This window comes from Osmerus eperlanus, chromosome 5 (assembly GCF_963692335.1).
Source record: "Osmerus eperlanus chromosome 5, fOsmEpe2.1, whole genome shotgun sequence".
Taxonomy (NCBI): Eukaryota; Metazoa; Chordata; class Actinopteri; order Osmeriformes; family Osmeridae; genus Osmerus; species Osmerus eperlanus.
Window position 1 is genome coordinate 18,949,838 of NC_085022.1, and position 131,626 is coordinate 19,081,463.

General features: G+C 43.5%; 23 protein-coding genes and 1 long non-coding RNA gene across 57 annotated transcripts in view; 15 read left to right on the forward strand and 9 right to left on the reverse strand.

Annotated features, from left to right (window-relative positions):
* Positions 1–1,986, reverse strand: part of LOC134021446 (zona pellucida sperm-binding protein 3-like) — a 2,141-nt gene extending 155 nt beyond the window's left edge. Inside the window, exons 1-7 of the mRNA XM_062462296.1 lie at positions 1,550–1,986; positions 1,295–1,413; positions 1,105–1,208; positions 829–1,006; positions 446–629; positions 265–350; positions 92–183 (exon numbers count right to left, since the gene is read on the reverse strand). Of these exons, the coding sequence (XP_062318280.1) occupies positions 92–183; positions 265–350; positions 446–629; positions 829–1,006; positions 1,105–1,208; positions 1,295–1,413; positions 1,550–1,936 (1,150 nt within the window). The 5' untranslated portion in view covers positions 1,937–1,986. The remainder of the gene's footprint in view (positions 1–91; positions 184–264; positions 351–445; positions 630–828; positions 1,007–1,104; positions 1,209–1,294; positions 1,414–1,549) is intronic.
* Positions 1,987–3,253: 1,267 nt separating this feature from the next.
* On the forward strand, positions 3,254–9,537 carry chkb (choline kinase beta). Its single transcript, XM_062460830.1, has 12 exons — positions 3,254–3,275; positions 3,981–4,575; positions 4,743–4,851; positions 5,045–5,158; positions 5,302–5,435; positions 5,569–5,673; positions 6,391–6,449; positions 7,083–7,170; positions 7,271–7,379; positions 7,966–8,069; positions 8,157–8,238; positions 8,323–9,537. The coding sequence occupies exons 1-12, from the start codon at positions 3,254–3,256 to the stop codon at positions 8,377–8,379; spliced, it is 1,578 nt and encodes a 525-aa protein (XP_062316814.1). The 3' UTR covers positions 8,380–9,537.
* A 314-nt stretch (positions 9,538–9,851) lies between these two features.
* Positions 9,852–13,614, forward strand: LOC134021451 (kelch-like protein 6). 2 transcript variants are annotated; one of them, XM_062462305.1, is made up of 9 exons: positions 9,852–10,335; positions 10,451–10,601; positions 10,701–10,889; positions 10,951–11,135; positions 11,221–11,572; positions 11,704–11,849; positions 12,204–12,358; positions 12,762–12,919; positions 13,093–13,614. In XM_062462305.1, exons 1-9 carry the CDS (start codon positions 10,301–10,303, stop codon positions 13,273–13,275), a joined length of 1,554 nt encoding a protein of 517 aa, XP_062318289.1. In that variant the 5' UTR covers positions 9,852–10,300; the 3' UTR covers positions 13,276–13,614. The 2 variants fall into 2 exon arrangements, with proteins under 2 accessions (XP_062318289.1, XP_062318288.1); XM_062462304.1 differs by having other exon boundaries at positions 9,852–10,601.
* Positions 13,615–13,731: 117 nt separating this feature from the next.
* cpt1b (carnitine palmitoyltransferase 1B (muscle)) lies at positions 13,732–20,172 on the forward strand. Of its 3 annotated transcripts, none has more exons than XM_062462302.1 (19): positions 13,732–13,894; positions 14,661–14,821; positions 15,067–15,206; positions 15,310–15,481; positions 15,606–15,707; positions 15,811–15,948; positions 16,050–16,127; positions 16,236–16,343; positions 16,484–16,568; positions 16,880–17,075; positions 17,164–17,349; positions 17,437–17,542; positions 17,644–17,760; positions 17,921–18,085; positions 18,443–18,577; positions 18,845–18,997; positions 19,099–19,212; positions 19,309–19,401; positions 19,534–20,172. In XM_062462302.1, exons 2-19 carry the CDS (start codon positions 14,681–14,683, stop codon positions 19,630–19,632), a joined length of 2,328 nt encoding a protein of 775 aa, XP_062318286.1. In that variant the 5' UTR covers positions 13,732–13,894; positions 14,661–14,680; the 3' UTR covers positions 19,633–20,172. The 3 variants fall into 3 exon arrangements, with proteins under 3 accessions (XP_062318286.1, XP_062318287.1, XP_062318285.1); XM_062462303.1 differs by lacking the exon at positions 13,732–13,894 and adding an exon at positions 14,389–14,527; XM_062462301.1 differs by lacking the exon at positions 13,732–13,894 and adding an exon at positions 14,420–14,573.
* A 1,810-nt stretch (positions 20,173–21,982) lies between these two features.
* sephs1 (selenophosphate synthetase 1) lies at positions 21,983–26,851 on the reverse strand. Of its 5 annotated transcripts, none has more exons than XM_062462309.1 (10): positions 26,732–26,851; positions 25,632–25,795; positions 25,396–25,492; positions 25,170–25,273; positions 24,820–24,927; positions 24,339–24,493; positions 24,153–24,243; positions 23,956–24,055; positions 23,576–23,788; positions 21,983–23,417 (listed from the first exon to the last, which is right to left on the reverse strand). In XM_062462309.1, exons 2-10 carry the CDS (start codon positions 25,725–25,727, stop codon positions 23,203–23,205), a joined length of 1,179 nt encoding a protein of 392 aa, XP_062318293.1. In that variant the 5' UTR covers positions 25,728–25,795; positions 26,732–26,851; the 3' UTR covers positions 21,983–23,202. The 5 variants fall into 5 exon arrangements, with proteins under 5 accessions (XP_062318293.1, XP_062318292.1, XP_062318295.1 ...); XM_062462308.1 differs by having other exon boundaries at positions 26,718–26,822; XM_062462311.1 differs by lacking the exon at positions 26,732–26,851 and adding an exon at positions 26,572–26,705.
* A 508-nt stretch (positions 26,852–27,359) lies between these two features.
* On the reverse strand, positions 27,360–32,133 carry bend7 (BEN domain containing 7). The gene is made up of 11 exons (XM_062460710.1): positions 31,809–32,133; positions 31,134–31,211; positions 30,667–31,008; positions 30,090–30,203; positions 29,688–30,013; positions 29,471–29,578; positions 29,193–29,310; positions 28,979–29,092; positions 28,659–28,703; positions 28,184–28,231; positions 27,360–28,091 (listed from the first exon to the last, which is right to left on the reverse strand). Exons 1-11 carry the CDS (start codon positions 31,870–31,872, stop codon positions 28,033–28,035), a joined length of 1,416 nt encoding a protein of 471 aa, XP_062316694.1. The 5' UTR covers positions 31,873–32,133; the 3' UTR covers positions 27,360–28,032.
* Positions 32,134–32,591: 458 nt separating this feature from the next.
* Positions 32,592–37,284, forward strand: prpf18 (PRP18 pre-mRNA processing factor 18 homolog (yeast)). 2 transcript variants are annotated; one of them, XM_062462312.1, is made up of 11 exons: positions 32,592–32,781; positions 33,041–33,118; positions 33,429–33,455; positions 34,542–34,646; positions 34,768–34,881; positions 35,214–35,360; positions 35,514–35,582; positions 35,839–35,979; positions 36,064–36,135; positions 36,230–36,385; positions 36,807–37,284. In XM_062462312.1, exons 1-11 carry the CDS (start codon positions 32,716–32,718, stop codon positions 36,885–36,887), a joined length of 1,056 nt encoding a protein of 351 aa, XP_062318296.1. In that variant the 5' UTR covers positions 32,592–32,715; the 3' UTR covers positions 36,888–37,284. The 2 variants fall into 2 exon arrangements, with proteins under 2 accessions (XP_062318296.1, XP_062318297.1); XM_062462313.1 differs by lacking the exon at positions 33,429–33,455 and having other exon boundaries at positions 32,593–32,781.
* A 3,946-nt stretch (positions 37,285–41,230) lies between these two features.
* si:dkey-234i14.6 (uncharacterized) lies at positions 41,231–48,876 on the forward strand. Its single transcript, XM_062460711.1, has 6 exons — positions 41,231–41,354; positions 41,835–42,321; positions 44,158–44,334; positions 46,026–46,235; positions 47,376–47,589; positions 47,860–48,876. The coding sequence occupies exons 2-6, from the start codon at positions 41,836–41,838 to the stop codon at positions 48,036–48,038; spliced, it is 1,266 nt and encodes a 421-aa protein (XP_062316695.1). The 5' UTR covers positions 41,231–41,354; position 41,835; the 3' UTR covers positions 48,039–48,876.
* A 240-nt stretch (positions 48,877–49,116) lies between these two features.
* LOC134020564 (uncharacterized) lies at positions 49,117–54,438 on the forward strand. 4 transcript variants are annotated; one of them, XM_062460713.1, is made up of 8 exons: positions 49,117–49,380; positions 49,507–49,559; positions 49,652–49,705; positions 50,102–50,267; positions 50,358–50,394; positions 50,507–50,643; positions 50,898–53,340; positions 53,522–54,438. In XM_062460713.1, exons 3-8 carry the CDS (start codon positions 49,657–49,659, stop codon positions 53,627–53,629), a joined length of 2,940 nt encoding a protein of 979 aa, XP_062316697.1. In that variant the 5' UTR covers positions 49,117–49,380; positions 49,507–49,559; positions 49,652–49,656; the 3' UTR covers positions 53,630–54,438. The 4 variants fall into 4 exon arrangements, with proteins under 4 accessions (XP_062316697.1, XP_062316696.1, XP_062316699.1 ...); XM_062460712.1 differs by having other exon boundaries at positions 49,657–49,705; XM_062460715.1 differs by having other exon boundaries at positions 49,117–49,376.
* A 93-nt stretch (positions 54,439–54,531) lies between these two features.
* Positions 54,532–58,698, reverse strand: LOC134021454 (uncharacterized). Of its 3 annotated transcripts, none has more exons than XR_009930515.1 (6): positions 58,541–58,697; positions 58,156–58,264; positions 56,725–58,018; positions 56,275–56,344; positions 56,009–56,142; positions 54,532–55,629 (listed from the first exon to the last, which is right to left on the reverse strand). It is a non-coding gene; the product is annotated as an uncharacterized LOC134021454 (long non-coding RNA). The 3 variants fall into 3 exon arrangements; XR_009930514.1 differs by having other exon boundaries at positions 56,548–58,018; XR_009930513.1 differs by having other exon boundaries at positions 56,275–58,018; positions 58,541–58,698.
* A 2,402-nt stretch (positions 58,699–61,100) lies between these two features.
* LOC134021456 (ADP-ribosylation factor 4-like) lies at positions 61,101–63,206 on the reverse strand. Its single transcript, XM_062462314.1, has 6 exons — positions 62,988–63,206; positions 62,224–62,304; positions 61,972–62,081; positions 61,641–61,712; positions 61,315–61,440; positions 61,101–61,225 (listed from the first exon to the last, which is right to left on the reverse strand). The coding sequence occupies exons 1-6, from the start codon at positions 63,052–63,054 to the stop codon at positions 61,139–61,141; spliced, it is 543 nt and encodes a 180-aa protein (XP_062318298.1). The 5' UTR covers positions 63,055–63,206; the 3' UTR covers positions 61,101–61,138.
* A 1,051-nt stretch (positions 63,207–64,257) lies between these two features.
* si:dkey-30c15.2 (uncharacterized protein LOC558938 homolog) lies at positions 64,258–70,825 on the forward strand. The gene is made up of 12 exons (XM_062462315.1): positions 64,258–64,499; positions 64,632–64,675; positions 65,184–65,247; positions 65,778–65,924; positions 68,189–68,287; positions 68,398–68,450; positions 68,576–68,686; positions 68,901–68,946; positions 69,056–69,127; positions 69,452–69,605; positions 69,724–69,794; positions 69,891–70,825. The coding sequence occupies exons 1-12, from the start codon at positions 64,464–64,466 to the stop codon at positions 70,047–70,049; spliced, it is 1,056 nt and encodes a 351-aa protein (XP_062318299.1). The 5' UTR covers positions 64,258–64,463; the 3' UTR covers positions 70,050–70,825.
* Positions 70,826–72,289: 1,464 nt separating this feature from the next.
* neto2b (neuropilin (NRP) and tolloid (TLL)-like 2b) lies at positions 72,290–77,587 on the reverse strand. Of its 2 annotated transcripts, XM_062462316.1 has the most exons (12): positions 77,364–77,587; positions 75,835–75,891; positions 75,575–75,718; positions 75,145–75,393; positions 74,944–74,991; positions 74,706–74,833; positions 74,441–74,542; positions 74,077–74,203; positions 73,688–73,801; positions 73,435–73,565; positions 73,257–73,349; positions 72,290–73,050 (listed from the first exon to the last, which is right to left on the reverse strand). In XM_062462316.1, exons 1-12 carry the CDS (start codon positions 77,371–77,373, stop codon positions 72,604–72,606), a joined length of 1,650 nt encoding a protein of 549 aa, XP_062318300.1. In that variant the 5' UTR covers positions 77,374–77,587; the 3' UTR covers positions 72,290–72,603. The 2 variants fall into 2 exon arrangements, with proteins under 2 accessions (XP_062318300.1, XP_062318301.1); XM_062462317.1 differs by lacking the exon at positions 75,835–75,891.
* Positions 77,588–83,076: 5,489 nt separating this feature from the next.
* On the forward strand, positions 83,077–84,104 carry LOC134021460 (uncharacterized). Of its 2 annotated transcripts, none has more exons than XM_062462324.1 (3): positions 83,077–83,349; positions 83,437–83,578; positions 83,734–84,104. In XM_062462324.1, the coding sequence occupies exons 1-3, from the start codon at positions 83,222–83,224 to the stop codon at positions 84,082–84,084; spliced, it is 621 nt and encodes a 206-aa protein (XP_062318308.1). In that variant the 5' UTR covers positions 83,077–83,221; the 3' UTR covers positions 84,085–84,104. The 2 variants fall into 2 exon arrangements, with proteins under 2 accessions (XP_062318308.1, XP_062318309.1); XM_062462325.1 differs by having other exon boundaries at positions 83,437–83,530.
* Positions 84,105–85,121: 1,017 nt separating this feature from the next.
* On the forward strand, positions 85,122–89,891 carry LOC134021459 (protein TsetseEP-like). 5 transcript variants are annotated; one of them, XM_062462321.1, is made up of 3 exons: positions 86,400–86,554; positions 88,119–88,586; positions 88,623–89,891. In XM_062462321.1, exons 2-3 carry the CDS (start codon positions 88,127–88,129, stop codon positions 89,267–89,269), a joined length of 1,107 nt encoding a protein of 368 aa, XP_062318305.1. In that variant the 5' UTR covers positions 86,400–86,554; positions 88,119–88,126; the 3' UTR covers positions 89,270–89,891. The 5 variants fall into 5 exon arrangements, with proteins under 5 accessions (XP_062318304.1, XP_062318305.1, XP_062318306.1 ...); XM_062462322.1 differs by having other exon boundaries at positions 88,119–88,556; XM_062462323.1 differs by having other exon boundaries at positions 88,119–88,556; positions 88,635–89,891.
* A 1,528-nt stretch (positions 89,892–91,419) lies between these two features.
* On the reverse strand, positions 91,420–100,131 carry terb1 (telomere repeat binding bouquet formation protein 1). 3 transcript variants are annotated; one of them, XM_062462328.1, is made up of 22 exons: positions 100,027–100,131; positions 99,681–99,741; positions 99,441–99,551; positions 99,121–99,249; positions 98,900–99,028; positions 98,725–98,785; positions 98,491–98,609; positions 98,199–98,327; positions 97,918–98,070; positions 97,633–97,764; positions 97,189–97,314; positions 96,874–97,028; positions 96,352–96,780; positions 95,728–96,224; positions 95,457–95,530; positions 95,165–95,263; positions 94,758–94,982; positions 94,540–94,626; positions 94,192–94,233; positions 92,562–92,704; positions 91,941–92,099; positions 91,420–91,839 (listed from the first exon to the last, which is right to left on the reverse strand). In XM_062462328.1, exons 2-22 carry the CDS (start codon positions 99,721–99,723, stop codon positions 91,783–91,785), a joined length of 3,099 nt encoding a protein of 1,032 aa, XP_062318312.1. In that variant the 5' UTR covers positions 99,724–99,741; positions 100,027–100,131; the 3' UTR covers positions 91,420–91,782. The 3 variants fall into 3 exon arrangements, with proteins under 3 accessions (XP_062318312.1, XP_062318310.1, XP_062318313.1); XM_062462326.1 differs by having other exon boundaries at positions 96,874–97,031; XM_062462329.1 differs by lacking the exons at positions 91,420–91,839; positions 92,562–92,704 and having other exon boundaries at positions 91,943–92,099; positions 96,874–97,031.
* Positions 100,132–100,222: 91 nt separating this feature from the next.
* pdp2 (putative pyruvate dehydrogenase phosphatase isoenzyme 2) lies at positions 100,223–104,206 on the forward strand. Its single transcript, XM_062462332.1, has 9 exons — positions 100,223–100,326; positions 100,728–100,851; positions 100,938–101,171; positions 101,352–101,471; positions 101,603–101,889; positions 102,043–102,148; positions 102,250–102,486; positions 102,681–102,980; positions 103,099–104,206. The coding sequence occupies exons 2-9, from the start codon at positions 100,783–100,785 to the stop codon at positions 103,372–103,374; spliced, it is 1,629 nt and encodes a 542-aa protein (XP_062318316.1). The 5' UTR covers positions 100,223–100,326; positions 100,728–100,782; the 3' UTR covers positions 103,375–104,206.
* On the reverse strand, positions 103,907–109,865 carry LOC134021462 (B-cadherin-like). 2 transcript variants are annotated; one of them, XM_062462331.1, is made up of 16 exons: positions 108,910–109,865; positions 108,600–108,695; positions 108,254–108,403; positions 108,015–108,170; positions 107,733–107,877; positions 107,409–107,578; positions 107,188–107,316; positions 106,887–107,072; positions 106,517–106,761; positions 106,242–106,384; positions 105,848–106,072; positions 105,609–105,721; positions 105,421–105,523; positions 105,138–105,274; positions 104,866–105,003; positions 103,907–104,747 (listed from the first exon to the last, which is right to left on the reverse strand). In XM_062462331.1, the coding sequence occupies exons 1-16, from the start codon at positions 108,958–108,960 to the stop codon at positions 104,523–104,525; spliced, it is 2,412 nt and encodes an 803-aa protein (XP_062318315.1). In that variant the 5' UTR covers positions 108,961–109,865; the 3' UTR covers positions 103,907–104,522. The 2 variants fall into 2 exon arrangements, with proteins under 2 accessions (XP_062318315.1, XP_062318314.1); XM_062462330.1 differs by having other exon boundaries at positions 108,600–108,731.
* On the forward strand, positions 109,477–112,017 carry si:dkey-30c15.13 (uncharacterized protein LOC558731 homolog). Of its 3 annotated transcripts, XM_062462334.1 has the most exons (8): positions 109,479–109,631; positions 109,926–110,132; positions 110,371–110,541; positions 110,666–110,776; positions 111,008–111,064; positions 111,181–111,288; positions 111,455–111,605; positions 111,856–112,017. In XM_062462334.1, exons 3-8 carry the CDS (start codon positions 110,371–110,373, stop codon positions 111,864–111,866), a joined length of 609 nt encoding a protein of 202 aa, XP_062318318.1. In that variant the 5' UTR covers positions 109,479–109,631; positions 109,926–110,132; the 3' UTR covers positions 111,867–112,017. The 3 variants fall into 3 exon arrangements, with proteins under 3 accessions (XP_062318319.1, XP_062318317.1, XP_062318318.1); XM_062462335.1 differs by having other exon boundaries at positions 109,477–109,631; positions 110,371–110,511; positions 111,455–112,017; XM_062462333.1 differs by having other exon boundaries at positions 109,478–109,631; positions 111,455–112,017.
* A 416-nt stretch (positions 112,018–112,433) lies between these two features.
* hexa (hexosaminidase A (alpha polypeptide)) lies at positions 112,434–117,444 on the forward strand. 5 transcript variants are annotated; one of them, XM_062462337.1, is made up of 14 exons: positions 112,434–112,800; positions 113,055–113,162; positions 113,481–113,546; positions 113,637–113,683; positions 113,776–113,886; positions 113,975–114,076; positions 114,279–114,411; positions 114,618–114,798; positions 114,891–114,977; positions 115,303–115,375; positions 116,313–116,493; positions 116,737–116,827; positions 116,934–117,041; positions 117,209–117,444. In XM_062462337.1, exons 1-14 carry the CDS (start codon positions 112,551–112,553, stop codon positions 117,270–117,272), a joined length of 1,602 nt encoding a protein of 533 aa, XP_062318321.1. In that variant the 5' UTR covers positions 112,434–112,550; the 3' UTR covers positions 117,273–117,444. The 5 variants fall into 5 exon arrangements, 4 of the variants coding, with proteins under 4 accessions (XP_062318321.1, XP_062318323.1, XP_062318322.1 ...); XR_009930516.1 differs by lacking the exons at positions 116,934–117,041; positions 117,209–117,444 and adding an exon at positions 115,708–115,882; XM_062462339.1 differs by lacking the exon at positions 112,434–112,800 and having other exon boundaries at positions 113,121–113,162; positions 113,814–113,886.
* Positions 117,445–118,568: 1,124 nt separating this feature from the next.
* On the forward strand, positions 118,569–123,521 carry LOC134020669 (photoreceptor-specific nuclear receptor-like). The gene is made up of 8 exons (XM_062460831.1): positions 118,569–118,573; positions 121,145–121,315; positions 121,428–121,531; positions 121,860–122,123; positions 122,227–122,414; positions 122,509–122,749; positions 122,852–122,957; positions 123,050–123,521. Exons 1-8 carry the CDS (start codon positions 118,569–118,571, stop codon positions 123,180–123,182), a joined length of 1,212 nt encoding a protein of 403 aa, XP_062316815.1. The 3' UTR covers positions 123,183–123,521.
* Positions 123,522–124,285: 764 nt separating this feature from the next.
* On the forward strand, positions 124,286–127,062 carry stoml1 (stomatin (EPB72)-like 1). Its single transcript, XM_062462341.1, has 7 exons — positions 124,286–124,623; positions 124,803–124,909; positions 125,027–125,176; positions 125,534–125,737; positions 125,843–126,047; positions 126,126–126,323; positions 126,610–127,062. The coding sequence occupies exons 1-7, from the start codon at positions 124,455–124,457 to the stop codon at positions 126,804–126,806; spliced, it is 1,230 nt and encodes a 409-aa protein (XP_062318325.1). The 5' UTR covers positions 124,286–124,454; the 3' UTR covers positions 126,807–127,062.
* A 700-nt stretch (positions 127,063–127,762) lies between these two features.
* On the forward strand, positions 127,763–130,944 carry LOC134021467 (cholesterol side-chain cleavage enzyme, mitochondrial). Its single transcript, XM_062462342.1, has 9 exons — positions 127,763–128,122; positions 128,316–128,471; positions 128,658–128,857; positions 129,126–129,329; positions 129,492–129,652; positions 129,749–129,915; positions 130,098–130,176; positions 130,333–130,524; positions 130,640–130,944. Exons 1-9 carry the CDS (start codon positions 127,845–127,847, stop codon positions 130,760–130,762), a joined length of 1,560 nt encoding a protein of 519 aa, XP_062318326.1. The 5' UTR covers positions 127,763–127,844; the 3' UTR covers positions 130,763–130,944.
* ccdc33 (coiled-coil domain containing 33) overlaps positions 130,880–131,626 on the reverse strand; it is a 6,108-nt gene continuing 5,361 nt past the window's right edge. For 3 of the 6 annotated variants that reach the window (XM_062462344.1, XM_062462343.1, XM_062462346.1), the window contains exons 9-10: positions 131,402–131,485; positions 131,088–131,302 (exon numbers count right to left, since the gene is read on the reverse strand). In XM_062462344.1, the coding sequence (XP_062318328.1) occupies positions 131,111–131,302; positions 131,402–131,485 (276 nt within the window). In that variant the 3' untranslated portion in view covers positions 131,088–131,110. The other 3 variants (XM_062462345.1, XR_009930517.1, XM_062462347.1) reach the window with 3 other exon arrangements.

Genomic DNA, 131,626 nt, shown 5'->3' on the forward strand with positions numbered 1-131,626 from the left:
CGTGTAAATTCATTTTGTTGACATAAGCCATTCAATGTAAAAAACAAAACAAAAAAAACATCTGTTTGTCTTCATTTTACACAATACAGACCTGCATCTATGGTCACTTCGCGAACCTTTCTCCCACCACAGTCAGAGTTACAGCAGGCACAAGCTGCATGATTTCCATTGGACTCTTTCCATCTGTGGAAAATGACAGACAGTTATTCACACCATGTCAGAGATTAGAAATCCTACAATAACAGTCTCACATACTTAACTTACCCATTGGCAAAGGAGCAGGCTTTGTAGGTACTGTCAATACTCCGGGCAGCAGTGGATGCCTTCAAGTAGCAGGTAATGTAGATTTTCTGGGAAGTGCCAAGAGAAAGGTTTCAAATGGGAGAATAAGACATTAGGGAGGATCTGAAAGAATATGAGAGGATCTTTAGGAGAGCTTGCTCACCATTGACCTTGCTGGAGATGTCTTGCCAGGTATCTTGCCATGTTGGCCCACGTTCTCGATTATGTTCTGGCCCAGGTTCTGGCCCACGAACATAAAGGATTCAAGCTGGAACTGAAGCTTAGTGTCATCTACCCGTTGAAAGAATGTGGAGGCAGACCCAGTTGCCTGACCATCAAGCATACAACTGAAGAACACAGACATAGGCTCTAGTTAGAGTCCCATCTACAAATGTATCCTTTCTTTTGCAGCCGACTTGGTTTGACACCCACAGCACAGTGTGCGTCTAACAAGTAAGTACTCAGCCCAAAACTTGAGGAACCTCCACAGATATTGCTCATCGAGGTGCTGTTCAGTGTCACCTGCTCCCCTCTCCCTGTACTTACCCGTTGTTGCCGATGAAAACATATCTGGGTGAGGAGTTTACTTCAGGTTGAAGGGTGGCCACACAGCTGTCCACGTAGACACGCAGGGGAACGTGCATGTATCTTTTGACAGAGGCCTCCATTCTAATCAAATCGCTTTGTATGTAATTGTTGTTTATCCTCTCAAACCTCCCATCATCTGAAAAAAGACATTTAGGTTCGACAGTGTTACTGATTAATTATTGATATTAGCGATCCCTCTCGAAAACAATTGTCGAACAATTTCTACAAACTCACCAGTCATGAGTTTCAAAGAAAAGTAAAGTAATTCTTCTGCCACCCTAGTAGTAGAGAATGGGATCCACCGTGGATTCACAGCTAAACTGCTCACATTGTGTTTCCTGGAACAGACAAACTAACTGCATCACATTCCAGAACACAAATGTTGCATTTGTGGTAAGTTGTGAAACATGGATCATTTACATACCTTTGGTAGTGGCACTCCACTCTAATTTCAGCTTTGCCAGTCCTCACAATAGGGACATTTGGCACAGAGGTAGGTGTATAGGTCACAAGGTAGGAGTATACCAACGATTCCTCATTCATCTGGAAAATGCATCACTTAACAATGTCAATGTGCACATAATCACGTCACATAATCACAAGTCACGACACGCACTCCTAAAAGACGTGATTGCACATGTGAAATGAATGTCAGTTAGTTATCACTGTTTATATTTACCGTGACGTGGCTGCCACATGACACCAGATCAGACTGAAAGAGCAAATCTGTCGCTATCTCTTGCGAGACAGCACAACTTCCCAACATCAGATCAGAACTTTTGATTAACTGACCAGTACCAAACATGTCCCTCTTCACCATGACATTGACCTGGCTTTCTAGGCACGAAACAGAAACAGAGTTGGTAACAGGAGGTAAGGGCACATCAACAACCACCCCTGTCGAGGAATCTGGCGCAGGATCTCTAGGAAATTCCCAGGTGATTGGTGGCTCAGGAATAACCTGTCCTTGAGGATTAGGTTTTTGAGGCTTCTGAGGGGCACCATCACATGCATAACCAAGCACGGCCACTACCACAAGACAATTTGTGATCCACTTCATCGCCATGGCTTCACAAGAAGAAGTAGTCCACACAGTTCACTAGATGCTGTGAGGACGTGGGGAAGTTGATGCTGCTTTTATAAGGGATGGGTCATGTTTACTTTGCTGACACAGCACCCTATTTACTGACCGTTCCAAATGAATTTTAGGCAAATGAATTAGCTGGGGAATTGGTATTCCAGTATGCTATTCAAAACAAGTAGCTCTCGCAGAATCCAACACACATATTTCCCCAAAACAGATGTGGGTGTACTTTACATACATGCATTGGAATATTAGCTTGTTCTTCAATTACATATTCCTATTTACAAGTTTATTTTTTATTATTGATTCAATGGCCTCCTTTGGATTTTGGTGTTCAATTCTATATCAAGAGATGCAACTGGGCAGCTATGTAAGATTATTTATGTGGTACTAAGAATCAACACAACTCTAATATTGCAACCGATTGCTTGCCCTTGGATAAGATCTTTGTGACCCAAATGTTCCAGGTCAAAACTTTTCAAGCCAGGATGAACACTGTGCAGAGATACATCCAGTCTTTTGGATGACGTAAGTGGCCTGATGCCATCAAGAAAAAACCTACACTCATATCAAAACAATTCAAAGAAGTTAGCTCTACATCTTCTTATTCTTCTTTGGGTAACTAGCTTCCTGGTGCATTAGATGATGATCCTTGTGTAAACAATCCTATCATTAGTCAAATCTAATTCCACTATACATAGAGAGAGATAAACTATAATTGTCAATATTTAAAAGCAGAACATGATCTAGGATATTTTAAGGCCCTTCACAGTCCCTAATAAGCAACAAATAATGATTGGATTGGATTACTGCAAAAACGCCTGTTAAATCCTTTAAAAAACCATTGCTTTGCACTTGTGCTCAGACAAAATCAACATTCGTTGACAAACAGTCACATTGACCTTCCTCAATATTTAGATGTTCAAACTGAACTTTGAAATGTATTTAAGGACTGAGTGACCTCAGTGCATGTCAATCAGTGGAGTATGTGGCTCATTTGCTCATTACATTGTTCAGCTTGCACATACATTTATTAATGATTTGACACACATGTATGCATTATATACAAAAGTATTTACTATATAAGGTATAACATTTTTACTTCATCATCTTTCGTGTCCCTAAACAACACTACAACAGCATCCAAACTAAAATGGCAATTTATGAAAATAAGAATTTGGGGCACAAAGATGTTCTACAAAATATTTTAACAATCTATCTCACACCTGTTAACCATAGTGTTTGGTTGGTGGTCAAGGAGTGTGTATGTGTGTTAGTGTGTGCGGTTTTTAGCACTAGATGTTACTCCCTGATGTTGCACGTTAGACTTGAATATTGGCACATCAATTGCTATTGTTTTTACTGTTGTTCTCCTAGAATCTTTGTTTTATATGTTTTGTCTTGCAGCCCTTTCCCCTCAGCTAGCTTTTGCCACTACAAAGGCTGCCATTGAAAATAAGAATCTCTTCTTAATTACTTTCCTGGTTGAATAACCGTTAAATACAAATAAAGTAAGCAGGTCTTTGCCAGGTTGTTCACAGCTAATGGGGAAATGTTTGGTTCACTTGGTGTGAAGTCCTGAAAAATAATTTAAGAATAGCATATCCTGTGACTGTGGCCATGTTTGTTTGTTTATCTAATTCCATAAATAAATGGTTTTAAATTAATTCCATGTCTACAGAGAGACCTGTACCACATAATCATGTTCTACCTGTAGAATGCATAATGTAAGGCCACTGTTTTGGAATTATCCCTCTTGTTCACAAATGACCCTCCACAGTTGCTTACTTACCTATCATTTACAAACCAGTGTGTATTGACTGTTCAACCGTACAGTCATTACTGTTTAATACACACATTCATTTATGCTCAATACCATATAGTTTCATATACAAATTAAATCTGCACTTTCTTACTCTGTAAAATTACTTTTTTTTACGTTCCATAAGTGTTTGGTGTGAATACATGTTGCAGGGAAAGAAATATACTGTCCTGTAGTGACTTTCCACACACCCCTGCACAGTAGGTGGCGATGTGTGCACCTTTAAGTTAGATCCAATAAAACGCGAATCAAATTCAAAGAAGAAGAAAAACGCAGACACTCACAATCAACGGTTTATCAAAATCCAGTTCTATGCGATTAAGATCGAGTATGTCAGACTATTCACGATAGCCATCTTTAAATGGAAATCTACGGCAATTGAGAAACACATTCCATCTGAATTTGCATCCTTAACCTTTAGTTCAGTTGCTAACGCAAAACAGATTACAATGCAGTCGGGGCAAAATACGATTACATGCCACGGCGAAGGTGCTTTGGACAAATCCGAAAAGACACAGGCTTTTAGAAACATTCCTACTCTTACAACAGAAGACACTGATCCCTCCCTGGAAAGAAGAGTGGGAGACAGTATTTCCGTCGCTAACGAGACTAGTTTAAGGACACCGAGCCCTGGGGGTGCCAATGGTGATGATGACTCTGAAGCAGAGTCGTATCGGGATGGACGAAGCGAGGAAGTGGACAGGGACACTAAAGGCAGGGCGTTTGCTTGGTGTCGAGACTTTCTGTCTGGCTCATGGAAGACCATTCCAGAAGCGGATTTTCAGATCAGCATTGTGAGGTTAGTAGACAGCTACCACACTTAAACACAAACACAGATCTTACGGCTACATATACAACAACTGGCGTTATATTATATAACTTCCCACTTACAACTTTTCTTGCCACGTGTGCACAGCTTTGATAATTTGTGTCCAATGTCCAATATTTTTTGCCCTGTGTTTGCAGTGGTGGACTGAGTAATCTTTTGTACATGTGCAGTTTACCTGACAATGTAAATCGCATGGGCGACGAGCCGCCCAGGGTACTGCTCCGAATCTATGGAGCCATTCTTCAGGTCTGTACTGTCAATCCCTTCAAGTAAAATGTTTACTTTTGCAAGTGTCTGCTTATTAACTTTTAGATGAAAGGGAAAGGGTAGAGAGTCATGACATTGTGACAATTAGGCTAGAAGGGTTAGGGTTAGATGAGAAATGCTCAGACTAGTTATTTTTCTTAGACATAACGACTAACTTGGATGTGTGTGGCAGGGGGTGGATTCTTTGGTCCTAGAGAGTGTGATGTTTGCCATCCTTGCAGAGCGAACGCTGGGGCCACAGCTGTATGGCATCTTCCCAGAGGGACGCCTCGAACAGTACCTACCAGTATGATGACTTACACACACACAGTAACCCTTTCCCCCACACTCACTGGAATACTGAGTAAAAAACTAAATATACTTTTATAATTACGTTCTAGTATCAACCACAAATAATACATTTGATATAACATTTCTGTACCCAACCAGAATACCCGTATGAAGACAGAGCAGCTATCAGATCCAGAAATCTCAGCTAAGATTGCCTCCAAACTGGCATGCTTCCACAGAATGGCGATGCCATTCAACAAGGAGCCCAAGTGGTTGTTTGGGACCATTGACAAGTGAGAATACGACAATACTTTGTCTGATCAGAACCTGCTCAACAAATATGTGGTTTCTCAGTTTGCACGTAGAAGAACAAAGTAGATTAATCCCAGCACATACAGACACACATTTTCTGTTTGTGTTTTGCAGGTACATGAATCAAGTGATGAATCTGAAATTTGTCAGAGAAGCTCACGTGAAGAAATACAACAAGCTAATGAAATTAGATCTTCCTTCTGAGCTGGAGAAACTCCGGTGAGTGAGGATTGGCATTAAAGGATTGGCATTAAAATTGGCATCCATTCAATAGTATTCCCTTGGATATAGCGACAAGAGGCACTCACTATCTGACATTTCTTCTTCAATCATGTGGCAGAGAGAGACAGAAAGAGGACTATAATGTTCTCAGTGTAGCGAGATAGGTTGACCTCTCCCCCAGTTGATTTAGGACCTATTTGAACACTCACCAGCATCAGAGCTTTCCTGTACTCTGACCGTTCACCATGTAGTGCTACATCTTGAGATGGGAATAAATGACTGTGTCACTGTTGCAGTCCACCTGGTTGCTTAACATCTCATTTGTCTAATATTCACTCTGAAAAATTGGGTTTTGGTCTAGTCTTGTCTAATATAACTACAGTTAGGTAGTTGCTCCAACCAACAATGTACTGTGCAATGGCTTCAGAATCTATTCTGACCCCTTCACTGTTCGTGGAAGGAATGTGTTCTGTAATCCTGCAGTGTTTCTGCATGCCTGATAAACACCACCGGACGTAAGCTGACAGCTGTGTGGCTCCCACGCCCAACAGCAATGCACCGTGATTGCTGTTGTGATGTTTACTATGAGATGTAACAATTACTGTTTTGTTAAACCCTCTCTCTCTCTCTCTCTCTCTCTCTCTCTCTCTCTCTCTCTCTCTCTCTCTCTCAATCGTCTTTCACCTTCCCACTCAATCTCTTCCTCCTGATTAGAAAGCTGCTAACAGCAACCCCATCTCCTGTGGTGTTCTGCCATAATGACGTTCAGGAAGGTAAGAGTCATGAGTCATCTTGTCCCCCCACAATGATCCGCTGCCTGACTCCGCTGTCAGACCCTTCCTAGCAGAACATGATGTTACCAAACGTAAGAGGAAGCCTGGTGAGGCTATGTTTAGGTAGGAGTTCAGGCATGTGTATCACTGACACTGACAACCAATAGGTACATAATTGGAATAAGAACAGACTAAACCAAGCATCTTATATCCTCATTCAGTTTCTATACACAAACCCATTATGTTTGGGTGAGATCAGGCATGATCATGACCTAAAACAGTTTTGACTGGTTTGTCAAAGTAATCAAGATTAAGGCTATTTGTGAGTCTGCCCTGTCACAAACCAGCACAAATGATTGAGACCTTTGCTAATGTTTTGCGTTGGGTGGAGGGCCAACTTCAGGCAGTGTGTAGGTGAGAAGCATAATACAAGCTGTAGAAGTCTTCTGTCTACTCCTTATTTTTATATATATATTTTACATTGTTTAGTTCTTAGAATTAGCCAGACTATTGTACTTTTCTACTTTTTTTTATTTAAGATCCAAATATGTTTATTGTATGCACCTTCCTGCCACAATAAATTCTGTAAACCTACATGGCGAATAAACCAGATTCTGTTTCTGATATGACTAGGTAACATCCTGATTCTGAGGGGCAAAGATCAGTCCTCGACACTGAAACTCATGCTCATCGACTTTGAATACAGCAGTTACAATTACAGGTACAGGTTTTGTTGTTTACCGTGTCAACAAATGGGTCAAATGATGCTGAAACTGGAATACAGTTTTCTTTAATGTCTTCTTTGTTGTCATTCTCATTAGGGGCTTTGACTTTGGTAACCATTTCTGTGAATGGATGTACGACTACACATACAACCAGTGGCCCTTCTACAAGGCTACAGCAGAGAACTATCCCAGTAGGGAACAGCAGGTGAGGTCATCCACTAACTATAATCACAGATGCTCACCCCAATCTAAGTCATCCTTTATCATCTATTTCACTATGCTTATGCATTACATCATCATACCATAATGCCAGGATTATAACTAGCATTATTTCACAAATCGGGCACTGTATAAAGTTGAAATGTGGTAGGTGTGTGGCTCAAAACCCAAGGATGTGCAGTGAAGCACCTGAAGTTGTTTGGATGCGACAAATAAATAGAAGTATATTAAGGTGACATATAAGGCGCAGCTGTTAAGGCCAGGCCAGGCAGGACATAGTCCTTTAGGGGTCACCAAGGTCTAACAAACTGCTTCTTTAATATTAGCAGCTAACTGCATTTCTTTTGGCCACATGGCACCACCTAGAGGCAAATGGGTATGTGTGTTTAAGGGATCCATCGGGAGAGCACACATTCAAAATAAAATGTAATAAAATAAAAACATACCTTTTGAAATTCAGTGTACAGGCGGGGGTTTAACTCCAGTTTTAATACATTATACTATATATGCAACATCTTGCTCATTATACAATTGTATGTATTCAGTTCTCCATTCACCTGTGTCACCTGCAGCTCCACTTCATCCACAACTATCTGTTGGAGATAGGGGGCAGCTCTGAGACACCCTTGCATGAGGATGAGCGCTACATAGAGGCCATGCTTCTAGAAGCCAACAGGTATCAAAGTCTCCTATAAAACTATTGCAATCCTATCATTAATTTTTATACTTCTCTCATATATCAATGTTGTTGTTGTTTTTTTAGGTTTGCATTGGCCTCCCACTTTCTCTGGGGCCTGTGGTCCATCATCCAAGCAAGGATATCAAAGATTGAGTTTGGCTATATGGTAAGAAGCATCATCTCCCCTAAGGGAAAACAATTACCTGTGTGTAAAGGTACATCACATTATAATTTCGATCTCTCATTCCAGGACTATGCCCAGTCACGGTTTGATGCCTACTTCAAGCAAAAAAAGCTTGTCTCCTAACTTTGACATTTCCTACAAAGTACAATGATCTCATTGATCAGATCATCCGTCCTATATTTCATTTTTCATCCCTTAGTCCTTTTTCATAGTGGTGGGGCAGGGTCCAAAGATTTCCGACGCTGTAGGTGTGTTTATATCCGAGACCAATACAAGAGGAGTGGGGGTGTCATCCACCCTTTAGTTTATAGCTGGCTATTTATTTGCCTCAGTAGCACATTCTGCTTTGCATTAATAAGTGCTATACTGTGTCAGCACTATTTTATTCTAACTGCAGTCTAAATCAATGCACTTATCCTCATCCTCACAATGTGAATGCTGTAAAACGGTCTTGTTTAATTGAAGGACATACAGTTGTGCTTTTCACCTGTCATCTTGCACTTACATGTGATTTGTCAAAATCTTCTGTTCAAAGATTCTTTGCATTTTGTGTTGTCACCGTAGTCAGGTTTACTGTGCATGTTGTAGAATGTTGGCTTTGCAGCATGGCACCAAACTGTGAATGTAAATCTCTCAACTCAACAGTTATCATCACTTTTCTTTGTCTTTAAAACAGGTAACTAGTTGGCAATGATGTAATTGCTTTTACTTTAGCAGTCTTTGTGAATCATGAGTCATTCTACCTCATTGAATTCAGTGAGTTTCTTTGTAATTGATAATCAACATGTCAAATTGTGACATGCATTAATGTCAATTATGACCATACAGTAAAGTTGTACTGTACAAGATTTAAAACCAGATCAAGATGAGTTGCTTCAAAAGTGCAATCCGTTTTGTTTTTTAAAGCTAATCAAAATTCCAACTCTACTTCTGCATTTCCTTTTAGTATAACCTACAAACGGTTTGTGTATGAGGTGTTTTCATTTCAGTCCACATTTGTGACCGTCATATTTGTTTAAAATCAAGATTAAAAGCATGCTTCTGTGATACAATAAAACAATTATTACAAATGGGATCAGGTTGAAAAGCAAGGCTGGGGTTTCAGTGCTTTGAATGATTATACATTTCAAAATGTATTCCTGTTTTATTTCTTAATCATTTTAGCTGATGCTGCCTTAATGAGAAACCTTATAAAGAACTTCTGATGTAAATAATAATTTCCCTTTTGGCACTGCTTTGAGTGTTGCCATTGAACTGCTAATAAATATACTTGACACCTGAGGATGTTATGGATAATTCTGTTGGACCCATTGAGGGTAGATATTTGACACTCACAAACTTAATTTGCAATCGCTATAAACCCAAAATAAAACATTTGGGTCTGGGTAACCATGTAAAATAAATTACACTGTACACGTACACGTTGTACCGAACAGTATGACCTATTGATGATAGAAACTTGAGTGTGTTCTATGGTGTGTCCTGTTATAGCAATTGGAGGCTCACATTTCAGTCCCCTTATCCCCACCTCTCTCATTTTCAAATGGCTTTAAATAGACCAGCTGGGCACAACTCTGTCCTGCTCAGAAGTCTGTATGTATCCAGTCTGGGTGATACAAGTACAGGCTTCCTGACAGAGAGATTCACACCTGGATTTGTAGTTTAGAATCTGTCCACTACTGTGCTTTGACAGTATTTTAGACACCTGATGCTGTCCTTACTTCTACTTCATTTTGGACTGTATGTTTAGCTTATCAGGCACATGGTTTGGAGAGCTTTTGTGGATCAAGGAAAGAAACAGACTCTCAGGCAGGAACCAGTTTTCCATTACAAATGGGGTTTGTGAAAAAAAGTGAAGGGCAGTACTGTTGCTTCACCTTGAGATACAATTTGTTTTAAAGATGAAATGTTTCCACAAACCTTTGGTCGTGATGTGCACCTGCTGTGTTTTTAGTACAGCATGAAATGAACAGCAAATCTGTCTCAGTAAAAAATGCTCAATCGGTTATGTCGACTGTAACTGAACCTGTGTGAGACTAAACAGATGAAATTCCCTCTTCATTGGATAAACTGTTCCCCCGGATATAATGTCTGGTCTCAGGCCGTATTTGACATTTATTTTTCAGTGGTTAAGCTTGTGGTTGAAGCATTGTTTTGCAAGGTTGTGGAAGGCGGTTTCAGCAGCACACCCCTGGATGACTGCTTCATCTGGTGGAACAATGGACAGAGCATGTACAGGGGGAGTTCATGAGGAATGGAAGACTGATATGGCATACCGCACATATCTCCATGGAGATGGCAGTCATACCATGGTTACAATCCAGACCAGCACTCATGTTTTCCATGTAAATCAATGCACTGTGGATACTGCAAACATTCAAAACTATGGTGTTCCATGAATCATCCATACATAGTATATGCTATGATCTTTCTCCATGTGTCAGGTGGATCTGGGAAGGCTTTCAGCCTGCAGTGAGTACTTCAGAGCCTTGTCTGAATCCAGTATGAGAGAGACCTCAGAGAGCCTCATCCATCTGGACTACATTCCATCCTCTGTGCTTCACAGTCTTCTGGAATTCACTTTTTGGAACAGCTTTAATGTTCCTAAAGAAGAGCTGGGGATTCACATACAGGTGGGCTCTCTTATTAAGGTTATTAAGGTTCAGACTCAAACTAAACTAAATGCTTCCTAAGGTGGGTAGCTACCTCCTGGCTGAGGATTTCCTGTCACGGTGCCTGTCAGCCCTGGACAGTGTGCTTACCCCAGATACCTGCCTGTTCTACCTGGGTCTGGCCCAGGACATCTGCTGCACTGAATTGCGGACAACAGTGTTCACCTACCTGAGCAGAAACCTGTTGGAGCTGCCTCACCTCACCAGGTGTGTTCAGTACACAATGTTACTGTTTGTAGTCTGGAAGCACGCATGCACACAGAGAACACGATGCTTGTGGTTCTGTTCTCAGGAGGGAGGATCCTCAGGAGAGGGCGGAGCTGCTTTGGCTGAGGTCGCAGGGTGACCTCCAGCTGTGTAGCCTCAGAAAAGAGAACCTGACCTCTTGGAATGACCCAGAGACAGAAGCTTCCCGTCACATTTTCAGATTCGAGGGTTCAGAGGTCAACGGAGAATGGCATCCAATCGCAGAGCTCCCCTTCTTGGCTGATAAGTGGTGTTTCACCACAGTGGTCCTGTATAACTACCTGTTTTTCATAGGTGGTTACAGGCAGCGACTGAAAAGAGGGTGGGAGTTCAAAATGGCCTCTTTTAGATACAATCCCTTTACTAATACCTGGGTCTCAACTGCCCCTCTGATCAAGGTAGGTTTCAGTCACCTGCCACCTGGAAATCTAACATTTCTGCCTTTGTTATAATGAAACAACGCATGTATGCAGTGTTTGTAAAAACAGCACAATTGAAGACAAATAACTTACAATCTTGGTTTCTGCAGCACAGAAGGCATTTCAGTGCAGTGGCATGTGATGGCTGTATCTATGCTGTTGGAGGCTGGTACTTGGACTCTCTGGTGACCCCAGACTCCAGCACCACCCTCTACACTGCGGTGGAGTGCTACAACCCCTGGGAGGATACATGGAGGTTGGTCAACAAACCATGTGTTGCAGACAACCACAGAGGACTAAGCCTCCTGAGACATGTTGAAAACACAATTCCCATTTGAATTAATTGTGATATCCCTATTATCACTTGTGTTTGGGATTGGCAATCATTTGGGATGATACATTTATAATGGCTGAGTGGTTGGGGAATCGGGCTACCAATCAGAAGGTTGCCGGTTCGATTCCTGGTCATGCAAATTACATTGTGTCCTTGGGCAAGGCACTTCACCCTACTTGCCTCGGGGGAATGTCCCTGTACTTACTGTAAATTTATCTGGATAAGAGCATCTGCTAAATGTAAATGTAAATAATCAGTCATCCCCCCTCTTTTTAGATTTGTTTCCTCGTTGCCCATGACTGACTTCTTGTTCAGTATGTCCATGTCCCATGATGTCCCTTTGACCAGCAGTCTGGGACACTTCCTCTATGTCCTGGGAAACATACAGAGGACTGGAGAGAAACTGGTCCTACAGTACAACACCAGAAAAGGTACCTTATTTCGAGTAACGTACAGTCAACTCCGGAATTAATAGCGCCCCTGGCAAGGGTGAGCAAAAAGTGTTATAAAAATGTCCCTTTTCTGAAATTTAGCTTAATGTCACAATGAAAAAAAATGAGAACAATCCAACCTTCAACTGAAGTACATTTATTTTGAGGAAACTGAAACTGAAGCATTTTTCCTATTTATAGTTGACTTTAATTTGACTTCAGTTGACCAGAGTGTTTAGGAACATTAGGAGGACAAGAGAACACACAAACCCAATGAGGGTGTGTTGAGCTTCTTAAGTTAGCAAATGGTTATAAATCCGGTCCAATAATTCCAGAGTTGACTGTATTATTACCCACATATCTAGGCTATCTATTGATCAATCTATTTATCTATCTTTCATAGACACTTGGTGTGAGCTGCTTCCTACTCTTACCAGGACTGATGCAAACATACCTAGTGTTTACTTTCTGGGGGCCACAGACAAGCTGTTTGTAATTGGAGGGAACAACTCAGAAAACCTAGTGGCATCATTCTCTGTGGAGTTTCAGCAGTGGGGGAAGGTGACTGCAGGAATCTATTTTTTCTATCAATTTCGGCCCTATTAATGATTCATTATTAAATTGCATTATTATAATATCATATACTATATTATCTTTACATTCGGTAGCCTAATGTAAAGATAATATCTTACACAAGGTAGCCTGGATGATCAATGCCTTTTGTCTCGTTCTAGGTACAAGTGGCTGAGAAGGTGGCATTAGCCGGGCAGGGAGCGGTGCTAGGTAACCAGGTCTATATGCCTGGAATCGAACACAATGCTATCGTCAGACTGGATCTCAACACACTCTCCCTTAGTGTCCTCCCTCCTCTTCCCATCTCAACCAACTACGAGGCACTCTTTCACCTTCATTTTTAATAGACCCTATTCTGCAGCCTGGTCTTGTCATTACTCCTCATAAGTGTACGGTCGACCTTATAACAGTGTGACAGGAAATGGAACATAAAGTTATTTGGCAAAATGTTGCTACATAAACAAACAATTCCATTGAACAGAGAAACCTTACACAAACATACAGTATATCTGTCCTGCAGCCAGTAAAGCAATACTACTGTAATATAGTACTGTAGGCCTATATTGTTGTTGAGACCCTGCAAGCAAGTATTTGGACTACTTTCCTTGTTCTGTGTATAGGCTACTGTACATGTATGCCAGTTCATATGACAATAAACTACAGTAGTGCTAACCAACTATGAACCAGAGTGAAGATCATTGGTTCTAAAAGTACAGCACACAGGGTGTCCAGTTACAGAGAGAGAGAGAGAGAGAGAGAGAGAGAGAGAGAGAGAGAGACAGAGAGAGAGAGAGAGAGAGGGTGGGTGGGTGGGAAAAAACACCAGATACACAACTCTCAAACCCTAGGAAAGCTGCTCCAAGGGTATTGAAGTCACACTAGAGGACAAACTGAAGCCAAGTCCAGAGGAATTACAGTTTAACACGGAAAACTCCCTTACCTGAAAAATCTGGTTGTAAAAAGGTATGCCAATATTGTGATTTTTTGGGTTAGGATAGAATGCTATTCGTTACTTTTCATTGTTGTTGGAGTAAAAATAACGTTTGTTCTTATTCCGGCAACCTCACAATCCATGACAACGGATTACAAATAGGCTACAACCTCTTCGATTCCAAACAGTCAACGGATTGTAATGTTTTTAGGGCCTTTTTAAGTCACGATGAAAATAGGTTATGGCTTTATAGACTGAATTGGATAAATCATTTGAATGAATTGATCAATTAAAGAACATATATTTCATTTTCAGAGAGAATATGTATCTTAAAACATCGTATAGTAAATGTAACGGCCAACCTCACGTGATCTTCCACGTTTGCAGTGTTTATATTTTTAAATCCTACGTAGCAGCACATGCATCATCGCTATAGCTATATTTGGCATTTCAACTTTGCCCCACTTGGCTGTTCTCCTGTCTTATGACATGGAAAAAGAAATTCAAGCTTGAGTTGTCACTAAAGCCAAAGGCCCGGACTTGTGACCTCCAAACATTAGCCATGGAAACCAAGAGCAATTATCAACTACGTTGCACGACTTTAAATGCGATGCTGGAATATAGTTGATGCATGTTAGCTTCACTACGTTTCATATAGCCAATAGGTATAACGGTCAATACCCTACCTGTCTCACCTGTTCTTCCACATGTGTGTGTTGCTTTACCGAATTTAGCCTACCGAACGAGATAAACGATCATTTGATCTTGACTTTATTGTCTCACTTTTTGTTTTTGTAGTTACCGTCAAACTTTACAGGATGGCGGAGGCGCATCAGGCGGTGGGCTTCCAGTTCACTGTGACACCTGATGGTATCGACCTCCACTTAAGCCGTGAAGTCCTCAAACATATTTACCTGTCGGGGGTGACATCATGGAGAAAGCGCGCTATTAGGTTCAAGGTAGGCTTGGCTCGTTCACTGATGCCAAGTGTTTGATATGGTCAGGCCTCAAAGGATAGATTTACTGTAGTTCCAACATTGTTAGATTACCAATGTAAGGTCTTTGTGTAAGGCCAGAATGTAAAATGTGAACCCAATGCATATCCATGTCTAGGGTGGGCTATGAGTGACATTGATAAAAAAAATTCTAGAAGAGGGAAACATTGGTCCATAGGAAACCACTAACTTGTCTTCATTATTCCCAGAATGGAGTTTTAACAGGTGTGTACCCTGCCAGTCCATCCAGCTGGCTGATTGTTGTGATTGCCATAATGAGCACCCTGTATACCCGGATAGACCCCTCCCTGGGCATGATAGACAGCATCAAGAGGACCTTGCCTGTCAGGTCAGATTTATTTGTATAGATTCTGTTTACTGCTGACACATAAATAATGATATTGTTGAATGGAAAACCAGAAGGCTGGTTTGTGTGTTCCCTGGCCCTGCAGTGACTACATGACGGTGCAGACCCAGACAGTGTTGAGTGCCATCCTGTTTGCCACGGGTCTGTGGCTGTCACTTATCTACCTACTGAGGTACTCTCTCAAAATCCTGCTGTCCTACCATGGATGGATCTTCGAGTCCCATGGAAAGATGAGCTTGACCACCAAATTGTGGCTTGTGAGTCCGTTTGGGTGTTTTGCACTGTGGAGAAAGGAAATCACACTACCTTATGCATGTCATGCATGTTATGTATCCATAACAGGTCATTGTGAACACATAAAAGTCATTTCTCTTTCCTCAGAGCTTAGTAAAGATGTTCTCAGGGCGCAGGCCTCTTCTCTACAGCTTCCAGGCCTCCTTACCTAGACTTCCAGTGCCCAGTGTAGATGATACCATCAGCAGGGTGAGAGTGGACGGGCAGCGTGGTCTGGGGAGGTGGTGGTTCTTAGTGTGTCATCATCATTCAACATCATTCATGTGTGTCATTCACCTCTGTGTCCCTCCAGTATTTGGAGTCAGTTCGCCCCCTGCTGGATGATGAGCAGTACAACCAGATGGAGATCCTGGCAAATGACTTTAAAAAGGACCAAGCACCCAAACTACAGAAATACCTTGTACTCAAATCCTGGTGGGCCACTAATTATGTAGGTATTCCCAAGAATGGGATTATATTATTTATGTATTACGTCAGATTATGTTTTGATGCCAGAGGAGGGTGGTGATGTATCTGATGTATCTGTGCTAGGTGAGTGACTGGTGGGAGGAGTACATCTATCTTAGAGGCAGAAGTCCCATCATGGTCAACAGTAACTTCTATGCCATGGTAACAAGTCATTTCTCTTCCTGCAGGTCTTGCACTTTAAACTGTCAATCAACCCAACGGATCCTAACTGTCGGTGTTGTTTCTGTGTGTGTGTTGTGTTGTGTTTAGGACCTCCTGTACATCACACCCACACACAGGCAAGCAGCACGGGCAGGCAACGTGGTTCACGCTATGCTGCAATACCGACGCAAACTAGAGCGAGGAGAACATGCACCAGTAATGAGAAATCACTCCGGTGTCCCTTTCTCTAAATCCTCTTCTCTTCCTGCTCCCCCTTTCTCTGTTTTCTGTTTGAAAACATTGATAGACTCACCTTTGAGATATACAAATTATAATGCGAGTTCTCTCTGCTCCAGTTAAGGGCTCTCGGTATTGTGCCCATGTGTTCCTATCAATCGGAGAGAATGTTTAACACCACGCGCATCCCAGGCATTGAAACAGGTGAGACATTTGTGAGAGAACAGTGTGTGTGTTGTGGCAACCACGGAGAGACATGGGTTTGAGACGCATACGTAGCACTGCCATTTGTTTAATGAACTAAAGAAATAACACATGAAGTGTTAGGACAATAACATTCGTGCCGGAGTCCTGCTCTTACCTCTGGCTTGTGGTGTCTCCCTCTTTGAACCCTGTTGGGGTGCTGAGGTGGAGAGGACAGAAAGGCTCTGTCTCTCTGGGATGCCACAGTGTCCATAGCCTCTCGTACTGGGCCTCCCTTGAACCACCCTCCATCCTTTCCCTCCTTCGTTCAGACTTTGTCCAGCATCTGAGCGACCGGAAGCATCTGGTGGTGTACCACAAGGGCCGCTTCTTTAAGGTGTGGCTGTACCACGGGGGCCGGCACCTCTGGCCCAGTGAGCTGGAGACCCAGTTTCAGAAGATCCTCAATGATCCCGCTGAACCACAGCCAGGGGAGCTCAAACTGGGAGCCCTCACAGCAGGAAACAGGTAGGCACACGCACGGATACACACACACGCATGGACAAATTCACACACATAAGCATCCCCCCCCCCCCCCTATGCTCTCTATTCCCAGAGTTCCTTGGGCACGTGCACGTCTAAAGTACTTCGGGCAGGGTGTGAACAAAGCCTCGCTGGACGCCATTGAGACGTCTGCCTTCTTTCTGACGCTTGACGACGAAGCGCATGGTTACGACCCAGAAAAGTTGAAGTCTTTGGACTTGTATGCCAAATCCCTGCTGCATGGGAAGTGCTACGACAGGTAGAAGAATAGGGAAACACTGAGGAAAGCTCTTGTGCCTGACTTGGGAGCTTCCAATCCAAGTACAATCTGAATGCTTTCTCCTAGGTGGTTTGACAAATCTTTTACCTTGGTCGCCTATAAGAACGGCAAACTAGGTGTGAACGCAGAACATTCTTGGGCTGATGCACCGATTGTAGGACACATGTGGGAGGTTAGTTTAATGTACTGTATGTTGTACCTATATTTAAGCATTGTCTTGTGACTGTTAAAGTGAGTATGTCGAGCCCTTTAACTGTATCTCTGCGTATACAGTATGTCTTAGCAACGGACTGCTTCCATCTGGGCTACACAGAGGAGGGACACTGCAAGGGCGATGTCAACAAGGGTCTGTCACCCCCAACCAAATTACAGTGGGAAATTCCACAAGAGGTATAGTAAGACCTATGGCTGGTTCCAAATGCAAATGCAAAGTTTCAGCTTTCAGAAGACAAAGTGAGGAGACCATTGCATGTCAATGATCTCTTATAATGCTAACATTTCAGGTCTGCCATTGGTATTCTTGTGACACTTGTGGAGTTTCCTTCCTCAGTGCCAGGAGATAATTGAAGGCTCATACATGGTGGCCAAGGAGATTGCTGACGATGTGGACTTCCATGGCTGTCTGTTTGATGAGTTTGGCAAAGGCCTGATTAAGAAATGCAGGACCAGTCCTGATGCCTTCATCCAGCTAGCTCTGCAGCTGGCACAGTTCAGGGTAATGACAAGTTACATTTCTTAATATGTAGTTTCAGGCATAGGCAAGAGGTCCGACAGTGGTTTCTGTCATAAGGGTGGGAATCTTTTGGTACCTCACGATTCGATTCAAAATCGATTCTTGGGGTCACGATTCGATTCAAAATATATTCACTTTTTTTCCAAGATTAAAAAAATAATATATTATAAAAAAATTAAAAAAGAAAATTTGTGAATTGCTATAAGACTGAATCGCGATTCGAATGTGTATCGATTTTTTCCCCCACCCCTATTCTGTCATATATGTATATTTGCCACATTGTAACACTGCTAGAACAACACTTAGGACACGTTTATTGTGTGTTTGCCTGGGCTGCAGGATAAGGGGCGGTTCTGTCTGACATACGAGGCCTCGATGACTCGGATGTTCCGAGAGGGTCGTACTGAGACAGTGCGTTCCTGTACCTCGGAGTCCACAACCTTTGTCAGAGCCATGGATGACAAGAGTGCCACGGTGAGCTGTCATTGTAAAAGTAATTGTACTTGCATAATAGTTTATTAGACCCATTGGAGTGGTATGGCAACTCTAGCCAGTAAGCATGAGGTCACACTGCCATGGATGAGTGGGTGACCAGAACATGTCAGTTCTTGTAGTCTGATCACTGTGATTCGGCATCATTGATTGGCTCCATCCTACTGTCCCCTCTCCCTGCATAGTCTGTTTGCTACTTTAGCTTGACTTATGTGGCTTGAATAAGGCAAATTGTTTTCTTATAACCAGAGTACCAAGAGACTAGAACTGTTCCAGAAGGCAGCAGAAAAGCACCAAAACATGTACCGTCTGGCCATGACAGGATCTGGTATCGACCGGCACCTCTTCTGTCTGTACATCATGTCCAAGTATCTAAGCATTGACTCACCGTTCCTCAAACAGGTCTGTTTGTCCTTCTTGGTGTTTGTGTTTGGTTGGACGCATGTGTCCAAGTCCAATGTTTAATAAGTGAGATTGTAATACAAGAGCAAAACTCTCTCTAGGTTCTGTCAGAGCCATGGAGGTTATCCACCAGTCAGACCCCTCAACAGCAGCTCAATCTGGTTGACATCAACAAGTTCCCAAGATATGTGGGTGCTGGAGGGGGTTTCGGCCCTGTAAGTGAATCACACTTGATGGCAGAATGCACTGACCACACCCCTCAATTCCCCCATGTCAGAGATACTATTATACTGTCTTTTCCTCTGCCACAGGTCGCCGATGATGGATATGGTGTGTCTTATATCATAGTGGGAGAAAACCTTGTCACATTCCACATCTCCAGCAAGTTGTCAAGCACTGAGACGGTAGGAATCCCCCACATACTCTACACCTACTTTTCTGTTTCCAGTTTCTTTAAGTTGGACTATTTATTCTCTCTCAACTTGTTTATTTTTTTCTATTGCGTTCTCCCTCCACTTCTGCCTGTTGACATGTAGGACTCGTATCGCTTTGGACAGAACATTCGACAGGCCATGCTAGATATCCGTGCACTTTTTGACCAAAATGACAAGAAGGCAAAGGAGAAGAAGATGTGAAGGCTGTAGAGGACTTACGGTCACGATAAAGGCCAGTGGGCACTCTGCTGATGGCCTCTCCGCCATGTTTTATGCCGCATTACTTGAGAATTATTCCCAAATGAGAGGAACTCGATTTCATTTGAACTAAGCTTGCTTTTCAGATATGCAAGAGAACTCTGGTGTTGCAGTGGTAATTGCAGTCTCTATGTATCAATTAAAACAGAAGGGATGAAATAGATGGCATTTTAAAAGGTAGTTATCACTGAAACTATTTATTTCAAGTGTGATAGTAAATGTAGTTAACCATTGTGTGTAGCAACTGTTAAGTAAAATTACATTTTGAAAGCTGTCTGATATTTCAGTGTGGAATGGAGTATAAGGATGAATCATCAACAGTTACAGTAAGTCATACAGATGCTGGTTAAAGATCGTTTTTCTGTAACATGTCCAAACGTAAAACTTTTTTAAAAACAATGTTCAGCATTGTGGTGCTTAAAACTGTTGTTTTGCCTGTGTATTTATGTACTTTGTTCACAATAAAGTGTGTTCTATAAAGTGTGTACTCTAAGTATGCCATTCTGAAATTGTTAGTTGAAAAAATATCTACAGTTAGGTCCATAAATATTTGGACATTGACACAATTTTCATCATTTTGGCTCTGTATACCACCACAATGGATTTGAAATGAAACAATCAAGATGTGCTTTAAGTGCAGACTTTCAGCTTTAATTTCAGGGTATTTACATCCAAATCAGGTGAACGGTGTAGGAATTACAACACATTTTATATGTGCCCCCCCCCTTTTTAAGGGACCAAAAATAATTGGACAAACTAACATAATCATAAATCTAATTGTCACTTTTAATACTTGGTTGCAAATCCTTTGCAGTCAATGACAGCCTGAAGTCTGGAACCCATAGACATCACCAGACGCTGGGTTTTGTCCCTGGTGATGCTCTGCCAGGCCTCTACTGCAACTGTCTTCAGTTCCTGCTTGTTCTTGGGGCATTTTCCCTTCAGTTTTGTCTTTAGCAAGTGAAATGCATGCTCAATTGGATTTAGGTCAGGTGATTGACTTGGCCATTGCAGAACATTCCACTTCTTTGCCTTAAAAAACTCTTTGGTTGCTTTCGCAGTATGCTTCGGGTCATTGTCCATCTGCACTGTGAAGCGCCGTCCTATGAGTTCTGAAGCATTTGGCTGAATCTGAGCAGATAATATTGCCAGAAACACTTCAGAATTCATCCTACTGCTTTTGTCAGCAGTCACATCATCGATAAATACAAGGGAACCAGTTCCATTGGCAGCCATACATGCCCACGCCATAACACTACCTCCACCATGCTTCACTGATGAGGTGGTATGCTTTGGATCATGAGCAGTTCCTTCCCTTCTCCATACTCTTCTCTTCCCATCATTCTGGTACAAGTTGATCTTGGTCTCATCTGTCCATAGGATGTTGTTCCAGAACTGTACAGGCTCTTTTAGATGTTTTTTGGCAAACTCTAATCTGGTCTTCCTGTTTTTGAGACTCACCAATGGTTTACATCTTGTGGTGAACCCTCTGTATTTACTCTGGTGAAGTCTTCTCTTAATTTTTGACTTTGACACAGATACGCCTACCTCCTGGAGAGTGTTCTTGATCTGGCCAACTGTTGTGAAGGGGTTTTTCTTCACCAGGGAAAGAATTCTTCTGTCATCCACCACAGTTGTTTTCCGTGGTCTTCCGGGTCTTTTGGTGTTGCTGAGCTCACCAGTGCGTTCTTTCTTTTTAAGAATGTACCAAACAGTTGATTGAGCCACACCTAATGTTTTTGCTATCTCTCTGATAGGTTTGTTTTGATTTTTCAGCCTAACGATGGCTTGCTTCACTGATGGTGACAGCTCTTTGGACTTCATATTGAGAGTTGACAGCAACAGATTCCAAACACAAATACCATACTTGAAATGAACTCTAGACCTTTTATCTGCTCCTTGTCAATGAAATAACAAACTCCCATGAGGGAATAACATACACCTGGCCATGGAACAGCTGAGCAGCCAATTGTCCAATTACTTTTGGTCCCTTAAAAAGGGGGGGGGCACATATAAAATGTATTGTAATTCCTACACCGTTCACTTGATTTGGATGTAAATACCCTGAAATGAAAGCTGAAAGTCTGCACTTAAAGCACATATTGGTTGTTTCATTTCAAATCCATTGTGGTGGTATACAGAGCCAAAATGATGAAAATTGTGTCAATGTCCAAATATTTATGGACCTAACTGTACCTTATGCCCTCAACCTAACCAGCTTACTCTTCATGACCCTAACCCTTCATAGAGCAAAAGGCTGGACCCTGATGTAACACAAGACGACAAATGACACACCAAACAAGATTCAGTTAAGAGATAATCCAGGTTTATTTCTGCTATGGAAGTAGAGATACCACCAAAACCATGTGTGGTACCCAGACCAATTATAAAAGGCAATATATCTGGTGAATGACCAGTTGAAATGGCATAAGGCCCTCCCTCCAGTATACTGAGTGACAGATGAGAGACCTTTAGGGGGGAGAGTTTGCCTATTTAAGCAAATAGCTGTGCTAATTGACACTTTAAGGGGAATACAATAACTGAGACCCTTTAGGCATACAAAATGAATCTATAAAGCCATATGAAAAAATATTCAATCAAATCAGAAATACTGTGGATGGCTGCCTACAAGTCTCCTTACATTTTTCTATGGCATTATCATGGAATACTTACATTATGTTTTATATTTTTTTCACTTGACCATAAAAGAAGCTGAGAAAATCTACTCAACTCATCAGAAGGAATCCATTTCCACTGTTAACACAACATGCACGTCACGTGCTGTACATTCTTAGTAAATCATACACATTTTGAAAGTTAAACCCAATTTGTTTCATACAATCAATGTTATGATCCTATTGTAAAACAGTTGCCAGTGGAAGCTTCTACTTACATGATTTATTTGTTTTGGGGAACATACAAAAAGTGAATGTAAAAAGAAATCGGCCCACTTCTGTTCATACTTCTACGTAAGCCCACTTCTTTTCAAGGCATCAGTCTTAGCTGGAACTAGGCTTTTCAACTGTACAAATAGTGAACACAAAAATGCTATCCCACAAGCCATCACTCACATGTGCTTGACGAGACCACCCTTTAAAAAGAGCTCAAGAGACGATAGACACCAGACTCCTTTAGATTCAAAATGAATCACCATTATTGGATATTCTCATCATCAGCAGAAAAGCACCTCTCCATCCTCAAGTCTAACCTGAACATGCCGATCAAGTGCGTCTTCGGTTAACGTAACAGAATGCAGCAGACACAAAAGGCAAATGGATTACTGTTGTTCTCTATTAAATGTGTATCGCCGGTATGGTGGGTCCACTGAGTGGTGCCCTGCCCCTAAGGCCACTGTCTGAAGCAGGATTATGTACACAACCACCCAGCAGATTCTGTTGACACGTGTTTATATTTACACACACGCGGATGGTTTCTAGAATATGTGTCTAAAAAAAACAACTCATCTGAGCTCTGAGGTTCCGTTTTGTGTTGCAGTGGAGGCGGTGGGAAGGATTACGAGGTGGCACCAGGAGTTGGGTTGACATTTTGGGTTGATGACTGAGGGGCCACCTCTATGATTCGTGGTTTGTCAATGATGCGAGCAGTGCGGTTTCCTTTCTCCACAATGCCAATAATCCATGCTTGGTGGCCCTCGCCGTATTTAGGTGACTTGATCTCGGCACAGAAACGGGCTGCCTGCTCCCGTGGCAGACAGATTAAGAGACCCCCTTCAGGCAAACAGACAAGAGAGACAGTCAGGTGAGTCTGTGTGTGTGTGTGTGGGCGCAGCATATCGTTGCTGTGGGTGGCATGTTTGGATTTCGGGGTAAGTATTGTGTGTGTGTGTGTGTGTGAGAAAAACAGAGATGGAGAGACACACACGCACCTGATGTCTCTGGGCAGGTGCCATGCATGAGTCCGAACATGTTACCGCAGGCCTTCGACACGGCCGCCATCTTGGCGAGAACGGGCAGATTGTGGATGACGAATGACACCTCGCTCCGCTGCTGGCGTGCCAACGTCTGGGCATGTCCCAGGATTCCGAATCCGGTGATGTCCGTGGCTGCATGGGCGTTGAACGTGTGCATCAGTCCAGCCGCTAGCGATAGACGGAGGAGACAGACATAGACAGAAGAGAGGAAAGGGATTATAGTTACTGTTTTTTTTCATTTCTGATAGTGAATGTCTGATCAGACATTGTTTTTGAGCAAAATCGGTGATGGCAGAGTATTCTGGGACAGTGTGTGTGTGTGTGTGTGTGTGTACCTGTTCTGTTGAGCCTAGCCATGTTCATCATGGCCTCCTGGTAGGCCAACTCTACATCCTCCTGAGTTACCACTAATTTGATTTTGTTCCACTTTTCAGGCTGAAAAACAAGGACAAGAGTTGAGCGACGTCGGTGGGTTCATGCAGTGCATGTTTGGCTTTGGCCATAGAAGCCATTCGCATCCCATCAGCCTTACAATGTCCAGCCACTGGTGCACTGCCACAGCCACCTGAGTCCCCAGAGGCTTGGTCAACACCAACACGTCCCCCGGCACGGCATTGTCTGGCCTGGACAAACAGCAGCACGGGTTATCATCCTCACCATCACCACCGTATCATCATCATTATCGAGAAAAAAAACAAGGCAGAGAAGGCATTCTCACATGATGAACTCATTGGGCTGGCACACGGTCGTGGCCACTCCCCCCATGACGACCCACGGGTTGAGTACCGTCTGTCCCCCTGTTACTGATGTGCCTGCCTCCTCTGACGCGTCTTTGAACCCCTGGATGATTAATGGCATCACTTTGTCTCTCTCCTGTTATAGTACGAGAAGGCAGGAGGGGGGGATATGGAAAAAAGGAGAGCTTGAGATAGTTGGACATTTACAGCTCCTGCTATAGTATTGTCAACTACAATTACATTTAGCAGAGGCGCTTATCCAGAGCGACTTACAGAAAGTACAGTAGGTACATTCATCCCGAAGCAAGTAGGGTGAAGTGCCTTGCCCAAGGACACAACGTCATTTGACACGGCCGGAATCGAACCAGCAACCTTCTGATTAATAGCCCGATTCCCTAAACGCCATCTGACCCCCACAATATATGATAAACTGCTGATATAAGTTCTACCATGTGTCCTTACCTTTTCTGACATTTTGTTGCTGACCCCCAGCAGCATAAGCATGTTGTCACATTCCGTCACTCCCATGGCATATAAGTCACTTAAAACATTGGCACATGCAATTCGGCCCTAGAAGAGAATTTGTTTTGCAATAAACATACAGATTCACACATAAGTCAACACAACTGTATAGGGTGACATGAGGGAGTCAGAAGATTTCAGTCTGTGAGACATAGTATAATGGATTTACAGAAATAACCCATTTATAAGATGTGAATTCATCTGTCAAAGTAGTTTATTCTTAATGATATAACTAAGGACCAACAGGTGTAAACACAGGCATGCACAAGGATGTGAGAGGGAGTACACACCATCATGTACGGGTCATCCACTATGGGGTAGATATAGTCTGTCGTCTGAACCAGCGAAAGGCCCCCATGTCTGAGCGGGATCACACAGGTGTCCATACCAATGCCTGCAGACAAAACAGAGAACTATTTATTAAGACCAATTTCAAAACAACCCTGAGCAACACACTGGGGATATGACAGATGTAAGATAGGTTTATTAATGTTAATGTAAGTGGTTTCCTCATACCCAGCCTAGGCATAACTGCTCCGAGGAACTGTTCATCTTCCTGGTAGTGGTTTTCCTGTAAGGCTTCAAGAAGTTTCTGCAGTACTTCCTGGGGTACCTATAAGCTCAGAATGATATACAATTAAATTTTTCATGTCTGATCTTGGAACATCTGTACGTTCTACAGGTTTTCATCATTCACTACTAAAGTGATAGATGAATATGTCTGTATGTTGCCTAGTGTAGCCCTGACCCACCTTGCAGCCTGTACCCTTGAGCTCAGCAAAGCGTGTGAGCCTGAAATTCTTGTCCAGCTCATAGCTCTCTGGGTTAAATGACTCCCTCACCGACATGGCTGGCACAATGTTAGGCCTTTACCACTGACCAGACCACTTTTCCAGGGAAAACAACAGTCAATAATCTAGACAAAAGGTGGGAAGACCAGAATATTGTTAGAAATGTAGGAAACATAACAAGCAAAGTGAGTTAACAGAAATGTTGTTTCAATGTTTGTTTATCCTCAGATGAGGGGCAACTGTGTGCAATACACTGACACATAGCTAGCGATATAAGTACATAATGGTAACAATACTAGCTAGTTGTAGCTACATTAAATCGATTTCAACAGGACTAGCAACAACACGTTTTGTCTGAATGAAATACACCAACTGATCTAATGGGTCCTAGTTGATGCTAGGGGGGCGTTGTGCATGAACACAAGAATGAATGCTTAAGTGAGCTTGCAGCGCGTGCTCAAAATATTTGCTAGATTTAACTGCACATCGTGATAATCAACTGAAGGGGTGCATTAAACCAAACAGATAGACTATGTTGCAATTTCAGTGATGTTATTGCGGATAACTGACTAGATACATGCTTGCAGTCAAAGGGACTGATAGCTAACAAGCTAATCATAGTAGCTAGCTCAGACTACAAGTGCAAACACATCAATGACTGAACTGAGCAATCAATACGAGCGAAAAACGCAGTTTCACGGTCCAAATTTGAGTTATACAGCCCCAGTCAATGCATAGGTTAATGATAACAAGTGGGTTTTTAACCGACTGTACAGTGTTTATATCATGTTATGCACAGAAATACTGTTAATAGGAATAGCAGAGCACAAAAATGTCGGCGGTGGAAAAAATTAACCCTTTAGTGTCCCACGCCATGCGAGATATGCAATCACAGGCTTACTATCAATCAAGTGACCTTACTGCTGCAGTTTACTTAAAGGATACTATCATATGCTTTCCTATACATATTTAAAGCAGGACCGGTTGCAGTTATATGACTGAAGCAGAGTTATATTCGTGTAACGTTTCCCCTTTAATTGCTCTCACCAGTTTATCCTTACCAGCTTTGCGTTAGCGGAGCAGCCCGAAAGAAGAGCGGGGATAGTACCAGGATGCATTGGGAGTTATTCGGCCGCCCCTAAAGATTGCCTGACGAATAATGATTAACATTTAGTTTTTTGTTTCACAATGGAACAACTTGCATTTAAAATGCTATTATGTTTAATTAAGAAAAAAAGCAACACATGCTCCTGAATCCAATACAAATTGAGAGAGAAAATATCAATGGTGGAACCAATTGGGAATATATATGAGATCTCAAAGGGTCCTTCGCAAGTAGACGAGCGCCTTTATCCTCCCCTTTAAAGAACTGTAAAGTCTGGTAATAAAAACTCAACAATGGAGTATACCTTTAATTTTGTGTTTTCCCTCCAAATAGGTCCATGCAAACCCCAGTCACCTGAAAGGATTACCAGAACCTTGTCTACAGCATGAATAACTTTATTAAATTTCGAATGTATCTTCAAATTCCTCGCGCATGTCACTAAATTAATCTTTGGCTCTTTGTATGCGTTAGTCATGGTATCTGTTCACTTTATAGTAAGACATGAATTACATATTGTGTACACATTTCTGTGTTGGTGTATTAGACACCGAAATGTGCAACGTTCAATAATAGTTTCAGGCACAATACAGTATCATCATGAGCTCAATATATTTATTGATGTACACAGTCATTTGAACAATGTTGAGGTCCACAAATCGGAAGTTTGAAAACAGAAATACAAAATGTTTATGCTGCACAATAATTAGCCTACATTTATAGCGGTTTATTGCTACAGCTGTAGTAAATATTAGGGTGCATAACAACACTACACCAATCAGAATCAAAACGTATAATATAAAGCCCCCATCCATACACCCATTTCTTTGTATTTTATTATTATAATTATTTGTTGTTGCTTCTAATAGAAGAAACAACCTTTTGTTGGAAGCCTGGGTCAATTTTAGAAATGACAAATTAGACAGAAGTGATATCTGTAATATCACACTGATGACTGGATAAAGTGAAGAATACTTAGAAGTTTTGCATCTCTGGATCAAACTAGAGAGTAATTAAATGACACCAAAGGCAATGTGGGACTATAGGTATGCAGGACTGTGAAAAAGCAGTCCATGGAAGCTCATCAAATACGATTGATCTAGTAATTTAATTACTCTATTGTCTTCTTTTTTCTACAATCACAATTCAAAATCAGTCACAGGATTAAAATAACATGTGTGGAAGTGGCACAAATTAGTAGAGCAATAGGACATTAAGGTGCAACATCGATGTTGCAAGGCTTTGGTGGCAGCACTTGCTTTAATCTGTCACATTCTTCCTCGCCTCGATCAAACTGGCTGAATTCCCATAGTTACAGCCTGGTAAAAGAGCGAATGATTTGTCTGAAAGAAGTACTTTTTGACATTGTTTATTTTCATTAATTATTCCTATTGTATGTTATTTATATTACCTGTTATAAGGGAATCTCCCTCCTTTTCTCCAAGTGGTTGAATGGTTTCTATTAAAATAAGACATACATTGCCACAAATCCACATCAATACCAAAAATGTAGTGGAATCTTTCTGTCTGTTCTGATAGAGCAGATTTACTGTCCAATACACATATTTTCTGGATACCTTCCCCACCCCACTGTACTGAGCTGTTTGACTATGACACTTTTGACTAGGATAGAAATCATGGTGTGAAGATAATTAGCTGACATTTTGGTAGCCTGCATGATAATGCCAGATGTCAGGGAGATAGTGTGACTGAGACAAATGTTGGATTGAGAGCCACTAACCCAAGGTGAATGCAGACAGAGGTAGGAAACAGAGGGTAGTGAGGTTTGGAGTTGGTAGAGAAGGAGGAAGACAACTGGAGGGTGAGGGATGACTGAAAAAAAGAAGTATAGAAGGAGAGAGGGGGGGAGAATTATCAGATCATACCTGTGCAAGGTCTGTTGATGGCTTCCTCTGGGTCTGCAGCCTCCGCTAATGATTTCAAAAGAAAACGCTTTGAGAAAGCTGCATGCAAACCAAACTCATACACTTAACTCTAGTGTTATCTTCGGGTCATTGTGACCCCCCCCCCCCCCCCCCCCCCCCACGTGTTGCGGCAATTTTACCTGATACAAAAATAAAGTGAAGTATTTTCTTTTAACCGTCGGGCTGTCTCACACCCCCCACAGTGCAAAGGGTCGTTGTGAACCTTCGGGTCATTGTGACCCGAAAGGCAGCACAAGGGTTAAACACACATACAAACACACCTCTCTTTAGCCGTCTTCTGGCTAGCTTGATTTGGTCCTGCAAGATCTGCACCCAGTCTCGAGGGCCAGGAAGTTTCTCTATTCTGTTAGCAGTGCAGTACTTCTCTGTAAACACTAGACACAGTTTGAAACAACAATTACCCATATTCACACATTTCAATTTATCACACAAGCTACCATACTGTATGAGCCACGATAAATGTCTGTCCCCTACCTTTGATGGCCCCCACTATGTTCTGGTCCAAGCCTTTGCGGTGGTCATTAAGTCCTCTCTTCCTCTTGCCATTGGGAAGTGAATTAGCCAAAGTAGCATCATCAAAAAAGGCACACACCTACGGAAGAACAAAAATTGTTCCCAAAATTAGTTTAGCCACAATATATTTTCTATGTTTCTGAGGTCATGACAGATAACACAACTTAAATGTTCAGTGAGTAAATAATTTAGTTAGTATAGTTAGTTAGTATAGTCAAACTGTATAGTTTGCAGCCCACCAACTTCCTGAAGAGCAGGCTGCCTGAGCGTGTGTAGTTCACCAGGATAGAGTCCAGCTGGGCCTTGGGGATGACAACATCATACTCCTCTGCCAAACGCACCTCAGACTGACAGAGACACACACACACGTATACATACATTAAAAATGAACAAGAATCAAGATGAACAAATGTCTCTCTACAAAATCAAACGACATACACAAAAGTGACTATACACCTCAGAGGACTGCTGTGCCCTGGGTTGCCCATAGTGAGGGCTGTGTGGACCATTGACAGCACTGGGCTTGTTCTGTGCTTGCACGGTTGTGACATCAGGTGGGACTGGTGAGGAGAGTCTCTCTCTCTTTATTACCCTTGTTCCTCCGGGCTCGGGGGGTACAGTGACAGTTGAGGAGGGTGGCCGGAGGGGGGCAACACTTCTTTTACTGGGTGTACTCAAGGGTGCCACCTTGTGGACAGGTCTCCTCTTACGCGGTCTGCGACGCTGTGATGGCCCAGGGCAAGGGGGGCATGGAGATATTGACTGTTGTTGGTCCTGGGATCCTACAAAGCAAGATGTGATTCAGATTAGATTGTGTGTGTGTGTGTGTGTGTGTATGTGTGTGTGTCCACGACTGACCTCTCTGCATCTGCATTAGCCTTCTCATGCCATGTAGTTCCTGTAGAATAGCCTCTAAGGTGCTCTTACAGTTACACATGCAGCAAGGAGCTTCAACATCGACAGGGGGAACATCTGTGTGGAATACACATACAGACACATCCATCAACATTTGGGTTTTGTGATGGATATGGATCCTGCTTAACCAGCTTTGCAAACACTATGTTCCCTGTTTGTAGATGTCCTACAAGGAAAAACAACGGGTGGTTATTTTCTACTAATTATTCAGATGGTGTATGTCATATTGTGAGTGTGTGTGTTTGTGAGTGTGGTTGAGTGTGTTTTTTTCTATTGGTGTTGATGTGTCCCCTCCATTCACAGTAGGTCAGACTGTCTGCCTGGCAGTGTGGCCTGTTGTTCCTTGAACCCTTGCCTTTCAGTTACAGCACTGTCTGAAGTTGCAATGCCTTGCAACAATGGCACAGACTATATCATGTCTGCTCTGCACAATGATTCTCTTGTCGAACGTTGTCTCAAGCTAGAGGTTCCAAATACAGCAATGTGTTCTCTTGCATATATGCAATCCTTTGGACCTTACCATTAGTTTTGACTGCTCCTTTGGTGTTGTTGAGCATCCTCAGGGTTTTGGAACGTGTGCTGTACTGATTATAGCCTTGCCCGTTAGGTACTGAGGTGGTATTTGATGACAGAGCGGAAACTGGTTCCCCTGTCGAACTCCACACACATAGCTGGTGGTCCTCCGATACAAGAGGGAAGGTAACTGGCTGTGCCCAGCTCTGGTGCACCTCCTGGGGCTCCTGTTTTAGGCTGTCCCCCTCCGATCCAACACGTTGATAAATCCGACCAGCTTTGTCACTCAACAGCCTCATCATCCCTGTGATTTGTTTCTTGATCTCCATGCCCTCATCCTCCAGCCAGACTGAGAAAGAATGGGGTTAAATTGAATGTGTGTATGAGTGACTATAAGCATACTATAGAGAATACTACAAGCAAAACCATGATAATGACATATTTTTCCATTTCATAAAAGCCTCATATGCCTACCCTCTGGCACAGCTGCATCTTTAGACTCTCCATTGACATCTCTATTGACAGAGCTGTCAAAATACATCGGATCAAATTCTTGAAAAGGCAAAAAGAACGTAAGGTTACACTCTTTATGGAACACCACTAAGAGGACACAGACACAAACTAAATCCTGTATGCAAATGAAATGCCTGCGGAATATGTTAATGAAAATCATCTAGACATGAGGGAGCACAGAATCATAGGCTATGTGACACCAGCTCTATGCAGTGTGGGCTATGATGCCAATCAATGATTTTTCTACCATCCAGTTCACATTCCACCACCTGTGGGTGGCATGAAGTTACATTTCCCATTCTTAAACTACCTTTGATATAAAAAATGTAATGTAAACTATGACGAATATAAAGAGAACGTTAGTATGTGTTTATAATGTGTTTAATTAGCCTATAGTCTGTCATATTACACTTCACGATCTTCATAGTCTTTTAAAAAATACATAATTTGGGGCTGATGATCATGCTTTTTTCTTTTGTCATTACTTGGGAGGTGGGAGTTATATTGCACAGAAGGTTAATACCTATGTATTGACGTAGCCATCTCTTTTGTTTACAGTGTCGCCACAGCGCAGCGCCAGCCAAACACTCAGACACACACCGACGCACATATCACATTTTCCTCGCCCCACTGTACCTTGATCCTTCACCAATTTATAGCTTTGAGACTTCCTTCTCCTTTTCCTTTCTCCAAACTCCATCTTCAATAACTGTCGAGGATGCCTCCTCGGAATGCGAATCTAAAGGGCGCACCGTTATTTTGTACAGTCAATGGGGCGCACACGCACCAAATATCACTGTCCGTCTACACTAATAATCAGTTGAATGTCGTCTTCAATGTAAGATTCTAGTCAAATAAAACCTTACAGGCTGTTATAGGCTGTGAAAGTAAATAGCTGGGGGATAAGTTATTGTTTCTCATCTGTATCTGATGGATTTCCATGTTCATATCGTACACTCACGGGGCTTTAAGCTATGTAAATAAATAAATGACTTAATACTTAAAAATTCGTCACATCTATTCCTCTGCGCCACCTGATGGTCACTAACAATTTCGGCTGGGGGTCAAAAAGAATTATCAATCTCTCTCTTTGTGAAATGAATAATAGGCTACTAATCAAAACATGTTAAAAGCATTTATAAAAGCAAAAGAAACGAATTGGATGTTGGCCAGGGAAGAATCTACCAAATCAATTAGCAGGCGACATTATGAACTGTAGAGAATGTAAGCTACAAGCCTAAAATACCTATAGATTCGATTTTCAGTTATTTAACATATATTTCAAACACTTGAAGATATGTTACACGTACTTGTAACGCACAAACTAGAATGTGGGTTACTGTGGAACAATGTGTGCGTGCACCTTGGCTTGGTTGTGCTTTTATTTTGAAAGGTTGAAGCTAACATCATCGAATGTTTTCCTGGTACTGGTAGTCACTGGTTAGACCCCCATTGCTTGTTTTTGTCACAGACAGATGTAGACCAGTTAAGCGGATTTCGCGTTGATAAGAAACAGTTGAGATAGGACGTAGCTACAGACAATATGGATATTCTTAAAGCGGAGATTGCAAGGAAAAGAAAACTTATTGACGATAAGGATCTTATTGATGTGAGTGGTAGTGACAGCATTTTGTGTGTGCCTCATGCGTTAGTTAGCTAGCTACAAACATTCATTAGCTAGCGAGCTAGCCATCGTAGTAACTTGCTAGCGAGTTAGTGTGGACATACTGGGTTTCGTAAACATATGTATAAATAGGTGTAGCACTAGCTGTCCAACTGAAACGAAGCAAACTGCAATACTGCAACGGATATTTGGATGGACACTTTCTACTGATGGAACGAGCTGACAAACTCCATCTATTTCACAGGATTCGAAGAAATACTTCAAACGAGCGGATCTTGCGCGGAAGGAAGAGGAAGAATATTTCAAAAGATGTGGATACAAGGTAACCATAATGAGCATATCTATAGTCAAAATATGATGTTCCTGATGTTTCATTTTTAATAATTAAAAGGGGATGTCGCACTATTTTCTCTCTCCAGGCAGTCCCTTCATGTCTTCCCATTCTCTAAACATCACCAATAAACTCCCATAAGACATTCACATTCTCTTGCTTAATAGACGGAAGTACAGTGTAGATGTTTTTTATTGACTGTATCTCACACACTGGGAAGAAGATTATTCGTATTTGTCTGGTGATGCTTAGCCTTGATTGACTCTGCTGTCTCTCCCAACCTGCGAATGCCTTCACATAGGTTCAGAAAGAGATGCCTGACAGAAAGGTATGGGATTGAACCGTTAAGGTAGAAGATAGGTTGCATGTGAGGAGATGACTAAAGGCTGTGTTCCAAAAGTTGAGGAACCCCCTTCATCAACATATTAAAACTATTACAAACGGATAGCCTACTGAAAACAATGAGCTGGCAGACCAGTCTTTAGACACCCTGCTGTAAGCAAAATTGAAAACGTAATGGGGTGACACAGCCCTCTGTTGTTTTTAATCTTTCCAGGTTCTTGAACTCCTAATCTCTTTAAAGGGAAAGGGAAAAGGCATGAGGTTGTCTACAGACAAGGGTCTGCTCTCCTTAAACTACCAGTTTCACAAAGGACAGGGGGCCAAAAAAGAAGAGATTTAACAGAATTGGGACACAGCCGAAGTGTGGACATGAGCATGGGTCAAATATACAAAATCAATTTGAGCATTTGGCTTGTTTGGATTTGGGCTGTATTGCACATGCGCTATGTGAGGTTGATATTCAGTTCGGTATCGATTGTCATTTTTCCGTTGGTTGTGTCCAGGTTTTGCATCCGTGTGGAAAACTTCTCCTCAGCTTCAGAGGCAAGAGCCTCATGCCTTGTCTACCAAGCTTATAAGCAGTACCTTTTCCTGGCTTGGGTCTTTTGTGTATTTTTTTTAAACATTTGTCATATGCACATGTTTTTATTTTGCCTCCTTTTAGATTGTGCACCGTTCAGAAACAATCTAAGTGTGCAGAGATGCATGTGTGTCTGAAAGCATGATTTTGCAGCACTTTTGAAAGACTGTGCAAAAATGTTCATCCTTGCTGTGAGTAATTTCCAACATGAACATGGATTACATGCAGCACATTTCCTTTTGCGCAGGCAGGGTAAGTTTTGATGTGATTGCTGAATCTGAAAGTGCATTGCAATGCCGAGGAAAACTGTGGTTTGATTCTCCAGAAAATGTTACCGATGAACTGCAAAGCCAAACTTACTATTATTCAAGATCTATGATCAATCAAGTGGTAAGGCAACGTTTTGAGAGTGGCAACCTGGATGGACTGTGCTCGTGTCTGTGGCTTGTCAAGGCACTATAAATGTCTCCCTTTCCTCTGCTTTCCTCCAAGACAGAGAAAAATGAGGAGAAGGCAGAAACCTCCTCTTCATCCAACCCAGTAATGGAACTGGAGCTCACAGAGGAGAAGCTGCCCATGACACTCTCCCGGCAAGAGGTCAGCTAAACAATGATCTCCTGGTTTAACAATATAAGACTGTTAGCTTGGTGCTTTAGCTATTTAGACTGCAAAGTGGAATGTTACATATATTGGCTTTGATGTCGCTGTGTTGTTCCAGGTGATCCGACGACTGAGGGAACGAGGGGAGCCGGTGAGGTTGTTTGGTGAGTCAGATTATGACGCCTTCCAGAGGCTCAGGAAGATCGAGTTTTTGGCCCCTGAAGTCAACAAGGTAAGACTTGTTTGCCGAAGGCCCTGTTTTGTCTGTCATTTTCTTTGTTTTGTTGACTCATGCGGCTCAGAGAAAGGTGGGTTCAACACTTTTGGAACAGTGCTCTGCAAATGGGGCAGTCAGGTGGCTGAGCGGTGAGGGAATCGGGCTAGTAATCCGAATGTTGCCAGTTCGATTCCCGGTCATGCCAACTGACGTTGTGTCCTTGGGCAAGGCACTTCACCCTACTTGCCTCGGGGGAATGTCCCTGTACTTACTGTAAGTCGCTCTGGATAAGAGCGTCTACTAAATGACTAAATGTAAATGTAATGAGCTGTGCTCTCTGTGCTTAGGGCTTGAGGAACGACCTGAAAGCGGCTATGGACAAGATCGACCAGCAGTACCTGAATGAGGTTGTCGGGGGAACGGAGGCAGGAGGAGAAGACACACAACACGACCTGAAAGTGCACGAGGAGAACACCACCATTGAGGAACTGGAGGTACACAGAGAGGCCTTGGTCGCTTAAGGTCCATGGTTGAGCACTTGGCTAATGTCTTAGCTGTAGAGATTGAAAACATTGTAGGTACCAGCCCCCTTCTCAACTCGCCTTCAGCTTTTTGACTTTCTGAGTGTTGATGTTGTTCTCCAACAGGCTCTGGGGAAATGGCTGGGTACAGGGGACGATCACGGAGACCAGGATGTCATTGCCAAAGTTCTGAGGGTAAGACTGATTCAAGACTAGCCTATATCTGAAAGGACTTGACTTTTTCCTCTGTATTGACCCATCGGAATACAGAACGGCATTCTGTTGTTCGGCGTTGCTACGGGACACATTTCAGGAGTGAATTTTCTGATATTCTGATTATGTAACAGTGTAACAGACAGTGTAACAGCTATCTATTTCAGACCATTTTCTTGGTTTGTGCTGGGGACCTCTGAGGAAGGAGGTTGACTTTGTGATTGTTTTGCCATCGTAGTTCCTGCTAGGTGTGTGGGCAAAAGACCTTAACCGACGAGAAGATCATGTGAAACGGAGCGTTCAGGGCAAGCTGGCCAGTGCCACCCACAAACAGACAGAATCATATCTGAAACCTCTCTTCAGGAAGCTACGCAAGAAGGTAGGACATTTTTTGTTTTTATTTACTACTCTACTGGTCAATTCTTGTGTTTTCAATGCATATATTTGTCATTATCTATTTCAGAGTTTGCCAGCAGACATTAAAGAATCAATAACAGATATCATCAAGTTCATTATGGAGAGAGAATATGTAAAGGTATTTAGCTTCTTAGCTGTTTTCGAATGCAGGATTCCTCTGCTGGCCTGTGATCTGGCGTTTTTGTCTCTAATCCTGTCACTGTTGCTTCCAGGCGAATGATGCCTACCTTCAGATGGCGATCGGGAATGCTCCCTGGCCCATTGGTGTGACCATGGTGGGGATCCATGCGCGTACTGGCCGTGAGAAGATCTTCTCCAAACACGTTGCCCACGTCCTCAACGATGAGACCCAGAGGAAGTACATTCAGGTGAGAGATCTGATTGTCAGTTCAGCGTGTATAACGTTATCTTTGATATGAAAGCTCATTCAGTTTCCCAGTTGTAGAACCTTTTTGATATGGTAGCATCCATACATTCACATTGTATTCTACATACCTGCAAACTTGACGCTTTTCGACGAAAATAGCCATTTTGAATGGGAAAATGTCATCCACGTGAATCGTGTAGATCCGAAGAGTTTTTATTTGTGGGAGGGGGTACAATTTCCCATAAACGGGAGTTTCAAAAACCTACTGCGGTCGTCTTCACAATAAAACATCTTTGGCGAGTCATTTGGCCAATCACGAAAACGGCAGCGTCTTCTTTGAAAACCCAATGTGTCATCTTTTTCAGCCCTTCTGAGTTTGCAGGTTCTAACATGTCTCTGTTCCTCACTGTGACCACCTTCAGGGACTGAAGAGGTTGATGACCATCTGCCAGAAGCACTTCTCCACTGACCCATCTAAGTGTGTGGAGTACAATGCCCTGTAACAGCTCTCTCACTCTGTACCTTTTGTGTATTGGTTGTACTAGAGCTTCGTTATGTACCCGTCAGGCAATACAGAGCCAGCTTGAAATGTTTATTTGGAGTATTTTCCATATTTCCAGTATGTAAATATAGACATTTTAAACCTTTCTATTTCATTATTTCACTTGACACAATTGGCAAAAAGGGGTGACTTCACTTTGTCACACCAGCATACTAATATGTTATGCTGTAGGGTGATTGGGAAAGATCTTCCAGTTCTCAGTTAGCAACATTCTCTATTTTTTTTTTATGCATGTGCTTGAGATTGTTGACAGAGATGATGTGTAAGTTTTATTATGCCTTAACTTTGAAACATTCATATTAAACAATAGTTGAAAGCAACATTTCAATTTTCTGAAATGAGCGTATTTTATTTTTGTAAATACACTGTTAATTTATTTTTGGTACACTTAACTTCTGCTATCTACAGGAGGCATCATCACTAGGAGCTGTAATGCAGTCATTCTAGACAGTAGAGGGCGCCAATGGCTCAGGGAGGTTCAATGTCTGCTCCTCTCTGATTTGTCAATCAGTAATTATGTACAGTCTCTATAGATAGTAATAGCAAATTTTGAGGGGAAGATACTGCCATTCTATAGTATCATACTTCATTTAATACAATCAGGTAAAACATGGGTATGGTGAGGATTCTTTACTTGGAAGTTGAACTCATCAGGGCCGGTGAACACAATGACCCCTGTTATGTTTAAGTAATGTCCCCCAGACAGGCTTAGGATAACTCATGTTATCCTACATTAGCCATTTATTTAACTGCTGAATACTGCATCTCCATCTATGAATAGTCTTACCAAGCTTTATTCTAAGACTGTTTGATTCTTCTTACCATCTAAATGACTTATGCATTCATACCCAACTGTCACTTTATTAGATAGATAGATAGATAGATAGATACTTTATTGATCCCTCAGAGGGAATTTGATTTATTATCCGTTGAAATGTGTTCAATACAGTCCACACTCAGGTGGAGCCATTGGATATTATCTTGGGTTCTCACACTCAAGCTTTTCCATGGTTTAATAAGGTGATGTTATTGTATCTTGTAACCATGGTGACTCCGTCTGTTCTTTTCAGTTATTCGTGTTTTGTTCAGAGCGGCATGAGCCCCCATCAAAGTAGATTATTTGGTGTGTGTTAAGCTCGGAACACACATTTGTGACTCACACAATGACCTCCACAAGGGCTACTTTCTGGACCTTTTTATTCTTTGTGATGGCTGTGAAATAATATTCTTAAGTTGTATTTTTGGTACATAATTCAAGTTTACCAAGGACCATCCTTGCGCATGTTATCAAACCATGGGCAATATTTTGGAAATAATCTTATCTATTATCTTACTGGAATACAAATAGTACATTTTCTGTAAGAACAGGAAAGTGCTTTGATGTACTGCAATTGATCATCTCGAGACATTTGATGAAGGACACTGAGGAAGATAAATTAATTCAAGGGTGACCGTTAATTTGCAACTGTTGTTCAAGCCATATGTTGATTGCTTCATGGTTTTAATAAACCATCATTAGCAGGGATGAGCCTCTCCTGTTCCCCTGGCACCAGCATTCCCATCGTGTGCTGAAGACCATGTGCAGGAGGCCTGGAACTACTGCCCCACCAAACTAGTCTAATGTGCCTAATGTGCATAGCGGAGGACAATAGTGGGGGCAGGGTAACATATGTTAATGAGGACTGGCAGAGGGCCACACATAGTCAGGGGGGTCAGATGTGTTGGCATGGACACTGGGTGCAGGAATTGTCTGTTGGATTATTAAGTCTAATGGGATGCATCTGTATTTGTATGTGTGAGGGGGGTTATGTTGGGTTTCCTCCCGAATAAGGTACTGTGGGCAGATCATGTGAAAAATACAACATTCCCAATATGTTTATATATGTCTATTGATAGGGCTCCTCTGTGTTTCCAGCAGCTATGCATTCCTGCTCAGAGCACAGGCTGTTCTATTCCTCCTGCAGTGACCAATGTCAAGTTGTCAAGCTGTGTGTGGTTGGATCCACTATTCTGAAATGAATTCAGGGGTCACTTGTCACTGGACCAATGCCAAGTCTGTCTGCCATGGCCATTTCTCTCTTCTCTGTCGAGCCTAACAAGTATGTACAGCACAAGCACACTATACCTGGCACTTAAAACATGGTCGGTCTACATTCATTTATTTTAGCTTAGCCACATACACCATTTTGGCTACACTGGTCTAATGTACAGTGTTGTAGCATGTTTGCTCCCTGATAGCCATGGTAGACTGAAGGCTTGCTTGCAATGCGGCCTGTCATATTTCCCTAACAATCTGTAGTTTGAACACATCTATTGGTGTCCATAAGATCTGGGCTAGGTTGTGAAAGACTCTTTTGTGCTTTGTTGCGGAGAAAGGTAGTGTATGTATGTATGTTTTTGTCTGTGCGAGGCTGTGTCGAACATCCTCTCAGTATCATCAGATTTAAATCCCAGTCCTCAAGGCTGAATTAGACTAATTCTTGCATAATTACATATATAAAGATGTTAATATGAAGCTTTAAACCAAGCAAGTTTCCATGTATCACAAGATGCTTTATCATGCTTGAAAGCACTTGGAGAGCTTCTCTGATTAGCTGCTACTGTGCTTTTATTCATGTTCTTTCTGTTCTCTAAGACAAAGAGCAAGAAGGAAAGCGGGCGAGAGAGAGAGAGATGGACAGAGAGAAAGAAAGAGAGAAAATGCTTATGGTTGAAAGAAAAATTGAAAGAAAAATCCAGTCATTACAGGTTTTCTCAGCCCATCATTGTGTACCTGGGCGACCATCACAAATAACCAATGCTGTCTCTGTCCTTTTAATGGTCTGTCTTTAATTAGTGCCCTATTTCTCCACAAATCAGGACCTTTGACTGGCCACACGTTGCCAGGCACCTGAGAAGCAGTGGAAACCAATTACCTGAGAAGGCTTAGTATTGCATTTGAGCTTTCTGTCTCTCTCTCTTTCTTTTTGTCTTTCTCTCTGTCTCCCTCTCTCTCTGTCTCTCTGCCTCTCTCTTTCTCTCTCCCTTTTCACAATCTTTCTATCTTTCTGTTATATTCAATTTCAATGCTATCGGCATGACAGAAATATACTAATTTTGCCAATGAAAACGGCATCAAACTATGAGATAATGTACGACAGTAAAAAGATCGATAGAAAAGTCAAATAAACAGTGTACCTGCCATAACAGTTTCTCAAGCTAGTACAGGTGTCCACTGTCCACATATACTTGATGATTGTTTGATTAATGTTGCTGTTACTGGATCAACATTCTGAAAAGAATACAATCTGAATTGCTTCACTCTGTACATAGTTTCTGATCAGACATAGTGGTCTAGGAGTCTGTCACCTTTCATTGTGTTACCCAAATACCTTGTTTTTTGTCTCTGTTTCTGTCTCTTTCTCTCTATGTCCCTCTGTCTCTGATACACTCATTAACAGTCATGAACAGGCAGACGCTCAAAAAATCCTCTGCATAATAACAGTGTGTATTATGACCGTTCTTTTTGAATCGTGTTGATTTATTGCTCACCAGCCTGCTCTCTCACCACCTTTCCACTGCCTGCACGATGACATCATCAGCCACAATGCCACATTCCTGTCAGTACCGCTCCCACCGATCTCATTATTCATTTGACTGGTCAGGCTCGGATAGTCTCAAAGGTCAGAACATTTTCTGAATGCTAAATAGGACATTGCGTGTGACTTGTTAGGTCGTTTTGGAGTAAGTTTGCACTCGAAGGAGGAACCAGAGTCATGGGAAACAAGGGGGCATGGATGAATGAATCACTATAGAGGAGATGGCGAACACAGAAGATTGGCCAATTTCATGTGGGAAGGACTACAATAATAATTTCTGTCAAGCTCTCATTATTTGTTTTATTTTTTTTTGCTGTAACATAATGACATTGCTGCCTATAACAGATTACTATGTCCTTGAAAAAGCCATCACCATGTGAACATGGTGATCTCTCCAGTCTGCAGGCTTGCCCGTTTCTAGGACCGGAAGTGGGAGAACACAAATGGTTAGGAGAGTAGAAGAGAAGAAATTCAAAGAGATGATGAAAGGAGAGGACAGGAGTGGTGGTGATGCAGTGTGATTTACATGACAGACATGCTCTCTGTGTGAATCTGCATTTCCATTTTCAGCAGACAAGCCTCTGAATAGGCGGATCAGTCCTCACCAGTAACCCCAAATGCAGATTCTCCAACTCTGCCCCTGTCTGCTGTGCAGCTGACCATGCCCCTGAGACAGAGAGACAGGGGGAGGGGAGGGGAGGGAGAAATTAAGCTAGCGCTCATCGACCTCTCTGCTTTTAGATACAGTTGATCAATATTTCCTGGGAGTAAAACTGGGGCTTACTGTTCAGCTCCTGTGGTGCACTGGTAAAGACATCTGCTCATATCAGGTTACTGTGGAACCCAGCATCACTTTAACTGATTTAGAAAAACATGTTTTTTAATAGATAAATCTGGTTTAACAGTTAAAATTATTGAAAACAATGTCAGTCCACGCCTACTATAAAACTGCAGCTTGCCTTGTAGGCCCCCACTCCTTCAGAGTCCGTGTTCTTGCGAACAGATTTTTAAAAATAACAATACTAAGCCGAAACAGCAGTTTTTCCAACATAAAAAGCAACGGGCACGCTGTCAATAAGCCATTTGTTGTATTTCGGTGGAAAATAATAAAATAAATGTGATGTGCTGTTTGACTTGTGTGGGGTCGCATCTGCTCGGTAGCAGCTGATGTGCGTTTGAATAGCGCGGCGAGCATCAGATGCGTGGTGCTCTTTGAGCTGTGGCCAGGGCGAGACAGCGTGATAGCGCATGAAAGCCTGATTTATCTAATTCGCACTTTTCATCTTTTCATAATACATTTTGAGCTGCAGTATGGACCGGTTTCAGACGGAAAACGCTGGAATCAACGGAATCAACGAAAGCGCAGAGGAAAAGTACCGTGCTGTAGCGTACGACACAGCGCTCAGCACTTTGGTGGCTGTGGTCATTTATGTGGTGGTGAAAGTTAGCGTGGATGGGATTAGGCAGTGGCGGGCCAGGATATCGGTTCTGATCGTTGGCTCGGGGCCCGTGGGATTGACAGCTGCGCTTGTCGCTGTTCGCTCGGGCAAGGTGCTGAAGCTGACTGTACTGGATGAGAGGTACCGGACGGCTCTGCTCTGCCGGCCCCAGCAGATCGCCCTCGACCCAAGAAGTGTGGAGTTCCTACTGGGACTCGGTGTAGACTTTGACAACATGGAGGGGTGCTGGCACAACGAACACTTCTTCACCAAAATAGGAGTGTTTCAAGAGTACTTGCTGAGCATCTTGGAACAGAAAAAACAGAAGGTTGAAATCAAGGTGCATCTGGGAACCAAGGTAGCCTGGCAAATAAAACCAGAATCATATATGATTGACACAAGTACAATTGTTACTTTTGCTGTTAAGGTCTGCAAGATGCTGAACTGGCAACTTAACGTTATTTTTCTCATAAAATAGTGGATTATAAACTCAGCATGAAAATGCGTCTAACTTTAGTGTGTGTTCAAGAGTGTTGTAGTGAGAGAGTCAATGCGAGTGCAAGCTGATAAGTGTCAAGCCTCAGGTAAATCTCTCTTTTCAGTCACAATGATCTGTTGACGTGTTTGACTGTCTTTCGGGTGAACTTGATCCTCCCCTTGAAGCGGCAATCAAAGCCAGGGCACACAGCTGTGTGTAGATTTGTGTGTATGTGTGTGTGAGTGTGTGTGTGTGTGTGTGGGGGGGGGGTGTTAGAGTTCACGAAGGCAGGGGTTTCTGCTTCTCAAAAAATTATCAGATTGGTAGACTGCTGAGAGAGATTAGAGAGAGAGACCAGCGAGAAAGGAACACATCTCCAGGCTCTGTAACACTGGAGACAGGAAAGATGCACCTTACATTTCTTTGTAAATAATCATTTTGTCAATGAACGCTACAGATTTCCTCACGGTTTATTTCCTGCGCATTCTGGTGTTCTTTGTGGCAATATTCTGTAACCTGACTAGAGATATGACTTGCCATAGGTTCATGGGTTCACCATTCAATGGGAATGGGTGATGAAATATATGATAAATGGATGGATTCATGATACATGAATCAACTGATGGTGTATCCAGATTGAGACAAGTGTGATGGATGTGTCCTTTGGGTCATGGCTGGATTACCGCAGCTGCAGCAGTTTGTGTGCAAGGTGCCACGATAGGTGATAAAGAAGCATAGAAAGAAGGGTTGGGTGTGGGTAACAAGAACACAAGTGTCAGGTTAGGGTTATTTTTTGGATCAAAAAATATAAAAATACACAAATAAATGGTCCTGACAAAGATTCAGAGTAGGTGAATGAACGGAAGGAGTTTTGCTCAGGCCTGTCTGGCCTTGCCAGAATAGCTGTCCTCCAGTGATGACCAGTGCCCATAGCAGTGTAAAACCTCTATTTGCCACCCCTCTGTCTGCTGACTTACATCAAGGATACCTTTCATCAGATATAACATCCGGCTGATTAAGAGGCCTAACATCGACCAAACCTTTTCATTTCAGAGGACCTTGTGCCTGACAATTGAGTTATTCCTCTCTGCTTGCCAGAGATGTGTGATCTGTGAAAGCACATGTTCTCTGCAGTCTAAATGGATTAAGCACACTTATAGCCTCCAGACATTTATGCCTATATATTTTTTGTAGTTTGAAGTCTGGTGTCCTCTGCCTTACTGCACACAGTTTATCCCACCTCGTTTTCTCTTCCTGCCCTCTATACTATCTATCTATCTATCTATCTATCTATCTGTCTGCCTGCCTGCCTGCCTGCCTGCCTGCCTGCCTGCCTGTCTCTATCTCTCTCTCTCTCTCTCTCTCTCTCTCTCTCTCTCTCTCTCTCTCTCTCTCTCTCTCTCTCTCTCTCTCTCTCTCTCTCTCTCAATGTCACTCTCTATGCTTGCCCCCATTACAGTCTTTATATTGCTAAGGTCACTGTGAAGATTCTAGTGTTTTATAGAGGGCAATGACATACACAGCTTCTTTCCTAACACAGTAATAAATCACTAGGTATGTTATTAACACAATGGTGCAAAGGTGGAAAGGCCATTTTGAAGAAAATCCCTCTGTAGCAGATGTGTTTCATGTTCTGTCTCTCTCTCTCTATGTCTCTGTCGCTATTTCTCTGCCTCCATCTATCCATCTCACTCTCTCTTTTTGGTCTTTTCTAAGTTCACAGAGGAATACCTACGTCGGATCCCAGGTTGTGACTGGCCGCGAGTGATTGTTGTAGCTGATGGGTCTTGTGGAGACTCTTGCTCTGTGCTGGGCATTAGTTCCGACTACTCTGTGGAGTCCTGCCATGCATATGGAGCTAATGCCACCATCGAGAGACTGGACCAAAGACAGGTTTGTAATCACTAAGCTCATCACAAAGCCCTTTAAAAAGAAAAACAACATGTGGGTGTGCGTTGTTGGGAAGAGGATTATCTTTCTAGATACACAGTGTTTAGACAGGATATTACAACGCGAGTATAACCGCGTTTAGCCTAGCGTCTCATTGAGCGAACAATGACCTGGACTGGTCCACAACAGCTTGGCACAATTTGGAATTCGATGACCAACAATTTGACTTCTCTGTCCTGAGGGATGAGGGCCCAAGGCTCTTTACGACAACATCATCCATATTGAAATTCTCATCGACACAAGGTCACGTGTCATGACATCCAGAGGGTCCGTGCTGTGCTGCTGATGACTCAGTCATGTTCCTGAGAAAAGCAGGCGGCAGGATGGTGGAATAATGAAGAAGCAGATAAGAGACTGCACAGGAAGTAAAAACGAGTGAATAATGTTGGAAAACAACTGCTCTTTCGCCCTGCATGACCTCAGGGCTGCTTCTGAGAGGTAGGCTGACAGATGGACAGATCAGACAGACAGGTATACATGCAGATGGTCCGACAAATAGATAAGGCAGGCAGTCAAGCAGGCAAGTAGGCAGCTAGATGGCCAGACAGACAGGAAGACAGACAGGTAAGCCTGCTGGCAGACAGACAGTGGATGGAGAAAAAGGCATGCAGACAGATAGGCAGACATGATAGACAGAAAAACCCATCTGAAATGTTCCCTCGGGATGCAGACAGATACATTTTACATAAGCAATCATCACACGTCCAGCTCACAGCCACTGAGCAACACCGATAAGAGACTGTTTATTTGATATTCTGTTCGACATGCCTGTGTGTGACAATGTAATAACATTGTTAACACTAATCATCATTGTCTTTGTTTAGTTTTTTTCATTGTAACTGATTTTGACAAGGAGGAATTACTCCACTCTGACAGAGAAGGTAGAGAGAGAGAGATAAAGATAGATATGGAGAGGTAGGGAGGGAGGGAGGGAGGGAGGGAGGGAGGGAGGGAGGGACGGAGGGAGGGAGGGAGGGAGGGAGGAAAAAAAAGAAAGTGGGGTTTATTTATATCTATTTAGGTTCTCCTCAGATTACTGGGAGACAGTTTTATTCATATGTTGTCTTCAAAGGCCTGGAGTCTGGTGCTACCGGCACTTTCTGTCTCTGGTCATTTCCCTTATTTATTGAATTTGCCCAACAGGATACAACATGGTTAGTTTCATTCTCCCCCCGTCCTGGTAGTTATCATCACTGTATGATCACATTTAGTTCATCTAATTAATGTGGCAGAGGATCAATTCTTATTTGAGGGAAGGAGACACAGGGATGTTTGCTATTTAAATACATACATAACTATTTAAACTATATACAGTCTCAAGGAAAGAGACTGTACCTGGACAATTCCTGCATTGGGTTTGTTTTATAGTTCTTAGGGGAACATGACAGACAGTGACCAACCAGGACAGGATAGAGGAGACAAACAAAGAAATCAATATGTGTGAGAACATAGAGGGGAAAGTTGGAAAGAGGTGTGGAGAGAAACTGAAGAGAGAGAGATGTTGTTATAAAGTAATATTGTTCTAATGTTGATGTTAAGAATGCATAATCGATTTCTCTGCTAATGTTGCTAATTAGTTGTCGTCTCTCTCTCTCTCTCTCTCTCTCTCTCTCTATCTCTCTCTCTCTCCCCAGGTACCTACCCCAGAGATTAGGGCGCACAGTCTGTATTTTGATCTGTCTGCGTACGGCGTCGAGGCCCTTAGAGAGCAGAAGACCCCTGCAACCAAGCCAGGTTTTCACTTGAAGATCTACGGAACTTTCCGCCATCGCTACATGGCCCTGGTGTGCCCCGCCAACGATACCAAAATGGTCCGCTTCCTCCGACACACCGTCAACTCCTCTGTAAGGGCTCCCAGACCCCCCATCTCTCACACATCAGGCATTCACCAAGATTCCTTGACCACACTGTCTTGCCAACACATTGGGACATAAGTGTACAGAAAAATAGTCATTGAATGAATACACGGTTCAGTAGTTACTTTAATGTTGAGATCACATGGTGTTTCATGCTCTCCCACGTAGCGCAGGAGACGGCCTCCTCTCTGATTGGTCAGGCTACTGCTCTTGGCATGTCCATCTTAATGCAGTGGAAAGAGGGCTAATAATAGCACATGACTGAATTTCACACCTACTTACTCCTTACCTTTCATTCAGCAAATGGCCTCCAACTACACCATTGCGTATCTTGGCTGATTACACAGTGTATGACCGCAAGTGTATATGTGTGTCTGAGGAAGGTGGAGGCTGAACCTCATTGGTTGTGTGTGTGTGTGTGTGTGCATGGCCATCTGTGCCCTTCTGTAAATGGAGAGAATTGTTCTCCCAGCTCGATCCAGTGTTCCCTGACTCCTACCCAGCACCCAGCAGGGCGAGGCTGCCAAACATTTAAATATTCTGCTGAGACTTGCAGGTTTCACCTTGAGATGTGCACAGATGGTGAGCCATGGCCATAGACATAATGTTGCACATCCTCTGCTTGGCTAATGGAGGATGATGTCTGATCTCACCTTGCATGGGCATCAACACTTGAGTAAGATACCAGACACACACTCTCCTTTACAGCTTCCCACACTCAGCAAGGCTGGGCACACAGTGTGACACATAGTATGTTGTTCACACACATACGCTTGCACGCACACATCTACACACACTCCCTGTTACCTGGTTACGGATGGCTAGTGAAGGCCTAAGAAGAGCATAGATGAGCAAAGAGAGAGACTGAGTGTGTGTGTGAGAGAGAGAGAGAGAGAGACATTGTTTCCTGTTCCTGATTTATATGGAATATAGTTATTTCTGTAATTCCACTGTTGCTTTAGCAATATGAACATTTGTTCTTTCATGCCAATAAATCCCATTGAATTGAATTGAGAAATGTAAAATTGCCCCCAAAAAAGAAGCTAAATTCACGTCATACAGAGCATAACACTTTTTATAAACAATCGGATTGAATGTGTCATTTCTGTATACCCTCCTCCTGTGCAGATCATGAAGAATATCTTCCACCAGTCCTTCAACGCCTACAAGACAGACATCGAGCCCCGTCTGAATGAGCTGACGCTGCATCGCATGCAGTGCAGCCGCCGTCTGTTTGAGGTCCAGTTGTCCCACCGCTGTGTCAGCGCTGCGTACATCGAGGGAGACAACGTGGCCGTCACCGTGGAGGGGGAGGCGGCACGCGTGCTCAACTTTGACACAGGTGTGTGTACCAGGGGCGTAGGCAGAATCATCTTTTTGGGTAGGCCTAGAAAATCTTTTCAGTTTTTTTTATTATTTACTTTGTGATTTTGCAAAGTTTAATTTCAGAGATTACAAATAAAATGTGATTTGATTCTGAGGTTTGGATGTGTGTGAAGACACTTGTATGAATGAGAAGGAGAAGATGGAGGGATGTAACATGTGAAACTTCGGCTTAGATATTAGCTGTTCTGCTCTTACTAAACAATCATTCTACTTGTCTGCCTTACAGGCTGTGGCGTGAACCTGGGCATGAGGGGTCTGGAGTCACTAGGGACCTTCATCTACCGCACTGCTACAGCTGTGGACCAGAACGACATGCTGGAGGCCCTGTCCTCCAAGATTCAACACTCCAGGCAAGTTGCCGAAACCTTCAGACTGACTGGCCTGACCCACACTATGTTTGACTGAGAACATGAGATGGCAGGAAGACCAAAAAACATCCATTCTACCATGGGACTATCCTGACTCAGTGGGCTGGATTGGATGAGGACCATGCAGGTGTAAAGGGATGTCAGTTCAATACCCCAAGATCTGCACGATCAAGGTGTGACTGACAGATGGAGAATGCAGATAACAAACTAGTGGTTGTGGTCATAGAACTGTTTTTTTTTAACTGTATTGTCACATCATGGTTGAATGGAGATTATCAACAGTAGAGACAGAACCTCACAGACCCAGATGCCTCCTTTGTCCTGGGAGAACGTGATTGAACAGGTGGACTGAATGACCATCCTTTGGTAGATCACTGGTTTAAGGGAGACAGGAGCCAGGGAGGTGTTTAGAACAGGATTGTTAGTTTGGATCCTGATCTAAAATGTTACCTGTCAAGGTTTTACTTGTGGGGTTTTCTGGGTTGGTTTTGATGCTGTACACATTGATATACAAAAATGTAAATGGAATGTACTATAGATCTTATCCACATAAGGACAGAAGAAAATTATGGAACCTTAAAATGTGACTATTTTGATGATACTGTGGATTTGACCAAAGCTCAAAATATCACATTAATGTGTTATTTCTATCGTGGTGTTGCCTTTAGTGCAGAGAGTTTTTATAAATATTGAGATGTACGGTGTAGAATACAACACAGTATTGCTCTGTATTGACACATGTAATAATTGTTTACTGTATGTGCCTATAGCCTTAGACATTGTATAAATTAAACAATGGATATGAATGAGATAATGGCATGTACAGGTAAACCATACTCTTCGTTTAATAAATTACACACAGTCCTAAATATAGGCTATCTGAAACGTTTGTCTAGGTAAATATCTACGATTATTAAGAGTTAGGGTTATGCTAAATAGGGTTTGTTTGACGGTGTTTTTGAAGGTTATGCACCTCACTGTCAAGTTATCGTTCTACTGCCATCTAACGGTATGAAAAGCAAAATGACGCCCACAGTTTGCAAAAGGGCCTAGTCTTTATAATTAAATGTGGATGGCAGCTTTAACCATTGCGTGTAACAATGATGACGCTAGTTTACAGGTCGAAGGTGTCAAAGTTTTGTTATTACTAAAGAAAAGAACAAATTAAGAAAGAAAACTTTTGTTATTATGACGTAGTCAACTTGACGTATATGCTAAATTCGTCACAGAGATGCGGTAAATTCGAGTTCTAAATTTACATTTAGTCATTTTTTGGCCTCACTTGTTGGGAGTGCATCTTTTAGTAACAGAAGACTACGACTGAAGATTGGTGATTATATTTCCGTGACCTCCGATAATGTCGGAAACAAAGGAAGTAGGTAAGGATTTCTTCTTTAAACGTTTTTGGATGTAACTCGTTGAGATATAGCCTAACAGAAAAACTATAACATGGAGATTTGATTGTCTTTCCGCTTTTTGGGAAGGTGAATCCTCCGCATATAAAGAAGAAAGATCCAGTGGCCCCTAAAAAGCAGAAATATAGGGCTGACCTGACACGGTAAAATGACATGGTTGGTCTGATTAACAGAGCCAACTTATTAGAGCTGAGTTCCAAGTCTATTTGACATTTGGTCTCTGCTTACTTTCAAGCTAAGATGAAGCCCAAAAAGCCATCGGATATGCCTGGAGCAAAAATGGATGGAGGTGGGTTTTCCATGTTCTTTCTCTGGTCAGTTCTTGCACATTGTGCTGGCCGACAAGTGTATTTTGTATAGCAAGCTATATCTAGATTCGATCACTCTTTCTCAATCCTGGTTCTCGGGACCCCCTGCCCTGCATGTTTTGTCTCCCTATTCCTATAAACCTGGTTTAAATTAATGGGTCATAAGCCTGATAACAACCCATTCATTTGAATCATGTGTGTTGGAAGAGGGAAACATCTTAAACATGCCGGGCAGGATTGATAAAAGCTACCTTATATCAATGATGGGTATCATTTCTGCAGTCTGAGGAAATAGATCTAAATGTTTGACTCAAAATTAGGGTTTGGCAAGTGAATAAAGTGAAGGCCATGTCTGACAATGGATAGTTGTCTTTCAGGTCCCTGGGTGTCCCCTGGATCCACTAGGACGGGGAACACATTTGATAACAGGGAGACTGTTATTGACGTCCTGGAGGGGAGGGATCAGAGTGCTCCTAACTCCTCAGAGACAGAAGATGTCTGCTATCCCATGATTATTCAGTTCCTGAAGAACCTGACAAACGAGTGAGATCCAGTTTCTTTATATCTCGTCTCCAACATGTTCACATTTTTAGCAAATGCAAATGACTTACTTATTCATTATTTCTCTCTCAGACAATGGCTGGCCCTTAGGCAAAGCATGCACAACCCTGTGAGTGCATCTCAACCTCCTTTTAGTGGAATAACTCTAGAAATGTTGCTATATTTATGAAACTGATGAGGCCACTCAAAAACACCCAATCACTGTCTACTATTCAATGAAGGAATCGAGAGAGAAAATGTCCAAGGCTTGCCAGGAGATTGTGAAAGTGATCACCATGACAGCGTTCCGACTCCTGGTCCCGGCCATCATGGAGGTGTTGAAACAGGAGGACCTGGAGGCTCCTGTTACCTCCAAAAGGTAAGTTATTGAATTACTCTTTAAATTCCATGCTTTTAGAGCTGTTATAAAAGCATCCTACCAACCGTGGTCCCAAAATGTGTTACTGTTTCAAAAATGTAAAAAAAAAAATATCTGTTTGTGAAAATGCATGGAATTGTGCACTAAATTGCTGACCACACTTGTAATCATAACACTTTGTAATAACTGTCCATGTAACACTGGACATGCACTGTATTAACACGTATTAAGAGAGTTGCTTTTGCTTGTTTAAGACAACCCCAAAGCGCTATGCAGAGGCCTGAGACAGACGACCCTCTGAGAACCCTCTTTGGGGTGACTGAGGAAACTATTCTGCAGTCACTGAGGGCCACATCACCCTCCAGTTCACCTGAGCTGACCAGTGTGCTGGTGGGGGAGATCGTCAGAGACATTAACAGCAGCATCTCAGCAGTGGTCTCTACCTGGGGTAGTTTCTCACCAGTGCCCGGATGCAGTCGATCGGTCAAGAATGCCATCAAACAGATGGGTAGGGTAATCCATGTTGGCCTCCAAAGGTTGTGCCTGTGTAAGAAGCCAGGGGAAACATTGGCCTCAGAGGGAGCTTTCTCAGAAGCAGGGAAGGCCAGCACTCATATGGAAGTTTTATCTGACCCAGACTTCCAGAAGAATGCCTCTAGAGCTGTCAGTGGGATCCTGAAGAAACAAGCCATTTCATCCTCTTCAGAATCTTCAACTTGTGCCAGTGCTTCTGCCAGTCTGATGAATATGTGGGGCTCTGTTCCTCCCTCAAAGTCCAACCTCTCTCTGGCTCATGCCCAGTCGGCAGCCTCAGTGATTATCCAGTGCTTTGTCAGTGACATGGAGGACGTTTCCATGCACTTGTGGTTCGAGAATGGAACAACTCCCAAACCGGAGTCCACGCTTTCTGAGGCCAAGATGATTTATGGCACACTGCAAGCAAGGCTGAGGAATTTTTTCACACTGCCAAGTTCAACAGTGTCAGAGCAGCTCCCTGTAGACGAGGAACTAGAACTGTGCACCAAAGAAGTAATGAGCCTGATTCTGGATGCTTATCGTTCCGAGTTTGCAGCGGTTGGATGGCCTACTTTAAAAATGGATGGAGCTTCACCTATGTCCAGTCCTCCACAGAGGCCGTATATGGAACAGCTCATAAGTCATCTTGAAAAGCTGACCATCGCTTCATCATGGACTGAAATCCAACTGGACTCGTCAACAAATGCAAACCTGTACAGCATAGGAAAATTGTCACCTGAGCGCATTCTAAATAAAGTCAAAGATGGGGTCACTGAGGTGCTTTTAAAAAAATCAGTGGGTTTCAAATCAGCAGCACACTCTTTTCCTCCTTCTGAGATCGATATTGACAATGCGGCCTCAGATATCATCACGTCTTTTGTTTCAGATGTGAAAGACATTGCTCAAGCTATTAAGGCTGTTGACGTCCAAGGACAGGCTGATGTTGAAGAGCCACCAAGCACAGAGAGGGATGCAACTGAATCCAGCCCCAGTCACAATACCAGAAGACACCCAAGTATAAGTGAGAACATTTTTTCTGCCACTGTGAATCTCTACAAAAACCTTCAGAAAAAACTGTCCCAAGGACCTAAGAATGAGAAGCCAACATTTACGAGTGAAGAAAAACTTGTAACTAGCACCCACAGTGGGCTTAATGAGAGAACCATCTTTGAGACTTTTTCTGAGGCCCAGTCAAGTGTTTGTCTTCAGCAAGATATGTCCAGATCTGAGGAGATGGAGAACTCTGAGGAGCTCTCCCAGCTTCAAAGCATGGTGGGAGCCATGTTGAAAAGCCTAGAAGGTATCAAGGGTTTTGATGAGGAGCCCCCAAGAACCGGCGAATTGGGATCCGAGAAGATGCTGGAGGGCCTGTCCACCCTCCCAGGAACCCCCATCCCCAAACATGTCCCTGCCATTGCCAGCCCGATCGTCAGAAGCACCATTATTAATACAAGTATCGAAAGAAAGCCAGCACTGTCACCCAGAGTGTCAGATGTGGTAAGCATCATTCTGGACCACGTAGACCCAAAATATATACAGGTAGCCATATCTCCTGGAGATGGTCCCACCACAGCCCTCCAGAGACTGGAACAAATAATCTCAGAGGGCAGGATTAGTGACCTCTCACGCGACCTTGTTGATCAGCTGCTAGGTGCGATGTCTGATGACATGGACACACTACTAGCGGACACGAGCCCACCTGAGAGAGGCGTCTCAGACACTGTCCTGTCCGGAAGTCCGAGGACTGGGGAACAGCCATTGAAGTTGTTCACCTCAGAGCTCATTTACAGCTTCACAGAGGAGTCAGTTAAACGTTTACTCCTCCCACTCCTCCTCCCCCCTCTGGGAACCTCCCAGAAACAGACAGCCTCTCAGGATGTGACATCGTCACCCCACGTCTCCAGATGCCCCAGAAACAGACCCTCCTCCGGATGCTCAGTGGGTTCAGACAGCTCAGTACTCTATAATGACACTGTGAATCTTTTCACTAAAGCGATGGTCCAACAAGTGATGGACATTCTGTCCCCAGATTCAAAGTCAAGTGCCAAATCTTCAACAAGCCCTACTCTGTCTGGCAGATGTAATGTGAAAAGCAATCAATTTGATGGGCTACACAAAGAAGAGGACAGTGCAGAGAAAAAAATGATTGTCAAGAAGGCCAAAAGTACATTTAACATTGTGGTAAGGCCTATACATGGTCATATATTTTACACACTTTTCACACATTTGGTATGGTGACATGGTATTTATAGTGATAATATAAAGCCAAATGTCAATTGTTATATTTGAAGAGTAGACTAGACTAAACTAGTACTCTCCTAATCAGTTAATTCAGATGTTCCACATTTTTTCCGATAACTAGAGCACTAAGAAAGACAATGTCCAGTCAACTCAGGCAGCAGAGGACCAATCCATCTGTGAGTCAGCAAACAAGACTATACATCATAGATTATGTTTTCTAGGAATCTAGGCATCTTGTATGGATGTGGATGGACAATTGTTTCTGATTCTGTCCCTACTCCAGCTTCATGCAGTGTGTCCCAGCAGGCCCCAGAAGAGGTACCACCTGAAAACCAGTCTCTTCTAATGCGGATCTTCTCTGCCATGACTAAGGGCCTGTGCAACCCGTTGTTCAAGAAGGCCTCCATGACCCAGATCCAGTAGCATAATTTACTGTTTTATCAATCTGCTGTGTCTTTTTATGCAGTAAATAGAATTGCATTCATTTAATTCTTTTGTATCTCATGTATTTTATGTTTTCATGGTTCCATTATTAAAATGTTGTCATATTGCTAGATTGGAGTGGGAGCAGTTAAAAGGCAGAGTAGATAATGCTGTGGAGCACTATTTGTCATATTTGCAAAAATAAGCGTAACATCCCCATAGCAACCAATGAATGGTTTGACAGTAACATTTTATAAATCCGATATCTGTGGGTGTTAGGACTGAAAAAAACACGACCCATCATTTAGATTCGACAGAACAAAATGATTGGATGGCATTCGGATCGAATTGAATGATTGTATGGGCTACTTGTCGGTCTACCTACCTACCTCCCAGCAGAAGTCAGGCAGCGCATTCATGTTTTTGGGGGGATTGGCTTTGAAAGGAGGGGGTGGGATATTTTGGTTTGAATCCTTCCTGCCTTTAAACCACTTTGCTTGTTATTTGTTGCGACATCCATGGCTCCGTCTGTATTTCTGGTTTGCTCGTCGTGTGTTGCTGACTTGTGTCAAGGCATGTGTACGTTTTTAACAATTGTGTCATCTACAGTATGAATTAAAACCCATTCAATCATGCATTCCACCAGAAGTGAAAGACAATTAATGATCAGATTAGGATGTAAGTGACTCGTTATTTCCACAGAAAGCATTTTATGTTAAATTCTTTTATTCACTACATTTAGCAGGGACTATTTTAACCTATGGTTTCATTTAAAAAAGGATTTGCTTTGACACTAATGATGACATTATGACAGTATTAGGAAAGCGTAAACCTCAACCTTTTAGAAATGATGTCCCTTCCCATAGAACCAAGCGGCAGAAATCCTAAAACATTGCATATGTGTTTACATATATGTGGAACAACAAAAATATGACAGTATTGACAAAACACACATTGTAATTTGGTTTGTTACTCTGTGTGCATTCCCTCAGGGAGTCTCTCCTTTCCAAAACTGTGAAAGTGAGGAAAATCAAGTTTGGTGGTGCTCTATCTGGGGGTATTCTGCTTTTCTATTCACAAACCATGTAGAAAATACATCATACAAAAGGCATGTGTGAACTCCAAAGTCGCCTGGACCAAAGACAATGTCTCTTTCCGTTATGACGAGAGAAACTTCTAAATTAAGTATTAATCTGAAGTGACAGATAAAGGCTTTTAAATAGGACAGGGATGCTATAACAGTACACCATACCCTCAATGATATTGATTCACATGCTGTGATATCTGCATTTATGTAGACCCTATTTTGCCCAGCCTTTTCACCCTGTAATGAACACCCTGGTAGTTATACTAACACAGGTGTGGGTAACTGTGGGCATTATATACCACAGTTTAACCAGGGTGGAACGAACAGCGAACAGCTTGACGCTTGTGCTGTTCCACCCACAACTTCAATACAGTTCTGTTCTTTATGTTAGCAGAATACAAATGTTGTTCCATTTTGAGAGTCCACACATTAAGGAAGACTTTCTTCCTGTTCAAGTAGTTGACTCAAGGTCCAGACGTGAATCCCGTCTGAAGTAAAAGTTGACTTCTGTCCACACATCTCACCGTTTCTAGTGAATTGTGTGTGCTACCCTTGGCAGTAGACAAAAATCCTCAGAAGATGAGTCTCCTCCCAGAGCTGACGACAGCTATCACAGGAAAGCACCTAAATAACCCTCAGTACGCCCTGAAAAAAATCATCATGCAGTTCTTTCCCTTGTCATCATCATCACTGTCTTCACCCTCCTCATCCATTGTCACCTAGAAAGTGTGAAATGTATTAATTGAGTTAAGTGTTTGCATTTCAGTTATATTATGTGTCGATGTCAGAAATCTAACTGTTACTTTTTTACCAAACACCTCCCCACCCTTTCCCTTCGTACTCTCCACCCTAGTTGTTTCTGTGAGGCCACATGAAAATACCTAACCCATAGTAAGTAGCCTATATGCAGCGTGTGGTTATACATGTGTTAATATATACAGAAGCTATAAACAGGTATTTTTGAATTAGCCTACGTATTGAAACATGTTGATAATCAGAATGTATTTTCTGAGTGTATAATAATAGTTATACAGATTCATATTAAACATATTACTGCATCCTTTCACTTATTTATAATAGCAAATGCATAAAATTTACCGTCATTGTGTTCCGATGGTAATTCTGCAGAAGACACGTAGAGGATGGCTTTATAGTATAGACACCTGCCAGAAACTCAACTGGTCCAGTGAAGGACTCCTCCCCCATACATGTCCTCTTGTGTTGGAAAGCCCCTGACACATCAAAAGAAAACATCTTATATAATTGGATATAGAGTATATATGCACTAATGCATAGGCTATAGCCTAATCCCATACCAAATACTTATAGTGCATTAATCGATTTAGCTGAAAAAGTTAACTTACCTCTTGCAAAAAGGAAACCAAACAGGTTCTTCCCTGGGTGATTGGATAGGCCTATAATAAAATAATATTTCTACAAAGCATAAGGAAAGATAAGACGTGAGAATTAAACTGTGTACTGTACAATCATATAGTTGTATAGTATATATGTAATTATATATAACTTTAACATTATGTTATGTTTATGTGACTATTTCTAATACAATGTTGCTTCAGCGCACGTGCACACGTTAATAACTTTCATATGTAAATTAATGTTAAACCTAATATGCGAACCTATAAATATGCACTGTTGAAAGGAGTGAAAGTTGCCTCTTTCATTTCCTTAAAGCACGAGACTGTCTTCACTGTAGGTTTCGTTTGCAACGAAATAAGTTTCATTTCTGCTCTGGCGTAGGCTGCTCAGTGTGTTTGCTTTTGTTTCTGATTGCTAACCAAGTCATAACAACACACCTTGCCGAGTCGAATTAAATGTATTAACCCTTGTGCTGCCTTCGGGTCACATGACCCAAAGGTTCATAACGAACCATCGTTGTATTTACCCAATTTTACCCAATACAAAAACAAATAAAAATAATTTTCTTTTAACCTTTGCAATGTGGGGGGTCTGAGACAGCCTAGCTGTTAAAAGAAAATGCTTCACTTTGTTTTTGTATGCGGTAAAGTTGTCGCAATACGACGGTGGGTCACAATGACTGTTGGGTCAGAATGACCCGAAGATAACACAAGGGTTAATTTAGCATATCCTTTTATCCAAAGTGAGATACAGGAAAAAATGGAACCTGTGAACTCTTGATTTGCACCTCAATGCTTTACGATTAAGCAATACCCATCCCATAAGATCGCCCTCTCGACATTTTATGAGGCACTTAGGCTATGACTAATCTGTTTTTGTATGTCCTGGTTTATTGTGTGCCTTACGTGGCACACATAACATCGGGGTGTGTACTGTAGGTATAAAATGCAACAGGATGTGCTTCATGGTTTAACATGCTTATATTTGGGTGGGTGTGCTATATGAGAGGTTTGTTGTTGCTAATCCCAACAATTTAAGCTCCAAGCAACATTTGGGCTATCCATATTTTGGTATAGGCTACTACTCACTTATGGTCTTCACAGACATGGAAATAAATGATTGATACACCACATCATTTCAGTTGCAAAGGTTTGTCGTTTTTTAATGTTTTTTTTTTTAAGAAAAATGCGTTCTGCTTTATGTTTTTGATAAAGGGGTTGTGTTTCTCAGCAGGCCCCCCCGAGCCGCCGAACCAAGCAACACAGACAACCAGAAGCCGACCGGGAAAGGGGAATTGGAAAAAGTATTTGGTTTGGCTTTGGTTTGGTTGCTTCTGTAGTCTAGGTTTTTTGGTTCGTGGTTTGAGGTCAGTGCGTTATTGTAGCACTGGCTCTGCACGCGCCGCTCCCTGCCGTACATGTATGGGAACACGACGCATTGGACTTGTACCAACGGCAGGCAGCCGCAGCCCTCATCACAGGCTGCATCAGGGCTACACACGGTCCAGGTCAGCACACGAGAGAAGACAACTGCACATGTTCAGTTGTCTTCTATCACGTGAGGCGTGGCCTATGTTGGCCCTGAGGCAGGGTGTGAGGTGTGACTGCCTATTGCAGGCCGCATCTAATGCGTAGTGTCTTCATGACATGACGGCCAAGGGAGTGACGTGACCCTGCCCTTGGCAGCAGGGATTTCTTCGCCATCTCTTCCTCCTCTTCTCTCGCCTCCTCACTATGGGGAAACAAATTGTGGGCAGATTATAAAATAATTCATTTACATTATAACGTCTTTGTTCATAGTTTTTTCATTACTGTTATTGTTTTGTGTCATCTGTTATAGGTAGACATGATGAGGGTGTTGAAACTTACACAGGTGTGGGTTATTCCCATGAATATCCAATTACAGCAAGCAGAAAGGGTGGGGCTCCATGGAGTGAGGGCTCCAGAAGTAACCGATTAAAGATCGAAGGTCACAGTCCTGAGGAATAACAAAGTAGGAAGACATATAACAAATGTATTGTACCCAAGGTTGGATTTTTCTCATTCATATAACTATACAAGTATAATTCATAAATATACAGATCCTGACAAAATGTTGTGTTTTAATGTGATATATAATTCCATCCAGAAAACAGCATGGTTGTATTTCCTCCCACTTCATACAAGCACTCATTGTAGTCATAAATTACATGTTATAAGCATATCAAGTTTAAAACACAAATCTTAAATATGTTGTGCAAAAAATCCAACTCACCCCATGGTTTCTGCAGTGGGGGTGAAACCACAGCAGAATAGAAAGGACTGGTTTAGCGCCGGGTTTTCTTTTTATGTTCAGTGACAGTGCCGCCCCACCCATTAGTCTCCTCCCAGAGCTGACGACAGCTATCACAGGAAAGCACCTAAATAACCCTCAGTACGCCCTGTCGGCTAGTGCTGCGATCCTTCTCTTACTTTCAATTCCAGCACAATAACACTTTCCTTTCTGTTTGTTCCAGATACACCTGTTATAATCTTTCAAACTGTATTTGCAGACTTAGGGTTCAGATACACAGACAAAACAACACATGAAATACATAACACACAAACACAATAGAGGTTATAGAAAAAGACAGAAACGTTGTTCTAGAGCAGTGGTTCTTAACTCTGTCCTCAGGGAACCCCTGTCCTGCATGTTTTAGATGTTTCCCTGCTCCAACTAACCTGATTCAAATACATGGGTCGTTATCTAGTTCTGTAGAAGCCTGGTAACGAACATGCATTTGAATCAGGTGTGTTGGAGCCAAGAAACATTTAAAAGATGCAGGACAGGGGTTTCCTGAGGACAGGGTTAAGAACCACTGTTCTAGAGAAACAACTGAAGTTGAACTTGTTCTTGTTCAAACAAACACCTTGTTTGTTAAAACCAAGATGACCTTATTTTCTGATCATTATCATGAACACACCCTCTCATGTCTCTATTTGGGTGCACTATGATAGGATGTTAAGATAAAGCCTTGCTTTGTTGCAATACATACTTGAATATGATTAATTCAATTGCCCAAGTATAACCACCCTGCTCTAGAGTCATTCTCTCCTGCCTTCAGTTTCCTAAATCTTCATTGGGAGGGTTTGGGGTTTCTTAAGAGCCTGATACTAACACACACACAGTGAGCCACAGTGCATGCAAGCTACCCTTCTGGGGAAATGAAGCTGCCAATGATCACGAAGGGTTTGTACCGGAGGCTCCCTGGAACGCAGTCACTGAAACAACTTTGCATGTTGTTAGAAGGTATATAAATGAAATATTGCACATGTAATTTACACAGTGTAAATTAGGATACTGTAATAAAGAACACAAAACCCATATCTGCGGATGTGTACTGTAGCTATAACCGGATATAAAAGTGGGCAGGATGTGCTTTGTGGTCTAACAGCCCTCCCTGGTAGATCACTGAGGCAGGCCTTAGACTGAGGCTTTTAAAGAAAGCTTGGCTACACAGTCCCCCTGCTTTCTACTGGTAAGTATGATTCATTGCTATGAAAGAAACTCAAGACAATTGTTTTTTAATATAGTCATTTTCTTTATTTAGATTTTTTGTAAAACAATTAGCACAATTTAACAGTGGCAGCTCCATGCAAATGATCAAAGCATTGGTTGGAATGTTTGCCCAGTGCAGTTACAGGGCAGGTGTGTTAGAGAGAGGTGGAAAGCAGAGTCAGATTAAGCACATATCAGCCATCAAAATACCAACAGAAGCCACTAGCAAACACTGCTGGGTCAAAGAATGCCACTCAACTGTACCACAAGTACATTGGCCATGGACCAATACTGAGGAACTCCAGCCTACCTTCCCTCACCCCTTTTTAGAGGCCTATTGACTGGATGCTGGACAAGTAGGGTCAGGGTTTCCACTTCTGTTGAACACTTGCCTGAGGCACAATGTCTCAGCATGTGGGGGGGGGGGGTCTCCAGTATTAAAACAAAACACAGAAACATCCTGGTTGAGGGAGTGCCCACACACATTCGAGCAATCTGTGCTCACAAATCCCTGTGGTTTCCACTTCCCATAACTTTCGTCAGAGCACATGAGGAAATCAATTATTGCATAACGTTGTCCTGTCGAAACAGGACAGAAAAACATCACTGGTACAGTATCTGTCTCTGGGAAGGAGAGTGCAACCACACAACGAGATAAGAAAGGATTAGATCAAGGCCAAGAAGTAACATATGGGAGCCTTCAGTTTATATCACTTCCAAATCCTTTCTAATCTTGTTCTAGTTGCTCCGGACCTATCCTGAGATGCGATGGCATGGGAGTGAAGACACAGAGGTGAGGAGGGAAAGGCCAGCCGGGCTTGTAGGCTCAATGTCCATTAGGCCAAGTGGAGCTACAAAGACGGGTACAAGTTGCCCATAAAAATATATATTTACACAAAAAAAAGAAAAACTATCGGACCAAACTTTGTAACTCCTCTCCTGCATTTGTTGTTGCAAACAACATCTACCTACTCTAACTGTGCACTGCATAGGGGTGAGAGGAAATGAAAACTCCCAAAGATTCTCCTCACTGTTTACTTGATGTCTCCTGCTGCCATTTGCAGAACATGCAACTGAAAGCATAACTTATCTGCTGCTATACGAAATAGGGAAGTAAATTAAAGGGATGTGTAGGGATAACTATAAAGTAAAAGAGGGGAAAAAAAAGATGTTCCAATAAGTATTGATTGCATTGTCCGACAGTTATGTCCTTCCTGCGCAAACAGGTAATTGGAGATCAAATATTTCTTGATTGGATGTCTTGATCTTCCATCCCCTTCATTTGCTGTTCTTTTCACTCTCTCCCCCTCTCTCCAGTCGGCCTGTTGTTTCACTTTAGTGCTTGGACAGTTCGTTGGACAGCCAGTCTAGTCCTTCGTAGAGTCCTGTTCCCTGGGTGGCACAGGTTGCCTGTACGTGCCACTGAGGAGCAAGACAGGAGAGTGGTCTGAATAGGAAACCTGTGTGTCTGTGTGTGGGGACCCGTTTGTGCGAGGCATAAAGAAACTTACAGTTCTGCTGCGGAGGCTCTGTAGGCCCAGTTTGTCTGTGAGGTCACTGACGGCCATGGCATTTGGAAGGTCCTGCTTGTTAGCAAACACCAGCAGCACTGCCTCTCTCAGCTCATCCTCTTGCAGCTGGACAGACAGAATAAGCATTTTTGGGGGGGTTAGACAACTTCAATACAGTCTCAATATTTAATGATCATGTAACCAAGATCCCCATGTCGACTGATGCTGCAGTCCTTGTGTTCCATTCAGGTGGACTGACCAAAGAGGCACTTGAAAATATATCACAATCTGCATACACAAAGTAAGGTATTGGGTCACTTATATACCATCTTAGAAAGTTCCTCTGCAGACTCTGCCACTCTTTCTCGGTCATTACTATCCACTACAAAGATAAGGCCCTGGAGGGAAAGAAAAAACAGACAGAACAAGAATGAAACATCATTCCAACTGTTTCTTCACCATAGAACTAGAAACACAGGAGGATGGTGTTTGTATGTCCCTTTGGACACAATTGCCAGTTAAATTAATATAATGTGAAATGTATTCAACTTTGGACACAAGTTTGGAAATTAGCCCAGACCTTTGGCATACTTGCCCCATGTGCATTTGGTCCTGGTGTATGTGTGTGCGTGCATAGTAGTGTGTGTGCACACACACCTGTGTGTTCTGAAAATAGTGTCTCCAGAGGGGTCTGATTTTGTCCTGGCCACCCACATCCCAAACAGTGAAGCAGATGTTCTTGTACTCCACTGTCTCCACATTGAAACCTAAACATACACATCAGACCAAATATCTTAAAATGAACTAATAGGCCTTGGCAAAGGCAGCTTCTAAGATGATATACAAATAAGAAGAAAATTAAACAGGATTGACACCGATTTGTCCTTTTTCTGACACTGAATCTCTTACCAATAGTTGGAATGGTGGTCACAATTTCTCCCAATTTTAATTTGTACAAGATCGTCGTTTTCCCTGCTGCATCCAATCCAACTGTAATATGCCAGAACACAAATGGTTAGAGCTAGCTATCTCATATCATAGGGCAGGAAAACAAGATTATGGTAGGTAGCCTAGCCACATTACGGAGACTGGGAACGGTAAAATTCGAGATGTCCACAGGTGATTTTGGCTCCGATCTGTATCTGGTTGGTTATAATTATAACTAGCGTAGCTAGTCTAGCTAGCTAACTAACGTTAGCGAAAACAATTCTGGCCCAGCCGTACCAATATGTAGTGCTAGCTAGCTAGCTAGCTAGCTAACTTATTGGCCCTGATCATGACGTACAGTGTACATGATTTATATAGGCTAAGCTCTTCAGGCATTAGCCTCGAGACATATTGACAAACTAGCCAACTAACGCTAACAAACTAACAAGTTAACTTCTCATACAACAAGTCAGAACAATATTGGCTAGCAAGTTACTACACTAGTACTGCTTAGTTTTTAACCAGATTATCCAATGACGTCAATTTACAATGTTTCGTCAATGCTAACTTACTACCGTACATTGAAGTTATGTAGCCCACTAGCTATATTGATGAGATTGGTAAATCTATGCTACTGATAGTTAAAAACAAGTAGTCAACTGATGATGTATTAATACTAGCATAGCTAAACTAGCATAGTTGCTATACTTCTGCACCGCTAACACTGTTCAGTAGCTAACACTTACCCATCAGAATTCTCATTTGTTTCTTGCCAAACAGCCGAGAAAAGATTGACGAAATGGTAAGCCCCATTTTTTTATTTAAATTTCAGCACCTTTCCTAAATGTTGCTGATATAATACAAAACGTGTGGTTAGCTCAGTTTATGACTTCGAAGTGAGGAAAAGGCGAGCACCGTTCGTGTCCTTTCCTGATGCCACGTCCGGGGCCAACGTGGAACTCACAACGTCATGTGTTTTGAATAAACTTTATGAACAACACTTTGCAATATAGTGGTGAATAAATGAAATCCATGAACATTTGATTGGATGAGGTGATTGGGAAGCTGAAGCAAATATTATACAGATAAATAAAAAATCCACTTCACAAAACCAACTTGAAAAGATGGACAAATTATATAGACTAGACAAGGACAGTAGTAAGTTACAAAAAAGATATGCTTTACACTGTACTAACCAATCGATTTCACTAGAGGTCACCCGGATCAACAACATGTCATCAGCCGACGTTCATGTTTCAGAACCATTTTACAAGAACTTTTGTCTCTAGAAGTAGTTTTATGTTCATACTTAAGTGTGGGATTGTGTGGGTTTGTTAAGGAGCGCGAGTAAGCTAGTTGTTGTCTCATTTTGAATCATTTTTCAGATTCAGATTTTGTACACAGTGATTATTACACATAGGGCCTACAATTTAAAGAAATATGCTCCTGCTATTATACTTTAGTTGTAATCAAATGAACACAGAGTAAGAGGCTACATTGTAGACTTAATTGATGTTATAAGTTGAATTTAATTTATATATTTTTTTACAGTTTTTCAAAAGCAGTTTGGATCCCAAAATGTTCCTTAGAGAGGAATGTAGTCTTAGATATTGCAGGCATATACCCAGTTCAAGAATTGGCAAAAAAGGTTTTAGGCAATATTTATAAATAGGCGTAACAAAGTTAGATTGAAACTGCCAAGAAAGTTGGTCATCATCGCCTATACACCTAGATATTCAGAACATATTCTATTCCATTATAGGCAATGGAAGATACTCTTAGATTAATATATTCTTATACCCTTTAAGATAAAAGGCAGTATTTTACTAGTTTTCTCTGTTAGATGTGGAAAACCCAAACCATATTGGTGCCAATGAAAAATCCCTAGCCAACTCCTATTCACCAAAGAAGCCCACACACACAAAGAGAGAGAGAGAGAGAGAGAGAGAGAGAGAGAGCGAGAGAGAGAGCGTCAGGTGGGAATTTTGCAGCAGGTGGTTTTACAAGCAAACATGTGACTTCACAGGTCCAAGGTGCATGCGCTCTGTCAACTTAGGGCTGTCTGTATGTTTGGAACATGCAGTTATTAGTGCAGCATATGTAGTGGTTGTAAGCTCATGGACTGAACAGATTGGCCCAGACAAAGGAACCGAACAGTTTGCTCCAGACTTTCTACATATAGGCTGCAGAACAACTTGGTTGTCTATAATTACTGGAATATTATGTTAACCATGGAAGGAACATTCAATGTCACACAGGTAATGAAAATTGTCTCTCACCTGTTGAATTCATGTGCCCATGACTGTGTTGACCTGATACTTGATCGTTTTCAGAACCACAGCCCACATGGGTTTAGCCCAACATTTATCCTGTGCCTATTTTTCTTTCAGATTGAAACTCTGTCAGCCATATATATAGTGTCGCTATCTTTCAGGTAAGATTTCTGTATTAGAATAAATTTCTTAGCCATATAAAGACAGAGATTATTTTATGCAATCCAACAGAGACATCTGATATGAAGTTTAGGAGTAGATGTTTATCATACGCTGTAAGCTCTCTTGTACTGCCATAGTTTTGCAGGACTGGTCAAACCAGTATAGTGACTTGTGACAGTGAGAAACTTGAATTCCATTCTGATTATAGCTCAGTGCATGTATCACAATTTGTACAGTGTTAAAAATATTCCCAAAAGTCCTCCCAAGTCTACATTTATGTATATTTTCATGTTTAAATACTGTAGGCAATAAGGACAGTTGTGTAGCTCAAAGTGGTTGTGTGTGTAAAGGGGGGGAGGGGGGACTGGTTAATGTAATTAATTACATTCATTCTTTCATAGTCAGTATTCTCTTTACTTACTATGGAGGATGACAGACTCATATAATCTTGTTTTCCTTTAATAACTGGATGTCTGTGTTAAACTAGAATGTTGCTTTATTTTACAGTTTAATTGGAAGCTTTTCTGTCCTTGTGGTTTCCATTGTCAAGTGGCAGCATCTGCAACGACAGGTGTGTTGGATAAACACAAGGCTGAAGTTAACCGGCTCTTACACAGCTCCTACACAACCTGTCCTGGACACAGTGACAAAACAGTGACAGTTATCATTAGCCTGCTCTTCAAAAACATGCCCTCTCCAACTCCCCTGTCATTCCATGCTACATGTATCATAGGACAGCAACAGTGAAACTGACAGCTTCAATAACATATTTTTCCAACCGACATGTCGCACCAGAGAGTCAGTCAGTACAAGATCTCTGTGCCTTATCTGCTCCACCCAAACACTGAGAAGCACAGCACGTGCAGGAATACAGAAACCGCCCCCGATTTGCTTTGTGAGACATATAGGAACCTCCATGTGCCCTTTCGGTTATCAGAAGTGCATGGCAGAGATCTTGGTCACATATTTGGAGTAAATATTGCCATGTTATGTACATACTGTAAAGGTATTTCAAAGCTGTACAGACATACTACACACACACCCAAAGCTGCAAAAAATATGTTCACAGTGAAACAAATGTTTTTCTTTCTGTTTGTGTAGGTTAAGCCACTGGTACAGTTGGCACTGGCTGATCTTCTGGCTGCCTCCATCCTCATGTTCACCAGCTGCATGAACTTCTTCCAGCCTGGAACTTTCTACTTTGTCCAGAGTGTAACTGTCTGTATGCGTGCTTTGCCTCTGTCTCTGGTAAGTCCCTTTCAGTTCCTAAACTACACTTGAAAACCGGCTGAGTCACTTTAAAACATTTCAGATTACATAACATCCTTGTTTGTTTGTTTGTTTGTTTATTCGCATTTATACAATGATAAAAACAATATAAAGATACAAAAGAAGAGAAGAAAAAAAACATGCAGGTGGAACTTAATAGTCAATATTATACATTAATCAAACTAAACAACATTTTCCAAGATAAACAAATGAAATAAGTCGAAATTTTACCATAAATTATCTATATGAATTATAAGTTAATTACACGTGTGAAACAAAAGTGAAAACAACAGAGAATCGTTGAAATTTTACCAGAAATTACCAAATGAAACTCATTTTATATCATTGAACATAATAAATACGTGATCGATACTAAATAAATTTAACAAATTGCAAAAGAAATGAGTAGAAATGATGCATAGAAGTGTTTACATGTATATCAGGTTGTCAAATATCGAAGAAAAAAACAAAAAACAAACAAGGAAAACAAACCAGAAAAACAACAAATTAGGTGAAAGTAGTGCTTGGATTTTCTATGAAATCTTTTTTTAGAAGTTTTTTGAAAACGGGGAATGACAAGCAAGATTGTTGCAGTTGGGTTAGATTATTCCATATGGTGGGGCCTCTAAACATTATTGTATGTTGTTTTAGACTAGATTTTGTCATGATTGGTCTTAAAAAATTCTGGTGTCTTGTATAGTGGTGGTGAATATCTGAGTTGAAGTTAAAAATACTTTTGTAATGTTGAGGTAGGTAAGCGCTATTATGAACAATCTTATGGACAAATAAGGCAATTTGAAATTTATTGATATCAAATACCTTCATAACATTTAAATCATGGAACAGAGCTGCTGTGTGTGCTGTGAATGAGGCATTTGCTGCAATTCGTACAAAGCGCTTTTGTAAAAGGTAAAGAGGTTTGATGGATGTTGTGTACGTGCTAGCCCATATTATATTGCAGTAAGTTAGATAAGGATAAATCAAACTATAATAAAGAATCATGAATGTATTTCCCGATAGCAAGGTTTTGACTTTCCTTATGATGCCAATGTTTTTGGATTTTTTTTTACAAACAAAATCAATTTGTTTTTTCTAAGAAAGTTTCTCGTCTATTATTATGCCTAAGAAGCGGGTGTGACTTACCTCATTGATAGCTTTGTCATTAATATAGATCTTAACTTTTTCTTTATCATATTTCTTGTTTCTGCCTGCAAAAATAATGAAGTTAGTTTTTTTTACATTGAGGGATAATTTATTTGCCTTGAACCATTGATTTACCTTATACAATTCATTATTCATAGATGTCACTAAAGTGTAAACATTTTTGTGGGACATAAATTGGTATCGTCTGCAAATAACAGGGCAAATATTTTTTTTGATACTGACGCCAAATCATTAACATAAATTAAGAATAAGAGGGGGCCAAGAATGGATCCTTGTGGTACACCACATGTTAATACATTTTCGGAGGAAATATTATTTTGATTAGAGACGAACTGCTTTCTGTTAGTCAAATAGTCTTTTAGCCAACGTAGGGTGGAGTCGGTAAATCCATATGCCAAAATGGAATCCTTCGAAAACAGTGACTCAGTAAAACTTCAACGTGACAACTGAATCATAATGGCACACTCACCTTTGCAATATAATATAGAGGGACCCACTGTTCTTTTAAAATGAACTTTTCCTCCATAAACATGTGAGGTCATGTTTCAAGTTATGCCAAGGGAGATTGTATTGCCCTGTTAAGGACATTGCAGTTACACTACAGCCGACACCATGAAGCAATGATAATAGGCCGTGCGTTATGTGATGAGGTTAAGGCCATATGTACTATTTGCAGGTAAAATGTCTTGAGACGTGTTTTGTAGAAATCTTTGTAGGTCTGGACTGTGTTATCGCAGTTTAAAACGTTTAAATGAATTGAGGCACTTATAGCTCCCTATGTCTGGTCTTCTTTTCTTAGATGTTGTCTTATAAGTCGTCCCCATTTCTTTCTTTCTCTCTCTCTCTCTCTCTCCCTCTCTCTTTCTCTTTTTCTCTCTCTCTCTCTCTCTCTCTCTCTCTCTCTCTCTCTCTCTCTCTCTCTCTCTCTCTCTCTCTCTCTCTCTCTCTCTCTCTCTCTCTCTATGTCTCTCTCTCTCTCTCTCTCTCTCTCTCTCTCTCTCTCTCTCTCTCTCTCTCTCTCTCTCTCTCTCTCTCTCTCTCTCTCTCTCTTGCTATCTCTCTCTCTATCTGTGTTACAGATGTTTTACTGCGTATCATTTCTGTTTGTGATGGTTTATGCCTGGGAGTCCAAGCATGCAATCGAAGGATGGAGGGAGAGACCAGCAAACAATGAGGAGGTGAGAACCCACAAAATGTGCTTTAAATTCAGACCCAACGCCTCAGATCAGTACACCCTCATTCTCCACCCCCCGTTCTCCTGCCCACCCTCCTGCTTTTCTGGTTATAGCCCTTCTGCAGAAGAAGAGTTGGAGCTGTTCATGTACTATATGCTGTTGTGTGGTAAGTCAGTCCTACTGTTCAGCTCGATGTGACCTATTTACTTGACAAAAGAATGTCATCTCAGTGTTTGAATGTTTCGACTTCACATTTTAACTTGAGCGTTGGTTTTTGTTTATGTTTCACAGGTTGTTGCCAGTTGTGTTTTACCTGCTGTACACATTCACAGATGCTTTGACCCTTGCCCCCATCCATCCACCAAAATCAGACAACCTCATGAAAGACAGATACTGCACCAGGTAAATACACCACTTTGCAAACCATTAAAGTATCTCACCAATGTTAGGAGCTCAATGCCCCCATCCCTTCTGGGCACTTTGAACCGGCAAACACAAGAACACAGGAGAATGTATTGCCTTTGTGGATACTACTTTATACATCATGTCCTTGAATGATCTAAAACACAGTCTTACATTTTTGGTCTAACAAACTTGCTGCGGTTTTTCCTATTAGTTGTATCCCGCTTCTACATATTTGGACGGACACCTGTTCAAATAACGTGAGTGTAGAAACATCAGAGCAGTTTCACTGCTTACCATGGTTCTCAAATTGATAATGAAATACATGCTCATGGGTGATGAACATAACCACTGTTTTACATTTTACAGGAAAAGATCCACGACTTGCTTATTCGAATAATTATTTTCATCTTCGTCATACCAGTTATTGTCTGTTGCACAGTAAGTAGCACCTCTTGAGTCATGTACAGTATATTTATTTAATATACCTCAAATATGTTTGACAGAAGTCAGTGTAGAAAAGGTATGTATTACAATGCAGTTGTATTCAGGTGTCAGGTGGCTGAGCGGTTAAGGAATTGGGCTAGTAATCCGAAGGTTTCTGGTTCGATTCCCGGCCTTGCAAAATGACGTTGTGTCCTTGGGCAAGGCACTTCACCCTACTTGCCTCGGGGGAATGTCCCTGTACTTACTGTAAGTCGCTCTGGATAAGAGCATCTGCTAAATGACTAAATGTAATGTAACTGTACTTATGTGCCTGTGTAGGTTTTGTACTATAAGATCGGCCGTTGGCAGCTCAGGTATGCGGAGGACGGACTATTTCCTGTGGAAGGAGACGGACACTCCAGGAGGAGACTGAGAGGAGCGTTCTCCTTAGCTCGTAACATGGTGCTCGTAACCATCTTCTGCTGGACACCAGGTACAAAACATGCACACACACTCATACTGTCTCACACATACACACTAACACACACACATACCCAAACTCAAATACATATAATTTGATTGTAATTACATGTTTTTTTTCCCCATTACAGTCCTGCTTCTCATAGTACTGTCAGTGACAAATATACCCCAACAGCAACTATTCCTTCTCTATGTCATACAGGTTTGTTTCAACACACCTTTAGACATGCGTATCATCCGTATGTAGATCACAGTATTGATGAATATCTTTTGAATTGGTGGTGAATCTGTGTTTCAGGCCGGGACAATGTCTCTGCAGGGCTTTTTGAACAGTGTATTCTACGCCTGGTGGCGCCCCAACTTCAGAGATGCTGTTCTAGGAGAGAGGACGCCCCTGATACATACGCCTTTGGCCTTCTTTGATGAATCACTGAGGCCGGAGCCTCGACACCTTTAAAGACTTGTGGGTAGAACAACTCATTGATCTACGATAAGCCCACTCTTGGCAAACACGGACCTTGACTGTGAAAAGGAAGGATAATAACCTGAGATCAAAGAGAAACAGGAGTGTCATCTATTTTACCCCAAACTGGATGGATGGGAGGCTGGAGAGTACATGTACTGTATGTTGTGCATCGCAAGGTTATATGGAGGACTCCGGCCCACTGTTCCCAAACAAGATGAAACAATGTGTACTGTCTGTTTGTGGATCACAATTGAAAATCCATCTCTTAATTCTTTGCCCCACATGGATTGGTCTGGTGTACAGCAGATGTGTGAAGGTAAAGGGATTTTGGTAGCACTTTATTTATGGAATATCAACTGGTTAATAAAATGTTTTTTGGTTTTCCCCCCTTGTGATAGTAAAATGTACGTTATTTGTTGTGAATGAGACGTTGATTATTAGAAACAGACTCTATTGAATTTTATTGAATTAGTTGTATTCAAAAGGTTTACAAAGCACTTCCTCAATGTCAGTTTTTTTTAGGTTATTCAGGATGTTTGTGTATAGAATGCTATTGGACTGCTGTTTTATCCCATGAACAAAGGTTTGTAGATGTAAAACTTACTGTATAGAGTGATAAAAAATAGTTGTTACCTGCCATTTGGATGTTATATTTATTTGTTGGCCAGTACTGTAGCAAAATCGGACAAAGGGATCTCCCTATACGCTGTATACTGATTTTCAACTCCGTTTTACTTCATTTATACAATAAAAGCAAGTGGCCTGAGGCTGATAGTATATGATTATTTCTCCAGTTCTCGGTGCTTCCCCCTCATTTCAAGGTCAGGGCAATGAACAAGTTACCTCGTGTTTAAAAATAAAAGTCTTATTGTGTTTGGTGACGTTGTGTCAGTCAAACATGAACCCATGGCTTCAATCAGAATTTCGGGTTGACTGACGGGTTGACAGACAACTTACTGCATACTAAACTGTAGAGACAAAAGGAGTAGGATGTCCTAGGATACAAAGATTTGCAACGGTCTTATGTTGTCAGTAATGATACTTGTGAGGTTAAAAGTTATCCTTAAGCACACAAGCACATACCCACTCACCCCCTCCCCTGACACACACACACACCTGTGCAGAACATTAGTGCATCCCACCACTCTCCCCCTCCTCTCAGCCCTGTGTAAATGTTGCCTCTGGACACACCCGTTGGTAGAACAGGCAAAGAGTACACTCCTTATTGCCCCCTTCTGTCTAATGATTAACCAGTGTCAATCAGCACAGGTGTGTTAACTTGTTCTGAATCACATGACCAGACAGAACGTAGCTTAGTCACTCTCACCTTGGTCCTAAAGTTGCACCGTAAAGCACATACCTTAGAATGTTGAAGTTGATTCGTGATTTCATAAAAAGAGGGTTGGTCAGTATGCATGATTATTGTCATCCTCAAAGAGAAACCGAAGGAGACCCCATGTCATCCAAGTCTTGGTTGCATCACACCAAGGCCGTAATCATAATACATATTGGGGGGGACACACCCCCCCCCAATATTCAAATCTGGTCAAAATGTCCCCCCCAATATATTGATATAAAAATATAAATGTGCTACGCTACGACAGGCAACCACGCACGCTGTCCAAAATTATCATTAAAAAATGTATTCGTCCATATTGGTGTGTGTGTTTGTATTTGTGTACTGTGTGTTTGTATATATGGATGCTATTTTTATCAGATGTGCTAGTGGCATTTAAACATAACATTATTTATCATTGAAATAACGGTGCTCTTACCAAATGGTAATCAAACGGTTTCTGACGTATTTCTTGTTGAATAATCTACAACAAATGTCTGGTCCTGGTGAGCCCCAGACAGACACGCAGCACCTGTAAGTTAACCATATCAACATGGATTGTGTTATGAAGCACCTTTATTTAAGAGGGGGTTTTCTTACCTGTCGCAAGACTTTTGAGACTGTTAACCAAAGTAATTTTTAACTATATATTACTTAAGTGTGGGTGACCGAAAAAGGAAACCACCATAGTTAATTTTTATCTTAACATTTTCAAACTCCCACATGTTTCCATTGAATATGTGTGATAGGGTGATACCAACTCTTAGCTAAAAGATGCTAAAGAGGAACTGTAAATAAAGAAATTCAACCCTCGTATTCATCAAATGGTTTACATCTCATGTTGCACTCACCATGTCTCTGGAGAGAGACCCCAATCCAAAGATAGAGAAAGATACAGAGAAAAGTGAGAGTTTAATCTTTTAAATCGTTTTTAAATCTACAAAACTTCCTGTTTGTATACAAATTTATAATAAACCACGCATTAGCTGTACTGTATTTTGTTTATAACTCAATGTATCCAAATCAAATACAAAAAACGATTTCAGGAAAGTAAAGCTGAAATAGGTAAATACTATAAAGTACTTTAAATATGTAGACACACGACTCAGAGCAGGAAGAGCAGACCCCTGTCTTTTCCCAAATGAGTTAATACTGTATACTGTTCTGACCAGGAGGAACACTCTAACAAGATGGTTTTGCTTCATCCTACTAGAAGTCCATGGACAAAGATCTATGCTGAACCATTTCATATTTCCCTCTTCCTCTCCCACCTCTACGGACGTACAAAACACATCTCCCGCCCTCTTCCTCCTCCTCCATCTCCTCCTCCTCCATCACTCGATCCTGTCCACGATGGCCCAGCTCCGCCAGCCTCCGAGTCCCCTCCTGACGGCAGGGCTTCATGCTGGGCCAGGACTTCTTCCGCAGGCTGCTGTTCCTGTTCACGCTCCCGAGAGGGGGTAAGGAGCTCTGGAAGTCCCCCCTGAATGGAGTAAGCTCCATGGATCCGGTCACCAGGGGGGGCGCCCCACGACTGAGGGAGCCCTGCGAGCCACAGTGGTGCTCGTGGACGCAACGAGATGTTGTGGAGGAGCGTCTCAGAGCTTGCAGAGACTGGAGCTCCTCAGGCAGCTCCCCCATGTCCTCAGGCAGCTCCTAAGGAGAATCACAATAAGACAAAATCACAATTTCAAGGGGGCCGGACCTGTTGATGTTCACTTCCACTAATGCCACAATAGCATGCATGCAATGACAGCGATACACTCAAACATTGGCTTATTTCCAAAATAAAGAGGCCTACAAAAGCGTCACCATATTGATGGTGACGGAGCAAGAGCAACAGGTGCATTAAACCGACCCACCTTGTCTCTGAGGGAAAAGAGCTCGTAGTTAGGAGGGTCAAACACTTCCTGGTACTCAGGTCGGTTGAACGGGATGCTCTTCTTCACCAACACCTTTACAGCCGTAAGTTGTAGTCGTGTCAAACGCAGCAAACCGACAGAGATGGAAGACAAGTGTGACTGTGTGGACGTGGAGTACCTTCTTGCGTGGTTGCTTGACCTGCACCAGGATGGAGAGGATGAGCAGGAGCAGGACTACTCCTGTAGACACAGCAATCACTGTCCCGTGGGTCTTAGTGATCTGGTGGAACAGACCTTTGGGCTTCTTTTCTGGATGAGTGGAGATAGAGAAAGAGAGGTGGAAAAGATATGAAAGGAAGAATTGACATGTTGCAACCTGGAAAGAGCAGCACATAAACTGAGGGGTTGGGTGTTCTTTCACAGCAGTTCACCTTTGCAGTTGCTCTCATCCCAGGGAAATACACAGTTCTGCACACCATTACACACCAGAGAGTTGTTGATGCACATGTTGCTATGGCAGAAAAAAGTGTTGCTTGAACATGGAGCTGAAGGGAAAAGCAGAGATGGCTTGTGTGTCAGAGGAACAAACAGATGCAGACACTTCAAGCATCTTACAGAGATAAAAGTAACGGTAGGAGGTTACAATGAAAACTGAGGCAGACATTTATTCATACTGTAGACAGTAATCCAACTGTACGATGTCTGTAGACTGACTGTAATGTTATTGGAAAACACTAGAGGGCGCAATGATGACATCCCATCACAGGGGATTCCAGATGAGGACAGAGAAAGAGATGTTTCCGGAGAAGGACAGACTCACGGTCCGCGAACGAGGTGAAGAGCATGCGGAAGCGACTAAGCCTGCTGTTCTCGTCTGCCCACATCCTGACCACAGCCACACCGTGGTCCAGCATGATATCGTTGGCTACTGTGCTGCAGAACTTGGCCTGTCAGGAAAAGCTCAACTATTCATCACAGTCACATGGTTCTCTGTCAAAGCTCTAGGTTTACATTTACATTTAGTCATTTAGCAGACGCTCTTATCCAGAGCGACTTACAGTAAGTACAGGGACATTCCCCCCAAGGCAAGTATGGTGAAGTGCCTTGCCCAAGGACACGTCATTTGGCACGGCCACCTGACTCCCTTAGATACATGTGGTTCCTGGTCTGGCTCGTTGTCCTACCTTCAGGTCTTCGATGGCACTGCTTCCATCGTACACAGCCACAAAGTTCTTCTTACACTCGTTAGAGTTCTCCATCTGGTATTCTAGGAAGCGCAGGTAAATCTGGCACAGAGAGAGGGAGAGCGTGAGTTAGTAGAGTACGGTAACATCATAGCTGAAGGCTGAATCCAGTGCAGAGAGAGACAGAGAGGTATCGGATAAAGGGTGTCTGTTGAAATCCCCTCTCGTTGCTCGTTGATCTGGTTGACATCACGTGTCGAGAGACCTTGAAGTTGAGCGGAGCTCGGATGGTCCAGATGCAGTCCACCGCCTGGTCAGGCTTCACCCTGTGCTCCTCCTCGACCTGACTGGAGCGGATCATCCCATCGGCACCCCCAAGCTCAAACTGGCAGTCTAGGACACAGAGACAGGGAGGGGCAAGGTTACGGACGGTGGAGTTTCTTTTTTTATGTGAAGGATACTGGACGCTTTTATCCAACATGTGAGAAGAGAGTTTGGGTTACCTGGGATGGGATTTAAAATCCCTCCCACGTGGAGATGGAACTCTGGGTCTAGGACGAGGAGGAAGACATTAGAGACTGCAGAATGGAAAATGTCAGCCACCTGCTGAACAGGAACATGTCCTGAGTGTGGTGTAAATGCCTTTCTCCTAAAGGAGCATAGTTGACAGTGTATTGTGAAAGTGTGTCTTTGTGATAGGGTACCAATAATGTAGTTGTACTGGACCCGAAAACCCTGGCCCTCCAACTCGTCATCACTGAAGAAGCGGATCCACATGAAGCGTCCACTAGACAGGACCCGACCAGGGCTGGCGGAACCGCAGAACCGGTTGATGAGTGGCGAGAAGCTGAAGGGGCCATCCCTCACCTCGATGTGGTCAAAGCGGCACTCAAAGGATGACTCCATGAAGAAGGTGTCATCAAACTTTAGCTCAATCCTCTGACGTGGTAGGGCTGGGTAGGGGATACAATCACATAGATACCAACGTTCCAACAATATGGATTATACTAGTCTTTTAATTTTGGGGGGGGGGGGGGGGGGTGACCAGAGCAATACTGCATAGATCTAGTCTAGTCTACAGACATTGCAGTCTAGGGATGTGTGTGTTTGTGCATGTGTGTAAGAGAGAAATACCTTCCAGTATGTACACACACTCCTTGTTAGGAGGATATGAGTTAGGGTAGTTTGGAGAGCTGAACATGCCTCCATCAGGGCTCTTGTTCCAGGTGCCACATTGGCGAGCATTCTGTGAAGTCTGACTTGCAAGCTGAGACGACCCTACGGAGAATATCACAGCCAAACCACAGAGCAGGGCACGAGGATGTGAGCCCATCAGGGACCCTGTTTTGTATCTGGTAAATACTGAAACCTGCTGGTCATGATGCGGTACCCACCCTTGGTTTTCTGTGCTAGTGCAAAGCCCTCCTCAATCAGTATGAGAAGTGTCCAAGCTGCAACAACGATGCAGGGATAAACGGGGATGATGGGGGGTTAAGGGTAAGGGAGGAAAATAGAGCACGTGCGAGAGAGGAGAGATGAGAGAGAGGGGGAGAGATAGGTTGGTTAGTGTCGGAGTGGGAAAACTGGAGGACGGCCCCTTTTGTATTGAGACTGCCTTTAATATGTCATGTTTGTGAACCAGGCTGATCTGGGAGGGATCCTTGAGAGAAATATTGACATTAGGAAAACATATAATCCAGCCAAATGGAAAGTTAGGGGACAGATGCTCTTACCACAAACTTTGTCCCAGGTGTGGGAGGCCTGTTATAACTGATAGGCAAGTAATAAAGAACTCATGGGCTCTATGCAAAAAAAAAATTAGGACATTAGACCACTGCAACCCCTGAGTTAAATGTCAGACCAGCCCCCTTGGCATATAACATATTGACAAGGAGCAGAGAGGGAAATTGACATGTAACAACTGGTTATCTTGCAACACAGTTATGTTTAGAGTATAAAGCAAGCTTGTGCTTGTGCAACAGTTGGGATTTTCATGCACGAAATACCCAGTGTGTGTGTATCATATATTGAAGTGAATAAAACCACTTGAATTTGATTCAACCACGACTGAGCGTCCTTTTCGATGATCTAAGAAACGAGATCCGACATTAGTTAACGAGTGCCAAGTCAAACTGAAAGAGACGCTAGAGTGAATGAGAGATGAAACAAGCGGGGGAAGAATAGAAAGTTAGCTACTTAATAGGATTAGGTCTGTTCTTGCTTTGCCAGAGTTATAAAATAGACTCTGCACACCAATTTCTCTCTGGCTGCCTAAACCTCAATCCCCTCTCTCATTCTGCAGCCTATACAGGATATATCTGTGATTGTGACCTAGTGGTGGTGAAAAAAAAGAGTAGTGGATAGCTACTTGCATTCAGAAGACCATCGCATAATACATTAATGCAATGGATAAAAAGGTGACTGGTCAGACCTCGGATAATGATGATCAAATAAGAAAATGTTACTATGACAGATCTCTCAGGATTATCTCTTACTCTTACACTGTACACGGTCATAGGTACGCATACCTTGCCATTCTTACTCAATTGCCAACTAAAAAATGTAGATATTCAAGTATGGACAATTGTACCAAAATATTCATACGTATCATTTTGTTTGGCACACACACACTCTCTCTCTCGCGCGCGCGCACACACACACACAAACACACACAAACACCCAAGGGGCGAAAGCGGTGCAGTTGGTGTTTTTATAGTGGCTCAAGCGGGAAGCGGGAGCTGTCACTTCAGCACCACCGGTTGCCGATTAGCCACTACATCACCTGGTTTAGTTCGACCTACAGCCACACAATAATGTAAGAAGCATAAACTAAGCTTTGACACATTTTACAGCTGAACCCACGTCCTCGATTTTCCCTTGCAATATCAAGAAGATGACTCAAATCTTCTCATGTCAAACTCACCTATGTGCATCTCCTCTCCTGATAAAAAATCTTCTCGTTTGCTTGCTGCTGTTATCAAATCTCCCCTTCTTATGTCCTTATCCTACATTCCCCAATGCTAGACACAGCACGTATTCAAGGACTTCGAGATCTCAACTTTCATCCTGTCCATTATTCCATTGATCAGAATAAGATGCTGTTTTAAAATATCCCTTTAAAATAATTCTTTAAAGACAATTAAGTGCTGTTCAGTGACGCCAGATGGGATGGGGGTCCACTGTTAAGGTCTTATGTAGAGCGTTTAGTTGATGTTCTCGCAGCCTAATGGAAGATGCGTCTGCGGGTGCTGCTGTTTTCAAGATTGGGCACAGTTGGCGCGGGCACTGTCAAGACAGTGCGCATGCCTCAATTTACGTCGATTGTAAAATATTTCCTCGACATGTTTTTAAAACCAGAAACTTTGATCTACTTTTGGTTTGCTGCTTATCTGTTACAGCCCAATTATGCCAAATGAATATAATTAACCTTTTTGAAAATACTCTAACTCGCCTACAATCTTGAACGACACACACACACACACACACACACACACACACAGATAGGCTACAAACACACAACCATCTGAGCCAAATACAAATTAGGCATAAATCAGAGGGCACAATTTCTGAGCCACTGCACGTGTTGCTATGGGAACCTTGCTGGGGTCTTGTCTTTCACATTTAAGGCAATCATTAAGACAATGAAAACTGTGGTTTAAGATGTGGGGCAGAGGAATCAGGGACCTTAAAATGAGAAAGAGACTTGCAGAAAACCTAATCTGTAATTGTCTAGTGCACCAGCCCCACCAGCAGTATAAGTGTATTTAATCTCCTCTGAAACAGTATGGAGAGAAACACTCAATGAAATATATTGTTCCCATGAACTGGTGTATTACTACAATCAAATAAGTCCTCTTGTGAAAAACCAATGACTTACTTATTGACCAAATCTTTCTTTTAGCCTGGAAGTAATTTAATTAAGTAATTTAAACGCACATATACTCACATAAATGTTGATTTGTGAGAAATACAGAGTTTGAAGAATAATATATATATATACAGTATATATATATGTGTGTGTGTGTTTAACTAAACAAATCAGCCATTTCATAATTGTTCATTCCATAATAATTGAGGTTGTAGTCTGTGTTATAGGTTACTCACAGTAAACAACCTATTTTAGGGACTTTGTTACATCTTCTATTGAGGAGCAGATGAGAAGCAGGACGATAAAGTACTATTCTAGTCACAGCCCCATATGACAACAGATTGCACAAAGAGACTGCAGACAGTTCCTCATTAGGAATACACAACAATGCGCTAAACCTTAACAATCTATCCACAATGAAATCCATTGGAAAGATTTGTAGGCCAGTCACTTTTGGGATTAATGGATTCAAGTCTATTCGATCTCCTCATCCCTGTTGGTTCTATCCCTTTGAATTGTCTCTGGACATTTGAATTTTCACTTTTTATTATTATATTCACTTTTCATTTTCTTCTCAGTTTATCCCTCGCTTGCATGGAAACAAAAGCTGGTTTTATCCATTTTCTCCATATGTGGCACTATGGGGTGCTGAGTGCAATCAAAAGCACAAAGTATAGTATTTGAAACACACACACACTTACATTTAATTATATTTTTCTTGCAACTCTACAGTTCCAGTCCTCGCTTCACCTTTGAGAGTACTGCAATGTTTGGCTTAAATTCTGACTTTTTAATTTTTTTATTAGTTGTATCACTCTTTTTCACTGTAAAAATGTCCACATTATTTCTACATTGTCAAATTAATGAATCCCTTGAAACAGTTCAAGAGAATATGTTTGATGACACGTTTCACAAATTGGATTTCCTTCAGTCAGTCGTTTAGAAAAGGAAAAGGAAAAGTGAGGGAAAACCACTCATTCAAGTTCAACAAGAAGTCACCCTGAACAGAGACATACTTTTCCTGGCAATGAAAGATCCATGAACACACAAACGCACACACACACACACACACACACACACACACATCTGTATACATACACATAGTCACATCCACAGCTGAAGCTAAGTTCATCCCTGTGCCTGGAATGGATAAGGAGCATAGGAGATGTGTAGTATCTCTATATCCCAATTCCTTGCTCTTTTAAAAGCACTGCACAACATACAGAATTTAGTGATGGCAAAAGTAGAGAGCTAAAAGAATTCTTTTGGCATAGCTGATGTTGGTGAACAGTGCCATATTTGTATGCTAATACTGCTACTTGTTTGACATGCAGAACTCAGAGGACCCAGAGGACTCCCTCTGGTTGTCAGAAATACCTTTGATGTTGAGTGACTTCCTCTTGTTGCTCTGTATGTGTGTGTATGAGACACAGATTGAGAGTAAGAGAGAGAGCGTGTTAGAGAGACAGTGAGAGAGATTATTGCCGTCATCTCCTCCCTTTAAACCTCCACTTTCTGCAACATACATTTTAGTAGAAGAAGTACAAGATGTACCTTCTTCTCCAGTCCTATACAAAGGTTAAGCCATGAGATGTAATGCTTGTAATGCTTTTCTGACCAAGACAGCTGTTAAAGGCAGGTACTACATCACATGATCTTGTTTGAGAAGATCCCGGATCTGAACACAGACATTTGACCCTCTCAGTCCAGCTGTGCAACAATCCATGCTGATGTAAACCCTCTATTCGGGGTCGCCCAGAATCGGGCGGAGCTGTTTCATGCAGGATGCAGTCAGTCAGCCTCACCATCACACCACGCAGTCTTGACCATAGATATATATAAAGGGTAGATGTCTCGTCCGCGTTGCCGGACAACGGAGTCGAACGTCCGCACATGGTGACCATCTTGCTACAGTCAACTCGCTCACCCATAACATTGTGTTGGTGCTAACATGTACTATGTATGGGTGAGCGAGTTGACTGTATCAAGATGGCCGCCATGTGCGGACGTTCTAGACTCCGCCGTACGACATCTAGCCTTTATATATATCTATGGTCTTGACACTCCCACTTTACAGCCAGGAAGCTCTTTTTAAGGCCAGGGAGTCTCCCGCAATCCCACATTATGCCACGGATGTCGAGACAATGTCCAAGTGGGTTATCGGCAGAAAGTCGGTGCAAGCAGAACCATATATGCCAAGACAATGTGTTTGTTTTGTCAATGAAGTGTCTTATAACTTACTACTGAGTCTTCCTGCCTGAACCAAGTAGCTAAACAGTTAACTCACCAAAAAGAAAGTGAATTAAAAACCTAAAAGGCCTAAACCCAGATGTTCTGGAGTCTTGGGCTGCTGCTACAGACATGGGACCATCTGCTTGCCTGAAAGTACATCTCATTAGTGAGATGCCTCCATGTCTACATCCAAATCACTACGAAAATCTCTCTCATGGTACCATCCCACCCTCACCTCTCTGCCTCAAGTGCCCTAATGTTCCTGGTTAAACGCAGGGTTTGCATCTCTGGGAGGTGGTGTGTGCGTGTGTGTGTGTGTATTCATGCCTCCACTGAGATTACTTGCCCGTCGACCCTAACCTCACTTATTCACACCATATGGCAAAGCACTACAACCATTATCCCTTCACCAGATGGCCAATGAGGGAGACCTTTACTCAGAACAGGGTTAAGCCTTGACGACTCCCGACAGATTAGTCAGGATACCTCGTGAGCAATTCGACACATAGAAGTGAAAGGGATCCACCAGAGAAGACAGTATGTGGGTTAGGGTTAGGAAGAAAGGTGATGGAGGGGGAGAGAAAAGAAAGGGCTCCTAAAATTTGGAAGAGGCCTTAGTGAGATGAAATGGTACTGATGTTGCCATAATGCAAACGCATGTTAACACTCTGTATGGGAGCCGCCCCAACTATCTCATACACATAGGATTTGGCACAGTATGTTTACCATAGTCTCATGTTCAAGACAACTCACGCACGTTTTCAAGTCTGAGTAGTTTACACGCATGAATGAATCAGGTTTCCCCACTGCATTCACTGATTAAACAAGGATTAAAGAGCACAATCACTTTCATGTTTTGTTTCTGTTTTCTATAAGTATTCATTTGTCTGGAAAAAAAGTCAAACCTACAGCACACTATAAACTCAGATGTTTACAACTGTGCATTACCACTGCATAGTAGTGATATATGTGAATAGTGAACATAAAGTAGCATATTCCTGGGAGGTTAACCCATAGATTGGACCTGAATACAGTCATCTTACAAAACTGTCAATTGTGAATATAGAATGGTACAGCCAAATCAAACAAATCCCCCCCCCCCCCCCCCCCCCCCACCTCCCTGTGGGCTCTGATCCTGAAAGAGTTTAATCAGAAAGAACTGGCAGAGCAAGAACACAGTCTCACAACAGGAAACAAGGATGCACAGCAGAGCAGTTTCTAAAGCCAAAACGTGATTACACGCCATTCCTAAAATGCCTTATGATTGAATGCTCTGAAAAACTGACAGAAAATAGTGCGTGTTTCTGGTCATTAAAATTATATTTTCCGCTCGTCTTTTTTTTTTTCTCTTTTTTTTTTTTGTTAGTCAAATATACAAAGCTGGTCTTTGCAATCAAAGCCTAAGCACTTCTGGTAAGGGTTTAGGGAAATAATTAAAAAGCTGGTGAAACTGAGGAGAGAGGACAAGGCCAGCTTTAGGGCACATGAAGAGAGAGAGAGAGAGAGAGAGAGAGAGAGAGAGAGAGAGAGAGAGAGAGAGAGAGAGAGAGAGAGAGAGAGAGGGGGGGGTGGAATGTAAGTGAAATGGGTGTGAATGGGTGCACATTATATAACTGAACACAAAATTATTTCAGTAAAATGTTAAAAACGGTGAACATATGCAAAACACATTTAGTGTATTCCGTAACATTTAGTCTTCAAATAAATGTTAACAGTTGCAAAACAACTGTTCAATGTTATTTGTAATTACCTTCACTGTGCTTGAAACAGTACAGTGTTTAGTCCTTCCAAACTACAGCGCCAGAACAGAAGAGGCTGCATTAATGTGGTCTGGACTTTGAGGAGGATCGAGGGTCAGTGTCAGAAAAAGAGACCAAGTGAAACAGAGTTCTTTCCTCACGGCCCAGGAAGACTCCCATTCTCCCACAATTACTGTCCCATCTAGCCTACCATCTACGTATCACACACACTGTGATGTGTACATTGCAAAAACTCTGTTGTAGTAGCCTATTGGGGTTCACGACTGGAGTCCATTTCACTTTTTTTTGTATAATTTGAAAAAGATCATTTGAAATTAACGTGTTTGTTTAAAAGAGACATTGCCACCATCTGGAGAGTATGCTACACTTCTATAAGTATTTTTAGCGCTGGGAATAATATGATTAGAAAGTAACGCTTCATCAAAAGTATGATAACAGAAGGAAATGGATAAAAGGACGACTAGTCGGATAAACCTACATGGACTTAATCAGCCCTTCTAAAATGAATATGCCGTGTTTCACCTAAAAAAATCAAATAAAATGCTGGCGTTCTTTATCAGAGATATACAATTCTGGCGTGCAATGACAGCAGTCTGCCATGGTGGGATTTATGGTGTAGGCCTAATTGGGGTATTCATTGAATGGTTTATTTTAGCATAACCAGCCATTGCCAAAGAGCACTTCTTCAGTACTCCTACCTTATACTCTGCCATGACTCTGAGCATAACGAGGGCGTCACCTATCAGTTACACTTTTCGTCCACTTGGTGGCGCTAACTGCTAATGTACGTCAGTGTTCTTCTGTGGTTGTTCTGGCCTCTAAAACAATGTTTTCCACTTTTCGCTTATGGCAGTGAAATAAAGAACAATTTATGTTTTGTACACTGTAGCGTATTTACAAATTGTGTTGTTACTTCATTACATGACAGAAAAACCAAGGCAACTGCCATCCTGGATGGCTGTGGAGGAGAAAGTAAAAGTAAAATCGGAGGAACACTGTCGCGAACAGAGCACAACAAGGAAGAGAACAAAGAAGAAATTAGCTGGGAGGTAGGCACTTCCACTGTTGGCAACTTATAAACAGTTTATGTACAGTCCCTATTTATGTAAAACTAACCCACGTTTGTCTGTGTCCAGAACTGTTTATTACTGCATGAACGAAAAGGAGCTTGTTGAAGCAGCCATTGCTTATCTTGGGAACAACGCCACCGGAGAAAAACAAGCTCAGCAGGTGGCGCCGTTTCCTCCACTTCAACAAATGTATCAGACAGAACAAAGCGTAAATAGAGCTGGTCATTTTGGAAGGGGACTGTATGAATTCCAATATGTTCATTGTTTACATGGTTTTATCAGTCAGAGAAGCTGGTGGGAGAACAGTAGAGTTAGAGTGGGTCTACAGCTATGTCCTCTGAAGTATTCTTCTTTCCAAATCAGGTCACTGTGCCCAGCCATGTAAAGACTAAGGATAGCTTTACCAAAGACAAGAGGATGGTTTTTGATCTACAGGTCGTAATGGAGTCGTCAGACTCTGAAGTCCAGGAGAGGACACGTGCATCAGAGACAGACATAGACATTGTTGAGGAGAAAACTCTCCCCTACCCTAGCACCAGCCTCCCAGAAGAGCTGCCAGGGACTGGGGGTCAAAGTAAAGGACCAGGGGAGGATTACAGGAGCCTGGTGGACCCCAGACTAGAAAGAGAAAAACCAGAGGGACACTCACTGGCACTCTCAACTGCTGCAGACGACGATGGCCTTCAGCTTGTTCGAGATATTTTCTTCACCTGAACTTCCTGTCAACACTGTGAATGCTGTTTTTGTTCAGTAAGAACGTGTAGTCTCAGAGTTGTAGGGGAATTTTTGTTTTACAACAGAACCTGATGCAGAAGTTATATTTTTATTTGACAGAAATTTTAGAACAAACACTGATACATCCCAAAAAGTTCATTTTGTAACATCAAACAATGAGTTCTGGAAACGGAGCTGTAATGTATTTGCATATACATGTATTAATACCTATATTACTTTGCATAAATTGAAATATGAAAAATCCCTCAAAGAAAAGTTTGACGTGTTATTTAAAGTACATGTAAATAAAACACTCTCAATTTTGGGTGCATGTTGCGTAAAACTTGAAACAAAACACACCCAAATATCTGAGTACAGTTAAGTACCCTAAAGTGCTTCATGTTGTTCAAATGCATAATCTTTACAGATTATGATTATCAGAATTTTTCTCAGTCATCACCTGCTTCCTCACTGACATCCACGTCAACCGGGCAGCTATGGCTAGCTCCACACACACCCCAACACAGACGTAGAACCCAGCTGTCAAGCTCTCCATGCTTACATAGGCCCAGTGAAGGGTCATAAACACAGAGAGCCCCAGTAAGGTCAGTAGGCTGGAGGCAGTCTGGCAGACCAGACTGACCCACAGCAGCCCACCCTCCTCACAACACACAGCAAACAGAAAGGCCAGGAGGGCAAATGGCACCAGCACCAGGGGAGTGTACAAGCTCAGAATGACTGTCACCCTGGCAATGTTAGTGTTTACTTTACTGGCGTCTCCCACGTCATAGTTATGATCATTGCAGAACAGGCCATCTTGTCCCCTGTGGCAGACATTGAAGGGGCTGATGAGTGCTTTGGTGGAGCTGATAAACAGGCCGTGCAACAGCACAAGGACATAGAGCATCTGGGCGAGTAGGAGCAGGAGGAGAAAACACACGAAAGACCTCCGCTTCCCCAAAGGCTTCATGTCTCTGTCCTGTTGAAGCAAGGTTATAAATTAACAAATACTAGTTGATCAATTGTGTCTTTGATAATGATTTACTGCTTATGAGCCTTGAAACAGTTGGCTACCTAATATTAACCCTACTGCTTGCAAACACCCATATTGCCACACAGTCTTGTTTTCATTTGAGAGTAAAACATCAGGCGTGGAAAGCATTAGGCTATATACAATAAGCATATATGTTCAACAACGATTTGGAGAAAACCATCGAAAATTAACATTAAATGTAAGGCCTATCTGTAATTACCTTGGAATTTTTACTTCTTGTAGCTGTTGTATAATGTTCTTAACTTGCCACGAGAATGTATTCAAGTGTTGAGGTATATTTTGATAGCTTTACCTACAACGGACTCGTAAAAGTAGTTTGTAGTTTCACTTTTAACTTACGTTGCAAGCTAATGTTCAACTTATCAGCTGAGCAAAGCAGCTGACTATCTTGCGTTTATGACTAAACGCAGCTCACATTAATCCAATGCGTTATCTGTTAGAATGAAATGAAAATGAAAATGTTGATGAATTTGGAGTTTCTGGGGATTACCCAGTCTCCACAGTCCTGTACCATTACCCTGTTGTGTTTGCTTAGCCAGTCCCTTTCCAGAAGATTTCAAGCATCTGTATCGACAGATTCTGTAGCCTACGCCTACATTAATCTTGCCACATCTTAATAACACTGCTCCAGATCACTGGTTAGCCAAACTACAATTTTCTACCAATCTCAATTATTCTTATTTTATATATATTTTGGTTTAAAACGAAAGAGACACATAAGCAGCGATATTCAAGGCGAATAAAAGCCTAAGGAAAAGGATCCTGTAGCATGAAAAACTGGAATTGTAGTTCATTGGTTAGGAAGTCAAACGTGCAGATTTATGTCTGTCAACAATCTGTTGAGGCAGGAATGTTACGTAATATTGCACATATAGACACATCGCTTTTTGTAAGATGTAAGCTATGGTGCAACCGTCCAAATATGTTAAATCACTTTCTCAAAGCAAGCTGATCGGCAATACAAAATAAATAGCCTATACGTAACGTAAATAAACCCTAGCTTGATGCCAAAAGTTTAAATTGAGTGCTCACATTGTTTCATCTTGGCAGTCATATGAAACTCAATCGACTGTCCAGACGAAAAAATAGTTGGGGAAGTTACACACAACATGCATAGTGGAGGGAGAGATGAGGAAAGGAAGCCTGTTTGTATGATTGGGATTGTGCAGTAAACTATCCGGGTCTACCCACCTCCTCAGCATAAGGTGCACGAGCGAGAGGGGCGCGCTTATCCAAAGAGACAACCTCAGTCGCTTTTACAATGCCCCCCCCCCCCCTCCCTTCCCTTTCCCTGTCGCGCGCTCTGTCAATTCGTGCGTGCCTCGCCAAGTAGTGAGAGCACAAGAAGACCTCCCGACTCTCGCCCTCTTTTACAGCTCAACTCGCTTTTTATTCCACTGCAAATAGGATAATACGGTTGGTGACTTCATTCTCTTAAATCGTCTTTATACGCTCTCAATGATTATATTTGATATGTTTCTGATTCATTGTTTTATGTAATGGGTCTGATTTACCAAAGGCTGTTCCAGCTTGTTCAGCACGATAGGGAGGCGGGGTCGCCTCCAAGGGCTTCTTTGTTCTTTCTCCGTTCAATTTAATCTCATACGCGTACATATTGTGCGCTCATTCAAACACTAATTAACAGCAATTAATGCGTTCCTCTAGCCGGGGATGTCACAGTTTGTGATACTTTAATGAGGTGTCCGGAGTCATCTGTTATCTGTGGGTGACTCGTGTTGCTCCTAATGGACGGGAGCTGGAAGGTGTGGTTAATTAACTTTGGAAGAAAAAAAATCGAATATTTTTCATTTCCTAACCACCAGTTTTTTTTTACAGTGCGCTTCAGTGAAAAATCTAACTCAATTCGAAAGACTAGATTTCATATTTTATTTAAAAAACAATATACACAACTTAGGTTGGAGATTCGTGAAGGGAGTCCAGGAGTCCAACCTGGGCTCCGGAAGAAGTGTGTAAAGTCGCGTGCAATTTGCTGTGAATTGTGAGGTTTAATTTCTCTGCAGCGGGTTTGATTTATGGTCGCATGCACCCGCGTACCCCATGAACATGTACATATCACGCACGTGCGCTTGCAGCGCGGCGCGCCCACTTCGGGCTTCAATAGTATAGAGAACACGTGATACCCGTTCGGGAAGAGAACATTATGTTCTAATGCATAGATGCTCAGTGCGCCTTGTTGCCATTTAATAAGACTTGTTAGACATATTAACACAATAATTAGACATGTTTTGACAAATCTACCCCATAAATGACGATGTCATGACTTTCTAATATTATGTTGGATAGTTCTTGCCTTTCAAAATTAAGCTTGCATAAAGGGTACTTGGTTACTCTTTAAATCTTTCCTTCTGTCAGTTGGTACCATTATTGATTTACGACTTTAAGTCTTGGTCTTTAGAAACATTTGTTCTAGCACACGTTGAACACCATGGACAACACAGGCAGTCAAGTTCCCCATGGTTGGTTACATAATCCTGTGTATGGACACCTTGATGCTTGAAGTTGATAAACCACTTTTGGAAGTCTCCTACTCTTTGAGGCACATGGAACAGTGTGTTCATTTTTTGTGTGTTTTTTTTTGGTAGCCTTTGTGTGTCATGTCAGTAATAAGCAATGGAAAACAGTACTGTATAGCGCCTTAGTAAAACCAATCAGGGTCAACACAGTGAAATGTGACTTCTAATGTATGATGCAATGTAACCAAATACAGAATTGTGGGAAACCTGTTTCCTCTTGATAAATGCAAAATACATATTTTCTAAGTTTTAATAATAGTACAGCATAGCCACCTTATTTTGAGGTTAGGTATCTCAATCAGTCCAGTATGGCCCTTGGAAACCAAACAAACACACAGGTTTGTCATGGGGACCCTATTGTTTGTGCCGTAACTGTTGAATATCAAATTTTTCCACCTCAGTAACTGGCATTGACATAAGTAAAATATTCCCCCCCCCCTCCTCAGGTGTTGCCATGGGAAACAGGTTCAGCAGGAGACGGGACGGCCCGGCTAATGGAGCCGAGGCCCCAGCAGCAGAGGAGAAGGCTGCAGATGAGCCAGTGGCCACCCCCCAGGCAGAGGCGGCCCCAGTGAGTCAGGAGGTCCAGGAGGCCGGGAAACCGGCAAGCCCCATTGAGGAGCCAGTGGCGGCAGCCATTGCCGAACCTGTAGTCGAATCAGTACCAGAGCCAGTCGCAAAGGCGGAGCCTGAGCCCAAGCTGCCTGAGCCAGAGGCCCCAGTTGCTTCAGCCCCACTGGTAGATCTCACCCCGGAGCCAGTGGCAAAGGTCGAGGCTGAGCTAGTGGAAGAACCTGCCCCTCCACCCCCAACCCAGCCAGAACCAGAACCCCTGGTCTCACTCAGCAAGGTTCCCGAACCTGTTCCAGAACCAGTCCCAGAGCCTGTTGCAGAACCAGAACCAGTCCCACAGCCTGTTGCAGAACCTGTTGCAGAACCAGTCCCAGAACCTGTTGCAGAACCAGAACCAGTCCCAGAGCCTGTTGCAGAACCACTCCCAGAGCCTGTCGCAGAACCAGAGCCACACCCAGAGCCTGTCGCAGAACCAGAACCACTCCCAGAGCCTGTCGCAGAGCCAGTCCTAGTGTCTGTTCCAGAGCCAGAAGCAGTTCCAGAGCTCCTCACCCAGGAGCTTCTCCCTGAGCCAGTCCTGTCAGAGCCTCTCTTCTCCTCAGACCCCTTGGTAGACCTGGCAGTCCCAGAGATCACTCCACAGCTGCTCGATGCTTCTCCCTCCCCAACCTCAGACCACGCCCACAGCCCAGAGCCCGCCTATCCTGATGTGCCCACAGATCTCCCGGGGGAAGAGGAATGCCTCGACAGCATTGAGGCTGCAGTGAATTCCGTTCCTGTCCCTGAAGATCCTAAGGAATCCTGGGAATCTCTGGAGAAGCCACTTGAGCAGGAGTGTGTCGGCGGAGCTGAGAATGTGGAGCAGCTCCTGTTTGATATCAACACCGACGTTGGTGACAGCGGACTCCTAAAGCACTTAGACGTGACAGGAAATGATCTTGTCAATGACCTCCTGGCCAACGACATCGGCATCCCAGACGACATTCCCATCGCTGACGGCAGCCCCTCCAATGAGCTGATGTGAGCCAACTGAGGCGGAAGCAAAACGCAAAAAACAAACAGGAGGGGAGGAAAAGGACAATGACGATCAATCTGAAGACGCTGTGAAGGAGATCCAACAACAATGAAACTAGTACTTTAATGTTCGTCTTAAAAGGCTAAAGGGAAAATAAACAACCAGCTTCTTGAGGAGACAGTGATGTAGGCGTGTAGCACTTTCGCTATCGGTTTAAGACAAGTTAATACTTCTATGTCAATGCCTTCTATGACTGTAGGTTAATAAAGGGATCTCTGGTGAAAGTAACAGCCACTGGCAGGGCAGGAGAGGGAGTGCAGAAGACCAGTCAACCTTTGAGCCATATAGACATAACACTGCATAGCAGAACACAAGTGTCCAGTTAACAATGTATGAAAAGACAAGATGTTTGCCTTGGTGTGTACGCCTGATGAATTGTAACTACGTCTGAATTGGCCTATATGCTATGATACTCTCGTGCTTGGACTCTCTCTTTCTCTTGTATTCTTCTCTAACTCTGTGAAATGGAGGAAGTGACCTTATTCTATTTTCTCGTTGGTGAGAAGTGGTGAGGAATGTAAAGTTAGCGATGTCTTGGTCGTGAAAATAAAATAAGAGTTGTTCCACCTCATGGATTCTTTGTTGTTCATGACACTTGTATTGAGAGAAAAACAAAACAAATAAACAACACATCCTTCAGTTAACCCTTGTGTTATCTTCGGGTCATTCTGACCCATCAGTCATTGTGACCCACCGTCGTATTGCGACAAATTTACCTCATACAAAAACAAAGTGAAGCATTTTCTTTTAACCGTCGGGCTGTCTCAGACCCCCCACATTGCAATGGTTAAAAGAAAATTATTTTTATTTGTTTTTGTATTGGGTAAAATTGGGTAAACACAACGATGGTTCGTTATGAACCTTTGGGTCATGTGACCCGAAGGCAGCACAAGGGTTAAGAGGGTAAGGGAGTGCTAAGAAATTGTACAGTGAAAGGATGGTTATTGAAACCTGTGGCCGTTTTGGCCCACAATCTAGAATGTCAGCCGATGCTTTAAAGCCTTTTATGACAAGTTAATGGTTAGTTCAGTCAATGATAAATCGACAGATTTCAAGGCCCATGTGTTTTCTGTTCCCTATGAGAGTTTACTCACCCTAGGCCTTTTTATTCAGGCACACATGGATCCCTTTTAGCAGAGGGACACCCTTACGCCATCTTACATAACACGATTTCAACCCACACACGCAAGCGTGTGTGCGAGCTTAGGATGTTCACATTCACATACATGTGCGCGCACGCACGGGGAACTCAACATTCCTGCCCACACCAATGCGGAACATACATTGTGCACACAAGAGCCTTTTTACAGGCTGAATTGGCGGATGAATGTGGGGGTTAGGGGAGGAGGGGGGAGGCTGCATTCTTTCCAAAGGAAGGGGGTTTTCAAGGGGGTCTAGGTCAGAAGTCTCTAGTGTGACTGTGCTACAGTGCATGTGAAATCTGCTCTTCCCATAAATCTCACACCACTACTCTCTCCCCCACGTTTACCAAGACTCTGCCTCTGTATCTCCCAAGAAGTGCCTAAGTAAAGAGGCACGGTACATTTTTGAGGTAGATTAAACGTTGAAGGGAAAAATGTAGCTCTAAGGACTTGGTTTCTCTCTGCACTCTCTCTCATATATAGTAACTACCACCATCTGTGTAGCAGCTCCTATGACAGTACACTGACACACACCGTCAATGGATATGGCACACAGAGTTAAATACACACCCTATCCAAACACATTGATCAAAGTCAATTCTGCATTTTCTACTGCATGGATGAGATTCTGTAGTATTTATATCAACTCTGCACAGCAACAAAGGCCAGTTTTTCCAGTGTTGCTCGAGTCTACTACATCCAAACCCATGGTTATTTCCTGTCTACTCTGTGATCCAGAATGATTTGCATAATATTCTGTACCCGCTAAATCTGAATATGGTTCTTATTTTTGTGAAATGATACACTCTCACAGTATCTACACGTGCAGTGGAGAGGGCTTTATATATTGTTGTGTATGTGTTACGATGGTGAATAATGAAGTGGGGAAAGTTTTCCTCTGATGTAGAGCATCTGTTTCAGGGACTACTATAATTATGTGAGAAGTGTAAAACCAAATGATGATCTGACAATATCTACTAACAAACATGTTTTATTTAAACTAACAGCCTCAACAGACATTGTGCAATGTGTCATGACAGGAATCCCCACATTGCAAAAAAAACTATTCTACTCTATAGGTATTATAAGGTAGGATAAGCACAGAACGCAATATATTTGTGCCAGACCTGACATAACCCCAAGCTTCCTCATTTTACTAATAAACAAAATGTTTGTTACAGGCTCTTTACTGCTGTTAATAAAACAATAAACAAACAACTATACAAGGTATTATACTGTGGATCATTTACAATGGGTACAATGTTGCACACTAGATGAAGTCTCCCTTGTGCGTGACTGCAGGTTTCTGACGGAGGGCAGTTATGAATGTGTTGCTCCAGGATCTCGTGGGTAGGTCACATCCTGCACCCGACCTCTCTGGGAGAAAACAGACAACAGGGTTGAACAAGTGCAAATGGCATCATCAATTAGTTTTGATAATAGCAATGTAATAAAAAAAAAATAGGATTCATACATACTATCTGTAGGCGTCTGTATTTCATGGCCAGGTCCACATTGTTGCGTCCAGGATGGAAGGGATATGCCCACAAAATGGAATTCCAGGAAGGACCAAACTTCTTGACTCCTGATAGCAGATAACACAACTCTTCATGGGAGAAGTTCTTCCTGTCTCTCTTCTGAAGGAAGACAGACGGAGAATGAGAGAAAGGAATTAAACAAGACTGAGAGGAGTGGACGGCGTGACCTCATCTCCCCCTGTACAAATGATGAAAACGACGTGTTTATAGTCTACAACACTGACACTCTCCCAGACACACACACACACTATCGACCTAGTTTCTTCTCCTGTGTTACATCGCCTGGATCCTAGACCACAGGCAGCTCTGTAATCTATACATATTGTGCACTCTGCTCCATGCATTAACCTCAGTTCAGAGTGGCAGATTTGGAAACATTCTCTGCGTTCAACAGGACGCCAGACCAGAACGAAGACAGGGCCAATCAGCCCATCCCACGAAACCAAGACGCCTCAGAGGCCACGACTAATACTGCGTCTGCTTTTCCAGAAGAATGTCTGTGTTGAAGAGAGTGGATTGTACATACACACATGCACGCAAGGACACACACACACATCTTACAGTCATAGGGCATTCTTGCATAGACAGATGGGTCTGCTGTTCATCAATGGCACTGTCTCCACCATGATGTGTCTTCTGGTCTGGTGTGGACACCACAGAACATGAGTGTGTGTGTGTGTGTGCATGCATGTGGGCCACTTTGTCTGCGCGAGAGAAAGAGGGAGAGAAAGACAGATGTTACACGGCCGACTGTTAACAAAGATCAGTGGTTTCCTCAGTGTATGTCTCTAAACAGAGACAATCAGACGGGAGGAGGGACAACCCCCCCTTTTCTCCCCGTCGCCCCTCGTTCTCTTCTTCACTGGAGTGATGTGACGTCACCCGTCACGCCTAATACAGCTGCCCCCAAACAGAACAATAGAGGAAGGATAAGAGTGCTTCTCTTGCCTCTATTGCTACTGCCCAGAAAGAGGGAGGGAGAGAAACAGAAAGAGAGAGAAAGAGAGAGAGAGGGGTGGGGTTGTACTGGACAGAGACAGAGGAGAGGGAATGGGATAGACAGTGGAGTGAGAGAGAAAAGGAGAGAGAAAGAGAGAGAGAAAGAGAGAGAGAGAGAGAGAGAGAGAGAAAGAGAGAGAGAGAGAAAGAGAGAGAGAGAGAGAGAGAAAGAGAGAGAGAGAGAGAGAAAGAGAGAGAGAGAGAGAGAGAGGGGGTAGGGAGCACCTCATAGGGCGACGGACAGTCTGGATGGAAAGAGCAAGAGAGACAGACCGACGGAAAAGAGGGTGTCGTATTTCAGACAATGGGTGTGAAAGGGAGTCGAAGGAGGCCGAGAGAGAGAGGGAGGGAGGGAGGGAGGGAGAGCCACTGTAAATCTCAAGAGAAGGAAAGTAGGCACACACAGAAGCCTGGAGCAGGACAAGACACACGAGCGTCACAGAGAGAGGCTCGACGGCAGAGTGTGACTGTGGAGGAGAAAATAAGAGAGTGAGTGAGAAGGCTGAGTGAGTGAACAGAAAACGAGAGGAGGAGTTTGTAGATGTCAGGGGGGGGAAAAAGGGGGGGATGGCCAACATGAGAAACCCTCAGCCATTTTGGGACAGTAACTCTCAAAGTCTACAGCTAGCGGAGAATAGCAAAGGCTACCCAAGGCCTGATATAATCAGTCCGGAGCTAAGCTACAGCCCGGGCCTTTCAGGGGACACACTCATGTATATAGCAGGGCTGAGGGAGAGAACTAGTAGAGTAGCTTAGCGCTTCACTGCCTCACTCACAACTCTGTCAGCATCAGAGCACAAAAACACCCCAGAGTTTACGGCTGCTTGCCCTCAGCAGAGTTCTGATAAGCCCACAGTGGACTGGGTGTGAAACGGCTTTGTACAGCTGTGCTGCCCTCGCCGAGACCAGCTCTGGCCTGCGCTGTGAGAACACTGGCTCCAGTTCAACATTCCTGCAGCTCTCCGGCAGATCTACTGCCAACAACACACAGGAGAGGAAGGGTCCCACGGCAGCTCCCCCCCCCCCCCCCCCCCCCTCCCTCCCTCCCTCCCTCCCTCCCTCCCCCCTCCCTCCCCCCTCCCTCCCTCCCTCCCTCCCACGCTCCCTCCCTCCCTGCCTCCCTCCCATATACGCACCACTGAGACCCTAATACTCGAAAACCCCAAACACTGATCTGTTCAACTGGACTTACCATCAGAGGGAACAGGCTTCTTCAACGGAGTGAGACTGACGTCTGTGACAGAAAAAAAGGGATCCAAAATAAGAGAGAAAAGGAGCGTGAGAGAGAGAGAGAGAGAAGGAGGGGGAGTGTGAGGAGGGAATGTCTGTGGTCAGAAGCGTCTAGTTGACATTTCTCGTTCTCTATGGTTTCGAGGTCGTCCGTCATTAAGCTGCCCAGTGAACATAACTGTTTACACGTCATATTCTCAACATTTTCAGCATGGAATAACATCTCATGACGGCACCCCACACTGTTACATCATGTTACACTGTGACATGGAGCTCCAGGCCCATCCAGGACTGAGCAGGGGACTCTTACGGCTGTAGCGTCCAGCCCTGTGCTCTCCTCCCTGGGTGGACTGGCTCCTCTGCAGGCCTCCTATCCGGATGGGGGTCAGGCGGATGTCTGCCAGAACACCACACACATCACTCACTCTCAATGGAATGTAAAGGCATTGTGTGAGCGTGTGTGTGTTTGTGTGGGGGTGAGAGAGAGAGACAGACATATTAGATGGGCACCTGAGTCAGGATTCCCACCTGTGCAGTGTTCCCAGTAGCGGAGTGTGTCTCTCCGTCTTGGTGATGCAGTGGGTGTGGGTGCGTGTTCCTGCCTGCCTGCCTTGGGAAGGCCGTGGGGGAGGTGCTGTCGGTGCCTGTCGCTAGCCTCCAGCAGGGCTGCATGCAGGTCACAGATGTGGTGACAGGAGCGCTGGAGGCCAGGGAACGTCCTACTGCTCACCTCAGAGAACCTCAGCACGCAGCCTGGAGGGGCCACGACACACACACACACACACACACACATCAGAACCACATCTCAGCACGCAGCCTGGAGGAGCCACGACACACACACACACACACATCAGAACTACATCTCAGCACACACACACACTGGTAACGTGTGGGTGAACGTGTCAACACCAAATGCTTCCCGGGCCTTCTACTACCTGAGCAGCGATGTGTTGAGGGCTTGTGTGCGGGCTCTGGGGTCTCCAGGATCTTATTGATCTCACTGTCCAGCAGCTCTGAACACAAGGACAGAACATCTGAAAGAGAGATTGTGCGTGCGTGAGAGAGATAGAGAGCGGCATGCTTACTGAACTGCTAACTAGGTGGGTATATTCAATCCCACCAATCTTATCAGCCTCCTGTACTGTACTGTACATACTGTACAGAGAGCCCTCCTGTACACAACAAGCCGCCGTGAATAACAAACCTGTTCACTCCCACGTTTCCTACCTTCGTCGTCGATCCAGTTCTTGGGGCGAGGAGGTGCCCTGGGCTTAGCGGGGAGTGGCAGCTTGAACACCAGGCTGAAGGGGATGGTGTGGGGGAGGGGGGGGGGGGGAGACAGATGTGTGAGATAGCAGCAACAAGACTCACACAAACATGAGCTGGACTATAAAGTGGCGCTATATCTCTTTGGGAAGCCCATGGGGTTTCCCGAGTATACAGCCGGTCTACTTCCAGGACGTGTATTTCTGTGGGGAGCTGAAGGGGCAGCGCTGACCTGTCGATGTCTGTTTTTCTGGCTCCCTCCAGTGGCGGGGAGCTGGGGGTGACGGCTGTTCCCGTCCCCCTGCAGACGGAGCAGCGCTCGTCCCTGTCCACAGGAGGTTGCCCTAGGTTACCAGCTGCGGCGTGGGCAGTGGGGGCTGACGTGGCATGTGTACGCGTCGGCTCAGCCATCCCATAATGCTCCGCCAGGGTGTGCGTGCGCACGTGAGACGCTGAGGGTTTGAGGTACGAACTCAGCCTCTCCCTCTCCCAGCCTCGGCCCCTCTCCCTCCCGCTCTGTGTGCTGCTCTGTGTGTCTCGCTCCGTGGGCCTCTCCGCCCGTGCCCCGGCCTCTGTCTGAGCCTCTGTCTGAGCGGATGTGACTGAGAGCCCAGAGTCGTTTCCTCTCCTTTGGCTCGAGTGTGAGTGTGTAGGTGGCCTCCCTCGCTCCTTGCTGAGGGCTTCATGTGGTTGCACCCCGGCTTGGAAAATCTGCCTCCTGACCCGCTTCTGTCATAACAAAACAGGACGACCGACGCAAAAGGAAAATTATATTCGTGTCTTATTAGAACACGGTTGCGCAATGCGTGGCTTTACCAGGAAGTGGGGTGGGCCAATGAAGACGTGGCTCACTCACCCCAGAGTTGGGTTCTGTGTCTCCACGATGTTGTCTCCCCTCTCGCTGGTCTTCTTTTAGATCCGGCCTTCCTCTCCTCTCCGTCATGGGCCTACAGGGAGTCATGTCCTCCCTCCTCTCCTCAAACCTCCTCCCTCCTCTCTCTCTCCCTCCTCTCTCTCTCCCTCCTCTCTCTCTCCCTCCTCCTTCCCTGTCGCTCTGCTCGCCAGCGGTCGGGACGGGAGTCCGCTCGCCAGGCCTCCCCCGTTCCCTCTCTCCGTGGTTCCTCTTTCCCCTTCCTGGCTCCCCCCCTTGGGCTCTCCCCACCCACTGAGGCACGGGGGCAGGGTGGGACATTAAGGGAGGGGAGAGGGGTGAAGGTATAGCCTCCGCCAACCATTTTTCGAGGGTCTGCTGGTCCGGGGTCTCCCTCTCTTCCTCATACCTCCTCTGACGCAACCGAGAAACACAAACAGGATACACTCAGTGTGCGAGGTAGGTCTTTATAAAAGGGATCTGTCTAATTGATGCTGATGAAGTCACCTTGGCCTGCTCCCTCTCGAACTGCTTGATTTTGTGCAGCATCTCTGTGGCTGACCTCCAGCAGGCCTCCAGGTCCTCAGGGGTGTTCACTTGCCCAGCCTGGCCCTGCCTAGCCTGGCCATGAGCTCGCCCCAGGGCAGGGCCTCTGACGGAAACTGCTACAGGACAAAGGGACAGAATTCCCTAGTATGGCAACAGTTACGCAATCCTGCCGTTCAACCGATAAAAGATTCAAGTATGGTGGAATGACCTTTAAGTACAGGTCTATTCTGTCAGTTTTTGCCTCAGTGTGTGTGTGTGTGTGTGTCTTCTCACTGGCTTGTTTGCAGGTGTGCAGCAGGAAGGTGGCAGCTTTCCTCACTTCCTCGTTGTGAGCGTCGGTGAGCACGGAGATGATGACAGACAGCCCCCCACACTGCACCAGCTGAGACTGGTGCTCCTCTGCAGGGGGGGGAAGACTTACTGAGACAGGGGGTCCTTTTGAACATGAGATCGATCAAGGCTTGAAACCTAGTTTCCACGACCGAAAAAACCCACATTTCTGGATGTGCATTCTAAAAGCGAGCATTAAATAAGTTAAATAAGTACAACTCCAAGCAGTTGTGATTGCACCAGCATGAGTATAAATGCACACAAAAAAAAAAGTGGTTTTGATTCCTACACGGAAAGGCCTGACCTGACCAGGTTTTCCATAGCCATAGCAGCCGTGCTAGGAAGTGAGAGGATAGGCAAATTGCACACAAACGCGCTTGGTCGTACCACAGGCTTCAGTGCAGTGTCCCAGGGCGAGGATGACAGACAGCTGCTCTCTGGGGTCCACGTTGGGGCTGGTCAACAGGGGGAGGAGCTGTTCCACCACACGGTGCCGAGCTAAGCCGGAAGCCAGGGCGGCTACACAAACGGAACAAGAGAGAGTGGTTTGGAGAGGGAGAAAGAGGAACCAAGAGAGACAAAGGAGAAGATATGAGGGAATGTGTCAAGTGACGTGTCACATGCCATGTATGGCATGTGTTGGTGTGTGTTGTGTGTTGATGTAGGACTCACGGTTGTCACTTATACAGGCTGACAGGGTCTTGGCCATTATACAGGACAGCTCACAGGCAAGTGGGGTTTGGGTTGCATTAGAGGATACTCGAATCAGTGTGAGAGTCAGAGTTTCCAGACCGCCCATTGATGAAAAACTCTCCTGAGCCAAATCTGAAATAGTAAAGAGAAAAAGAGACAGTGAGAGTGGAGGGGAAGTAAGTTGTTGTAATGAGAGCCGTCATTCAATACTGTACTGTTTACATTCAGTAGTTCCCTATCCCCCCCCCTCTCAAACTCACTGTTGTTAGAGACAGTCATGGTTATGAAAAAGCAGATGGGCTGTACCAACTCAGTGCGGGGGAGAGCCATCTGCTGCAGCCAGACTCTGATCTGAGGGAATGCTGATACACAGATCATCTGACTCTCCTCTGAGAGGGGAAGGGTTTGAAAAGATGGAGTTCCTAATTTGTTTCATCCTCCACAACATAATACTCCAGTCGAATGAGACTGTCTTTTTTATACACACTAGGGAACGGGTCATATATCCACGGTACTAGTAACACATAGAACCAGACAGACAAGACTTCAAACCGTTCTGGGGGTTGTTGACACAGCCACAGAGGGCGCTGGACACAGACTTCCACAGCTGGTGGAGCTGAGGGATGTTGGCAGGCTTCGCTGAAGCCTCGCTGGAGAGAGGGAAACGGGTCCTGCGTAGAGCAGAGGAACCATTCACAAACGCGGAGAACTACTACGAAAGATCTCGAGGGACACAGTGGTGAAGAGCACACTCTAAGACGACAGATATCTGGGGAGGGAGTTTACCTGAAAAGGTCCAGCAGAATGTCCAGGCAGCCGCTGGACTGAGCGAAAGTCTGTCCTGACCCTAGAGCCCAGAAGAACATAAGAGGAGCCAGTAAGATTCACAGATGCCATCAGCAATATATAGACTTGAATCTCACACACTACGAAATGGAATATGATGACAAGTTGATCTTACTGTTGTTGGCAACCAGTACAGAGAGCAGATAAACAGCCACTCTCTTCAGCGTGAGGGGACAGTCCTGTGTCAGGCAGTCAGCCAGGTCTGAGAAAGTCTCTTTTCTGCACAGAGCTTGTTTACAGTACACTGCCAACACAAGAGGAGTTAGGAGTAGGTGTCCATTGAAAGTCCCAACAATAGCAATAGCTCAACAAAACTAACAAATAAAACAAACACACCATTATTCTCTGCTAGCATCCCCAGAGTAAAGAGTGCTGTCTCCTTGACCTCACAGTGAGCGCTGGACTTGGAGAGGTTGTACACAAACACCACTCCTCCCATGTTTCTGAAGAGGTCCACATTCTCCTCTTGAGATGGATAGATTGATGGATGGAGAGAGAGAGAGAGAGAGAGAGAGAGAGAGAGAGAGAGAGAGAGAGAGAGAGAGAGAGAGAGAGAGAGAGGAAGAAAGGGATGGACACAGAAAACAAAATAACATAAGCAGCTACTAGCCAGCTAAAAAATATTGAGTGTGTGCTACTGTTCGAGTGTGTTAAACCTCTCTGTTGACAGATTGAGTAGATAGTGAGCAGAGCTTGTTTCTGTGAATCTGGGCAATCCATCTGATACTTCAGACATTCCAGCAACAGAGTCAGATCTGTTTTGGTGGCTGTAAGAGATGACATATTTTAAAGAGAAAACACAATCCCCAAAAAGAAGGCCAATCCAAACGTTATACTGAAAGGTCACACAGCTGTAACCTTAAGTCATACCTGCTAACTAGCTATCCTACACTCACCATGGTGATTACTTTTGCTGGTGACATCGCTGGTGACATCCATCCCTCTCAAAGCCTCAACCTGTAATTTTTCAAGGAAGTAAACGTGGACATATAGCAGGTTAGCAAGATTCGGGTGTTGAGGTTGAGGTGTCTACCAGCAAGCTATCAAGCTGGCTAAAGTAGGGAGCAGCTAGCTTAAGTTGTCCTCCCTCGGACCTCACATTCATCTTGTCAATAAATTCTCCAAGATGACAAACTCATAGCTAGCTAATCAAATAAAAAATCATAAATGTGTAAGGAAAGTCAAATCATTGGATTCAAACATATATATCATTTCATTAATATTTGTAGGATAATTTCTGACTTCAGTATGCCGCTGAGGTGATGTTGTCTACGGCAGGTGCATTGTCATCGGGACAGGGTTATGGAAATATTTAGCTCGCGCTATTTTCCAAAGTGAATTGCAAAGCCCCTCGTGACCTGTGAGTGTCGCTCCACTCAAAAGTTTTAGGACATTCTCTGGCCATGGTAAGTGAAGTGCTCCGACAGCTGGAAGTGACGTCTAGTTGTCCTTCTCAGTCCTAGCCGGTAAATGTGTCAAACGTCGGTAGATTCTAGCTGGACTGTCTGAACTGTGTGCTAGCTGCTACTGAACATCAGATGGGTAGGTAGACTGCTTGCTAGCAATTTCCGTGGATTGTACTGACACTATAACTAGCTATGTTAACGTAACTTAGTTTAGCCAGAGAATGTCTAGAACTGGTTTAGCTAGCTAACAACGTTAGGATCATCAAGTACTGTTCCTATCTTCAGTAGTGCAAACTAGTAAGGCTAGAGGAACAACCATCTCTAGTAGTGCTAGCTGAACGTATTACGTATTACTAAAGTTAGAGCTACATTCTTTCCCTACTGTTTTTATTATATAACTCTTTAAAACTAGCTAAAAAAATAAAGCCTACGGAACGGACATGCGGGCGAGCCACTGTTAGTTTATGCTAAATCGAACTGTGCAGGGCTTGAATTATAATAGTTTAAACTGATCTTTGATGGATGTCTTTAATCCAGGAACTTCCAGTCTGAATAAACAGAAGTAGCCACTGTTCCTGCACTCATCTGAGATATGTCTGGTCATGCGTGTGCCCGCATCCTACACAGAACCACAAGATGCACACGGACACACTCTCCGCTGGTGGGTATTTTCTAAGAGATTAACATTTAAAATATTACGATGAATATTTTCCGTAACTGAAAAAAATATTTTTCCTCTCCCTGTAGTGTCACCATTATGGCCACTGCTTGCCAACCGCATCTTGGTGGCCTTTAGCCCAGACTGTCTGCCTTTCCTCCAGGGCATGCTCTCATGTAGGACGCTTTGGCAGCCAAGGTTCTAGTCCCAGGTCCCTGGCTGGCTTTGACTTTCAAACTCAAAGGCTCCTCTCAACACGGCAGGATATGGATTTCCAGCACAACCGGGTCCAGATTAACAGCATTTTAAGAACCAATGAGCAGGTATCATATTTTAAATGAAAAATAATCATTCTATATGCTGCTACATGAACCTCAGCACATTTTCATCTGTGATGTAATTTACCCTTCACCAAGACAAAAAAAAACTGTTCAGAACTGGTGGCAGTATTTGAGTTCAGGTTTCAGTCACTGTTTATGGAGTCACATTTGACTGTGTTCCAGTCTGTGAGTGTCCCTGAGTTTGATGGGAGGGGTCTTAGCGCTGTGAGGAAGTTTGACAGCAACCAGCTGCCAGCCAACACTCCCAACGAGGACCGCCGCAGCACTGCCACCTGCCTACAGGTAGGAGTCTCATCACAGCTCTCCTCCCCCTCATCCTGCCTCTCTCTGTCCCATACACACCCCTTTTGATGTCCCACATCCCCCTCCCCGTGAACTCAGTTCAGTACATTGTTGAATCTGTGCCCCCCCAGACTAAAGGAATGCTGTTTGGAGTGTTTGACGGCCACGGGGGCTGGGCATGTGCCCAGGCGGTCAGCGAGCGGTTGCTGTACTACGTCGCTGTAGCCTTGATGTCTCAACGTAGCCTCGAGGAACTGGAGAGGTGTGTCGAGCAGGGCAGGCCCCTGCCTCCCATCCTGCAGTGGTACAAACACCACAGCGACTACAACTACCGCGAGTCTGCCTCGCTCTACGTCGACCACCTCAGAGTCTTCTGGCAGGAGCTGCTGGACAGCGAGGAACACGGCGATGGCATGAGGTGTGTTTCTTATCTTATCTTTCTCTCCCAAAAAAGTATGGTGTTGTGTAGTTCCATTATAGCGTCTCTTTTTTGGGGGGTTTGGAGGGGAATCTTCATTTCAGTTGTTTTTCTTCCATGCAATGTCTGTCCTTATCCCCCCACCTCGTCCAGCCCCCCTGATGCCCTGGCCTATGCCTTCAAGCGCCTGGACACAGATATATCTCTGGAGGCCCAGGTCCCTTTATCCAGTGACCTCATGAGAAGCACAGCCATACAAGTACAGTACAGGCTCCACATCTAAACCATGCTGAGATGTCGAGGGTTTTTTTTTCCGTCACATTCTGAAACCATTCTGTTCCGATCCATCTCTTCCTCCAGGTAGCGTTTTCTGGCTGCACTGCGTGCGTTGCTCACGTGGGGCCTGAGGGCATCCATGTGGCCAATGCCGGGGATTCCCGGGCAGTGCTGGGGGTGCAGGAGACGGACGGGTCCTGGAGCGCACTGCCCCTATCTTTGGACCACAACTCCCAGAACCAGTCTGAGATGAAGCGGATCCGGGCCCAGCACCCCCCCTCAGAGAGGGACACGGTTGTCATGGACAACAGACTGCTGGGAGTAAGACACCAATGCGTAGTAACACCGTAGTAACACCGTAGTAACATGCGTAGCAACATGCGTAGCAACATCGTCTTGGGGGTCAGATTGCTGAGCGGTTAGGGAATCGGGCTATTAATCAAACTTTTCAACCATGTACCTAACATGTCTGTTGCTGCCATTCTTTATACTTGAATGTTATTTCTGCTCTTCAGGTCCTGATGCCCCTCCGTGCTTTTGGTGATGTCAGGTTTAAGTGGAGCCATGAGCTGCAGCAGAGCGTTCTAGACAGCCTGGAGTCCGGAGTGGACCTGGACTCTCTCAACCTGTACCAGTACACCCCACCCAACTATCTTACCCCTCCTTACTTGGATGTTGCTCCTGAACTGGTCTATCACAAGCTGCGGCCTCAGGACCGCTTTTTGATCCTGGGCTCTGACGGGCTGTGGGATGAAATGGGAAACGAGGAGGCGGTCCGCCTGGTCGGGGAACACCTGAGTGGGATTCACCTACAGGTGAGTGTTTTGAAAGGGCCTGGAGCTGCCAAGTCAAGGTCTTAAATGAGGGAACAGTGTGTATTGAGTATATACAGAAATGCATGTGTTCACATACGGTTTGCTGTCTCCTTTCCAGGCTCCAGTGTCTGCCAGTGAGAGGCAGCTGAACCTGGGCCGGATGCATGAGCTCCTGCAGAGACGGCTCGCTCGTGCCAACCCCTCTCCAGATCCCAACGCTGCCACACACCTCATCAGGCATGCCTTGGGTACGGGGGAGTACGGAGAGCTGAGCCAGGAGAGGCTGGCCGCCATGCTGGCTCTACCAGAGGACCTGGCACGCATGTACAGGGATGACATCACAGCCACTGTGGTGTACCTGAACTCTGACCTGATCAAGACTCACCATAGCTAACAGCCACTGTGGTGTACCTGAACTCTGACCGGATCAAGACTCACCGTAGCTAACAGCCACTGTGGTGTACCTGAACTCTGACATGATCAAAACTCACCGTAGCTAACAGCCACTGTGGTGTACCTGAACTCTGACTTGATCAAGACTCCCCATAGTTAACAGGCAAACTCTCACTGTCTTACTGTTAGACATACTTTCTCTCAAGTCAAGTAGACTAGTGGTGTCACATCTTCAAGATGGATTTCATACACTGGACACTTATTTAAAGAGACTACCTCATTATGGGGATAGTCCCAAAAATGTCCATTCAAATAATTCTGGATATTTCTTCTTGCCCATTGCGATCCTTTTTAATTTTACACAGATCAGGATTCTGCAGTTCATGTTACTTTGCCGGACACTTCATGATTTTAAAGGTCAATTTTAATGGACAAGTTGCACAACCTCACTTTATTCTCATAGGTCATCTTGTATGTAGGAAATAATACACATTTATTTTTATGTTTCAGAACATATCTTTTTCAAGAAATGGCTTTAGACAATCTACAGAAAGTGCGTCAGTTATAGTTTTTATAATGTACTATTCTGCATCATAAATATACTTTTCAATTAATTCACTTTAGAGTTCAATGCGGATGAAGCCGTCCATTGTTGTCTTTTCCTTGTAATTGACACATCTGGCTATTGTTAGTGGTTTGTTGTGTAGGTGAATACTCAGTTGTGATTCAATAGAATGTGATTTTATCACTCATACAATATATATTCCCTCCTTTGGCTATTTTATAAAATCCATTGATTAAAGACTAAATAATAAAGAGTATTTTTATTTGTATATTGACATTGGTTATGTATCTGCTACTGGTATGCATGTACACAATCATTTTTCATAGATGGGCTGTTGGGGGGCATACGATAGTCCTTGCATTATGCAATGTTTGGATGTTTACCTCATTGTTATATTGTATAGAGTCAGTTGAGCCTGTCCTACCTAACAGTGCATCAGCAATGGTAAACAACATTAAAGCTGAGTCCTACAGAAAGTGAACTGACCACAAATCGACCCGGGACTGAAACCACAGCTTCTATACAATACAGATTCCATCGTAAGATGGATGTGTGTCTTTAGCATCTTTAGGTCCCAGTGAAGCTCAGTCCTGGTCCTCCAGGCCCTCCCCGTTATACATGAGGGCCAGCCTGCTGAAGCGTGGCCCCCAGTGGGCCAGCCTCTGGTAGTCCTGCTCCTCCTCTGAGCTGCAGGAGGTGAGAGAGCTGAGGGAGCCCCCCTCCGAGGCCGCGCCCCCTCCCTCATAGTTAAACACCAGGAGACAGTCGTAGGGCAGGGCCGTGGGGTCTCCGTCTGTGGCACGTAGGTTCTAAGGAGGGATAACAGAAGAGGTTCTGTTACAAGGTCTTGGGAGAACAGTTAGGGGTGGTGCAATACTATTCATAATGGAATCGGCTTCGGAAAATAACAATAAGTTAGATGTTTACGTCATCAATGAACTCTCCGATGTCATGCTGGTCGGTAGGTCTGGGCCGGTATGTGGGAGCACAAGATAGGGGCGGGACCACAGTGATCAACAAGGGCCGGTTAGCAAAACCACCACGGAGCAGTCTGTGGTCATATTCCTTGTGGGGGAAAACAATCAGAAAGGCAGCTGCAACACTTGACCATGGCGGATTCTTCTCTCATCCCCCCTTCGTCTGACCAGGCCCTCACCCCCGCTCCCTTACCCAGCACCCCCCCCCCCCCCCCCACTCACCTGGTCCTCCTCCCCTCCCCCCTCCTCATCGTAGCAGTAAATGTTGCCCCTGACAGGGCTTTCCTCCTCTTGCAGCAGGACTGCTTTCTCCCCTGAACCACTCTTCCTCAGGAAAAGCAGCAGCAACAACAGCAACACTGAGACACAGACCGTCACACACAGACACACACACACACCAGCTAAATAGTTCAATATTAACAATCACGTTTTTCGATTGTAACTAGCCGACTGAAGTAGAAAGGATGATACTTGTTATTGTAAGTAGGTTGTTTTTATCACTCACAAAGCAAAGCCAAGACACCTCCCAAGATCCACATGGTCTCACTCATGCCGACGGCGATCGACTTCTCAAGGCAAATGAGATCACTTCCTGTGCAGTCACAAACCTACAGATACCACAAGTATAATTTTTGATTCCCCGTCCCAAAGTAACAAATCTGGTGTGTTGTCTGTGGGTTGAGAATGGCAGACCTGAGCTTGCAGCGAGATGTCCTGGTAGAGACCTGCACTGTCACTAACACGTAGGTTCACCTCATGCTCCCCCAACCTCAGCACAGTCCTCGCACTCAGGAGAATGGCTGTCTCTGCAACACAACACGATGACATTGACAAGAGGACAAACAGGCAGTAAAAAAGAAAAAAAACATCAGACACGGATCAGTTTAAAAGACAAAGTACAGCTAACCCTTTCAAAACCATCCCGGTCTTACTGGAGTCATTCATGTGGATGTCCCAGTGTTTCAGGGAGTCTTCCAGCAGCTGAGCTGTGAAGGGCTGGGAGAAGCCTGGCCCATCTGGGTCTCTGATGGGGAGCTCCAGGGCCTGTGACTGGCTGCTGCAGAACACCAGGTGTCTCTGGTCGACACTGGGGATGTTGTCGTTCACATCCTCCACTTCAATCACCAGAGTCCCTGTCCCTGTGGCTGGGGTCTCCGCTGGCAGGCACGTAGAAAGACAGGGAGAGAGACAGGCAGTAAAGTATAAGTGGATTAGAGACACTAGAAATACTTTTAACAGCTTAGATTGGGGTAAAACTGGTTTATCAGGAATTCATCTATGACTGTACATTCAATTGTTAATTTGGAAAAACCTCAGTTACTATACCATTGTCAATGGCCAGGATGAGGACAGTGTATGTGCCGTCAATGATAAAGGGAGATTCTCTGTCCAGGGAACTTCTGACCACCAGCAGTCCTGTGCTCTCATTGAGACTCAACCAGCCAGCATGGTCTCTCTCCAACTGATACCTAGACACACATACAGCAAACAACCCGCTCACACGTTTAATTGGATGATTCATATCAATACACTTTCCCCATGGACAATAACGATTTTTATGCGGAGATTGTGTCCCTATGAGTTTGCTAAAGAGGTTCTACTTGACGGTCTGCTTCATGTCCAGGTCTGGGTCCGAGGCTGTGTAGAGCACCAGGTCACTGTCCAGTGGCAGGTCCTCAGACACAGAGACGACCATCTCTGAAGGCCTGAAGACCGGGGCCTCGTTCCTGTCCTCCACCCTCACCGTGACGGTGGCTGTGGAGGTGGACACAGGCCTGGAGAACACCACCTCGTTCTCCACCACCACCAGCAGAGTGTACACAGCACTAGCCTCATAGTCCAGCTCCTGCAGGACAGGGGGGAGTGAAGGAGAGGATCAATTGAACTTGAAGCGAATCTGTCTCATGGCTTTTGATCCAGTTTTTTTCGTAGTCCTGTAATGCAATGTGTCTTGTACATCATGAATAGCACCTTTGATGTGGCGAGGATTCCCTGGTCCCCACTGTGCCCTGTGGAGATGCTGAAAAGGTGGTCACTGTCCCCTTGTATGATTCTGAATCTACTCCTCCAGCATGGGGTGTGGATCTGGTCCTCATCCCTTACCTCTATCTTGACCACCACCACCCCCTGCTGGTTCTCTGAGATGGACCCAGTGTACTTGAACAGAGAGATAGAGACAAAGTCATGTATTGACCCCGGCGGCACAGAAACCGAAACATCAGTAAAACGTATCAGGTGACGACGAGAGGAGGCAGATCTCTCTCATTCTTACCGTGTCCTGGGTAAACTTTGGTGCGTTGTCATTGCTGTCTTCCACGGTGATCAGAACCTGGCTGGTGCTCGTCAGACCTGCCCCTGCGTTATCTGCTGCCTCTACCACCAGCTTGAACTGCTGCTGCCTCTGAGGATGTAGGGGTGGAGGAGTCACATACACATGCATGCTCACAAATACAGGACCCCCTCACACACACCCCCCCCCACCCCCACACACACCTCTCTGTCCAATCCAGAGGCAGCCACCAGGATGCCTCCAGTGATGGGGTTGATGAAGAACAGGTCACTGGGTGTGGGAGGATCCTGGCGGCGGATGCTGTAGCGGAGGTCAGAGCTTATCTGGCCAGGCTGGTCTCTGTCCGTGGCATTAACCTTCATAAACTCAGACCCTGAACACACAAGGTGCAACACTTGCAGAACATTAAGACCAACTTTACAAGCCATACATTCAAAGCTAAAACCAGACAAGCAGTCCTTAGCTGGCAGTAAAGAATGACTTGGGACTGTGTTCATGCTGTGCTATGAGAGTTAATTCAAGGATACCTATCTCAGCGTCCTCAGGGACATGCCCCAGAAAGGGATTCTGGGTAAACTCTGGTTTATTATCATTCTGGTCCAGGACGTTGATGACGATCTCCATAGGATTCTCTTCTATACCAAATCCCCGAGCCTCCGCCTGTGCTTCAATCTGCATAGGAAAACATACTTTAAACTACAAACACAAGTACTCACTTCCAAAGGAAGCAGGGACACTATCGGTGTGTAGCTTGAGATTGGTAAAGCTTGTTTCAAGTGACAACTGATGCAGCCACTGGTGTAACTTACGATATACTGAGCTTGTTGCTCTCTGTCAAGGGGTTCTGTCACAGACAACCAACCAGTGTTCCTTTCGATTATGAAACGTCCAATAGGAGGCAGGTCTGCCCCCGGGCCAGTGATTTTATAATACATCTTCACTTCGTCATTGTAACTGGAGCGTATCTGAAGGCACACACACACGTACTGTACACACACACTTAAAAGCTGAAACACACTCAAGTGCAAATGCTACTGGTGACACACACCTTGAACATTTGGTTAGGGAAGGGGCCCCGGCCATTCTCTGCTATGTTGATTGGCGGCATGACCCAAGCCCTCTTCTTCCTTCTCTGTGCTGGGAGAGGTTGTCGGATCGTCAGCAAAGGCAGAGCTGAGGAGAATTCTCCCTGACGGTACTGTAGAATAGGAGAGGATGGAGCGTGCCAGTAAACCACACTATATCACAGGGGTGAGTATAGCGGTAGTGTTCGGTGGGAGAGAATCTGACAGCTGATCTAGACGTTGCAGGTTAAAATCCCCCCCTCTGTGAGTCTGCTAAATGAAAACATGACATGACATCACCACATGGGATACGTAGAAGATTCCGCTCACCTGGGCAGGATCCGGTATGGTGTCCACCTCTCCAGACTGGTTCCTATGACAACCCAGGGGATGTGGCTCCTCCACCAGGCCTGCTGGGATGGCCACCTGGAACAGTCCTGACACATGTACAGTACATGCATGCTCCCAGGACACACATATACTCTCACTAAGAAGTCTGACCATTTACCTTTTTTTACTGACAAGTTACTATTGCAACTGTTAAGTATTTTTCAACTTTCAAAATGTATATTACTGTAGCTCAATAATGCCTTTTGTTAATGGTTGACTACGCTGCTCTTATGGAAACATCTCTGCTCACCTGCAACACGAGAAGGGTCAGACCACACAGAGGACTTGTCAATTGCAACATTTCACGTATTCCTTTTAATTTCAAAGTGTTTGATAACGCTTAGTTTCTGATGATAGTCGATTAATGAAAGTCGTCATTTATATTGGCTCCTGTTGCGAGTTACGGTAAACTATGATGCCGTTTTGGTTGTGGTCTATGTCTACACTCATTCAGGGGGTGGGACTGTTTCGGGGTAAACCATTAACCACCATTCTTTTCAAATAAGCGATAAGGGCATGAGTCTGAGAGTGTAATATAATTTAGGATAAAAAATACAGGTCAACATCAAGTATAGAGAATTTCCCCTTCAATGTGTAATATAATTTATTACATAAAATCTTTGCTTTTTACATATCTGTTATTTAAACAATGACCTCTTCAGGAAGGGTAAACTAAGGTGACGTTTTGGTTGTGTATACACTCCACTCATCCAGAGAAGGGGACTGTCTCTGGGTAAACCATTAACCACTATCCCTTCAGGACTGAAAGAGAGGGACAGATAATGTGAGTCAGAGAGTGAGAGTGAAAGAGGGGGGAGATGTGAGTCTGAGAGTGAGAGTGGAAGAAGGGGGAGAATGGACAGAGATTGTGTCAGAAATAGAGGAAGAAATTAAATAAAGAGAAACTAGCATCCAGTGTATCTTGGACATGGATTAAGGACATGACAGACTGAAAGCAAGATCTATATATATGTATGTTTTACCCAACAAGACAAGAAAAACGTACATGATATTGAGTTAACAAAAACTGTATTTAAAACCAAAAAAGTTTTTCAAACTTTAACATTTTCTTTAGCAAAATTGGTCAGAAGGTTAAAAATAGAGAGCTTCCCTTTCCATTTGTAACATAAATAGTTTATGACATTAAATGTTCACATCTTTTACATTACCCCAAATAATATTAACTCCAGCTTGAGAGAGGTAGTGTACAGTCTAGACCTTTCTCCCTGACTAATCAGGTTACCTACTACACACACATCACAACAGCTTGGAGGAGGGCCTTGTCAAGCAGTCTGAAAACAACGCCTGAGACGAACTTTGACCCTAAGGATCTTGGCCTGCGGGGACGGAAGAGGGAGACGCAGTGAAGAAGTGACAGCCAGTCTTCATGTGTTTATGTCCTATTCCCCTTGTCTGAAAGGGTTAGGAGGGTGATTGTGGATACTGAGGACATGGTGTAACACACTGGACAAGGTATTTAAAGTGAAACTGAGATTGAGACATTATGAGTGATTGATTAAGTAAGGGGGCGATTTTGGATAAAAATGTGTGTGTGTGTGTGAGAGAGAGAGCGAATAGAGTAAAGGAATTCCTGTTGATATATTCATGTTTAATTTAGCCTAAAGTTAACTGTTATTAAATTATAAAATGTCCTTGTTAGTCTGGTGTAGCTCACAATTTAGTTGTTGTATTCTTTCTGCTCTCCTCTCAGATGACTCAGAACATGTTCCAGGAAGGGCTGTACCATGTGTTCTTTAAGGAAAAAACCCCGGCCCGCATGGGCCACCCTGTTACTGTGACCACCAACCAGGAGCCATTGAGGGATGTCCGGATTGGCCGCTGGTTTGGGACGGTTGTTAACACCCGCCTACTGATAATTGGGGTTAGATCAAGAGCTGAGAGTTGTGATGTAGTCATGAATGAGAGGATCAGTGCTACTGTACATCCCAACACATGCTGTACATACTCTGACTATCCCCCTCCTTGTCACACTCTTCATCTATCAGGTGATGCAGGTCTTTGGTGCTATGGCTACCATCCTCACCACGGTAACCTATGCCTGTGTTAGGTTCAGCTGCTCTGTTACCATGATGACACCGATCTGGTCGGGTCTGTTTGTAAGTGTATAATCTATATGGTCTGGTTAGGGTTAGTTCTGTGACAATGACTGGTGTACTCTCGGCACACTTACTGCAGTGCTCTGAATAAGTAAGTTGCTCTGAATAAAAACAGTATGCTAAATAAGTAAAATGCAAAAATGTCAAGGTAAAAACAAAGCTAACCATATCCATATTTTTGGGGGTCAAACCATAAACGTGTGGCACTTGTGTTGCAATGTGTCTTTACAGTATGTGGCCACTGGGGGGCTGACAATAGAAGTGCAGAGAAAACCAAATAAACTCAAGGTGAGTGGCCAACTTTCAGTTTCTAGTTGAAAGAGTTCATTAGTGTCGTCCTTAGAGTGCACTTTCTGCGATGTGTATTGTGTGTTGTGTACTTTAAGCTCACATTGTTTAAACAGGTAATTACAATGATTGGCCTGAACATCTTGAGTCTTCTGATGGGGACCTGTACCCTACTGGCCTTCAGCCTTATCGCGAAAAAGCCCAGAGCTCTGACAGACCAGCAGGTAACTAACTACTCATGGGTCACAATCTCGATCCAGCCATAGACCACCTACTGTTCTGCATGGTCACATCATGACCAGGATACGTTCTACATCCATTCAGTCACTCATCACAGAGTAGTTTGTTTACTGAGTGAGTGATGTCATGACCATGCCTGTCCTCTGTCAGCGCACTGGTTCGAATGTGGCAAAGGGCAGTTCTATAGCCTTCACAGTGCAGTGCCTGGTGGCATCAGTGTACACACTGTTCCTGTCCTGGAGAGGCCTGCGCCGCTACGGAGGTCCCACCAGCCAGGCCTACAGCCGCCTCTCTCAGGCAAGTAAGCGCACATGGATCGACCACACATGAACTTCAGCACATGCAGGCGAACAGGAGAGGGTGAAGCACGTCAGTAAATATTTCAATATAACAAACAAAAATGTGTAAAAAATTAAAGATATTCGCCTCACCTACATGTAGGTAGGATCCGGCACAGTGTCCACTCCTGCAAACACACTCATCTACAAATGCTGACCACCATTGTTCACTAGACATTTTCACTAGACATAAACAGCCAACTGTTTTCACAGGAGTCAGATGACCAAACAGAATCCATGCTGGATTCAAGAGAATACAACCTTTGATGACTACATACTACATGACTGGATGTGTGTGTGTGTGTGTGTGTGTTTGTTTCATTGATAACAAAGCATGCTGTAAAGGACACATTGCAATAAACAACTACAATCGCATTTCTGTTGTGTTGCTGGTGTGTTTTCATTGTTCACCTTCAAGTCTCTTGGGCCTGCCTATAACTTCTCAACAAACCAGAAAACCTTGCTATAAATTCCGTTGTAGATTAGTTGATTTTAGACGAGAGATAAGGAAATGTAAGCCATGCTTTCTGCATGTCTCACAACTGGACATAAAAAAGAAGTGAAGAAATACAATTTATCAAATTAAGTGTGGCAAATGTTTAATGTATGATTATTAAAACACATTTTTCATATCATTGTGGAATTTTGTCTGACCACAATTTGGTACTTTAGTCCTACATAATAGCGAGGTAAATTGTTTTTTTAAATGCATGCACCTTCATGGACTGAGTGGGCCACGTGACCGTTTTGACAGCCGCAGAGCAGTCTGTCACATGACTGGTAGTATTTCAGAACTTTTGTTGTGTTCAGCTGGGTAATGAACCAATGACCGAGTACAGCTACTCAATAGAAAACCTCTCCGAGGATACATTTATTTTCAACAGATAGACTCGTTTTACCCGGTGGAAATGTCTGATGTTAGATTAAGACGTAATGAAATATGTTACGTGGCTTTACTTTTTTTCTTGAATGTACCCACGGTGATAGGTGTGTGGCCAAAGCCACAAATTGTAGCCACATCGATGGAACGATTTTCATTGAATCCAGGAGACTTTAAATTTCAGTATGCTAGTAATTCAGCCGCCCAGTTGGGATGTTCATTGCTGGATGCCGCCTTCAAGCGATATTACTCTCTAATTTTTCCAGATTACAATGCAGGTAGGCCTGCTGATCATTTCAATAAGTCCTAATAACGTCATTTTAGACAGACTGTTAGTATTACGGAGCTACACAATGGTGACCTGTCGTTTTGTTCTTCGCATGGTGTTCGGCCTTTAGGTACATCAATGGGCATTGTAGAGTATGCATGCATGCATTCAAAGTCATTCAATCACCTGCCCCAGAAATCCTTTCTCAGTGACCTGCAAAATGACTGCATGTTTGTAAATAACTGTCTCTTCTGTTTGGTATAGGACCACGAGACAGGCACCATCTTTTCGAAACAAAACCGTATGTCCTTAATATCCATGTAACCCAGGCAGGCTGTGAGAGTTACCCAAATGCAGAGTCCTCGGAAAGTTGTAAGTGTTGAAAAACGGTCATTATTGGCCTACTTTTGGGCTTGTTGATTTGTGCCATTTCCTCTGCAATGACTGATATTACAGCCTTTACATTGGATCTGCATCTGGGCCCTTCAGAGAGTTTAAGACAGCGACCAAGTAAAAATAACATACTGGACACTCCATCGACTGCACTTGTAAATTACACTGAAAACCTTTACCTGTAGCCTGCAAGCTTTATGAACTCACTTCTTCAGAATGTAATGTTTTGTTTATTTATTGAAACCTTCAGGCAGGTTATCATCTTTGAGTCTTACTGTACTTGGTCTCCTGTCCCAGATAAGCTGAATGTATCTACAGACCAAGCAGAACTGAGGACAGAAACTGTGTGGGGGGCCCTAAGAGGTATTGTTTTTTAAATGTAAGTTTACTGATATATCTGTCATGACTATATAATACAATTTGTGACCCTAATGCTGTTTTTGATTGACGCAGGCCTGGAAACATTCAGCCAGCTGGTGTATCAAGATGACTTGGGTACAGTAAGTAATGCAGAATTATATTTTGGTAAATAGGTTTGGTTTGTTTGGAAATTTACAAATAAAGGTTTTTTGTTTCTTTTTAATTTCTTTAGTACTTTGTGAACAAGACTGAAATAGAGGATTTCCCCAGGTTTCAATTCCGTGGTATTCTGTTGGACACATCTCGTCACTATTTACCAGTAGAGGCCATCCTAAAGACCCTGGTAAGTACTTTTGAAGACCACTATCAGACTGACTCATTGTGATTAGGGAGGCTTACACTAATGGTCTGCTAATGTTGTCTTTGTTTAGGATGCCATGTCCTACAGTAAATTCAATGTGTTTCACTGGCACATTGTTGATGACCCTTCCTTCCCGTACCAGAGTCGTACCTTTCCTGACCTTAGCAACAAGGTTAGTTTACCTGGTAATAACTGTGGGCTTTTGTGGCATTTTACCTCAAAAACCCATATCAAGTATTGTTAAATAACTGGTGTTTCACACAACCCTTCCCATTCCTAATAATCTACAGGGAAATGTCTGTAGTCAGTGTCTATCAATAAGTTTTGCTGGTAGTCATGAATGGTTTAAACAGATTTTCATAATTTTGGTTTAGGGGGCTTTCCACCCAATGACTCATGTATACACACAGACGGATGTGAGAAGGGTGATCTCACATGCCAGACTACGGGGAATCAGAGTCTTGCCTGAGTTTGACTCACCAGGCCACACCCAGTCCTGGGGTAAAGGTAAAGTAACATACAACCTACAGTACAGTAATATATCATATTTTCATAACATCTTTGATAACATTTAATTAAATGTAAATAAAACTGCTCTTAAATCATCCGTCTCAACAAAATAAAACGCTACATCTTGTGAAAATGTAGTGCTTATAATGACTTGAATGTGACCTTTTCTGTTATTTTACCCACCACCCCTTGACCTCCCCCAGGTCAGCCTGGTCTCCTGACCCCCTGCTACAGGGGGATTACTCCCTCTGGAACATTCGGTCCAGTCAACCCAGCCACAGGCTCCACCTATAAGTTCATGACACGTTTGTTTAAGGAAGTGGCCTCTGTCTTTCCTGATTCTTACATTCACCTAGGAGGGGATGAGGTTGACTTCACCTGCTGGTAGGTTACAGTGTACCGTAGCATGATGTGTTTTGTATGAAATTAAACAATGGTCTTCATGTTGGGCTGTTATTGGAAAATGTTTCCTATAGGAAATCCAACCCTGACGTCAGGCAGTTCATGCAGAAAATGGGTTTTGGAAATGATTTCACCAAACTAGAGTCCTTCTACATGGAGAAGTAAGTCATGGAGAACAATCTGAAAAACATTTGGAATGTTTTCTAAATATAATGCTTTATAAACAGTTCTATTTCATCGTTAGCCTAAATTGTTGAAAGGATGGGGTTAGACTACTGGGTTTTGATTGGTTTTCCCCATGTCAAAACAGATTAAACATGTCATTTATTATCTACTGTCAAATAATGAGAAAAGGTTAGTAATAAAAGTCATGTGAAAATATTTCGGACTGATAACAAAACACCCATCCATGATCTCTCTTTATAATGTAGAAAGACATCCTTTGTATGTCTGTGTATGACATTGTTTAACGTCTTGTATTTCTAGCATCGTGAACATCACTTCCATGCTCAACAGGACAGCCATCGTTTGGCAAGATGTATTTGACTATCATGAAAGAGTAAGTGTACAGCCTAGTCTGACAAAAAAGCGATTCACGACCTGTGCTTTCTACATAGGATGTTCCCCAAAACATCTAGTTTTTATGACACAATTACATTGGGACCCCCTTGTATTTTGTGACTGACATAGAAATATCACATTCCACCTCAATTTAAAAACACATCTCTCTCTCTTCTTCGCCCCCTCTCTCCCACCTCTGTAACTCTCTTCCCCCCTCTCTCTTCTCGCTCTTTTTCCCTCTCCCCCACAACCCCTCTCCTTTCCTTACACACGCTGTAGTTATGATGTTTTATTTTGCACATTTGTGTCTTCTGACGGGTTGTTTTCCAGTGCAGCTCCCTGGCAGTGGTGGAGGTGTGGAAGGGGGGGTGTTACTTGTGTGATTTACGCAGGGTGACTAAAGCCGGACTGAGAGTGATCTTGGCCACCCCCTGGTATCTGGACCAACCAGGACCCACTCATGACTGGGCACGCTACTACACTGTGTGGCCTCTAGCCTTCAAGGGTCAGAACCTGGGTGCTCTGGAAATGTTGCAGTTTGGGGAAAAAAAATGTTTGCTGTGTTTTTGATATTCATGTTTCAGCTGAATCCCAAGGGTTACAGAAGTCTTGGTTTGTCTCCTTATCACCCAGGGGTCTGTAAAATTCCCAGAGATACAATCTCTTAACCACTAGGTGGCACAACACACTAGAGTCACAAATGCAATTCCAATGGTTAATGGGCCACCACATCCTTTCATTTTACTGTCCAAAATAGATTTTAAAGACAGGGTCGCGCTGTGAAATTGTACCACCAGTGTAAACATTGCGGTAAGAAGCTGTGACCTCGAAACATGACAGCAGAGCAACACGCCCCTCGAAAACACCCTTCCTGAGCTTCCGACCAGTTGGAGCAGTGCAGAAGTGGACGCCATGTTATTTGTTACCCTGCTCAGATCCCTCAGGACACAGTTCTGCACATCTGGAAGGGCACCCCTGCCCAGTACCGGGAGGAGCTGAGCAGGATTACCAAGACTGGGCACAGGGTCCTGCTGGCTGCCCCCTGGTACCTTAACCACATCAGCTATGGCCAGGACTGGCACAGTGTCTACACCGTGCAGCCACTGAACTTCTCTGGTGTGTGTGCAGGGCCATGTTAACACTGACATATGTACTAGCTTTTTGCACAATATGCTGGACGCATAGCTTTTGTTTTTGAAACCCCTCCCCCCTGTAATACAGATCTTTAGGAATGGTATTGTATTGGATGAGTCACATGGATGTGCTGTGCTATGCAGTGTTGTTTGCAGTCTGAGGGCTGGTTCTAGTGTGTTCTTCCCACGCTTTCATCATGAGATTGTGTTTACTTCCCTCTCACAGGGACGGAAGAGCAGAAGAAGCTGGTGATTGGTGGAGAGGTCTGCATGTGGGGGGAATACGTAGACGCAACCAACCTCTCTCCACGCCTGTGGTAATGAAGAATTACCACAAAATAAATAGAAATCCCTTACATTTCAGGCAATCATTCCCATGAATGTTTGTGTTGTGTGTTTGTGTTGTGTGTTTGTGTTGTGCAGGCCCCGGGCCAGTGCTGCAGCAGAGAGACTGTGGAGTGATGAGAAGCAGACCTCTAGTGTCACTCTGGCCTTCTCTCGTCTGAAGGAGTTCCGCTGCTTGTTGTTACGGTAAGGCTGCTTGAGTTGCAGGTCCATACGGCTGTTCAGTGGATTGATTGTGACCATTTATATCATTGAGCTGACATAAGTTTTCTGTCACCTGTTTGTCACCTCCCTCTAATGTCTCCCAAGGCTTCTACACCTGCTTTACGCTTTCTATATTTCTCTCTTTTTAGGCGCGGTGTACAGGCCGAGCCTTTGTTTGTTGGCCACTGCAGGCACGAGTACCAGGGTGTGTGAGGATCTGAGCCCCTGGAACAGGAGTGTTCACTGAAAAGTCTCAGGGATCCAGTTGGAGCAAGGCTTCTACTGTCTGTATATCCTCATTGTTTTATTAAGTAATGCTTTCTCATTTTACATAGTGATGATTTAGATGCTGCGAATTGCGAGTCATGTACAGTATCATGTAGACGGAGGTTGGAAACAAGCTTTTTCTACAATTATGCCTTGGATTATTTTCAGCCTCTATTTAACATCATAAGATAAACAATATTATTTATATGAATTTACTTCTATTTGAGTTTTTATTGACCTACACTCACTGGTATGTACACAAGTCGACTGCATTAGTGAACAATAAAGACCAACCCATGTTGTAATAACGTCAGTATGAATTATTTTCACCTCACCAAAGTCTATATCCATTCTATGGAGATGCATCATCCACAAGGAGCTGCCAGGTCCTTGGTCAGCAGTAACATGGTATTATTGCTAAGTCGCTCTAATTTTTAATTGACTTGTTGAATTGAGCCGGCCAGTCTTTGATATAGACTGAGACAATTGATTTTCTCATTGTGTGGATTATCCTAGGGGCAGCAGATGGCAGGGTTGGGGTAATCTCTGGTGGTCGTAGTGCTGACGCCTCAGTTTAGCCTGCTGGCTCCCCCACACCCTCTCTGACCAAGTGGTCACAGAGTAACCGGAGGAAACCCCCATAATATCATGACAGCTACAGTACAGTATGGTGTCATTTAGGAGTAGAGCAGTGAAAAGGCCACAGGCATGAACAGGAGGAATACACTTAGGGTTTATAATTGACTACTTCAACTGAAAATGCAGTGACATTGCTGTGTACCTGTATTTATGCCATAAAGTGTCAACGTGAATATACTTCATACTGTATCAGGTTCAGACAGGCCACACAGCCTCTTAAAAAATTAATCTCACTCTTTGACAATAGCTGACATTCAAAGAGATTATGCATAAAGCTGCTTAAGTGTATGGAGTTGTGAACTTGTGCCTTCAAGGGCATTTACCCAAGGACAAGCAGGGAAGTTTGTCAAAAGGTTCCAGTACATGCATGAAATCTGCAAGATATCACAGTCTTCATAAATATTCCCATGATCATAGACATTTGGTGATGGTTTAATGTAATTTTACTATTGTAGGTAATGTTTTTAATTATCTATATTTTGAGTTGTATTCATAGTTTGTACAATACTGTATGTGGAAAGTACATAAAGTCATCATAATCAGAGAAACATACTGTAGATCGTAGGATATGCCAGAGATTATTGATTGTATTTTATCTCGAGCATGAGGTATTGACTTGTTTAATACCTTTACTCATTGGCCAATCTCTAGGAGAAACACAATTTATATTTTATCCTTCATAGACAAAATCCTACAGTTCCAAAAATGTAAAATCTAGTCACCTGAAAATGTGATACACAGGTACAATATATATATATATATATATTGTTCTAAGATATGTTTTCAACCTTTTTGGACAGGGAAAGTAACAGAATAGAATGTAGGGGAGAGAGAGAGTGGAAGACATGCAGAAGTGGACCGAACAGGAATCACTGGGGTATAGGCCTCAACCGATATGTGCTCCACCTGGCAAGCCAACAGGGCATCCATGCAGCTACAGTATTGTTGACTGTCTGCAGTCTAAGCTCTGGTCTGGGGACACGATTGATTAGCTTTACCCTGACGTGCAGGTAAGAAGCTAATCCACGACGTTCCTGTACCTGGCTCAGATTTTAACACCTGGGTTATGTAACAGTGAAATGGAGACTATGTACCAAATAAATCTCCAGATCTGACAAAAGGTGTTTGGATTAACGGTCATGAACAATTACAGTAACACACACACACATACAACACCCAAGATTCCTTGCCTGAAAATGTAACTGACTCTATCCTAATACAGTTTGGAGGAAAATGGTGGTGTCTCCCAAGTTTCAAGCAACCACAGACAACGAGCCCAGAGGTCAAATGGCTCCATCTAGCAGCCCAGACAAAACCCCTACTAACCAGAACATCTAATCTCTTTACACACCAGTTTAGTCTAACAGAAAGAGTTCTGTTCTGACCTCAAAGCAGTCGTCCTTAAAGCAATTGTCCCGCAGTTCTGCAACAGGGACAACAGCTATTGTATCATCCAAGGTCAGTGGAGAGGATAGAAAAGGCATGTGTTGTTCTCTGTGACTCCCGCACTGTGTAATACCTTAATAAGATAAAACCACAAATCAAAGAAAAACCCAAATCACTGACTTCAGGCCACTAATTACCATCAAATCACACACGGGTCACTAATTAGGCAGACAGGGATCCAGAGAGCAGCCACCATATGGCAGAAGAATAGACTTAAGGGTCAACTCCTTACTGCTCTTTCAATCTCACAGCTAATTGTTTTTCTTCTCATCACCCCCTCCCAGGACAGACCCCTCTAAAGCAGAATGCGTTTCATGGTGGTGTAAGCTACTTAGTTGATTTGGGATGGTTGCATTTTCCCCTGGCCACATGGTGTAGTGCAGCCAAACAGCTTATTGTGTCATTAGCGGGACCAAAACAAGACCCAGCCAATAAAAATTATTTCACCATGAATAATATCATGTGATCATTGGACAATATTGCTGAGTTTAATTTAGATATCTTTAAAATGATTTACACAAGAAGCTGAACTGCCTAGGTCAATAAGAATACATCCCTTTTCCATTTAGAAAACCTTAATTGGGATTTGCAAAAAAATATAACAACATAATTTTCTAGATTACCAGTCCTCTAAATGTACTCAGGATGCTATACCAAGTAACAGTAGACACATGGCTTGTGAGATCCTAAGATTAACATGACTCACATGGAAAGAAATGGATTAGTTGATGAACCAGTCTGACTCTGATCCTCATACCAGATGACTAACAGAGAACAAAAACAAATTTGTTATAAGTGGAGAAGTTTGTTGTATTTGTTGTGTACAATAAAGTTATTGTTGTAAGATTAGATTGATGAAGGACATAGACACACCAACATAATTTTACTTTGTTGACAACACCCCAAAGAAAATGGAGACAATGGATGCAAATCAATACTGTTCTCCTTTTAACATTCTTTCAAATAATTGTCAATCTTTTAACACATCGTTTTCACTAAGAGGCATGACTGATTGATTTGCACGTAGATGGACAGTAAAGATTAAGAGGATAACAAACACGCATTTGCTTACACAGCAACTGGTGCTAATCTCCTTGTCTTCCAATGGGGATCCCCCAGAGGACGGACACTCACAACCTCAGTCTGACTCAGACAGATGGATAGAAGAAAAGCTAGCAGACTATATCTCCTGCCCTGACTCACAGCGCCATACCATCCAAGAAACCATAGCTTCTATTTCCTAGTTCAAACAAGATAAAAAGCCTTTGATGGAGGATTTCCACTGGATATCTAAGTGACTGGACTGGTCTGTCTCGGTAAATACACAGCTAGAGCTCCACAAGTCTCAACTTGGGGACGACAACACCTGAAAAGAACATCCTTTCAGCCAAACGCCTGGAGAGAAGTTCAATTTCTGAAGACAACACAAATTATCCAGGAGCTTTGGTGTGGAGCTTGGAAGGAATACAGCTCACTGGCTTAGATGATGGATAAACACCTGCCCAAGATGACCACGCTCCCATCTATCGTCGACTCTTCAGGACAATCCACTTCGGACAACACTCAACCAGGCAAGCCACTAAAATACAAAAGAAGATAGGGACCTAAAGAATATACAATCTTTACACGAGTACCAATAAGTATCAGATTTTCATCATGTCTAAATCATACCTTGTAAATAGTTTGAGTAAATAACATGTGATCAGGTCATAAACGGATATCATAATGTAAAGATTGTGCTTTGTGTCTACAGCAAGAAGCCCACTTCCAAGGAAAGGCCTGGGCCTAGGCCTGTTGTGTAAAGTATGTTCTGACACAAGCAGTGGGAAACACTACGGAATCTATGCCTGCAACGGCTGCAGTGGCTTTTTCAAGCGGAGTGTCAGACGAAGGCTCATCTACAGGTGAGGACGATCCATAACACAGCCTCGTGGTTTTCTTTGTGAAAATCCTCACGCTTAATCCATGTAATTAAGTCTCTAGAAATGTTAACACTTTTGAATGGCTGCCTCGTAGGTGTCAAGCAGGCACAGGCATGTGCCCTGTCGACAGGGCCCATCGCAACCAGTGTCAAGCATGTCGACTGAAGAGATGCCTCCAAGCTGGCATGAACAAAGATGGTGAGTAAAGGCAACAAAAAAAAAATCTACCAGCCGCATGTCAAAATAGATGTTACAAGAAAATACAAGAGTGGGTCAGATAGCTGAGCGTTAGGGAATCGGGCTACCACTCAGAAGGTTGCCGGTTCGATTCCCGGCCATGCTAAATTACGTTGTGTCCCTGGGCAAGGCACTTCATCCTACTTGCCTCGGGGGGGAATGTCCCTGTACTTACTGTAAGTCGCTCTGGAGAAAAGCGTCTGCTAAATGACTAAATGTAATGTAAATGTAAATATAATAATCATCAGTGTTCCCTTTGTGACTTCCTCTGTTTGTGTCTCTTCCTCAGCCGTGCAGAACGAGAGGCAGCCCCGCAGCATGGCCCAGGTGCAGCCGGACACCATGGATATGGACGCAGATACGGAGCACCTGGCCACCACGCGGTTGCCCACCCCTTCCTCCACCTTCTCTGTCATCAGCAGACAGCCCGTCAGTTCCTCGGTCACGCCCCCAGCCCCGGCCCAGCACTGCCGCGGCAGCCCCAAGAACAGTCACCGCTTCATGGTCAGCCTGATGACTGCGGAGACCTGTGCTAAACTAGAACCAGAGGACGGTAAGAGCTGGGAGAGAGTTTGATCAGCGCACATACGATATGTAACAGAATTATATACAATACAGTAGCAATCTGAACTGATCTGATGTCTTCCGTCTGGCAGTGGATGAGAATATTGACGTGACGAGTGACGAACCAGAGAGGGAGAGAACTCCCTCCGACTGTCACTCATCTCCTTACAACTCCAGCGGCTCTGAGAGTGTGTATGAGACATCAGCACGCCTGCTCTTCATGTCAGTCAAGTGGGCAAAGAACCTGCCTGTCTTCTCTCACCTACCATTCAGAGACCAGGTACAACTCCTCATTCAAACTGGTAATATCTTATATCTGTTGGGAAGCCCGTGGGATGAGACTGGTGAAGCTAATATTGGTTCTGTTTGAATAGGTGATTCTGCTGGAAGAGGCCTGGAGTGAGCTCTTTCTCCTGTGTGCCATCCAGTGGTCTCTGCCCCTGGACAGGTGCCCTCTGCTCTCCCTGCCAGACCTTTCCCCCACACAGCAATCCAAGGGCAGCCTCCCCACAGGCAACTTGAGAGTCCTGGAGGAAGTCTTCAACCGCTTCAAGGCTCTAGCTGTAGACCCTACTGAGTTTGCCTGCCTTAAGGCTGTTGTACTGTTCAAACCAGGTGGGTCAGTCTGTCTCATACTTACAATTATCGGGGGTCTAAGTGGGTCTCTGCACACATGGCCTTGATGTCTGATATCTGATGTCTCTCTCAATGGAGTAGACACCCGTGGTCTCAAAGATCCTGAGCAGGTGGAGAATCTTCAGGATCAGTCTCAGGTGATGCTTGGTCAGCATATTCACTCTCTGTACCCCAGCCAGAGTGCCAGGTGAGCCCAGTTAAAATGCAAAGTAAAAATGCAGCATTTTAATACGGTGAAAGGTATGTGCTATTAGTTAATTATCTTCATTACCTGTTTAGGTTTGGGAAACTTCTTCTTCTTCTGCCCTCCCTACACTTCGTGAGCTCGGAAAGGATAGAACAGCTGTTCTTCCACAAGACCATCGGGAACACACCCATGGAGAAGCTACTGTGTGATATGTTCAAAAACTGAAGAGAGTTAATCCAGTAAGCAAAGGATGATAGAAAACGAAATTCTATATTTTTTCCATTCTTTCCTTGCCTATTCTTTGTCCATCATTCCCAGAAGCATAGAGTGTAGGTAATGCACTGTGTACGTTTACTGTTGACAACTCTGAAGGGCATTTGTTCTTGGTAATCTTTTCATAAATGTATGTATTTATACAAAAAATAATAAATGGTTGCATTTGATAACAGTGCATTTAAGCCCCTGGGGGGCTATTTACCCCAATAGTAGTTCACAATTGTAGATTTTATGGGGGCCAGTTGCCCCCAACACACTCAACATGGTACTACTTTATTAAAAATATATCCAACATTTTCTTTCTAAACAAGTACATTATTTATGTTAGGCATTACTACCTGTAGGCTACATAGACTATATATTTAGGTCTAACTGAATTGAAACATATCTGCAGCTTTTTTGCATTTTTATTTTTTTTATACATTTACCATTTTTGGGGGGGGGGAGGGGGGACAGCAGACAATTGTAGGCTACATAATAATTTGCATGAATGTAACAGAGGATTGGCAATTTGTTTAAAATAATGACAAATTGCTTTTATGATGTGCATAAGTAACTAGATTATGTGGAGGTTGAATAAGTACGTCGAGAATTTCAAATGTGATCTGAGAAATGTAGGTATAGGGTGTACCATATAGTACCAAAATAACTGAGATGAACTGCCATCAGCAGCTCCATCATGGGCTCTGAATTATCTATCTATAATTCCAGAAATGTGCGTGTGTTACAGTCAGACATCTTTCTCACCGAATGCATCACTGCCCTATCTATAACTGCAGTAATCTGTGTGTGTGTGTGGGGGGGGGGGGGGGGGGGGTGTATCACCTACGTTATCACGGGCACTGCGCATTATCAATCTATAGTTCCAGAAATCGGTGTTTGTGTGTCTCACCGTCACCGACATCTTAATAGCTCACTGCATCAGTGGTACTGTGCACCAGTGATGTCCATGAGAAGTCCGCTGTCATGTTCATGAAAACACAGTCTTTCCTGTAGAGGGAGCTGCACTTCCACCTGATCTATCTAAAGTGCAACATTTCCTAAGAGCAACAACCAAAACACGGAAGTGTCAGTCAACCTTGTTTGGCAAAGGAAGAAAGACCAAATCAAACAGCTGTAGCTAGATTGAATTGAAAGGTATTGTGAGGCCATGCGTTTGATGGTAACTTCACAGACAGTAATCATATTTAACAAGGTTTATGCGACATAATTTACACCAAAATGTTCAATAAATCGTCCTCTGGGTATCGGTATGAGTCTCTTCTACAGAGAGACTTGGTTTCCAGCACTGGCTTATTTGTGGATCCAGAGAACTTTGGGCAAAAACAGTTCCTTCATAAAGGACATTCATTTGATTACATCCCTAAAGTGAGCGATAACAACTACACTGGTAAGTGAGCTAAAGTAGCATCCTTGATGCTGAGAAAGCTTGTAGCATATGATACAGGGCTAAATGACAGGGCTAGCTTGAGTTAGCTAGCTACGCTGTGATCCTTCTCTGTGGGTGGATCTGAATAATTACTACGTATCTAACTAGGTAACGTGATTGTGAGTATTGTTCTTTCCCAGACACTTCTCAGGGATGCGTGTCCTGGATTTGTAACCTGATTGTCACCTTCTTGGTTTATATCTGTATCTTCCTCACCTTCCCTATATCTGGATGGTTTGTTTTGAAAGTAGGTCGCCTTCACATAAAAAGTCTTCTTCTTCAGATATTTCCATGCAAACATTTGTGAATGGTTGCACTGTCTGATGGATTCATCATTTGTAAAGAGAGATGTCTTGTGTGGCAGGCTGTGCCTAACTACGAGAGGGTAGTGGTGTTCCGTCTGGGTCGAGTACGTCCTCCGAAGGGTCCTGGAATAGTCCTGGTGCTGCCTCTCATCGACCAGTGGCAGAGGGTGGATCTACGCACTCGAGCCTTCAACATCCCTCCCTGTATTGTAAGCAACACTCATAGCACTGTCCCATCATCAAATTCTCTCCCCGAGGGCTTGGAGTCAAATTCGCATACATGCATTATATCAGATTTATAGTTTTACAGGAGAGCCAAAACCGGTTTTGCAATGCCCCACTTTTACAGTTACGCCTTTTTAATTTTCTTTTAATTAATGTAAATTCACTTGTGTCCTTTTGGCACTGAAAGTATCTAATTGAGAGCTTTCATTTGATATACTGTATAATAATCCTATTTGCCCAACATGGTACTTGCACCCCTGTGGCTCCAAGCCATAACTGTGGCTGCATCTAAGCAAGGAATGAAATCACTGATTTTGCTACCCTCTCCTCCTCTGTGCCAGGTGACCACTCAGGATGGAGGTCTGGTGTCCGTTGGAGCAGACATCCAGTTCAGGATCTGGAGCCCAGTCATGTCAGTGGTGGCAGTGCAGGACCTGAATGCCTCAACACGGCTCACTGCACAGAACGCCATGACCCACTGCCTCGGTAAGAAGACTGTAAGAGAGATCCAGACTGAGAAAATCAAACTGGGGGAGTACCTCGGGGTGAGTACCTTTCAAGATCTGCTTGAGCGTCAATTTATATTCTGAAAAAAGACACAAACACATAACTTTTTAGCACTACTAGATGTCCTTACTTCTTGGTTGTAGATGGACATCAATGAGATGACTCGCCCCTGGGGGCTGGAGGTGGACAGGGTGGAGCTGATGGTGGGGGCTGTGCTGAAAGCCCCAGAGGACTGCACAGGACAGTTCATCATGCCTCCATCTGTGCCTGGCCTGGAAGGCCTGGCTGGCCCCATCCAGCAGCTAGCTATGCACTTCCTGGGTAAAAGTGAAATCCAGACAAACAAAGGTAATTCACACCTCCACCTCCTGTCCTGTTTTGCTTTGATCCCGTGTTGTTTTTGATAGTCTGTCTGTGCGTTGTCAGAAGACACCGTGAGCCTTACAGATGAGCTGAGCGTGGCTCCCCAGGCTGCGGCCAGGCCTGGCTCAGTAGAGGAGCTGCTGGGGGTGGTGAAGTTGTTCCTGTCAGAGTCCCTGGTCAGCCAGGTGGGGGCCTGCTTCCAGTTTCACATCAGCTCCTCAGACGGACAGGACAGTATCTGCTACGTGGATCTGAGCCAAGGTATTGGCTGCTTGTGGCTGCCGGAAATGTATTTAGAAGTGTGGATAAACTGTGCAACCCTGTGATATTGCATGTCTAGATGTATATGGAGTCAGATGGCTGAGCGGTCTATGAATCAGAAGGTTGCTGGTTCGATTCCTGGCCGTGCCAAATGACATTGTGTCCTTGGGCAAGGCACTTCACCCTATTTGCCTACTTGCCTTGTCTGTACTTACTGTAAGTCGCTCTGGATAAGAGCGTCTGCTAAATGACTAAATGTAAATGTAATGTCTGTCTTTCTGTTTAGGCGGTGGCTCGGCTGGGACCGGACTCCCAGATCAGAAGCCTGACGTCACACTCAGTATGAGTGACGAGGACCTGCTGGCCATGTTTGAGGGCAGCTTGCGCCCCTACGCTGCCTACACCAGTGGAAGACTGAAGGTCCAGGGGGAGCTGAAAACGGCCATGAAGCTGGAGGGCCTTATTAAACTCATTAGGAAATAAGTCTTTGCACAAACAGAAATGTTATATTTTAAAAGGAAAAGTTGATTTTGAAATAGCTTACCACAAGATGTGTTGGAACAATAGAAGTTTGCTGACAAGATTCCTTTATTTATTTCAGTCGTCGAGATATCATGTTAACGTTGAATAATTTTGTATTGTAGTATTCTGTGCAAGTGTAATTTCTGCTGCTGACATTTCACATTTTAAATCAGTGTCTGTTATGTGCATGTTTTTATAATAAAATTCATGGATTTCATTGATGTATCAGTTGTTTGCTTTACATTTACATTTAGTCATTTAGCAGACGCTCTTATCCAGAGCGACTTACAGGGACATTCCCCCGAGGCAAGTAGGGTGAAGTGCCTTGCCCAAGGACACAACGTCAGTTGGCTTGACCGGGAATCGAACTGGCAACCTTCGGATTACTCGCCCGATTCCCTCACCGCTCAGCCACCTGACTCCCTACCTTTACCTAAGCAAATCTTTTCAGATACATAATAGACAGCACAAGGTCACCCTTTGACTCTCTCACCTTATGGCCTTCCACCACACAGCTGTTTAGAAAGAAAACACTCAACCAAGGTCCAAAGGCCAGGACTGTATTTAATAGAATGCTATATTCTGGTGCATGGTTCTGCTGTTAGAAGAATATTATAATGTTAGACAACCTTGAAATACCTTGATGTGTGTATGGTAAATAAACAGTTCATGGTTATATGTAAAAGCTATTTTGAGATACATTTACTTTCTGAATGATTACAGTATTACTTACAGTCACTGCTAAACTATGGTGTATTGATATATAGTGTAAAGGTTAGTTCAGACAGTAAACTAGTTGTTTCAGAGATTGCTCTAAAACACCCCAAAGTCCTCACTTTGTTATGACTGACCCATGCTGTGGTTCAATATCCCCAGCAAAACAAGCATGTCATCAGCTCACTGAAGGTGCATATCAAGATCCACCTCTGCCGTCATCCAGATGTCCCTGGCAGAGAGACAGAGGAGGAGTGAGAGCTGAAGGGGAGAGACACAGATGCTATGATGGCTGGGTGGAGAGTAAGGCGCAGTACCGTGGTACAGCCTCTGTCCTGGTTCGAAAGACTGGCAGAGGTCGGGGTCTGCCACAGCAGCAGTTTGCCCATGGCCCGACAGACGGCGTACACAGACAGCAGCCCCACCATACGGGCCTTCGGTGAGATCCCGGGGCTCTGGAAGAGCGGCGTGGCCAGCCTTTACAGCTTTTGGAAACTTGACGGCTTCAGGAACATCCACCGCATCATGGTGCACAACTTCAACACTTTTGGACCCATTTACAGGTACTTGGTAACTATATTTGGAGATGTTGCCCCTGTCCACAGAAGCTAGGAACACTCAACTCTATCGGTTCACTGTCTGTATGTCTGTATGCGGTAGACAGAACATGAAAATCTACCCTTGCATTACTTGTTTGGGGTAATTCTCTGTTATAAACAAAAAATGTCACAATACTTTTATCTCCTTCCACAACAGAGAGAAAATAGGTTATTATGAGAGTGTGAACATCATCAACCCAGAAGATGCTGCTATCCTGTTCAAAGCAGAGGGCCACTACCCAAAAAGGCTCAAAGTGGAAGCCTGGACAGCATACAGAGACTACAGGAATCGCAAATATGGAGTCCTGCTCAAGTATGTGCATTGTCTGGACCATCGCTACTCATCCCACCTCTCTATCTCATTTCAACCTCTCATTTTACAGTCATTCCTCAGTCTTTAACCTGTCACCTCTCCAGAGATAATGTTTTTTCCAAAAAGCAAATGCAGCCTCACCAGGTCCTATTGTAGATAAGCGGAACAATCTCTCTCTTTCTATAGAAACGGAGAGGACTGGCGGAGCAACAGGGTGATTCTGAACAGGGAGGTAATCTCTCCCAAGGTAGTTGGAAACTTTGTACCTCTCTTGGATGAGGTAGGCCAGGACTTTGTGGCCCGTGTTTATAAAAAGATAGAGAGAAGTGGACAGAACAAATGGACCACCGATCTCTCTCAAGAACTCTTCAAATATGCACTAGAATGTAAGATCTTTCATCATCTACAATGACCTAATGTTAAAAGTTTGGCCCAGTGTGTCCAATCCCTTTCTTTTTTTCAGACCAACATATTTTTTGTTTTTGTTGGTCAAAGTTTTGCATCTGTAGATTATTTTTTGTATGTGTACAAATATTTTGTGTAATTGTGAAAAAGTTTTGACCAACACTTTTTTTTTTTACAGATGTAAACCTTTTTTACAAATGCAAAATATTATCGTCCCTCATTTAACTCCATATCCTGGGTCCTGTGCAGCTGTCAGCTCAGTGCTGTACGGGGAGCGCCTGGGACTAATGTTGGACTACATCGACCCTGAAGCCCAGCACTTCATCGACTGCATCTCCCTGATGTTCAAGACCACCTCGCCCATGCTGTTCATCCCCCCAGCCCTGCTGAAGAGGATCGGGGCCAAGGTGTGGAGGGACCACGTGGAGGCCTGGGACGGCATATTCAACCATGGTAGGGCCAACCAGGACGACCAAGGAACCGTGTATTGAAACATTGTTATTATAACAGCATACTAACTCAGCCATGGACGGCACGGTGGGCTGCATGTGTGTCAGTGGAGAGGACGTGCTCCGTCATGTAGTAACATGAAGGTGTGGGTGTGTGCCTCTGCAGCCGACCGCTGCATCCAGAACAGCTACAAAGAGCTGCGACAGGAGACAGGCAGCCATGGGAAATACCCCGGGGTCCTGGCTAGCCTGCTGATGCTCGACAAGTTGTCCATCGAGGACATCAAGGCCAGCGTGACAGAGCTGATGGCTGGAGGGGTAGACACGGTAACCCACACAGCCCAGGATGAAATCCAGCAGGTTTTTTGTTTCGTTTTTTTACACAGTGGAGACACAAACACTGTACTGTGTTGGTCATTGCAGACATCCGTCACTCTGCTGTGGACCCTGTACGAGCTGGCCAAGCACCCAGATCTACAGGAGGAGCTTCGGGCAGAGGTGGCAGCCGCCAGGGAGTCCACCCAGGGAGATATCCTGGAGATGCTGAAGAGGGTGCCTCTGATCAAAGGAGCCCTGAAGGAATCACTGAGGTAAGCAAACCATTACGACAGGTGCACTGCTCAGAGGGTCATTATTATGACATTTATTATATGATTGCATGGTCACAAAACAAACCTGAAGTACGTTGAGATTTGTCATGATTGCAACACTGCCACCTTCTGGCATCACGGGTGAAGTGTCACTTTGGGAAAAACGGTCTCTTCGTTTTCAGACTATATCCTGTTGCAGTGAGTTTGCAGCGATACATAACAGAAGACATCGTTATTCAAAACTACCACATACCATCTGGGGTAAGACTCAAAAATAAGAACTCAGACGATCCTTCAAAAGGTGACATTTTTATGTGTTGATTTTGTTTAACGAGGTGTTGAAGTTGGCCTGCTCTCTCTCCATAATAACATCACGCGTGCGACTGTGCGTGTGTGTTTGTGTGTGTCTGTGGCCAGACTCTTGTCCAGCTGGGTCTGTATGCCATGGGCAGAGACCCTGGAGTGTTCCCCAGGCCTGAGGAGTACCGACCCTCCCGCTGGCTCAGGACAGAGAGCCACTACTTCAGGAGCCTGGGCTTCGGCTTTGGGCCTCGCCAGTGTCTGGGCCGGAGGATTGCTGAGACGGAGATGCAGCTGTTCCTCATCCACGTGAGAAGCGATCTCTTTCTTTTCCTTCTCGCCCCGTTATTAAAATAGAATGTCATGTGACAGAAAAAGGAATATTACATTGAATATTGTTAACTTATGTGTCCCGCCATCGCAGATGTTGGAGAACTTCCGGGTGGAGAAACAGCGTCAGGTTGAGGTGCAGAGTACCTTTGAGCTCATTCTGCTGCCTGAGAAGCCTATTCTGCTGACCTTGAAGCCCCTACACAGTACACAATGACCCAGTATGATGATGTTAGGCTGTGTTGGGTTACCTCATAGATTACTATGGTTCATAACCACTCCTTAGACTCCCAGACGAATAAAATGTTGGAATAAAACATTGAAAAAGTTTATCTTTTAAAATGTCATTTATTGTTACAACCTAAACAACTGTGCTAAAATAAAAAATTAAACTCATTTTGTAAAAATAATTCTTCATGTCTTCCTTGATTGCGTTATTGGTTTTTGTAGATTCACACTACGAGGTGAAGGTCATTTCATAGGCTTCAGCTGTCTGTGTCGCCTACGATCCATCAAGGAGTCAGACACACTCTCCTGTGGAAAACAGACTGTTAACTGGAAGGTTCTAACACTGTTGGTTTGTGAACACATACCCACTGACCAGTATGGAATCTGAAGAGAGTAATGCAGCTGCACTGACCAGGGGAAGATCATGCAGGATTGTGGTGGATGTCCGTGCGAAGCCACATTTATATTCACTCAGTTTGGTCAACATCTCCTGTTTCTGCCTGCCCCAACGTTTAGAGTTCTCTTCCAGCTTTAATACAAATACCCTGATGAGATGTGTATTGCATGGTATGTGTATCATATATTGTTTATCATGCTGATCATAAAGTTTCTGAATTTATGAGTCTACCTGTGTCTCCAGAGCCCGTACTCTTGACTCTACCTTCTCCAGTTGACTCAGCAAACTCAGTTTCTCTTTGTCGGGGAAAGCATCCTGTGTTAAAGGAGAAGAGTCGCACAATCACACACACACACACACCTGTATATCTCACATCAATTTGGTTTTCAGCAATGTACTGTAGTGCAGGGAGTCAGGTGGCTGAGCGGTTAGGGAATCGGGCTAGTAATCTGAAGG

Bases quoted from the DNA above. Each gene is read 5' to 3' on its own strand.
- si:dkey-30c15.2 (XM_062462315.1), top strand. From the start codon at position 64,464: ATGTTAACCATGGAAGGAACATTCAATGTCACACAG. The intron at 65,925-68,188 runs GTAAGTCCCTTT...TCTGTGTTACAG, and splicing joins GTGCTTTGCCTCTGTCTCTG to ATGTTTTACTGCGTATCATT. The intron at 68,947-69,055 runs GTGAGTGTAGAA...TACATTTTACAG, and splicing joins CGGACACCTGTTCAAATAAC to GAAAAGATCCACGACTTGCT.
- LOC134021462 (XM_062462330.1), bottom strand. From the start codon at position 108,960: ATGTTGCAATTGACAAGTCCTCTGTGTGGTCTGACCCTTCTCGTGTTG. The intron at 108,732-108,909 runs GTGAGCAGAGAT...GTGTCCTGGGAG, and splicing joins TGACCCTTCTCGTGTTGCAG to CATGCATGTACTGTACATGT. The intron at 105,004-105,137 runs GTGAGTGGGGGG...TTCCCCCACAAG, and splicing joins GGGGAGGGGAGGAGGACCAG to GAATATGACCACAGACTGCT.
- LOC134021456 (XM_062462314.1), bottom strand. From the start codon at position 63,054: ATGGGGCTTACCATTTCGTCAATCTTTTCTCGGCTGTTTGGCAAGAAA. The intron at 61,713-61,971 runs GTGTGTGTGCAC...CTTTCCCTCCAG, and splicing joins ACTATTTTCAGAACACACAG to GGCCTTATCTTTGTAGTGGA. The intron at 61,441-61,640 runs GTATATAAGTGA...CTGTCTGTCCAG, and splicing joins CAGAGGAACTTTCTAAGATG to CTGCAAGAGGATGAGCTGAG.
- LOC134020564 (XM_062460713.1), top strand. From the start codon at position 49,657: ATGAAGCCCAAAAAGCCATCGGATATGCCTGGAGCAAAAATGGATGGA. The intron at 50,395-50,506 runs GTGAGTGCATCT...TATTCAATGAAG, and splicing joins GGCAAAGCATGCACAACCCT to GAATCGAGAGAGAAAATGTC. The intron at 53,341-53,521 runs GTAAGGCCTATA...TCCGATAACTAG, and splicing joins AAAGTACATTTAACATTGTG to AGCACTAAGAAAGACAATGT.
- LOC134021467 (XM_062462342.1), top strand. From the start codon at position 127,845: ATGATGGCTGGGTGGAGAGTAAGGCGCAGTACCGTGGTACAGCCTCTG. The intron at 129,916-130,097 runs GTAAGCAAACCA...CTTCGTTTTCAG, and splicing joins GCCCTGAAGGAATCACTGAG to ACTATATCCTGTTGCAGTGA. The intron at 130,525-130,639 runs GTGAGAAGCGAT...CCGCCATCGCAG, and splicing joins TGCAGCTGTTCCTCATCCAC to ATGTTGGAGAACTTCCGGGT.
- hexa (XM_062462337.1), top strand. From the start codon at position 112,551: ATGTCTGATGTTAGATTAAGACGTAATGAAATATGTTACGTGGCTTTA. The intron at 112,801-113,054 runs GTAGGCCTGCTG...TGTTTGGTATAG, and splicing joins TTTTCCAGATTACAATGCAG to GACCACGAGACAGGCACCAT. The intron at 113,547-113,636 runs GTATTGTTTTTT...TGATTGACGCAG, and splicing joins TGTGTGGGGGGCCCTAAGAG to GCCTGGAAACATTCAGCCAG.
- si:dkey-30c15.13 (XM_062462333.1), top strand. From the start codon at position 110,371: ATGACTCAGAACATGTTCCAGGAAGGGCTGTACCATGTGTTCTTTAAG. The intron at 110,542-110,665 runs GTTAGATCAAGA...TTCATCTATCAG, and splicing joins CCCGCCTACTGATAATTGGG to GTGATGCAGGTCTTTGGTGC. The intron at 111,289-111,454 runs GTAACTAACTAC...GTCCTCTGTCAG, and splicing joins GAGCTCTGACAGACCAGCAG to CGCACTGGTTCGAATGTGGC.
- sephs1 (XM_062462309.1), bottom strand. From the start codon at position 25,727: ATGTCGGTGAGGGAGTCATTTAACCCAGAGAGCTATGAGCTGGACAAG. The intron at 25,274-25,395 runs GTATGAGGAAAC...TTTTGTCTGCAG, and splicing joins AGCAGTTATGCCTAGGCTGG to GCATTGGTATGGACACCTGT. The intron at 23,789-23,955 runs GTACACACACAC...GTCTATCGCTAG, and splicing joins GGCTAGGCTCAACAGAACAG to CGGCTGGACTGATGCACACG.
- bend7 (XM_062460710.1), bottom strand. From the start codon at position 31,872: ATGGAGTTTGGAGAAAGGAAAAGGAGAAGGAAGTCTCAAAGCTATAAA. The intron at 29,093-29,192 runs GTAGGGGACAGA...AACTGTGTCTAG, and splicing joins CATAGTGGGGGCCATCAAAG to TGTTTACAGAGAAGTACTGC. The intron at 28,092-28,183 runs GTAATATAAATA...CTCTTTTACCAG, and splicing joins GGGAGATTCCCTTATAACAG to GCTGTAACTATGGGAATTCA.
- cpt1b (XM_062462301.1), top strand. The intron at 15,949-16,049 runs GTAGGTATTCCC...TATCTGTGCTAG, and splicing joins CCTGGTGGGCCACTAATTAT to GTGAGTGACTGGTGGGAGGA. The intron at 19,402-19,533 runs GTAGGAATCCCC...GTTGACATGTAG, and splicing joins AGTTGTCAAGCACTGAGACG to GACTCGTATCGCTTTGGACA.
- stoml1 (XM_062462341.1), top strand. From the start codon at position 124,455: ATGTTCAATAAATCGTCCTCTGGGTATCGGTATGAGTCTCTTCTACAG. The intron at 124,624-124,802 runs GTAAGTGAGCTA...GTTCTTTCCCAG, and splicing joins GAGCGATAACAACTACACTG to ACACTTCTCAGGGATGCGTG. The intron at 126,048-126,125 runs GTAATTCACACC...GTGCGTTGTCAG, and splicing joins TGAAATCCAGACAAACAAAG to AAGACACCGTGAGCCTTACA.
- LOC134021451 (XM_062462304.1), top strand. From the start codon at position 10,344: ATGTCTGGTCTCAGGCCGTATTTGACATTTATTTTTCAGTGGTTAAGC. The intron at 10,602-10,700 runs GTAAATCAATGC...TCCATGTGTCAG, and splicing joins CCAGCACTCATGTTTTCCAT to GTGGATCTGGGAAGGCTTTC. The intron at 12,359-12,761 runs GTACCTTATTTC...TATCTTTCATAG, and splicing joins ACAGTACAACACCAGAAAAG to ACACTTGGTGTGAGCTGCTT.
- pdp2 (XM_062462332.1), top strand. From the start codon at position 100,783: ATGTCTGGTCATGCGTGTGCCCGCATCCTACACAGAACCACAAGATGC. The intron at 101,472-101,602 runs GTAGGAGTCTCA...GTGCCCCCCCAG, and splicing joins GCACTGCCACCTGCCTACAG to ACTAAAGGAATGCTGTTTGG. The intron at 101,890-102,042 runs GTGTGTTTCTTA...CACCTCGTCCAG, and splicing joins GAACACGGCGATGGCATGAG to CCCCCCTGATGCCCTGGCCT.
- prpf18 (XM_062462312.1), top strand. From the start codon at position 32,716: ATGGATATTCTTAAAGCGGAGATTGCAAGGAAAAGAAAACTTATTGAC. The intron at 34,882-35,213 runs GTAAGACTTGTT...CTCTGTGCTTAG, and splicing joins TGGCCCCTGAAGTCAACAAG to GGCTTGAGGAACGACCTGAA. The intron at 35,583-35,838 runs GTAAGACTGATT...TTGCCATCGTAG, and splicing joins TCATTGCCAAAGTTCTGAGG to TTCCTGCTAGGTGTGTGGGC.
- chkb (XM_062460830.1), top strand. From the start codon at position 3,254: ATGTTACTCCCTGATGTTGCAC. The intron at 5,159-5,301 runs GTATGATGACTT...GTACCCAACCAG, and splicing joins GCCTCGAACAGTACCTACCA to AATACCCGTATGAAGACAGA. The intron at 8,070-8,156 runs GTATCAAAGTCT...TTGTTTTTTTAG, and splicing joins ATGCTTCTAGAAGCCAACAG to GTTTGCATTGGCCTCCCACT.
- LOC134021460 (XM_062462324.1), top strand. From the start codon at position 83,222: ATGACAGAAAAACCAAGGCAACTGCCATCCTGGATGGCTGTGGAGGAG. The intron at 83,350-83,436 runs GTAGGCACTTCC...GTCTGTGTCCAG, and splicing joins AAGAAGAAATTAGCTGGGAG to AACTGTTTATTACTGCATGA. The intron at 83,579-83,733 runs GTAAATAGAGCT...TTTCCAAATCAG, and splicing joins TGTATCAGACAGAACAAAGC to GTCACTGTGCCCAGCCATGT.
- neto2b (XM_062462316.1), bottom strand. The intron at 73,802-74,076 runs GTGAGTCTGTCC...TTTTCCCTTCAG, and splicing joins CTTCACCTCGTTCGCGGACC to CTCCATGTTCAAGCAACACT. The intron at 73,051-73,256 runs GTGGGTCGGTTT...GATTCTCCTTAG, and splicing joins TCTTTTCCCTCAGAGACAAG to GAGCTGCCTGAGGACATGGG.
- LOC134021459 (XM_062462320.1), top strand. From the start codon at position 88,127: ATGGGAAACAGGTTCAGCAGGAGACGGGACGGCCCGGCTAATGGAGCC.
- si:dkey-234i14.6 (XM_062460711.1), top strand. From the start codon at position 41,836: ATGGACCGGTTTCAGACGGAAAACGCTGGAATCAACGGAATCAACGAA. The intron at 44,335-46,025 runs GTTTGTAATCAC...CTCTCTCCCCAG, and splicing joins AGAGACTGGACCAAAGACAG to GTACCTACCCCAGAGATTAG. The intron at 47,590-47,859 runs GTGTGTGTACCA...TCTGCCTTACAG, and splicing joins CGTGCTCAACTTTGACACAG to GCTGTGGCGTGAACCTGGGC.
- LOC134020669 (XM_062460831.1), top strand. The intron at 121,316-121,427 runs GTGAGGACGATC...GCTGCCTCGTAG, and splicing joins AGACGAAGGCTCATCTACAG to GTGTCAAGCAGGCACAGGCA. The intron at 122,124-122,226 runs GTAAGAGCTGGG...TCCGTCTGGCAG, and splicing joins TAAACTAGAACCAGAGGACG to TGGATGAGAATATTGACGTG.
- terb1 (XM_062462326.1), bottom strand. From the start codon at position 99,723: ATGGATGTCACCAGCGATGTCACCAGCAAAAGTAATCACCATG. The intron at 98,071-98,198 runs GTGAGTTTGAGA...TTACTATTTCAG, and splicing joins CATGACTGTCTCTAACAACA to ATTTGGCTCAGGAGAGTTTT. The intron at 91,840-91,940 runs GTATGTATGAAT...GTTTTCTCCCAG, and splicing joins AATACAGACGCCTACAGATA to AGAGGTCGGGTGCAGGATGT.